This window comes from Condylostylus longicornis, unplaced genomic scaffold, assembly GCF_029603195.1.
Source record: "Condylostylus longicornis isolate FDR11 unplaced genomic scaffold, ASM2960319v2 ptg000010l, whole genome shotgun sequence".
NCBI classification, from domain to species: Eukaryota; Metazoa; Arthropoda; class Insecta; order Diptera; family Dolichopodidae; genus Condylostylus; species Condylostylus longicornis.
The window spans coordinates 17170750-17314928 of NW_026577979.1; the positions used below are offsets into that span (position 1 = coordinate 17170750).

The 144179-nt window shown below is 25.1% G+C and overlaps 2 protein-coding genes across 2 annotated transcripts; both read left to right on the forward strand.

The window, feature by feature from the left end:
• Window positions 1–457: 457 nt before the first annotated feature.
• LOC129619113 (uncharacterized) lies at window positions 458–67581 on the forward strand. The gene is made up of 5 exons (XM_055534199.1): window positions 458–737; window positions 27074–27110; window positions 57040–57287; window positions 66089–66265; window positions 66959–67581. Exons 3-5 carry the CDS (start codon window positions 57117–57119, stop codon window positions 67316–67318), a joined length of 708 nt encoding a protein of 235 aa, XP_055390174.1. The 5' UTR covers window positions 458–737; window positions 27074–27110; window positions 57040–57116; the 3' UTR covers window positions 67319–67581.
• A 48507-nt stretch (window positions 67582–116088) lies between these two features.
• On the forward strand, window positions 116089–116744 carry LOC129619149 (uncharacterized). The gene is made up of 2 exons (XM_055534247.1): window positions 116089–116222; window positions 116290–116744. The coding sequence occupies exons 1-2, from the start codon at window positions 116105–116107 to the stop codon at window positions 116568–116570; spliced, it is 399 nt and encodes a 132-aa protein (XP_055390222.1). The 5' UTR covers window positions 116089–116104; the 3' UTR covers window positions 116571–116744.
• The last annotated feature ends 27435 nt before the right edge of the window (window positions 116745–144179 follow it).

The following is a 144179-nucleotide window of genomic DNA, read 5'->3' on the forward strand; positions in this document are numbered from 1 at the left end:
CAACTAAAATTAAATAATTAAATTTTTTTTTTGTTTTTACTTTCAATTTTATTTTCTCAGAATTCAGAAAAAAAAATCAATTGCCACTTTAGTTTTATTTTGAATATAAAACGCGATAGTCTAGAAATTTTTGTTTTCAATAGATTGTCGGTATTTTTAGTGAATTTTAATTATAAAGAAATTAAGTAAACCGAATATTTATAAATTGTGAAAACCAATATTGTGAGAATATCATTTGAAATTTTTGTAAAAATAGCAAAATTTTAATATTCTAAATTTGTTTCTGGTGTATTTGAAAAAAAAAATAATTTATACCAAGTGAAGAAAATCGATTTTTTCTTTTTCATAAATCATTAAAATTTTATTTGAGTGTTTTGAAATTAAAAAGATTTAATATTTTCCTTAAATGCTAAAATTTTATTATCAGTATTTTAATTTTTGATCACATATAATTTTTATTATCAGAATTCATTTATCATATCTAGAATTTTAAACCTTTCGAAAATATTTATTTTACAAATGAAAAAGATATTGAATGTTTAAGTTTCTAATAATAAAAATATATGTATAGGTAAATAAATAGTTTGAAAAGAATAAAAAAAAATAAAAGTAAAGTTTTATAGCCGGTACGGCACAACTTTTTCAAACACGAAAACACACACAGAAATAGCAAAAATTTTGTTGAATCAAACAAAATCGAACTTTCTTTTTAACAGGAAATCAGAAAATTTTGAAGGGTAAGCTTTTCATTTTATACTATTTTTGTTTTTATTTTAATTTTATTTATGTATTCTGACGTTTGCAAATAATTTTTGTTCTGTTTATAAATTCTGTTATAAGAATATTCTCTATTTTTGTGGTGACCATTTATCATGTGATTGAAAAATGGAATAATATTTTTAAAAATGTTTACAAGCTTTTTATAAATTGCTAATTGAAAAACTGTTTACTTCTTAAAACTGAAGGGAGGCAAATTTGATTTTAATATTTTCAATAATATTGTATAGTTTTTTGACTTTCATAATTATTTTAAAATTTATATTCTTATGTTAAAGTTCTTAAATGTATGTATGCATTCAAAGGTGCTTGATGTAAGAATAAGTTTATGTAATTTATGCATGATTGAATAATGTAGGAAAATATCATTAAAAAACTATACTGATTTGTTAGCAGTATCGCAAAATTATATGCCTAATTTATACAGGTACTTAAAGCAAGGTACAGCGATAAATATGACGAATTAATGTAATTTTTTTTGTATAACGTTGAATTTTCAAACCAATGGTTTGGAAAAAAGCACTTCTCTCTTGAACATGTGAAAATAACATTACTGTTATTAAAGGGAGTATTTTCACATGTTTGCATTATTTAAATTACTTTTTTTCATGCACCAAAATATGTACATCAATTTATTGCATATATTCAGGATGAGCAAAACAAAATAATTAGAAAAAAGCGTTTATTTTAATAATTGAATTGAACGGTGTTAAGTCAGTCAGTTAAGATAAATAATTATACTTTTTGATGGCAACGCTTTTAACGTTAACGAAAACATAAAGCGCCGAAAATTCAAATTTTACGAATTTCGGGAGGCCATTACTCGGATGATGGTCGAAGTGGAAAAAACTTTTCTTCTAACGAAATAAATTATTTCTTAGTATCCAAATTGTGCTGAAGTTTCAGACTTCTACTAATAGCCGTCTAGAAGAAAAATTATATCAAAAATTTGATGAGAACTAATTTTTCTAATTGTTAATAGTACTAGCATGTCATTGCTTTTCTAAAACTAAGAAACTGTTTGTGGTTTTGTTACAACAAATAATCAAAAAATGACATTTTTAAAACTTTATAAGGAGCTACCGAAATTAGTTCTTACCTAAGATTTATTTGCGTTTAAAATTTTAGCTTTCTATCTGAGATAAAATATGTAAATCTTTGAAAAACGAAATTCTGAGTGTGAAGTCTATTTTTATAAGAATTAGCATCTTCATTTAGTTGTCAGTTTAATTTAATTTGTGTTTGATTTTACAGATATGTGCTCTCACATTGTTTTTAACAGTTTCATTGTAATTATTATAAAATAAACATAAATTGAGCGTATAATAAATTCAATCATAATGAGAACTTGCTAAATGTAAGTTTGAACTATGATTATCTAAATTTGATAAAAAATTGATAAAATTATTATCGTAAAAATTACGTGTTTACCTTTAAACTCATATATTAAAATCATTGTATGTTAATATAAAAAATGTTGAGATTGTAGAGTTTACGAATTCTACGCGCAGTTTACAGGTTGATGGTGTTCAAATCAGCTGATAACTTAATTCATGTCTGCATAATATATTTTATGAGGTCAATTTAAGAATAACAATTACGGATTAAAATAAAACGGTTCAAAAAATTTTAATTGAAGTAATATTTTTGTGGAACTATAGTTTAGGCGAGAGCTTTTAGTATTCAGGTATTTAAAAGTTTAATCTGAAGTAATGCATTGTCATGTAGGTATCATATTCTCATGAAATCCTATAAGTACATATTTCTAGATACTGAATATTTTCACAAATATTTAATATACACATGTATAGATATAACTATGCACTACTATATTTCGTGCATGTTGAATTTAGAGTTATTCTATAAACACCTACATATACTTACTACGCTTTTCACCTTTCAATAGTGTTGTCTTTAATAATTAGATAACAATGGAAAGATAATGTAAAAAAATATTATATTTTTTGTGTGCTTGTACAATTGTGTGTTCGAATGAATTATTACTCTATATTACACATACTCATAGACTGTTATATGTAATAGATTGTATTACAGTAAAATTATTATTGTATATAAAAAAAAATTATCATAAATTATCAATGTGAAAATTACAATGTAATGGAAATAAAATTAGTATTTTAATTATAAATTAGTACATCTTAAATACCGCGTAGTTCAAAGTTCTAAGGCTTTGCATGGTTATTCATTCAATTGGACACATTTTTTTTAGATTTTTTCTTTAATATGATGGCTGTTTTACTTTCATGATCACATATCAATGAAATGCACCGTATGATATTTTCTGGATCATTTACTTTTGCAAATGTAAGCGAAGCTCTGTAAAAACAAGCTGAACATTTTCATAATAGCACACAGAGACACCATTTTGAACGATTCTTGTACATTTTTCTAAGTCATTTAAAAAATAAAATTTGCAGTACACTCAATAATTCTTAAACCAGATCCGGTAGCATGGTGACTCATATACCATATTGAAGCTTAGTCAACAACATTGCCAGCTGTTCTAAAATTGGAGTAAGCCTCAATGTTCCGTCACCTAGAAAACTAAAGTTTTTAAAAATGAAAAGTTAAGATTTCAAATTTTTCAAACTTTAAAGTTATGTAACTCCGAAATCTGAGCCGACTATAGCTAACATAGATATTAATGAGAAAGCCCTTATTTTGAGAAAGCCTTTTATTTATCCAAATCATATTTAATAACACGCGTGTCTGACGCACGCACAGAATTGTGCTTTATAGTTTAAAAAGTAAAGAAATTAGTCGAGATTGACTTTAAGCATATTTAACTCCGAACCTATTGAGTTGTGAACATAATCTCCATACAATAGTTTTGTGTGCTCATGAGGGCTTACACATTGATATATTGAAGGGCACTTTAATACGAGACACCCTGTATATTATGTGTATAGGTAATCATAGTTTTATGTTAGGGATGTTTTTTCAATTATTACCCTTCTTTGATAATTCACCAAAAACTCGTATAAAAGTCCAAACTCCTCTATGCAATATTTTTCTAAGTTTCTCATAGTTTTTTCAGCAAAACATATTAAATGTATTTGATAGGCGTTCATGTCTTTCACGACAATTAATTAAGAGCTATTCTCTTTTTCTAATAGAATTTTGAATGAGAGTATTAGTAAAAAATTAAAATATATTTCCTATTTTTAATTGAAATTTCCAAAATTTATTCTAATTTTAAAATTTCTTCCAAAAAAAAAATTATCGGACTCACCTAATTATCTTACATTCGATTTGGATAAAGTAACCCATTTCAACAATAATTCTCAATTTATTGTTTTCGGCTTTAACAAGAATTGAAAGGTGCTATCGTGAACATCAACTCAACAATTCTTTTATTGTTATGAAATTGAGTATAATTAATGGATGTTGAATTACTAGTTATGATATAAAAAAAAAAAACAAAAATAAAAATCTATCTTCAGAGTTTAATTCTGTTGTGAAATCGTCGAGTTTTGTTTGAATTGATTGTAAAAAATTCGGATATATTTACATACTTCTATACCTATAGATCTGTACATAATAATATGTATTCATACTGAAACGCTTCATAATATCTCAAATAGAAATAAAAATTTCCGTAAATGGTAAATCTATATGTTATTAAGTACATATAGACATATGTAAATATGTACGTCATAATATGCATGAATGTCGTTTATTAGATTGTTCAACCAATGATTAAAGTGACGCATGATGTGTCATAAATTATGTTCATTTTAAAAATGTATATTTACAATTATAACTGTGTTTCTAATATTTATTTGAATATAGGTGTAAAATAAAAGAAAACCGTTTATTTATTTTTATAGAAATGAGATTAAATGGGCCACTTTCGATTAAGTGATTTGTTTAAATAGAAAAGTGTAATAAAAAATAACCAAATCTCTTTAGTTTTTTCTGTGGAAAAGAGAACGAGCCAATGATTTATAAAACTGACGAATCAATCATTCAACAATTAAAACTTATCTTGTTATGAAGAATGAGTTTATTGCATATTATTGGGAGTGGAACAAAAGTGGCAGAGCCGAGAAGTTGTTTAACTAATGTAAAATGTCGATATGCAGTAGCATTTTCTGATAAGAAAACATTTACCATACTTCGCTTTTAGAAAAGTTTGATTAAACCTATCAGTCCCCAAGGAATAAACTACTGAAAATTGTTACTTTGCTAAATTTGAGAATTGTTCCTCAATTCATCTCCAAAAGTTTAAAGAAAAAAACAGTTAATTTCAATAACCAGCTGTGATAATGACTTTAGTATACGATGTTTTATACTCACGGAATTTAAAATGTCTTTCTGATTTCTAATTAACAAACCCATAAGAATGTCACTTTCTGAAGTGAGAACCTAGGAGTTTTAAAGAAAAGAGGTTTAATTTTTTCACACAATTTAAATATCAACATTAAAATCAAATCCATTTTGAAGATCTTTTGAAAATTAAGTAAATAACCATTTCGTTACGTAATGAGTAATCTAATTTTGTATAGCTATAAGACGCTTTTCTAAAATAAGAGTCACCACCATGGTTTTCAAGAATGGAAATAATGATAATCAATTTCATCAATAAAAAAAAACAACTTTTCGTTTTACATTTCTACCACTTTTTTCAACACGTGCTATTGACGCAATTAATTCAATATTAACCAAAAGAAAATAAAAAAAGGTTTTTTTTTATCCGCAATTGGCATATTCTTTATAATGACTCATACCCGTGAGTAACTTGTTATATCAAAGAGTAACTTCTTTAATGGCAAATCAATATATGCGGATTCGACTACATTTGGAATTTGTTTTCAAATTCCTATAAAATGTATAAAGCACATACCTACAAAGATAAAAAGTGCATTCAAATATTATGCAATATTATTGCTAATACGAGGAACTTGAAGTTTGCTTTGTCTTCAACCCCGTAAAGTAAGAAGTTTCTGCGTTTGAAGAATTTAAAAAATGTGGGTTCTACGCCATAACTTCTTAATCAATGACAGGTTTGGGATGATGCGGGGCTATAACTTTTACAGGCGGAGAAGTAAGCAAGGACCATTTTTATAGGATTTCAACTCACTATACAAACAGGATTTCCAAAGAAGTTTCTTAACACAGACACACACACTTTTGATATACTATAAAAAGTTAAGCAGCGTACACTTATAACATGTACTTATCATTTTTCGTTTTTTTTTGGAAAACTTGATATTTTGTTGCATACTTATTTTCTTAAGTATCGCTCTTTCTAAATAATTCAAGTAGCTTTAACAAACTTTTAAATAATTTCAAATAAGAACACAAATTTTTCTTTATTGCATCCAAATACTCACTACGAGTATCAAGATAACAATAATAATATTCACATACTAGCAAGAGAAACTAGGACTATAATTTAGGAAGTAAAATTAAAAATCAGCCGCATTGACTTTTAATTTTCACAGATAATCAAATTTATTTAGGCTATTATTTTTCAGAGCCGATATTGACTATATTTATGAGTGAAATGAATAAGTAAAATTAAGACATAACTCTTAAATTAAAACTCTTACTATTGTGTTTGTAAAAGTTTTGCAGACGAATAAGTTAACACAATGAAAGTAATAAACACATTTTTCTCGAATTTAAAATTGTAATACACACTGCTCATTGAATCACAGTAAATTATGTATAATATAATTCAATGTTATATTGTGTGTATATTATGTAAAAACGTGTTATGTAGCAGCGGCGTATTACTGTAGTTTTCGTTACAAGAATTGTAGTAATTGTGAAAACTAGATATTTTCATATACTTCCAGTATACTTTGAATATTAACTTTTACTTATGCATTTGACAAACTACTTTTAATTTCTGCTTACTTTTGTTAAGGTTTTTGTAAGAACTTAAGCATTTAATTCGGACCATGTAAAGTCAGGGGTGAATGCGGTTTTAATTTTTAGAAGAGTAAATCAAAATTGAGTCGTATATTAAACGTTTTTCTGGCTGTGTTTTCAAAGTTTTCACAACCGATCGTTCTATTTAAAACAACGAAAACGTTCACTTGCATTGTTCAATCTGAGCCAAGATTGACACATTGTTTTCCGCATAACAGAAAAAATGTTATAAAATACAAAATTTTGCCTTAGTCGAAAACTAAGTTTTTAACATTTATAGTTTTTGTATTTTCAAGCTGTGCAAAAAATAGCGATAAAATAATGAGCAAACACCACATGTAGGTGTGATGTGTGACCTACATGGAATTCTTCTTTTTTAAGTTGATTTATTTAAGGTGTTTTAATAATGAATGTCCTTTATACAATTGCAAAAACAGTATTGAATAAATATAATATTAAAATCTTTGAATCTCTCTTTCATAAACTTTTATTATTGTGAGCCCTCTGCAGCCTACTATGTATTTTAAAATACTTTTACTACGTTGTTCTAAGTTCAATACTTTTTTAAAATTTCACTCAAAATAATTTTTACAATATTCAATATGTTATGAGTTCCGCAAAATGAAGCTCCAGTTACATGATAACATTTTTCTTTTTTAAATAAAAGTTAGTTTGAGAAAAACTGCTTTCAATTTATGAGTTTTAAGGCAAATGTACGTCATATACTGTAAGTATATACAAGCATATTTGTCGATGATTTTGTTTTAAGTAAAGGTATGAAAATTACTGTAATTATAACTATATTAATAAATTTCCAATCCCACACAACTTTTTCTGTTATTTTTTCTTTATTTATTGGATGACAATATGCATAGAAAAAATAAAATATTAGAAATCAATTAGAGATATATTTTATGCCCTACTAAAAATAACATACATATTAGTATTTGAATAAAAATAGCACAGCGTCTTTGTTTTTCATCTTTGAGGGGGAGATTTCAGAAAAAATTGTGTTACTTGACAGAAACTTTGCAAAGTAGCATCGAACTGAGTAATACTAATCATCCCATTGTAATGATTTTGGTTATAATTGTATCAATTTGTGAACCATGTAAGCCAAGGTTCCATTCGATTAGAGTCGAATATCAAACTGATTAAAATTACAACACAAGCTTGCATTATATTGCTCAACAATTCTGTCATCAAATTTTTTAAAGGAGAATCTGTTTTATGACTTGAAACATGTCATTGGCGCAAATCTCTGGAATTTGACATGAAGTGTAATATGTTGGAATTTAGAAACAATTAAACTACCATATTAGTAAAAACTGGAATATCTTAAAATCCATAACCTGAAACATCTTTAAACTTATAACAAATTTCATTAAAACACAATTCAAAAATTAAGCTGAACCTTTCTTTATTGTTTCATGAGAAGTGCCATATAAATCTGAACAATCTGTCTATCTGTTTGGTTAAAATTCCACCACTATAGCTTCATTATAAATCTGAAATTATTCTTAAACTACAAAGCAGCTTTCACAAGAACTCTAACAACTTTAACTATCGATTTAAGAACCAACAACTTTTGAATTATAACATAATATTCTAGAAATTTCGAGGCACTGTTTACGTTTTTAGAACATGAAAATTCCTGTTCTAAAAACGGTTAATGAAAAACTTGAATGGTTGTGTCTTACAAAGCAGTATCACTTTCGTGAAGTATATATTTCAAAATTTAGTAACATGCTTAAATAGTGCTATATGCATTTTCTACCATTTTATCCAATTATCAATTCTATTTAAATAATTTTTTTAATTGGGTTGAAATCGATAGGCAACCGGATAATTTTTTTAAATGTGGAATTAAATAGATCAAGGTGAAAATATATTCCAGTTACATAATTAGCGAATTGATTTTTGTTAACAGTTGACAATAACGTTTAAGGATTTTTCAATTTGCTTTTCACTCATTGTTATTGATATTTTTCGCAGGACAGGCGATAAAAACTATTAATAGAAACTTTTTATTCTTGTTCTGTTATTTTTTACTTTTTTTCACATCTCTGCTCTTTAAACTAATGTGTTGTTAACATAGGACCTGCTAACCTGTTCTATTACTTACCTTATTATAATTTGAACACAATTATAACAAAACTTTTTTTTTCCCTCTTGAATTATAAAAATTTCGTTTCTGAGAGTAGGTGTTTTTTTTTTTATGATTTTCGTTATATAATTTTGCTTTATTATTACGTTTGCTAAGTTTTATGAAAATGTAGGTGAGGAATACACTTATTTCTCCAATGCCTTTTTTAATAGATTTAAATATTTCCGTTTGCAATACAAAGTATTGTTACAAAGGAATCCTAAATTTTGTTAAACTTAGATTTGAATAGTTCATAAATCTAAACTCAATGAGTCAATGTCTTAATATAGCTTCCATTCAAAAAACATTCCTAAGTTCAATGAAAAACCTTAATTAACTTGTATATTGTAAGCGTCGTTTCACGCCACTCCACACTTGACCATGCAAATACATCAGCAATAGTGTCGATGATTCGAGTAGTTCCAAAAATTTTTACGCGGTGAATAACCTCACATTTCAATTTCAAAAATAAGAGTTGAATCCTTAACTTAAAAGTTTACAAGTTAGTTAGAAAAATAAGAAAAATATTGTCTTAAACGCCGCTTTGTTGAAGGACGTTATTCCAGGAATAAGTGTACTTATAATAATGTGCAAACATTTTGTACTTACATACACATACCTATATTGTAATTATAATTGTTATTTTAACATGACCTTAACATGAAATGTAATATAGAAATTAAAGAGACGCTCATAATTAAATTAAATTTTTTTTCTTTATTATTTCAAAGTAGGCGGAATAAATTCTCGATTTATTAATATTACCGAAAGCAATTATTAGAGCATAATTTTATTTTTAGTTAAATATTGTACAGTAATCTGTTCAAAAATTAATCTGGAAAAATAATGAATTATAAATAGTAAAGTTTTGCTAATATTTGGTTGTCATAGGTTTCAGCTGGGATCAGAAATTTTTTTGTGTGATTTTTAGAAAATAATAAATAATTTTTACCCTAATTACTCAAACGCAAGAAGCAATCAGAATTTTCTTTTTATTTCCAGAAAAATTCTTTATCCTTAAAATTACGTTAAAAGTTATTATTAATAAATTGTATATCAACTAAGTAAAAAGGCTGCCTTATTATTAAAAATAGCGAAATACATGTTGCAACTCTTGTTAAACGACTTGTAATCCCTAATTGAAATAGTATCTTGCATACTATTAAAAATCAAGGCGTTGCTTAAGTTACAATTCCTTAATTTAAGTTTCTGGGCAAAATATAAATAAAAATATATAAACTTAATTCTAATAACAATGGGCTGGTCTGCCGCTAGCTAATGGAAATTTTAAAGGTTTACATGATAATAATACATCGTACAAAACTTTCACAAAACTATTTATCTTGTTGCGAAAATGTAATCGTTTTCTGTAATTTTAAGATCCATCCTGAAATGGATTTATGGTTACGTATAAAATTTACTGTATTTTTAAAAAAATATTAAATTTGTTAAAATTAAAATTATGATTTAGTTGGTTTTAGCATAATAGATTTTAACGTTGATTTTTTAAATGTTATTTAATAAAGTTAGCTGAATAGTTTCATATAAATTCCAAACGGCTTATTTTAAATGAACGATCCATATATTAGGAGCGAGAGTAATATTATAACTTGTTCTTCGATCATTTTCGTTCAGGGATTAAATTACTCATTTTACTTAAGAACAAATATATTCTATAGTTAAAGTTATTCACCAATCATAATTATACACATTTATACAAATTAACTGCAGAAAGGTATGTCAAAGTTACAAGACGTTCAGTGATAATATTCCTTTCTATAATCAGGTTAATTTTTAAATATTGCTAAAATATTTGAAACTGGCTGAAAAATTAATTTAGTAATAATTTAATTTTCAACTATTGTTTTTAGTGTGAATTAAATTGTATATCATCCTAAATATATGCAATTTATTTTAAAAACTAAAACTTTTAAAGAATTTTTTTTTACATGAAAGAAGTTATGTGATCTGGTTTTGCCCAAAAATATTTTTTATTCTGCAATAATTTCTTAATCCAGAAGCTAATAATATGAAAATAAAGAGCTTTGCGTATTTCAAAGGTTTCACAGAAAAGCTTAAAATATCTTTCACTCCAGATAACTGAAAGCTTATAAAAGCTAATTTATAATTTTTTTTTATTTCTTAATTTTTACACGATCATCTTGAGCTTTTATTTAAATTAAAAGCTTAGTAAAAAAGTGAGAAATTAAAGTAAAATGTTATGATTATGACACAAAGTAAATAAAAAATTATAACATAAGTGGCACAAGGTCATTTAATTCAGAAAATGAAAATCTCCGAAAGCGATTTCAGTAATAAATAAAAAACAGCTGTACAACGTTTTTGTTGTTGTATATTAGACTGCAATAATAGAGAGTTTATTGACCTTTTACAAGTTAATTTAAGTTACGTAGGTGAAATTTTCGTGAAATAAATTCAATTGTGGTCGATTTTAACTTTAACGTTATTAATTTTTTTTTTTTTGAATAATTTAACTATCCATCTACGTAAATTAATAAAACAATATGAAGTCATACACGTGTTTTCGTAACCATTCAATAAAAATAATAATGAAGAAGTAAGAATGTAAACATTTAGAATTACGTAAAAACAAGTTAAATTTATGCAAATTCAATACGTATTTAAAGTGAACGCGTGTTCTCCAAAAATAAAGATAGTGAGCGTAATATTATTTGAATGAGAGCGTCTTTTATGAGAATGTACAAAAGCTTCGTAAAAATCTGCCTTAGTTTTTTTGCAAAAAAAGTTTTGTTTTTGACAATGTTAACATTGCAATATTTATAAAGCGTTGTATTTAATATATTGAAAAGAACTATGTACATATATCATTCACCTTTGCCGATGTAGGTGTTAAACTTGACTAATTGGTGTGGAGAATGGGATTCTCTCATATTGTTTCTTCCGCCACAACGTAATTCCGTATCTGAAATTTAGTAATACCTTCTATTTTTAAGCATTTAATTATAAAGTTTTAAATTTATTTTTAAATATCAAAAGGCAAAAAAATTGTTTTTTAATTATTAATATGCTATTAATAAAAAAAACAGTCTGATGAACCTAAATAAAAATTATTACAAATATAATAACACTGTAAAATAGATTAATTAGCTAGAATTATCAAATTTATTTTATGGTAAATTGCATACATCAGTGTATACACACACATATAAGATTTATACAAAAGCAAACAAGATGATAGAAAATTCGAGCGAAATGACCAGACGAAGCTATTCAAAAGAAGATTTTATTTCTATTCAATTTGATTCCAAAGCCAATTACCACGACTTTTTCAGTTAACTGTGAGAACTTGATAGTGTAACCTTTTTGAGGTTGCGTTGTGGTAAATTTTATATTACATTTTGTATTTGCAAAGAAGGGAGAAGAGATAACTTTATTTGACACTAATATTATAGATACTTTTTCGGATCTTATGGTTCAGACAGAGACACGCAATTTTTGGTCTTACGATTGCTGCCTGATTTTGTGATTACAATGTGTGTTGGGCGCACATCTAACAAACTAAACTTTAAGCTTTAAACTAACGCATCAATTAAAATCGAATGCGTTAAATAAAAGTTTCAATTATTTCTTAAAAAATACAAGCAGTTTAATTGTTTACCATACAGTCACATGTGTGCGCGTTTGAATACAAACCTTTGGAAAAGAAATAAGCAATCAAACAGTTGCAAAACTAAAAATTGCTTGTCTATCTCAGCCCTTACTCTTTATTGATCTTCAACTTTATGACAGTAATTACATTATGTAATATATCCTTTTGTCACAGTTGGTAGTCGTACACTAGTTAATCATATAAAAACCTATAAGTAATCTGAAATTTAATAATTATAATTAAATAAATAAATAAGATAAGATTAGAATTGTAGACCGGCAGGGATCAATCTCATATCAGGTCACTGCAGCCATTAAAACTCATTGTAAAATCCCACCGCTTATAAATCGCCAATTAAGTCTATAACCTTCAAGTAGTTATGAATTCGTCCAAGCGCCACCTCCCGCAGGTCCGGGTGCGCTACCACCTATCCCCCCAAGTGAATTAATCAAGTTCTGGCATCACAAATGAGGAAAACATCTAGCTCCTCTCCTTTTCAAAGTTTGCATAAAAGGTCCCCAGTTTGACTTAATTTGTTTTTTAATTTTCTTGCTTTCATTAAAATTATGTGTTAAATAAAATTTTAAATAACTTTTAATTTTTCATCAGACTCGTATGTTGGAAAAGAGAAATGAAAATGTAAGGACCGTACATGATGCGCATAGTAATAAATTTGTGGTTATTAACTCTGATAATGTTTATAAAAGAAGCATAAAGCACGCTATATGAAAATGACTATGTACTGATAAAAATTGGGGAAAATACATTACGTTATCTATGATATTTTAATTCACGTCATAGTTAATAAAGTTTACAACCAACACAAAATTTACCGGCATTTTTTTATAATTTTAATAATTCATTTGATAAAGCATAAGTCAATTTGACCTATATAAAGGAAAGATTGTGTTTGTGCTTGTATAAGTTGTGTAAACAATTGATAATGGTAATTTTGCATTTGCTTACAGAGTGTGTCGTTTTTTTTTGTCTTTTAAAAATATTGCTCATTAGCATTGCAATTTCGTAACTCATATTAAAATTTTTAATGGATAAGTAACCATCCCATCATGTAACGATAGTAAACCGTTAATATTATTTGTTAATCTTTCTGATATCTTAAAAACGATAACAGTTTAAAGAATCATCATTATTTAAACTATTTTATGAGAACTATAATATAGTGAAGGAACTGTAAAACTTTAATAGTTATTTGGAATATTTTTTAATTTTATTTTTGTAAAAAAAATTTTGACAAACTACTTTATATTGAATTGTTCGAAGATTTTTATATCCTATTTTGTCAACTACATTGTATACGTGTGCCTCTTCTTTTATTTTGGCAAAAGCTAAGTAATGCTAGTAAACATATGGTCACTTTTAACTTTATCTGTATACTTGTAATTGAAAAATATTCGACAACTCTAAAATTTGTTTAATATGAACTGTCTAAATTAGATTACTGTACGCTTAAAACTGCTGTGTATGAGATCTAAAATTACTTTTCAGCATACATAACAACATTATTTTGAACAAATTATACAGGATCTTAAAAACATGAATATTTTCTAAGAATTTTTTCTCAAAAAATTTTTTGACGTTAAATTTTTTTACCCCATTACGTTAATTTACTCTTTATGGAAAATAATCCCACACAAAGAACCACTCTGTAGCAAAACAAAATAAAAAATTTAATTGTGATAGAGGTTAAAACTTGTGTTTAATTGGAATAATAAAAAGCTTGTATTGAATTGCTCGATCACAAAAAGAAAAAACAAGAACGACACATTCGAACATCTGTGAATGCAAATTGAAAAAAAAAATTGCTTTCAGTTTCGATTCGCCTCGTAATCGCAATTCCAGCGAAAATTAAAAACATAACAATATAATAAATCGTTAAATTTCGCGTCATCAGTCATCACAACATAATATTTGTGACGTCAATAAGTTTTTCTATGATTTATCAATTTGTTACTGTCTATGTGCAAAGCTTCCGTTCCATCGTTTTTGGCTTCTTTTAACCGATGATTATGAGTGTGACTAAATTATTAAAACAGTTTAAGTTCCGATTTTTAATATTTAATTTCCGATTTTCTGGTTTCATTTTTTTATATGTGGTTGTTTTATATCCGTTGTAGTCACTCGCATGGCACGCTTACGACATGTGTTTTTACATATTTGGTATATTTAGATTATGTATAAATTTTATGGAAGCGTATACATTATGTATGTATGTAACTCTCTTCATCTTATTTATATTATGTATAATGAGTTCATTTCGGATCTAAAACGATGACGAAGCATATTTCAATGATTATTACACTCATAGAGAATAAAAAAACTTAAAAGTATTTTAAGTATTATGTATTAGTTCACTATTTAAACGCGTGAAGTGTTGAAAACATTATTTAAGATTAAATAATATAAATCAATTAATTAATTGGGAATTTTTGCAAAAATTCACAGGAATTTTAAATTGATTCATAAAAATTCCTGATCCACATTAATTATCATTTACCATAACAAACCACATGAGAAACCATATGAAAAATAAACACTTGAACAATTCGAGAGCTTCCTTTATAAACAAATTTTTTTTTTAAATTAAAGATCAGATATAGAACTTTGGACTAACAAAATTTCATTCTCAAGTATTGATTTTATTAGAAATTAAATTTATTGAAATTTCTTGGTTGAGTTTTGCAGGAAAAAAATAAAATTGATGTGATTCATTATAAAGCAAAAGAAAGACAAGTTTTACTTTGCTTTACAAAATATTGGAAGCTGGCGAAATATGAGAGTTTAATAGACAGAGATTGTAAGCCTTTAGAACTTCGCTGAACTAATTTTCAAATACTTTTCAAACATGTAGAGTGCACAGAAAAATTTTACCATTAACTTCTTAACATTGCAAGTATTCTACCTAACATAGTGTTCTCCTAGAAATCAGCCCACAAAACACGTACTACTTTTACACTAGAACACTTACCCAGAGCATAGTATACTTTATTTCACTAGCTTTGTAGAAATGATCTTAGATAACTCAGGGTGGATTTAATAATGTCTAAATACAACATCGTAAATTGTACGATGTTTCATGCAAACAACTCGCAACATTCTCCTATTCAGTAAAAAATTAAAATTTTGTTAAAATCTAAAGCATTCAATCGTTTGTGTGCGAAACAAAATTTATGCGTGAATATCAAAACAAAAATTCAAAACCAAAAAAAAATCTAGAATGTAAGCAGTGAGACAGCAACTGTTGTGAATTTAAATTTTATGTATTTATAACATCTCCGAAAGTAGGTTATACTGTTATAAAAACAATATTAATTATTAAAATTTTCTCACTAATATTATGATCACCTCTCGATTGCTTGCACCAATACCAATATCCCATTAAACTTATGTAGTTGTTAATTTATTCTGGCCAAGAGATCGCAGAATAATTTTGTTTGTAGATGTAAAATGAAAAAATTTGTTTGTTAGATAAAATTTATTGCTGAGTATAGAAAGATTTTTATGAATGAAATTTTCGGTTGAGATTTTTGTTTTCTTTCTGTTTGTCTCTTTAATCTTAAAAAAAATTAAAAATTTCTAAATGATTTGGAAAATATTGAAAAATTTTGATCTCTTGATACAGTCTTTTATCTTATTTTGGTAGAAAAAGAAGAAAAAAAGAAAACAATGAAAATCAAAGAGAAAAAATACATTTAGATGAATCAGTGAGCATGTGTTTTGTGACTCAAATCGCGATTCGTGGAAAATGTTTGGTATTCATAAGTTTTTTGGGTTTTCACTTTTTTTTTTGTTGTATGTGATGCCTTTTAAAATTTGACCTTCATAAATTACGAATAGAACAATATTATTGACGTCGTCGTCGTAAAATATTATACCAGACAAAATATTCAAGTTACCATAATCTATATTATAAGGAATTTGAAAGAATGTACAATAGGTCTAATACAATATGTGTTCGCATTTACAAGAATTCTTTTGAAGAAATTTGATGGTAAAGATTAGAATTTGAATTAATTTCTTTTTTTTTTCTTTTGCCGGTGTTTAAGTGGAACTTGATTTTTTATTTTTAGTTTTAAATTAAAATCTTGGAATTGGTTAATTACGTGGCCAGTTATAGAATATCCCGGAGAATTTCACAAGAAATTAAATTCCGATTTGTTTGGTAACTTGTTTCAAATAAAGTATTTCTTATATGAGCAAAATACGTATGAACATACAAAAGATGAAAATTTTAAATTTATAGTTACCGAAAATTCGAATGTTAAATTATTAAAAGTTATGCGTTCTTGTTGCTATCCGATTTTAAAGATTTGGAATTATTTTTTTCGTAATAACAACGAGAAGTGTTTATCTATATGTATGTGTGTGTATATTCATGAATCTATGTATATAACATTACACTATTGGATATGTAAAGTAAACTTTGGCCTTCCATATAACTATATATTAATATCAATTCCCACATGTACACTGGCATGCATAATAATTAAATGCTTAGTACATAATTATATAGAGCAGTTTATAAGTATATACCTTAAATGTTAGACTACATGCTATAAAACATGTATATAAGTATGTAATTTGGAATGTGAGTATTTATTACCTACCTAACTTGCGTATCGAATTTCAAACAAAAACAAAATATCTAATTTGTAGACTGCACTAAAAGTTTTGTTTTTTTGAAATTCATAATATTAAGTATTCGTGATTAATTGTTAGAAAATTTTTAGAGAAACGGATATTCAATATTAGGTGCCTATTGTACTTTATATATATATAGAAATTGTAGGTAGATAAAGAATTTCTAAAGAATTTATTTTTGTTTTTGACTTTCGGAAATTGTTTTGCAAATATTTCATCAGCTCATTGATTTTATTTTTAAAATGATTAATAATGAAATCTTGTATGTGCTTTCAAACTATTTTTTCGTCGAATGTACTTGCAAGTGTTGAAAAATCACATTCAAAATAATTGAATAGTGGAGTGGAATTTAGTTTTTTTTTACAGGTAATGTGCCAAAAATATTGCCAATCGAAATTTCAACTCCAAAATAACAAACACAATGTGCAATGAGCCGTTTTATTAGTAAGTACACTCAATCAGGAATATACTATATTTTCTATTTAAATTTAAGCTCATGATTCGCTAATAATTTGGTATAATATTTTGAAGGTTTAAAGTGGTATTGGATTTGGTTCGACGTTCTTTTATCTTAAAAGAACTGACAGAAATCTAAAATTAACATAAATTTTTTTTTATAAAATTTTAAAAGAACAATCATATTAGATCCTATTTTGAAGGAAAAAATATATAAGGGAAAAATATATGAATTTAAACAAAGTATTTTTGGAATAAGAAAAATTGCATAAATTTAGGTGCATAATTAAAAATGTTATCAATTAACATTGTATTTTAGGAAAAATTTCATTTCCTAAAATTCGATTGTCATGAATTTCGTAGAATGTCTTCACTAGAAGCAGAGATATGGAACTATCAAATCGGTTCTTCCTTCTTAATCCGAAACTTATTATAAAAGTTATATAATCACTTAAAAATATCCAAAAGGGCAAAAAACGGAAATTTACTCTGTCTTAGAGCACCATGGAATTTCATACACCCTGTACATAGATAAACTTAAGATTTGATTTGAAACAACTATAATAGTGGGTTTTGCATTTTACAACGAATCATATACAAAGTATATTTAATAAAAAAATGGAAGACAAAAGATGATTTTCCAAACAATCATGTTTTCTGTTCGTGCTTCAAGAATGTGTTTACAAAAATTCTGTGTAATTAAACTCAATTAACAATAATTGTGAATACGTCATTTATGTATAAAAATTAATACCATATATGGACAAGATTTTAAATATTAGTGTTGAATACAATGATCAAAATAAACCATTAACGGTTTTTTGTTTTTGCTCTATAACAATTCAAACTTCACATGGTGGCGGATAATCTCTTAATCATCTGAAATTTTCTTTGCATATATAAGAAACTTCACATATGTATACAACAACTTATACATGACCATTGTATTCTATACTACTGAATAATTAAATTTCTGATATACTTACATACTTTGTACTACAGCTAAAACTTTCATTATCTCGCTTCACATGTGTGTAAGAAATGAAAACCCTGGCATTGATCTTTAACAAAAGTTTCATATATGTTTAAAGCGTTTTTTATCGCGACATACACAAAGTTTTTGCTATCTCGCATAAAAAACAAATATAAACAATGTGACGTGCTCATTAAAAAGCTTTCAATATCACAAAATCAACAACAACCACAACAACAAAAACAACTGATTTTTCCCAGCCACTTAATAACAAAATTAGCTTTCTTCTATCTCATTTAGAGTTTTTATTCAAATAAATCAGCACTTTTTTTTTTATTTATTTACTTGTTTATCATTTTGTGTCTTGATTTTTTTTTGTATTTTATGTTTTGAGGCAGGTCGCGTGCCATAAGTTTTTTATTTTCTTTTCAGCTTTTGATTTGATTTTTGATTGAATAACGCTGCTGATTTGTTCGCGGTAAACAATGATTGCTTTTTTCATAAGTCATTTATGTTTTGAAACGTGAGATAATAAAAAAAAATATTTTTTTAAAATACAAAATTAATGATAGCTGAAAAGTTGACCTTTTTTTTTTTAAAAATTTGACGAAAAAAGCGACACAAACAATTTTTTTGTTCATATTTTTTTCTTTTTTGATTAATGGTCAATAAATTTTCAATGTAAAAAATAAATGCCAAAAATTAATTGAAAATTAAACATTTAGCGTAAATTATTGATTATTAAAGCTTAGTTTTGGGGTTTCGAAATTTATTTGTATTATATAATAAAAGTAATAATAAGAGCGATGCTGATAAGTAGTCGAGCTGATTGAATTTCCCAGAGCCCTACATTCATAAGCCCTTTTTTGAACGGAAGATGTGATTTATTATAGGATCGAACAGAACTAAAATAAACAAAAAAGTACGATATTTAAAATCGACCATATATTTCAAGTCTTTCGTTGGATCGTTTTCGGCGATGTAGATTTAAAGATTTTCCAAAAGATTTTCAAAAAATTTTGTAGAATTCTTTCAAGATTTTATTGGGCAATATGCCAAAGAATTATGTATAACACATTTTGTTAACCCTTCCCGTTTCTGATATTGGCCAGTATACTCTTTAAACAAAAAACAGTTCAAAAATAAACTTGCACAGCCTCCATCAGAACTTTGGAAGAAATATCTTTTTCATATGCTTAGTTCGAATGTGGTTACATATTTAACCCTTTTATTATTCTATGAATAATTTTTTTTTATAACCCCTGAGTTAACTTATATGGACTTTATATAGATATATACATACATTTTTTCACGTTTGAATTTTCCCAATGCACAAAAAATTTTTTTTTCTAATTTAAATCTCATTTATTTTTTTTTACCATATTTGGTGAAAAGCAACCCCATTTACTTTTTATTTCGCTCTCAACATAAAGAATTCTGCATCATATTGGCAATAACTTACGTCAATGGGAAAGTTTGAAGTTTGTATTACGCGAAAAAATATTTTGTTTGAATATTTTTAGTTTAAAAAATGATAACGGCGTGTGATTCATACAACAAAACCTCCATGCAATTTTATGTAACTTTTCAAAATTTTGTATTTTTAATGCAAATATTTGCAAAAGTAGTTTATATCTTCATTATATGCACAAGCTGAACTTTTTATACAATTCTATTTTTTTTTTGTCAAATTCTCTACCTCATAAATAAAAAATTAAAATTAAATAAAGTTATCTGCAAAATTTACAATTCACCACTAAAAATAATTCATTACTGAGGTGTCAAAACAAATAATTTAGTACTAAACTTACAAAATGTGAAAACGTCATTTCCTTCTGTCCGTCATTAGCCCAAATTAAAAATAACTTTTTTCTATTGACATTTTGGCTTAATAAATATTACACTCCCATCATATTTAAATGTCAATAAAGTACTATTTAAATTCACTGTTAAATTTTCACTGGGTCACATCTATTATTAGAATTTTTGCCTCAATTCAAACATTACATCGAACGTCAAATTTATGTACATAATGAAACGGTTTATGACTTTATAAAATTTAAAATTAACAAATAAATCGCTCATATTTTTATTTATTTATTTTAAAAAAAACTAGAAATTCTAACTATAAGTACATAAACAAATTGTTAAGTAACTTGTCATTTGCATAAGGTAAAAAACTTTATTTAAAGTGTTATATTATCGATTTGAAATCAAATGCAAATAGATTTAGAAATATTTGCAAACTCAATGACGGAAATAATATTTTATGTGTGAAATTTGAATAATTATGAAAGTAAAAATTTGAATATTGTTTACATTGATGTTAGGCTTTTCACATTATAATTTGTTGATTTACTGAAACTGAAAGATAACAGGGAAAATGTAAATCCAGACAAGAATCTTCATGAAAACCAATAAAATATTTAAAATTAATTAAATATTTTATTGGTTTAAAAGGTAAAGGTTAAATCAATTAATTAGTTAAATATTTTAGTTTATTGTTTTAGTGTACATGTTGCCTATAGAAACAACTTATTAGTATGGGACATTAAATATAGAAATTATTCAATATAAGGGAAAAATGTAAATTTGATTCGTAGTAGAGATTTCCTCGAAAAATTTTAGCGTTAAATTCGTTAACAAACAGAATCCAAATGGTAAATTTCAAGAAAATTCGTTAATTAGTTCATCTCATGCAGTTTTCAAAATCTTAAATATGCTAAATGTTTTCTGCTTCATATCACCTGAATCAAAATATTTATGTGCGGGTATTTCCTGTTTGCTTTCCATCGCCCGTCTATTTGCTTTCAACTAATTTTCTTATAAAATTTCGTATAGCTCGCCATATGGACTAACAGAACTTATATATGTATATAAAATTTGAACAACCTAAATTTTTCCTATATTTTTTAAAAATTATCAAAATGTAAAAGCTCTTGTATAAAAGGTCTAGTTGATAACACCTACCGCAAAACTAAATCTATTCGTAATATGGTAAGAGTAGATTGTAAAATAAATTTTCGTCAAAATTTTGTTAATTGAAGACTTGGTAAGACTAAGAAAATTTTACTCTTCTAAGTAAAGACTTTTTACTTTGTCTATTCAAATTTCTGTGAACATTTAAAGTGTAATAGTTTCGTAATTTGTATCATAATTAAATTAGTTTTTATACTTTATTTTGAGAAGTCGGACTTTCATGCCTCAGGTGAAAAATATTTACAGCTGAATAAACGGGATTGTTTTCATCTAAATCAATAATAAAAAGTAAAAAGGCTTGTTACAAATTCAACGGGGGTTTGAATATTTTTCCAATTAAAAGGTAATAATATATAAAAGTTATAGAAAATTTTAGACAGAGAATTAACTGAGCGGCCATTTAGTACTATGCCGGTCGTTTCTCTCTGTATAAAAGAAATTGTGTGATTGATTTATAAATAATATACATATATAAATACGTAAATCATGTATCATTTATATAAATTGAAAAAATTAAATTAATTTTTCAAATTGCTTTTTGCTCCTATAAGTTTTTCTAAAGGTCAGCCAATACATACTTCACGTAAATATTGTTTAAGTATAATCACTTATATGCAGGCATGTATTGAATTATACATATTGGAATTCACTTTTGACTACATGTGTGTGAGTGAATTCTTGTAAATTTTCATATATTAATTTATACCTACACAAAAAAGGAACATAAATCACTCAAATTTCTCAATCACGTTCAACAATAAAATATTGTAATTTCACTTAAATGAGCATTTCAGCAATAATAATTATGTTTTTGAGAAGGTGCCAAAAATATGAGAATAAAACAACATTTTATACTGTTATTACCGGAAATAGTTTTGAGAGTACGTGAATTATTTTTGTCACTGAGTACTTTTATTTCTTGAAACTGTTTGTAAACATTTTAAATGAAATTTTAGTTAAAAAAAAAAATATTAAATTGAGAAAAAAATTTTGGAATCCAAGCTAAAGAAAAATGAATTTTTGAATTCTGAAATTGAATTAAATAAATAAGTAAATTATGCAGAAAAATAATCTTTATCAAAAAAATAGGAAAGTGGCATACTTTAACGATTATTGATTATTTGATTAAAATTTGAATTTCGAATTTTTATAGTTTCTGTCATCAATTTTGACTATAAACAAGCACTACTCCAACCCGATTATGTTCCAACTTGAAGTAATAGTGTACATGGTGCCTATAGAACCAGTTAAATGAGTTACTTTGCAAAGCTTAAATTAGACAAATTTCAGTATTAAACTAAAAAAATTAGCATTTAAGTTGCCCAAATTAAGATATTTAAATACTAGTTTTCAGAATAGCTCTAGTTTTCTTGTCATTTAAATTTTTGATAATAAAATCTGCCTTTCACTTTTTCAATTTAAGTTTACCAAACAAAGTTACATTTTTTAAGCGATTTCGCAAAAATTTAACTTTCCTTTTTTTGTATTAATTTCGCACATTGTAACAGTGTAATACAGTTTTGATTTTTTTTTTAAAAAAATTTTTTAGATCGGAAATTCCATACAACATTTACACAGATTCGCTGACATAATGCTTGAAAAATGAAAAAAAGTATTTACAACTTCATCTAATTTCAGCAAAACTTCAAACATAAATTCTTTAAAAATCTGTGTAATATTTTAAGTTGTGAGCAAAATTCATGAATGATTGCATCCTCTTCAATAAACCAATGTGTTGGCTTATTCAAGGGGATATTTTATATTTCTTTGATATTTTGTAAAAGGAAAATAGAATAGAAGATTTTTCTAATAGAGTCGCACATAAGCTGGCTTGCAAATTTACAATACTGCCGTTTTTACATACACGTTTTTGTACTACATATGTAAGGTCTGTAAAGATGTAACGTATGTAAGTTATATTTAATTTGTCACAGCGTACGTAGCACCATGTAGGAAATATTTCTGTGATTCATATGTAACATAATATGTGATTAATCAAATATAATATATTATAGTATATTTGATTCTTGCTCAGTATTAAGTTCTAGGCCAATATAACTATATTCATAAGTCCGTCTCTTATTAAGGCACTAATCTAATTCTAGTTAATGCTCAATAAATTTTAATTCAGATCCTTATGAAAAATTTGCAAGAGCACTGGAACTGGTATCTCCCATAAAAAAAATTCAATATATTTTTTAAAAAATATGGTTACGCGGTATATTGTTTAAAAGGTCTCCGAAATCCCTGCACCGTTTGTTCAGCTACTTTTCTAAGGAAAATCCCAGCTTCTAATAAAGTTCTTTTGGAAAATTAGGCAAATATTATCAAGACGCATATCGTCGCAAAGGTCTTAAAAAACTCTACAAAAATGGTCTTTTAAAACGTTCGCCTTAAAAGGCGAATTTTAAATTTTGGCAAATACCAAACTTAATTTTTTACTTAACTATAGGCTTAAGTATTGAATTTCTGATTCCTTATAGTAAATAATTTAATTGTTGGTTTTATTACTGTAATTAAATTTTATTTTGGGAAAAAGTACACGTTTTGTCAAAATTTAATCATAAAGACTAATTTAAATTAAACTAAAAATCATTCTAATGTTTTTTCTGGCTCACGCTGCATTGCGGTTTTGTAATTCCCATAAAACAAAATAAATTTTTATTTTACTTTTTTCCTTTTTCTTGCTTTTACCAATTTTTAATTATAAGACATTTTATTTTAAAATTTTAGTAGAAAAATTTTATTTCTTCAATTCATTTTAGAATTAGTAAAAATAATTATAAAAATAATCCAAAAAATAATAAAGCAAATACAAGCAAATCACTTACAAAAACGCAAATCACGATCACCTTCAATCGTCCCATTCCAAGTGCTAAAAAATAAAAACGCTTTTTATTGATGTTTAAATAAAATATAATATTTATATTTTTTTTATATAAATTAAAGTATTCTTAATTTCGTTAAACGTTTATAATATCAAGAGAGTAAGATAAACTTTCTTTCTGAAGCATAAATTATAACATTCTCAGAAGTAGAATTCTTTTAATTGAAAGAAATTTCAGTGTGGCCAATTGAGATTGCAACGCTTTTATCATAAAATATATAAAAATATGAGGAGCGAAGATTTCTCGCAACAACCGAAACTCTTATTTTTATGAAGAAGCAGAAATACCCTATAAACGTCTTCTAATTAATTATGGATTTAAATTTTTTATATGAATATTTGTAAAATTTCCCTGAATTCAAAGCCAAAAACAATAAATTAAAATTTAGGTCACAATAGAGCAAAAAAATTGCTGCAATTTTAGATTTGAGCTAAACTGCCAGCTGCGGAACAAAAAAGTATTTAAAAATTGAAAAAAAGGGAGTTCAAGTTTCGTTTGAGATAATGTACATTGTTCGTAAATGAATGTATATATATATTATTCGAAGACCTACGAACCGCCAGATTCGAATGAATAGGAAAGGAAATTACCCTTTAACACAATAATTTATTTCCAGAACATGTCCAATTACCCTTATGCGTGAAAATGTACAGAACAGAATGAATTTCAGTATTCATTCACACATTTGTGAAGTATTCATTCACATATGTGTGAAGTATTCATTCACACAGTGCACTAGTTCTGATATCTTATGAATGCAATACTCTATACTCTACTATTAATTACTTTTTACCATACTTGTTCCACTACACAATTTGTATAAAAATAAAAGTATAAGTACACCTGTAAATGAACATAATATGACTAATCGCTATAATTTTTTTTTTTTTTTGTCAATATAGTAAATCCAACTATCCATTATTGGGTTATAAAAGTTATGTAAGAATAAAAAATGTCCAAAATCCCGATTAATACAATAAAGGCAACAACAAAATACATTATAATAATTCAATGACGGTTCCATTCCAATTTTTTGTGTTGGTTTGTTTGCTCTTTTGAATGCCTTTTTGGCTTCTTACTCTGCTCAATTAAAATTAAAAGTACTTACACTTATAACCAACTTGTATGTGTGCGTATGTACGTGAAAAAAATTCATTACGCAAAAATTATTGTATGTATGACTAGAAAATGTATTTTTTGTTTTGTTGTGTAGTACGAGTGAACGTAAACAATTTTCTCTCTATTTGTACGATATGTCCGGAAATACCGAAATTTGTAGTCAGTCACTATTTGATGTAGTGTAAATTCACTTGCTTTTTTTGCTTGCTTAAACAAAAATTTTTTTTTCTTTTATCGATAGATCATAATAGAATACCAAATTGCTTTATGTTTATTTATAGATTAGAGTGTAAAATTACAAATGAATTATAGAATTTGTCTTAGAATTAGAAAAATGTAATATAATTTTGTGGTACATAGAAATTTATTTAATAACTTATTTAAAATTGGAAATTATTATATTTAGTGTCTTAAATTAAGGTCAATATTTTTTTGACAAACTGAGGTTTTGACGTAGAGACGTCAGTTTGGGGAAATTCCATCTCTTTTTGATAGCACCTAGAATTAATTAAGCCTTTTAGGTATGAAATTGAAAACTAATTTATTTGTTCTCTGTTTATAAAATTTCTATATTCTTTAATGTTAAAATCTTTGAACACCAATGATCTTTGTCAAAGTTTGTGTTTTGCTTTTAAGCTAAACTATTTCAAGTTGAACTAATTTTTCCTTTAATGGTTCATTAGTTCCGGGTTCGGCGTTGTCTGACATATTTTTATGTATTACACTTTACTTGACACATTTTTGACAAGAGCAGTTTGTGAATGTAGTTTTATACAATGTAAAAGCAAATAATTAAATTGCCATTTTAAAAAATTACTTTCGCACTAAATTTGAATTTGATTCAACTGTTTGAAACAATAGAGTGACAAGTTAAATGAATAAAATACATAAAGATGTCAATTAAATAATTGCAGCTCTAATCGCATTAGTGGCCTTCTAGCAAAAATGACCTTTCAAGTAAATTACAATTGAAATATTTAAATATTTAATTTTTAAGAGAATTTTTAAAAGGCAAAAATAAACTTATGACAAAATAAAGTGAAAAAAGAAGTAAATTAAGTGTTTTGAAAATATAGAACAATTCTTTAGGCCATTCATTACACCTCTATTGAACATAATAACTCATTTTTGCCAAAATGTTGGATAGGCCACTAATGTGCTGCGCGCCTCAATTATGATTAACATTTTTTTAATTTAAACTTTTATTGCAATCCTATAAATATGCAATAAGACCTTTTACCTTAATTTTGAAACTGCAATTCGATTAATTTTAAAATTGCAATTAAAAAATCACACTTGTTATCAAGTGTATAGCACATATTCAGTCAATACAAAAAAAAAATTTAATTCATCAACAATCCTACATTTCAAAGTAATTTGATTGATCAGAATTCTTTTTTAGTTTTCCAAATTTTTCCCAGCTCTATTAAATGTTAAGTTAAACTGCAATATATATTATATTAATTTGATTTTATATTTTTTAAATAAAGCGCATTTAATCGAATATCTAATATTAAATTTTAACATCTTCCTTTTATTTGCAGGAGACTTCTTGGAATCGGAAGACCATTTTGAACTAAGGTAAGTTTAATGAAGTTTGTTTTTTTTTTTAAATGTACAAAATATTTGGTTATTATGAATAGAAAAAGTACATACGTTACAATTATTTAAACGCAAGTGTTTAGAACACGTTTGATTTAAGTTAGTAAGTTTTTGTCCCATTTTAATATTTTCAATTGTAATAAGAAAAATTTATTAATAGGGTATACTGAGATTAAAAATTTCATTCTTAGCGATTTGGTTAATTAAATTTATTTAAAACTGCCTTGGTTTATAATAATTGCCGAGAGACAAAAATATTATTTTAAATGTCTTCGTGTAGAATTACGGTATGAATATAAAAGTTTTAAAAATAATTCATTTCAAACTAATTTAGCCGCCTTTATTACGAGCCATACTAGTATCTATAAAGCCGTCACACAAATCCGAGAAAACCCTTTAGAAAAGAGAAAAAATAATAGGAAAATATTATTAGTAATTTTACATATATAACAATTTAATATATGTAGTATATTATGTAATATGTAATATATGTAGGTATCCAGCTTTCAAAATGGCGTTTTTAATTTTGTAAACTAAATCGTATAAATTATAAACACATCTAGACTAAGGCAAAAGCTTTAATATACCGCATCTCCAAAAGTACAATTCCTGATCCTAAAATTCACAATTATATTTTTCAAAATTAATATGCTTTCATTAAAAAAGAATAATAATTGTAAATACTATAAAAATTTAATTAATAATGCCAAGTTTGGGCTTTCATTTTTGATTAATAAAAAAAATTTTAGTAAACAATAAATTAGAATAATTGAAATTTCAAAATTTCTTTAATTTTTAAAATTCATTTTCTAGAGTTCTATTTAAAGAAAACATAGAAAACTTTCGAGATATTCAATGTATTTCTAAAATTTTGTAAAATTCTTATACAATTAAAAGTGAATTTTATTATATACAATAAAATTATAAAAAAGTAACAGTAAAAACATTTTTTTTATATACATAAATCGCTTTCATTTTTGTTTTTTGAATTGAACGGCAAAATATAGAAGAGAAGTCTGCTAAAAGTGATTAAGTCGCCTAATAAGTAACCTTATATGATTAATTTACATAATTTTTTCCTTTTAATTTGAAAACGGGAATATTAAAAAGCAATTTGCCGAATTCAGTAAAAGTAGCGGCTTTTTTAACTAAAATTCATTCATTATTATAAAATAAAATTCTCTATAATTATTGTGAATGCAAAAATTAATTAAAAAGGATTAAAGGATCATGATGTGTGATGGTTCGAATTTCTTTGAATTCAAACAAAAGAGGTAAAAAGGTTAAATTTATAACAAAATTCAAATTTTAAATTTACGCTGAATTACAATTTATTAAAAGCCACCACAGCTACATATCTACATATACATATGTATATATTCTAAACACTTAATATATGAATGTGTGGTCCTACTTTTAAAATACGCACGAGTGAAAACATGTTTTAAATTAAAAAAATATTTTAAGAATAACTTTCATATGATTCACACAGGTAAGAGCGCCACTATAATTCAAATTGTTGAATTGAAGGTAAAGCATATGTTTCTTTTGTTTCCTAAAATTACAAAAAAAATATTTTAATATTGACATTTTAAATTTTCGAAATATTTTCCTTATAAGTATGAAGCCGAATGTTTTAAAACAAATGGCAATCTATAGAAAACAATAAAAATAAAATATTTAATAAAATATTTGCTTTGTTAAAATAAAGTAACATTTTAGAAAAAAAACCCAATTGCTAAATTATGACATAATTTCTAATAATAATTTCAACAAACTAATTAATAATTTCACAAAAGGGTTAATACATGCCATAATACTCGTACTAATATTCTTTAAAAGTAATCATTTATGTGTACAAAATGTGGAGTGACATTAGCTTATATAGAATAAATTTTTACCATAAACCATACAACAAGTGGTTTATCAGTTTATATTTTTCCCAACTAAATGTTTATAAAATTGCATAACTATATTTGAAATAAGCCGGATGAAATAGATTCATTCCCGGATATTTTAGATTATAAAATTTCCATCATTAAAGATTTTATTTTCGACAAGTTGTTTTTGTATTTTGCTCATATGAAATTCTTAGACATTAAATCGCAGTCATTTAGAAAATCCAGTTTCTCGAAATTTATTCGATACCAAAAAATGAGTGACTGATTCGTAATTAACAAAGAAATTATGAGGAAATAATTTTATTCTTTTTCGTATGTTGTCATTATTTTTACTGAATTTTTACTGTATACAAATGGATGTTTATTCAAAACTTATTTCTCTAGAAGAAATTTTAAGTCGGTGAAAAAGACCCCTCTAAAAGTCATAGTTTTTCAAATATTTATTGCACTTGAAACCTCAAATACTTTTTAAAGCTTGCAAACACAGAAAAGTAATGACTGGCTTCTTTTACCATCCAAAATAAAAAAAGTGGTGTTGAAATGGAGCATTATCTAAAATCCGTCCTTTTTTTTAATTTTTAATACCATATTTTTTCCTAGACGGTAAGTCTGAAATATAAGCTCCTTTTAGACAAATTTCTGTTTCGTTAGAAAAAAATTGGACATTTGATAAATGGTATTCTTCGTCCAAAAAAAATATCCAACTCGCATCGTTCAAAAACCATTGATATTCACTTTTCTTGCCACTCATAGAACTCTTCATTTTCTACTTAGGAAGTTAAGCCATTTACCACTTGGTAATTAATTTAACTTCTGCTCTGAAAAGTAGCACTTTTCTTAAGTCAATAAAATGAAAACACAAAATATTTTAATGTGAGACAAGTTGCTGTTTAAGAAGAAAACTCGACAACTTAAAATTTGCGTACAATTTTTTATGATGAAAAAGAATAATTGCTACCTAATGGGTTTGTGAATTTTACTGGTTTAAGATTAGTAACTAGTTAAAAATTTACATTTTCACAAAGAAAGCTACATTTTCACAGCACTGAAGAACTATAACTTGAACGGGAAGAGCATACATTATATAGGATTTTATTATATAGGGAAGAAAACTTAAAATTTTCTAGAATAAATTTTTTATAGCTGTAATTAATATTGAAGAGCTTAACTATTTTAGAATATTTTCTTATGCATTATTTTATAAAAATAACTAATTACACCGTAGATATAATGAAAGTTCTTCAAATTTCGAATTAGAATAAAAGTCAAAAAGTTTCACCTACAAATTCTAACACTATCATTTAATTTTTAAAAGTCATTACTAAAAAAAAAATAGTAGATCCCCTTTTACATTTAATTTTATCAACATTAAATTTTATTGTGCACAATTTTTTTACTCATATATCGTATAAATTTTACTGTTGTATGACACATTGCAATATGCAAATAAAGGTAATTATTATTCATTTACAATCTTTTTTTACAAGTCATTATTGTATTCACCTACAGAAATTTTCATTTAATTATTCACCTTTATCATTTTTTAATACAAAATTTAATTCTTATTTAATAAACTTTTAAATTTATTTGTTTTTAATTTGCATAATATTATCAATTATACAATATGTATGTATAAACTATTAAATTGAATTAGCAAGTTTATGTTAATAATATTAATGTCTACATGAAATTTAAGTATGTATGTATATTTTAAATGAGCATAATTTACGTCATATAAAATTAGAGGTGAAATATATTTATTAGATTTATTAACATTTTGTTAATAATTAATAGTTATATAACATAAATAATTAATTAGTTTATTTTCTTAACTGTATAGTTTAATTACATAATGTATATTCTGTTACATTTTTGGAAGTTCTTAATTAAAAAAATAATCTTAATGGAATAGACTCAAAATATTAAAAATAGATCAAATATTTTATTTTAGCATTATTAATATTATTATTTATTGTAAATTCGGGAGAGCACAATTATGTAATTTCCTAAAATTAACTTAATAACTAGTCGTCTTTATAATCAAATTTATTCGATCCGTGAATGTAATTTTAATCTCATAATAATTATTTTACCATTCGAATCAATGAGAGAAAATTCTATTTCAAAAATATTAATTCAAATATCTTTCAATAAAAATTTCTTAGAAAATAAGCAATCATATAATTTAACAAGATAAAATTGTTATACGAAATTATAAAATTAACTTTGAAATTAATTCATTAAGTATAATTTCGTCATCAATTAAAACAAAAATACCTTTAGATATAAAATATTGTATTAAGTGTAAATTTACGTTATTTATTTTCAACTATAGCTATATACATACAAACATAATGAATATTTATTTTTGAATGATAGAAATTCTATTGAAATGGATTCGAAGCAAACTTCTAATAAAAACGAGACCAAATAGTACTTATTTATAGTAAAAATAAAATAAAATAATGTCGAATCTAAGGAATTTAAAGAATTTTCCATTGAGTCTTTTAAAAATTTTCTTGTTGTCAAAAATCATTTTCAAAATAATTTTGTTCAATCACATAGCGAATGTAAAATATTTGAATCAAAATTCTTTTTATTTTAATTAATAACAAAATCAAAGTTAAATGAATTAAATTTATCCTGTTATTTCATAACAGTTTTATGGTTGAATTCTACAAATGAACATCTTTTTCATAAGAACAATATATCTTTCTGGGAATTCAGAATCAATTCTATTTAACACTGCCAGAACTTAAATATAACCAAGTTTTATTATTCATCTCTACTTTGTTAGCCGCAAATTATTAAGACATCTCAGCAAAACTCTAATCCATTAAATTATACATGTGAAAATAAAATATTATTATTCCTCTCTTATTCACCCGAAAAACATTAGGTTATCCAGGTAACGATCAAATTGTATTATTCCTCTCTTATTCACCCGCAAAATATTAAGTTATCGAAGCAAAGTTCATTTATTATTAATCCTCTCTTATTTACCCGCAAAACACTAAGATATTCAAGTAAGAAAAAAAAGTTATTATTCTTCTCTTATTCACCCGCAAAATATTAAGATATCCAAAAAAACAAGCATTATTATTTCTCTCTTATTCACCCGCAAAACATTATGTTATTCAAGTTAAGTTTAAATATTATTGTTCTTCTCTCATTCACCCGCAAAATGTTAAGATATCCAACTAAAAACAAGCATTATTATTCCTCTCTCATTCACCTGCAAAAGTTTAAGTTATCCAAGTTAAAATCAAATATTATTAATCCTCTCTTATTCACCCGCAAAACTTTAAGCTATCTAAGTTAAGTTTAATGATTATTGATCCTCTCTTTTCCACCCGCAAAACCATAAGTTATCCAACTAAAGACAAGCATTATTATTCCTCTCTTATTCACCCGCAAAACTTTTAGTTATCCAAGTTAAAATCAAATATTATTAATCCTCTCTCATTCACCCGCAAAACTTATCCAAGTAAATTCAAAATCTTACTAAGCTTTTCTTATTCTCAATAAATTTTCTCTTCTTCACCCGCAAAACCATAAGTTATCCAAGTAAACTTGAAATATTTTTATTCCTCTCTTGTTCACCCGCAAAAGATTAAGATTCTATACATTGTTCATGATTACTTTAGAATTTAGAAAAAATATAACAAAATTCTTAGTAAATTTAATTAATAACTAAATTTTATATAGTATTAGTATATCAATATAACAGCGTTTTATTGTTATAGTAAATTTAATTGCCATTCGATTGTGTTCTCAATTAATTCACTTATACTAAAATTCAGAAGAGATTTACGCCATAAGAAATAAATTAGCTTGAAATTACGAAAATGAATTTCAACAGATAGTTAAGTGAAAAATGGTAAAAATAAAAACAAAAATATAAAAATCAAATTGAATCTATTCATTCATGATTTTGTTGATTGTATAACTTTGCTATAGCAAGTCCTATTCATAGTAAAAAGAATGGACTTTCCATTCTAGTAAAAAATACCTCCATTATATTAAAAACAATATAAGAATTTTAATATTAGTATTTATTATGAAATAATATTTAGATTATTTAGTTCTAATTTCTAATAATAATACAAAAGTATATTGAAAACTAAAAGAACTGAAGAAAATTTAATGGTTGTCCTTATATAAGAAAATTTATTTTCTATTACCAGGATTTTCCATGTGCGACAGTGGAGAGTAATTACATTTTTTTTAGTTAATTTAAGAGAGGAATATTGGGGATTTTAAAATATTCATTAATTTATTTTTAATAGAATTTTAGAATGTAAAATTGATCTTATGATGAAATTCTATTTATATTGCAATAATAATGAAATACAAGTAATTTTCTGACGTTATTATGTGTTTGATGGAAATTTCAATTACTAAAAATCAATCAGTTCTGCTGTGAATTGTAAAATTATGAAACTTTTCCAAATTTTTCTAGAACTAAGAAATAAACAATGACGACTTTTTCTTCATTTAATTTCTAAAATAGATGTAGAATATTAGATGAGTAGTTAATTAAATTTTTATAATAGTCTATCTTTTTTAATATTAAAAGTAGGTACTCTATATCTTATATTATTTTAAAGTTAGAAATTGAATTTAATTTCATTGTAATATTGTCAATTTTTTTCAAAATCTAATCAGCATATTTGACTGCAATGGTACAATAGCTACGCCACAAAACCTTCCACCGACTATCAATTCTGTGAAAATTTTCCAAAACCCGATAAGTCGATTTTTGGCAAAATCGAGATATTAATGAAATATGGTAAATATGGGCTCTTTGCTGTGACGAAGACTCATAATTTAATGCAACAGGTAAAGCGTTCGTTGATGCATAAAACCATAACCCGGTAAAGTTTAATAAAACCATTTATCAACATCATACCGTTCATTAGAATAAACCATAAAATCATTAAACAGTTTTAACCAGGAAACAGAATGTTGTATGTAGAACGAAACAGTGGCTAGACGGGGATCCCATGAAATTGCTTCGTGCTTGTTTAAAAAAGTAATCTCACCCGAAACAATCAAGTATAATGTATTCTGATACATGTAGTGGTCAGAATAGAAATTTAAACATGACGGCCATGTTAATAACGATAATACAAAAAACGAATGTCGAATACATCGATCAAAAATTCCTTGTAGCTGGCGACACGCATTTAGAATGCGATTCAGATCTCGCTCGCATTGAAAGAATCAAAAAACCTGTGACGTGAGTATAATGTTACCAAGAGATTGGTACAATTTTGTTCGTACCGTCAAAGTAAAATTCAATTGAATGTGTCTCAAATGACACAAAACGATTTTTGTAAAACAATTCTTATAAAAAGGAAAAAGGATACCGACGATAGCCCTGTTAATTGGCTTAAAATTAGGTGGATAAGAATCACCAAAAACTTGGGTTATGTTTATTTTAAATACCACTTGAAGGACGAAACGAACCTTAAAATAATAGATTTCTCAAGGACAATAATCTCATAAATTAAAAAAAAGACAGATTTATTGTCAATTTTACATTTAGTTGACATTCAATTTCTTGCCATGAATTTTGTAAAAATTTTAAAACCAATAATGATGCTAGTTACAGCTACTTGTCTGAAAAGGATTTTTATTTGCATGCATAATACAAAAATATATTATAAAAAAAGACTAATAATTGATAGTTTACTATTATTTTGGTAAAGATATAAGTAATTTCATATTAACTTTTATAATGACTATTTTCGTATTTCCTATAATACTAATATGATAGCTGGTTATTACCTAATCTGATTAAGATAATGAAAAAATGTTATGATAAATCATTATATTAAAATTTTTGAACTTCATACAAATGTTTGTTTGTTATTTTATGTTTTAAAAAAATATTATGGAAAGAATAAATTTATGTTTTTTAATAAAAAATTTTTCTTGAACAATATCTTTTACAATGCCGAAAAATATAAGAAAGAAATAGTTCTGAAGTTGTACAAGTTGTCTAAAAACAATTTTTTCGTCTTTTTGCGTTCATTTTTAAAAATATGATGTATAAAAACACAAACATAATATGGTAAAGGCTATTATTTCTTGGGAAAACCGTTTTTTGGCAGAGTATACTATTAAAATGGCCCACGTTACTTATAATTTGCCAAAACCCGATTGAGTTTTCCACCCCCCCCAATTTTATATTCCCAAAAGGTTAAAGCAACCTGAACACTATTTTAACATATTACTCTAATACTATATTACTCAAATAAAAAACCCCAGCTAACTAGCTCACAATTTTGTTTGAAAAATAAACATGAACGAAAAACGGTTTTTTCTTAAAACTTTAAAATTGCAATACTGTAAAATTGCAAAAAAATACTTATCTGGTTTTGGAAAATTTCCACAGAATTTACATAAAAACTAAAGTTTTCTCTAAGTTTAGGGCATCTGGCATCTCTGTAAATTTTTTGTAAAACTTTTATTTGATATATCAGTAACTCTCGTACCTGTCATCGGTTTTTATACCAATTCGTATTCAATAACTCACTTAGGAGCTCTTGAAATTTAAAGTTTTTAATCCTCCAGTTTTTTCAGGCTAAAATTGTGTATCCCTGGTATAGGATATACAAAATTTAATTTATGGAGTTACGCTCATCTTTACGAATCCTCTTTGCAAATAACAATTACAATGTTTTAGTAAACACAGAAAGATTAGAAGAAAAAAAAATGTAACCTTGACTTATTTTTCAATTCTTGACCTTTGCTAACATATTTTGAATTATTTGTTTTTCAAATCGCTTGAAAATCGGTCTGTGAGCTTTCAAATCGAATATTTTAATTGCTAATTAAAAATTAATTTTTTCCATTTATTTATTTTTTCAATTTATTCTTTCTCTTATTTAACAAAATACATACAACAAACTTATAATATGGTAGTGGTGCGTTCTTTATCACAAATACAAGTGCAATTTTTCCATTTACAGCCATAACGGGTATGACTTATATGATCTTACATGAAAAATTGTGTATGGTAGCGATTGAATTCAAATTACAGTATCTATATGAATGCAAAAACAATTAACAGGTGAGTTTAATTTTTGAGGTGTTCATATAGAGGGAATTCCCAAGCGCGTTAAAAATCGTGATCAAAATAAAAAAATGGAAAAAAAAAACTGAAAGCTTATTTATTTCTTCATTTATTTATTTTTCATTTTATTTAAAATTCTTGTTGTGTTCTTTTTTTATTTTACACAATTTTAATGAGCTTTTTAAATGTTTATTTCATTATTACTGTATAAGAAATAGGCTAATTTTACCGGTGTGAACTTTGAACTTTTAAATATACGATCACTAATAATGTTATTCGTTTACAATTTGATTTCATTTGCATAAATATTTAGAATATTTTATGACATTGTTAAATTTATTTTGTATCGCTGTTGCGTCAGTTTTTATTACTCAATTATTTCATATGAAAATTCAACGTTAGAGTTTGATTAATTGAAAAAAAAATTCAATGGAATTTTTTTTCTCTCTGTTACTATTGTAATAGAAAACTTAAAATTTTTAGGAAAATTTATTTCCAAGTATGTTCATTATTCTCATTGTACAGATATACTCGTAATGTGGTTGTATGGTACAAAGTTGAAACATTAACTTGAATTGTAATTTTTTCACAAAAGAACGTACGTGTTCCAATAGGAATAAGAGTTGAAAATTAGGCGAATAAAAATTTCGAACTAGAAAATACTACAATATGTTTTGCGATAAATGCAAACTAAATTTTTACATTAGAGAATCAATGGCAGAAACTGTAATTCTCAATTTTTGACAAGTTCTAAACAGGCCAAGTTCACATTTATATGAAAATAAATAATTTCATGATTTAGCTGTCAAATGACTGCAACTTTCACAGTGTCTATAACTTTATATGTATTTTATTATATTAAGTTCTTTACAGTTTTTTCTGTTAAGTAAAATAATTTCAGTAAAGCTTCATTATTGTCAATTGCATTTACGTTGACATCCTTGAGTTAAAAAAGATGTTTTGCATTAATTTGTTTTGCATAATAAAAGTTAAAAAAATTCAATATTCTAAATGCGATAGAACATAAAAAAATTTTGTTTGGGAACACTTTTTTTGTTTCATTTCTAACATTTCCATTTATTTTTGTAAATTAGTTATTAAAGGACTCATGTATAAAATATGCAAACATTCTTTGTTTCACCGAAAAATTCTTACAAAACGGAATAGGTTTGAAAAATTTTTTTTGTTACTTTCTTAAAAATAAAATTTTAGATTTAAATTGCAGATTGTGGATCACTTAACCATTCATGCACACAAATTTTGCTATTGTTTGAAATGTTCAATTTGCAACAAAAATTGCATATTTCTGGGAATTATTACTAAAAATATATCATTAACGAAATGAAAAATTAACAATCAATACATATACTTTAAAAGATTTTATACTTTAAGATTTCAATATTCATTCATGCCTTTCTTACTTTTCTGTTTAATTTAAAATTACGTTCATATATACGAGTACCTATTATTTGGGTACATTCCCGTGTTACATTTATTTTCTTTAGTTTACAAATAATTTATACTGCCAAAATTTAATTAGATGATTATGTCATTACTACAAATGCTAATTCCTGATAAATTTTAAAAACAAAATTCCCAATATTGTTCAAGAACTATTACGGTTTTTATAATCTAATATAATTTGGTAATATGTAGTCTAAGTATACAAAATGTAAACAATAATAACAACAACCCACAATAAAGCAAATATAATCATTATATTTGTGACGTTAACTGTTTATATTTACAACATTCGGGACGTGATGCCTAATTTGGATGATAAGAGGTAAGCGCGTCGCGAAATTTCATTGATTAAATAATTAAAAAATGTAATGATGTCAACATAATTAATCAAAAGTCTCAGAAAAAAAATTAAAATCAAAACAAAAACAGGAACACAACATAAAATTTCTATCATTACAAAGCTTTCAATTGCCTGTAATCATATTAAAAATAAAACAGCAAAACAATAATTAAAAAATAACAATTAAAGTTTTCACTACTACCACAAAACCGGCATTTAATAGAAAATTGATGACGTCAATTATTGTTAGGTTGAATTTTATGTAATATTTCATTCATTCATTCATTAAAATTTTATGTTCCAATAAAATTAAAAGGTCAGAAATTTCTTACAACTACATCACCAAAACATTACACTAATTTCTTAATTGTGCCTCGTTCAAAAATTTTTACAAACTTTTTAATATTTTTGTTTACTTACGTCATATTTTGCAAAGCTTGTATTCCAATACTGTTTTCTGAATCTTTTGTGAAAAAATACACAAACACAAATTTAATTTACAAATTTTATTTTTTTAATGTAGTAGTTTTCTAAATACTCACAACTACATAAAAGATCATTGATCTCTTATGTAGTATTTTTACTCTCAATTTTCAAGAAAAACTTTTGCCACAAACACATCAACTTTTGGTATTTATATGTGTTAGAGATCGGAGCATTCATTCCTCAGAAATGTTTTCATAATAGTGCGCAGGCAACAGGTGTCAGCATTTATTGTCATGATAGTTTTTGTGTTACGATAGTATAATAAAATATTTGGATTTTTTATTTGTGTATTGAATTTTCGCCTTTTTTTAACTATCTAAAGAAAAATCATATCATACGAAAAATACAATAAATACTAGAATTTATTTATAATGATCTACAAAATTACAATACACAAGTATGTATGTATGTCGTTCCGAAATGTTGGCTTTGAAATGTGCTAGTAATGCTTTTTTTCTTAAAATATAAACTACAAAAAATATTCAAATGAAAATATTACTGTTTCGGAAGAATCTTTAAAACCAAGGCACTTAGGATTAGCAATACTAAGCTCTAACTGAAAAATCCTGAACTCAAACAAAAACAGATATAATTTCATCGAAAACGCTATATTAAATACCTCAAGGAAGCTGAAGAGAACAAAAAAATTTTTTAAAAGTCTTGAGACAGTAGCCAAGTAAAGACATAGTCCGTTCTTGAATATTTTTAAAAAATGTATAGGATTTTCAAATTTAACAAGCTGCATTAGCTAAAAGTTACTAATTTATTCATGAACAAATATTTAGGAGCACAAATGTGCAAAATAAATGGACATAAACATTAAGATGTAAGAACGTTTAAAGCTGTAGAAGCAAATAAGTAAATCGAAAAAAATCAAGAAAACTGAGAAAATATAGCAAAAGAAGGAGCTTACGAGATCCTATAAAATCTAAGCTGTTGGAACGTTGGAATTTCCATTTTGGAATACCAAAAATTGTGCATGGCAGTTGTAATTCTTTTAAAAAATACCAACTGTCAAGACTTGAAAAGAGTTTTGAATGTTTGGAATAAGGTAAACTTTTTAGATTCGGAAGAAAAATTACCTACCTTGCTTCAGATGAATATAAAACTGTTAAATGTGCTTTATATTGATACAGAGAATTCAAAACCTGATTAATTTCGTATGTAAGTTGTCATTCCGAGGGGGAATTATACATAGATAAAAGAGTATATATAGAACGAAAAATTAAAATTCATTTTATAAGAAATTATAATCAATGCTCGCTGACCAATATTAATCACTTTGCATATCGACATATTTTCACTACATGTTTTCAAATAAGAGTTTTCGGGATACCAAACTTCATACTAGACACAATAATAAATTAATTTTATTGAAAAGTTAAGAGAAAACTATTAATTCCAGTTATTCTTTGGCTCCAATTAATTATCTTTAACACTCAAATTTACCTTATATGTTTAACATGAGGAATTAATAATTACTTAAATACTTATATTTCACTAAATATATTTTATAATTATTTTGTTTTACTATTTGAACAACTATAAATCAATTTTCGCACAAGCAGCAAATTTTTTTTTTCGAGATATTTCCGGTGACACAGTTTAAAAAATTTTTATAATATGATTTCCTTCAAAATACTCGTATATAATATGCAATACAGATTTAATAAAATGTTAAATACTATTATAATTTAAAAGCAAATAACATGCAAATAATTTAAGTAACTAAACTTATATAATTGCAATTAGCATATCATGCACTCATACTTATTTAACATATCGCAGTAGTATTTAAAATAAAAAAGCAAAAAATTCCTTGATTTCGAGTAATTTTTGAAGAGAACTGAAATGGTGTTTTAATATTTTAATTCTCAAAATGTACAATACTATTTAAACGTATATCTTATTCTCATCACCTGTCTTGTCCACTTAATAATATTCTCTTTATGATATTTATAATTTTTCTGTTCTTTTCTTATATGATTTTTGCTTATAACCTTATCACGGTCTACCATTTATTTTTATAGCTGTCCGTATACAAATACTTTTGTTTAAATTTTACCGTCACCAGCTGGTATAATTGAGTAAAATTTAATTATTGTTAATTTTGTATTTCTTTTGTTTTTTTTCAAATATTTTCTCTTTATTACTCAAATTGAATTTTGTTAAGAAAATTGAGTTTAATATATTAAAATTTCTCACATAATCTAGGATCATAAAAATTTGTTAGCAATTCACTTATCACAAAAATGAATAAAAAATAATGAAATAAGTATACCTTTGCGAATTAAAATAATTTCTCAATTAGAATTGTCATTGCTTAATAGTATGTTTTGCTTCTGGTGTCGCTAATAATTTAAATAATTTGTAATGCAAAATTTTGAATAAGAAAACGAAAAAAGGTGCTCATTTATTGGGGTTTTTTTTCTTTCGCTTTTTTTCTTTTGTAAAAGAGTAAAATGTAAATGAAATAAGTGAGTTAAAATTCGTAAGTAATATAATAAAAATAATAAACTACAAATATTTAAATGTTTTTTAAATAAAAAAACAAAATTCGCGAACCGCGAGAATAACAATAAATGAAAAATACACACTTAAATATTTTATTTTGTCAGTCTTTTACTTAAACGGTTATTGTTCAGTCAGTCAATTCAAGCGCGGTAAATCAATTCAAAGTGATTCTATTCTCATATTCAGTGTCTAAAATTGTTATAAAAAATAGTTAACAAAAAAAATTAAAAGTTTTAATTTTATTTTTAAATTATAAAAAGTAAAAGTTTTATTATGAATTTACAAAAGTTTGTGTGTATCTATTTCATAACTGATTATGTTAAAGAAATCACAGCATTTCTTAAAGATTAAACATTTACGTATATAAATACATATATGTGTGTACACAAAAGATTTGTATTTGATGTAGAACAGCCGATCGAGAGGGGGTCACTGAAAATATAGAAAAGTGGAAGTTTTGTTTTAAAGTGTGAGCTTTTAATCAACATAAAGGACGGTTATAAGTTTTTTTTTCTTGTTGCGCGTGTGTGTGCTATTTTTTTTTATTTTTTCTCTATTTTGGTAGTGAAAAAATAAGAGCGACAAAATTTATACCCAAAAATAAACCAAAGAAAAAAATAAAAAACCCCAAAAGGTCGATGTCAGTTGAATTGAATTTCATAATTTGTTAAAATAAATCAGTAAGAAAAGTGATATTAAGGTTTAGAAAATAAGATAGTAGATATTTAAACTGGTTGTAAAAAGAACAAAGTTCAGTTTCTATACGAGTTACAGCCTTAGTAAAAAATATAACCTGAAATTTTGTGGGTATAATACTTGAATACTAGGATGCTTTTGTAAAAAATACTTAAATAAAAGGATTTACATTTACGTAGCTATAACGATGATGAAAAAAAACGATATTTGGATATTCTTCGATCATCATAATGTGGTTTAATGCAACAACAGGTTAAAGCCACAAAATTTCCAGAATGACCATATTTTATTTTTAATTTTTCTGTTCGTCTTCTTAAATATCCAATAAAATTTTGAAATTTATATGAGTATTAGTGGTGGTAATTTTTGGATGCGTTCGTATATAACGCCACCGCTATTATGGTTGAAGCTGTTTTTTTTTCGTATCTAAATAAAGAAAAATTTTAAAAAAAGGAAAAAATGGTGTCTATTTTTTCTTTTCTTTTTTTTTTTTGAATCTTCAACTTATTATCAAAAATGGATGAAGTGTGCATTGTGTGGTATAGAATATTTGATTACAGAAGTGGCTAAAGAGTAACACTATAAAACACAAAAAAAAACATATAAAAAAATAAGGGGATCAGAAGAAGTGGTTAAAATTAAAGTTGAATTTGTGCAAAAATAAAATAAGATACAAAAAAAAAATGAAGAAAAAAAATATCGAATTTCATAAGTGAATGAAGTCAAAATATAAAATTCAAAAATATATTTGAAAAAAAAAGAAACAAAAATTAACAAAACTTAAAATTTTAAATAAGCGCCTACAATAATTTTCATTCAATTTTTGCTTATTAATTTTCAATAATTATTTATGAATTTTTAATAAATTTTCGAAAATTTAAAAAAAAAAAATTCTTTAAGAATATAAAATAAATATTGTTGTAGAATATTGTTGAATTCAAAATAGAGCACTACCTACTTTTACTTTTGTAGCTAAAGTAATTGAATCATATAAGTGGACTGAGTCTAAGGCAGACAAAGCCCACTTATATGTATTTGTGTAGTTATATAATATTATAAAATGCTAGTAATATATTTTACTTCATGATTTTAATTGAGTAAGCATTTTATATAAGATTAAGAACAAAATTCGTTAAGAAATTGATTGAGACATTTTGAATTATTTTTGTATTTTCAAAAAAACTGTTCCTTCTAGTTACCGGAAAATACGATTAAGTACCCAAAAATGAGTGCCAAATTAAGAGTCAAAATCATTTCAAAATTATATTCTTAATTTATTATCGAGCCCATTAATATAGAATTAGGTTTCAAAGGTACAAAATTTACTGATAACGACTAATCTTTAAATTGTAAACTATTTACGACACTATTTTTCTTGTCGTAAGTGGTTTACACGAAAAATGGTTTATAAAGCAATCTACTGAAGGGTAAATGGCAAAATGGCCCAACCACTAATTTTTCAATCTCGTTTTTATATCGAAAATCATATTTCAATAAGTTATACTGTAGAATCAGAATAAATTCTAGGATGTATCCTAGAATTTAGCGGATTTCTATAGCGGATAATTAGAATATTAAATATTCCTTCATTAAATTCCATTCCTATAGCGGATAATTAGAATACTAAATGTTTAAATTGGCTGAAATTTAACTAAGAATTAGAACCTTGAAGTCGTCGACCTAAAACTGAATTGAACTCAAAATTTATATGATATTGTATTTAAAAAGTAAATAACAATTTTAATTCTTTAAATTTAAAAAATCAAATGCTTAAAAAATCACACGTTATAAAACTATATTTATGTACATATGTATATATTTCATGTTAATTGTTATATAAACTACAAAATTACATCACTTCTTAAAAAACTATTCTATAAGTATTTAAAATTTATTAAAAATTTTCGTATACACACACGTTCCATACTTATGTTGTTTTCTTGCTTAGGCTACGCAAATATTTGCATACCTAAAGATATAGGAATATACAAGATAAACTAAATAATAAAATACATTATTAAAAATTATTTATTTGATTAATCTCAAAATATATCCGGTGAAAATTGATTTAGATCATCTTAATGAAAAGAAAAACCTATTAAAACAAGTCTAAAAATAACATTATAAAGCAAAAGTTAACTAGTTTTAAAATTTATTATATAAAATATAAAATTTATGAACATTATTAATTGGTTTCACTATTCACCACCATAATAAATTCTTTATGGTTTATTATATCGATTATATAAGCGTTGATTATTAGAAATATGCAGTATCAATCATTTAATTTCATCTTTTACATATATTTTTCTCTTCCTCTTTATCTTCTTGGGTAACTTGTGTCGTCTTTTTCACACAATGATAAATTTTAAATGCACCACATTGAGACTCATTTTAAGAGTTTTGAATTATAAATTCTATAAATTTTGTTCTGATATTTAATAATACATAATTAAGATAATCTTTGCAATTTTCGAATTAAAACAATTATAAATATTTGGTTTGACTTTTGCCCTATTTATAAAATTCATAAAGGAAGTCAAGATTATCAAATATATAATAGAATTTTTAAAGTTTAATTTGTGACCAAGCATGTTATCTAATCTTACAAATTCAATGAATTATTCATTATATACGATTTCAAAGTTCAATTTGCTGATTTCTATGTTTGAAAATCGTTTTGTAATAGTAAAAGAACAGCACTTCTGAAAACTACAAAAAATTTTCAAAAAATATACGAGTACTTAACTTTGTGGTATTTTGAAATTTCGTAATAATAGTTTGATCATCGTCAAATAACATGCGGAACTTTTAAAAACGAATTACTCAACGAAATCACATTCATTCATAAAACAAAAATATTTATATTATGAATCATTTAGTACAGGTACCAATCATATTATCGTAAAAATATTTAAATTATATATGGATGCCTATAACACTTTCTTTGCCATGTACCGTGGTTTTTAGTTACTTTTAATAATTATGTACAACTGAGTCATATGTATATACTACATGTATATAGCATGCTAAATGGATCCTGTTAAAATATTTTTTATTCTATCACAATTTAATTCAAATTAATTTTAGTTCTTGGTATTCAAAAAGGCAATATTTTTGATCCATTCCTGTATTGATTTTAGTAATCAGTAAATTTTGTTACCGTCTTCTATCTATGAATTATAATAGATTTTGTTACGTGAAGAGTGAACAATTTCACAATTTTTAAACCAGTCAATTGTTATTCAATTTCACATTTTATACCAAATAATTTAATAACCACAATAGTGGTAGAAAAGTGAATTGACTAAATTGTAAATTTTCCATATTTTACGCTGTACTACCGGAGCTTACAGACCAAACATTCCTTATATATAGAGTAAACTCAAATCTGTCCCATTATTGTTCAATAACCACCAAACATTCCAATTTCCATAAATTTCCTTATATTTTTGTGTTGAAGGAAAAAGTTTTTATTGGTTTTTCCGTTTTTATAAAAAAAAAACGTAATTAAATTATTTTTCAATATTTGTAATTGCAAAGTGTGTTTAGTTCAATATTAAATATTTCACAACATACCATTTGAGGATTTAAGAATGAGTAAAACTTATGTAAAAATTTAATTCGAATCAGAGAATCGAAATTTTTTGAATTATAGGGAAAGTATTGATTATTTATTTCGATTTATCATCGAATTTAGTGGCTGTTTTAGGAGAAATTTTAATTTTGTTTCGTATACACTACAATTAATATATTAGACTACATTTTTATTAATTGGGTATGCTGTGCCAATTTGTAGCTGTCATTATATTATTATAGCCAATTACACTTTCATAAAGAATCCTTTTAAAATTTCCTTAAAAATTCATATTATTTTTTACATTTTTATTTGTAAAAGCTTAGCTATAACAATACTAAACCCGAACTTTACTTTAAAACAAATAATGCTTACCTTTTTGTTATTCCGTGTTAAAACAAAAAAAAAATTATTGAAATTACACAGTTTTTTCTTGTAAAATTTTCGTATACGTATAAGAGTTTGATTATCTATCAGATCCTTAATATATACCATACAAAATTTTCCTTATCCCATGGTAAAATATAGTTCAATATATAATAATATCTGTAATATACCTGTAATAATATTCAACAATAAAGAAAACAAACTTATACACAAACACTTGCAAAAATAAATTTTCCGTTATACATATTCATACATATACACTTAAGTGTTATACAAAAATCTTAAATCTTAAAGATACATCAAATCTTCTACATATCTTAAATACTGTTATTATAAGTTAAACATTCTGTTATCCCCTTATTCTTATTATTATAATACTCCTATTGTAATACTGTTATGAAAGGAGATCGCATATAACAACAATAATAATATTATCTTACTTATACAAATAAACATCTGTATTATTATTATTATATTATAAGTAAAACTAAATAATAATTTAATATAATAATATTACTAATATCTGTATTATAATAGTATGTATTTGTAATCATGTATGTATAATAATTAATGAAAATTAAAAAAAAAAATAAAATAAAAAAAACAGAACATTTCAAATCAATAATCGTTTATTATTTTAGTAAAATATTATATTATGTTATATTTTTGTATAACACTAATGTTACATACATACATAACATGTTATACGTATATATCTATACAAACACTTCTATAATAAATATATGTATGTACGTATACATTTATCGTAATCATATCATAGAATGAGATTCGCACATCGTGTATAAAGTTTAATGTTAATGCAAAAAAAAAAGCAATCAGAAAAATAAAAATAAGAAAAAGAAGAAAAATAAATTTATTTTGTTTTTATATTTTCAATGTATATAAGATTGTAACAATATCGTGTATGAATGATACTTTCTTCGCTCACTATAAATACTACTGTCATTTTAAGATTAATAATTATTGCCACTTCAGTTTTGAACAAGTTAACTTAAAAATTACAAAAAGAGAAAAAAAAAACAATAATTAAGTATTTAAAATTTTAAATAAATTTTTTTTATATACCTATATTAATTATTTATTTATAAAATAAAATAATAATTTAAGTTTAAGAATCATTGAGATTAAAAAAATTAATTATTGAAAATTAATAAGTGGAAATTAATACAAAAATAAAATTAAATATTTATAATTAAAATTTTTATTGAAAGGAAAACTTTATAATTGAAAAAATATAAGTGACTAAAATTAAATATTGTACTTTATTTATTGAAAAACAAAATATTTTAATGAACAAATCTTTACAAATAAAAATTCTAAATTTTTGTTTGGAAAACTATTAAAATAATTAATTAATTTCAAAAACAAATTCAAAGAGTGATTGAGAATTAAAAATACTTAAAAAATAAATTTTTATACTTAAAGCATTTTAATTTTTAATTTATCACTGTGATATAAACATTTAATTTTTAATTATTTATTTTAAATATTATGAAATTTACAAATTTTCTTTACAATTAATTTAAAATTAATTTAATAAAAATACCTATATAAGGTCTTAAAACTGTAATTCAAATTGAAAAAAAAAACAAAAGGATTTTCTTTAAATCACCAACTTATTCAACTTCATTTTACTCACATTTTGTATAAAATATCTGGATTTTTATTTTGGAAGAAATCAAACAAAATAAAATGGATAATAAAATATCAGATACAAATTTAATAATTCAACAATATAATAACCATCATCAGCATCATCATCATCATCATCCAAATGGAATGTTAGATCGTGATCAAAGAACAACATTAACAGTATCACAATCGATCACAAATAATTATAATATCCGGCAACATTATAATAATTTATTATTACAAAATAATACAAATTATAATTCATCAGATAAATTAAAATTAATTAATACAAAAAAATTAAATAATTTATATTTGAATTGTACAAATTATAACAATAATAATAATAATAATAATATTATATATAATTATTATGAAAATAAATTGGAAAATATTAAAATAAATTTTCAACAATTACAATATCATCAAAAACAGCAACAGCAAAAATCAATAAAAAATTATGATGAATTAAAAAAATTATTAAATTTAATTAAAATAACAGTATTAAAAATGCCATTAAAAGAATTATATTTGGAAAATATTTATAATTCATCTGCCATCTCAGTATTTAACCGAAGAATTTCACAAACAGATATAATATTATATTATAATCAATATTATTATCAAAATTTATTATATTATACAATGAAGAATGATGAACAAATAAATCAATATAATCAACATATTAATTATTATAATCAGCAACAGAAAAATGTTAAAATATATAAAGAAAATTTACAGCAACAAAATATGAATGAACAACGAATATCAGATAAAAATGTTAATAAGAAATGTGCCAGCAACATAAGTGATAAAAATTTGCATTTATCTACAATAAAATCATCAATAATTTCATCATCATCACTATCATCATTAACATTATATTATGTTGATAAAAATTATGAATTGAATGAATGTTGCACAAATTTTCATATTGAATACAATAATAAGGATCATCATACTGGAGAAAATTTAAATGATGTTAGCAACACTTCATCTAGATCTAATAATATTATTGATTTCAAAGACAACAACAGTATTTTATTAAATACGAAATTAAAAAAACGTAATAATAAATCTGCCAAAAATTTATTTAATCTTAATAAAATGAGTAAGTCCAAAAAAAAAAGTACATTATTAAATTTTATAATTTATTTATAATTTATTTTAATACAAAATTTTTGATAATTTTTCCTAATTACATTATGTAATTAATCCTTATAAAAAAATATTACTGTAAAAATTTAAAGTACACAATATAAAATTGAATTTAATATAGAAATGAGAAATGATACCGTAATAGTACATTTTACAACATTCTGCTGCAAAATGTACTATATACCTACACTCATACACAAAATGCAAAAGGTAATCAGTGACATGATTCATGAAGTTGAATCAATATAATATGTTGCAAATTTTAACCACAAATTCACCCCTAACACTCACTATGCATACCGTAATAAAGAAATATGCAACCCCTATACTTTTGCAATATTCGAAATGTGTACATATTAAATATGAATATATGTATATGAATATGTGTACATATTGAATCTTTTAAGCATATGTATAACACTTACAGATTACATATAAAAATTATTATCATTAGCAATACAAAAATTCCAATAAAATTTCACAACGTTAAAAAATAATTACAATTCAATATTAAAAATAAATTGTATTACACACACACTATATACATTCAATCAAAAACTCAATGTATAGGCTCACCAATGTGAATATGATAACTTCAAATAATTCACATATTTGTGTGGGTATATAGTTGTATTTTAAATAATTTGTAAGCTTTTATATTTATAAATTATAATAGTTTGCATTGGTAATACCTAAGTTAGTATGCATGTTGTTTGATTGAGCTTATCATTATATTGGCAATTATATATTTTTTAAAAGCGGAGATTCAATTGGTTTTTAAAATCTAATTTTAAAGAGGCGTTTTCTAAATATTTGAAATTTATGTTTTAATTCAGAAAACTTCGGCAGTACATTTTAAATAATTCAAATTTTTTAATTATTGATTTAGTTCCAATTTTACATCTCGCTTCAAGGATGCTTGATTGCTTTAAATTTGAATTATTGCCTGAAGATATGCTGCATAAAATTAAGAATATATTATTTATTTAGTTATTATTTTTAATTTAATATTTTTAGAAAAATTTAATTACAAATTATTAAAAATTATAAAAATTATTGAATCTCCTACCACTTTGCACAAAAATATAAAACACACTTTGCTCTAAAATTATCTTACATATTATTGTGAATAATTCCAATCGGAATTCAAACCGGCATAACAATATATATAGGTACAAAGAATATTTTGGCAACTTGTTGTTTCATAAATATTTTTATGAATGAAAAACAAAATTTCCCAATCATCCATATTGAAACACGCGTGTATATGTATATATAATCTAAATAATAAAATATAAACTTTCTTTATATCGGAATTTCTTCTCAGGAAAAGCAAACATATAAAATAATAAATTTCTTTTAAGAAATTCCGTATCTGCGTTTCCCTTAAATTTTCAAAATGAAAACAATTTTTTTTATATAAAACGCTTATCTACAAGCAAACTAATTTATTCTTTTTCAAAAATTTTTGACCCCCCTCGGAAAATTTGTTTTTTGTGTGCCAAGAAAACAAATTTTTTCGTTTTTCTTTTTTTTTTTCATTTATTTATTTCTCCCACTTGTCTCATATGATTCAATGAGTCATATGAGATCTAATTCACTTTTTTTACACATGATTGAGGCAAAAATAAAAATATAAAAAATTTTTATTTAATTTTATTTGTTTGCTTCAACCAAAGTTTTTTTTTTTTTTGAACTTGATAAAATTTTAATATTATAGCAAAATACAACAAATTTGTTTTTATTTTATCTCTATTGTAAAGTAATATTATTAATTATTATTCTAATCGCATAATTATAAATTTAATTTAAATAATAATGACGTAAATTTAATTTAATAATTTTACCAGTTTTACTCTGATTCACGTCAAATAGAAATAACATAATTAGAGAAGCGTACCGCGCTCACTACACAAGCTACAATATCGAAAATAAAAGCTCATTATTTCACATTTCATATTAAAATCATTAAAAAATTTTGTTACCTACTTTGTACTAATAAAAAGTTCATGCACTTATTAAAAACTAAATGTGTGCCGACCGGGTCACAACAAAATTAAATAATAGATAACATATAAGTTCGTAAAATACTAAAGGGAAATAGAAAAGAAAAAAAAAACAAGAGTACTTGAACTTTGGATTGCTATCATAATTATATGAAGTAGATTGTCTGCATAATTGAGGTGGAAAATCATAATTATGATAATTATTATGATATGGTAATCATTAAAGATTATAATACGAAAAAACCAAAATTGAAATTCGGTTTCTAGCGAATAAAGCTTATACCATAAACGTGATTAATTCATCATTATCGATAAAATTTAAATAATTATGGTTATAGATTTTAATCAATTACAGTCAATGAACTATAAGAATTCTTCTTAAGTTTTTAGTATCCTAGTATAGGTCTATAATTTTTAGATGAATAGTGAAATAGGACGTATAATAAATGCATTATTATTTCCCTAAAAGTACTCCAGAATCTATCTTGTATACTCATAAAAAGTTCATTATTAACAAATTAACTGTTAAATACTAAACATGAACAGAATTATTTTAATCAACATCTTATATTTTTTGAATTGACTCTGGAAAAAAATTTTATAATCAAATCAATTATAAAATAATAAAGATTATCAAATTGTTATACATTACGTGTATGTGTATAAAGTTCAAATAGAGATCAAATGTCCGAATTTGTATATCATTTCGTAAAAATATTTAAAAATTCATAATAATTAATAATAAAATATATTATTATTTAAAACAGTTATCATTTTTGAAATATTAATTCGGAATTTTAGGTATTAAATTTTGATTAAATCTTTTTAAAAAATAATAATTTAAGTAAATAAGCAAATGGTTTGTTTTTAAAATGAATAATGTCAAAGATCTTCGGTTAAGTTTGTTTTCGGTATAAAATGTTTGTTTTCGAAAAATTTTTTCCAAACATTCGTAAACACAGTGATCTTAAAGCGAAATTTTCAATTGGGTAGACGTCACAACTTTTTTTAATCAAAATATTAAAAAGTTTTTATATAAAAAACAAATTTTAAATAATTAAGAAGAGCTGGAAATTTGAAAAAATTGTACTGAGTTCGAATAAAGATAATTTAGGAACTCTTTCTTAATTTTCATGCAAAATTTTCGTCTATTGTTAAAATTATGGTAATTATTATAAAATTTGGTTATATTTTTAATTTTTCTTTAAAAAGGGCAAATTTAATGAAGTATAATAAAAGGTTATATTTTAAAATTGAATTTTATTAATATTTATAGTTAGACGCATTGTAGTTTTAAGCGACAAATAGGGTCATAACTCCCTAATTAGAGTTATGGTACGCAACAAAGGAGTAGCTGATAAAAATTTAGATAAAGAGTTGGTAATAAGTGTATACTAGATTATTTTTGCTTCTTAAGCAAAGGCCAATTGATTTTAAATCATATAGATTTTGCTCCATACACCATTAACGAATTTTCAGAATATGACAATTTATTTGATAAAAATAATAATCATGTGTAAAAAAAAAGGAAAATTCTCTGATTTTCTTTAAATAAATTCCGGCTGGTAGCCATTTTGAATTTCAAAATTAATTTCCGACTTTTTTTTTTCTTCTCTCTAATAACTTGAAAAACAACATTTAAAAATGCTTTTTCTTTATAGATTTTTCTCTAATATTATTTTAATTAAGATTTAAAATAAAAATAATTAAAAAAGAAAATTGTGATCATTGTCGTCGCCATTATAAAAAATTTTAAATATTTTTGTTTTTCTTTTTGTTTTTTCTAAATTAAATAAAATAACATCTAAATATATCAGTGATCCTGACATTAAAAAATGTTATTTTACCACACACATTCCAAATAACTTTGTGTTTATTGCATTCTACGTGCTTATATACGCGCACTATACGAGATTTTCTACTTGAATAAAATTTTATATTATGATGCTTGTGCTCATCTTCAAATTGGTGCAACAAACCGATTAAAGTTTTCATTTATAATTGAAAATAGGTTTTTCTCTACTATTAAAGAGACTGTAAATATACTCGCGGTTTTTCATTTTTGTTGTTTTTTTTTTGTATTTTAATGCTATAAGAAACTAAAGCATTTATCAAGTGTGGACATAATGTAAATAAATAATTTAAGTGGCTATATATACATACACACATTGTCAGTATTGTGTTTCTTTTTGTTTGATTTTTGTTGCTTAAACTTTTTTCTTCTTTCAACATCTAGATCGTAAAATTTCAAAAAGTTTTTCAACAAGATTTAAAAATTTCAAAAATGTAGACAGAAAACCGCACACTTTGAGTTTTCTAATACACAACAAAACAATGATAAGTTGAACTGTAAGAAAACTCAATAATTCTTCCTCTAAACAGATTTATATATACATATGTACTTTAGTACATAATATGCAGCTTGTACTTGAAATATTAATTATCTTTACAATACAAAACCGTATGAAAATGATGAACTATTTTCCAATTATATACGTACATACGTAATTTCACCATGTTTTCCAAATAATTAAATAAGTAATAGTTATGTTACTTTTAAAATATTTGTGATAATTTTTAATGAAGTGACTGACTTCTTTAAATTTTTCTTTACTTAGCTTTACAAGTCTCATAACATTAAAATAAATGGCGTCGATATAAATCTATATGTTATATTACAAGATTTATAAATGAAAGACATGCGTACTTAATATTATATTAACCATATACAAATATTTCATAAAGAAAACCTGTACATATGTCTATACATACTTATATATGTATAACAATATTCTTTAACTTTTGCGGTTAATGAATTATTTTAATAAAAAAGAAAAAAGTAAAAGAAAACAAAAACAAATAATAAAATAAATAACGATGAACCAATGAACATTATAGCTTTAATTCAATATATTATCCTTTTAACATATATATATATCTTTACTTATGAATTATATGTATGTACGCATTTATGTATATGATGTGAACATACTGTACACACAGAATAATTACAAGTATTTACATAGATGTTAATAATTTTCCGCTATAAATTTATCAAATATGAAAGTATTTTATAGGAAAAAAATTAAAAAGAAAATGTTGCATTTTTGAATGAAAATCTTTAAAAATTTTCCATTTCTTTAATGAAAAGTGTTTAAAGAAAATTTTCTTTTAATTTACGTACCCATTTATGGAAGTATATAATTTTTTATTTTGTCGCATATTACAGTGCTACAAGAATATTATAAAAATTTACTCTATTTAATTTTGGAATTCAATTTCACCATGTTTTCCAAATAATTAAATAAGTAATATAAAAAAAAATTTTTTCTAATATAATATAGAAAATTTCTGTGATGCGCATAATTTTAAATTAATTATTCGATATAAAAATTTATTACTATTTGCACCACATAATGCTACCCCATTGAATTTAGTTCCTAAAATTGGTACGCTTTTCTAAATTTTCAGTATATTGAGTGTAAACATATCACAATTTTATATATACGTCATTCCATTCAGAGTTTATTATTAGACTCTAAACCAAAAGTACTATATATAAAATTGAATGACAATGCTCAGATTGTCAAGTTGGATAATGTAGTTTCATTTATAATGGAACATTTTAATTAAAAAAGTTAATCCAATAAAAAAATTTACTAAGAATATATTTTTTTTCAATAATGTTCTGTAATTGTTATACTATCTGTATCCATAATCTTATACTATATATAGATACAGATCACACATGCCTTATGTTCCTCAAAACTCTCTATAGGCACTCCAGTAATTCTCCTTCACCTATTCTAAATATCATTAAACAACAAAGATATTGTAGTTGAAAACTCAATATAAATTAGCAACAAATAAAGCTATAAATAAATAAAATAAAAAAATGTTGGAATATAGTTTATCAACATTATTGCAATGTTTACCGCAATATTGTCACTATTGTCAAGTCAATAAATTGAATTTACTCATTTAATTAATATTGTTGTTGTTATTCTCGCATATTGCTATTATTATTATTTTATTATTATTCTTGTTGAACTCTAAACAATAATTATAAAATGACAAAACTATTTATTCCGGCAATTATCACAAGTTATTGTTAAGTAAAACAATAAGAAGAAAACAGAAAAATAAAGAGAAAATAAAAATAAGCTAACAATATTTCTGGTTTTGAGTAATTTTTTTTTCTTTTTGTCTACTTTTGTTCCTTTTCTTTTGTACCTTCTATTTGTAATGTAATTCGTAATGTAATACAAACCAAAAGAAATCACAACAGTGCATACCACGTTTCAGTTTATGATAAATTTCTTAAAAAAAGTATAAAAACTTAACGTTTTCATTTTTGTTATCCTTGACCATCAGGTTTATTTTATTTCTTCAATTCATGTGTGAGTTTAATTAAAAGTTTTGACTCCAGTTCGTTTCATTAAGATTTTAAATTTCAATAAGATCTTCCAAAAATTCTTAATATAAAATTTAATATTTTTAGAACTTTGAAAGCTCATATTCAAAAAACTTTTGATTTATGGATCAATTTGATTATGGATCAATTAATTAATGACTGAAGATCTGAACAAATTTACTCTAATTTTTAATATTGTGTAGTAGAATAATTAAAAATTTGAATTGGGTCTGATCTTTCCTGTAAGAATATTTAAAATTATTCCTTATTTTAACAATTTCTTTTCTCTATTTTAAAGTTCTTATTAATTCTTTTATTTTTAAATCCAAGTTGCATTTTTTAGTAAATGAAAAACCTTGTTTTTCATTTACTAAAAATGAAAAACAAGGTTTCAGAACTTTCGACGTTCTGATTTTAAAAATGAATTTTAAAATCAGAACGTCGAAAATTTCCTATGAAAACTGTTCTTTTCATGTAAATTGTTATACTGTTTTAATAACCCATTAATAATTGCAAAAATTATAACAAAAAATTATTCAAAAATTTCGATTACTCGTAGTTGATCAAAAAATCTAAATAAAAACAAAAATTACATTTAAGAAACACAATTATTCAAAAATAACTTTTTATTTGTTTTTTAATTTTATTTGTCTATTTTACCTTTCCATTATAATTAATTTCACTATATAGGTAATTTTCCACAGAAGAATACATAAAAAAATAAAATACCTTTTCACTCATTATGTGTGCGTAAATGTAAGTAGGTTTGGAATTTATCCTTTCTATAATATTAATTATGATTTCACACATAAATACATAAGTACATACAGCATTATAAAAAAAGAAAATATCTTTCATATTTTCACAAATATGTATGTACAAACTTATATAAATATGTATATATATCTGCAACATAGATAATTATTTTAATATATACGAAAATCTGTAATTAATTAAAAATATAAAAATACTAATTAGTGCCGCATGTTTTAATATTAATATATGTTTGACTGAATATGTGAATTTATTTTTATTTTTTAGTGTGCAGGCTTATTGTTTTTATACAATATTGTACATTATATATTTGAATTATTTTGTATATACATATGTACATTACATGTTTATTTATGAAATAATAGAAAAACTTATTAATGAAAAATGGAAAAATTTATGTCTTGATGAAAAGAAAATAATTAATAATTAAAAATAGACGTAATTATTTTTAAGCTATATTGAATCGTTATCATTAAGAACATAAAATATACGATTCAGGATAATTCATTTATAATAGTCATGTACAGACATACATACATGTATTTATAATATTCTGTTTATATTCAGAACAAAATTAAAATGCGTAGGTATTAAAATGGATTTTTAGATGAAATGAAGAAAAAAAAATAAATTTTTATAAAACTTGTGTAGGTTGATGAAAAAATCCTTGTTAATTTTTTAATTTCATATACAGATTTTGTTATACAATAATAATTATAAAACAATAATAATATAATCATCTAGTTTTATGGTTATTAAATAAAATGTTAGAAATTTATTTATTCTTTTTGCAAAATTTTTCATTTGAATCCTTTTACTAATTATATATTTTTCGTGAGTAGTTAATATTATAAATATACTGTTATATGTAGCGTATGATAATGGAAAATAGAAATAATAAACAACGCATTCTGAGTACATACATATGAAATATTCCCATTGTCTTTGTTAAACAATATTTGAAATTATTAAATTAAATGTCAAATATATTATTCTGAGACTGAGATCAATTTAAAATTTAATTGAACACTTCAATAATAATGAAAAATTTTGATAGAACTCACATATTTAAGAAATATTTCTGAATTTACACAAAGCTTTCTAAATTTCCTTTCTGATGTTTAATTGAGTTGTACACTCAATACTGTATAATTGTATTACTAGACATGCATCGTATATGGAAACATTTTTTTTTCATAATTTAAATAACAAAAACTACATTTACAAATTTCATGTAATTGAAATAAATTATTGAAATTAACCTTATGAATCCTCATTATTTTTAAATTATTTTTAAAATCTCATTAATTTTTAGATAAGTATTAAAATTGAAAAAGAAAACCAAATATTTTGTACAAAAACATTAATAATATTTAAAATATTAAGCCTAACCAAATAATTATTCTAAATAACTATAATAAATGATAAAATTATTATTATTTTCTTTCTATTTTTAGAGCTCAACAATTTATTATTTTATATATTAATTTGCTTGTCAGTATTAGTTCAAGGAACATATTCTAAGCCAGTAACAATGAATGGTAATAGTAAAGAAATTTATGAGGAGGATACTATGCAAGAGAATAATAATAATGGTGAAAATTATGAAGATAAATGTGGTCGAATATTAGATTCATTTGATAAAATAAGGCAACAAGCTATTGTTGCATATAATGAAATAAATGGTGATCGACTGAATAATTATGTAAGTATATTGTAATTACAATTTTTTATATATAAGATGCATTTTGTAGAATCAAGAACGTATTGTAATCGCATTAAATTTTACAAAACAGAATTTCAACACAAAATTAATTTATCCGTGTTAAGAAACGTCATTAAAAATATTTTAATATTTCAAACGCGCGCAATCCTTTATCTTAATTTCAATTTGTCTTTTGTTATGAGTGCGTTTCATGAAATTTTTTATATATCACATTTGATTGTTATTTTATATTGAGTTTAGAATTTTCTTGAGAATAATAGGTCTTAGCGTAACTTTAATTTAGTATAACTTCAATTAAAATTGAAATCCGATTCAAATCCGATTCAATTCATAAGCGTTACATTATTAGAAAAGTATTCCAATAATTCCTTTTCAAACAAAATTGTGTCTCAGGTCAAATTTTTTCTAAATGTTGTAAAACTAAATGAGTAATTACAAATACTTATCAAATGTTTTTGAACATTACTTGGAATAGTTGCATTCATCATTTATAATTATTCTATTATTCTATTATTCAAAACGTCAGCGTCCACATATTTTGCTAATTCAATAATTTCTAACAACAATCCGTATAATTATTAATACTGTCAAATTTAAATATTCATTTAGCTGTCCTTTACTACATATTTTTCAAATTAGTATTAAACTGAGATTAAAACGTTCCAAATATAAGGCTAAAAAAAATCAAGTCAATAAGTTAAGAATATTTAAATTTTGTTTTTTATCTTTTATTTCCCCCCTTAACTTTATTGATTCGCTATAAAATTACGTTATAAAATTTATGATACTCGTAAATTATAAATATTTGAGAGAATGTTGTAATTTCAGAATTCGAGTGCTAACTCTCCCGCATTATCAGCATATTGAAACTGTAGATTATTTAACTCAAGCTCTCATTTATTGTCACACAAAATTTATTAATCTCTCGAATACTCACAAATTGTAATAAAGAGATTTTATAAAATAATTTTTTACTCCAACAATTTCTTCAAACAAAAAATATATTCCGCATCTTTTATATTGCTCATACAAATTCATTTTTTACCTTAAATACCTTGAATAACGCTGCTTCATTACAGGAGAAATAACTAATATAGTCATCAATTTAAAACAATCCTAGACAAATGAGCGTCTAGTTAATTTATTATTTAAATTTTTTCATATTGTTCATTTTGCTCTTATAAAAATTGTAATTAATTGCATTAAGGGAAACAGAATAAATATATTATTACGTTTGTATGAACGTATATCTCTTAATATAAATTTGCATAATTCAGAATGCACACACATTTAAAGATACATAATAAATATATTTGTGTAGAATATATTTCAATAAATTATTCTGTTAAATTTTATTGAATTGAACAACTCAAATTCATGTAAAATTAATATTATCGATAAGATACATAGGTAGTTATGCACGAATTTATGTATATACTCAGTTTGTATTTGATACTTAAATATATAAACAATAAATATTTTTATTTCTTCTACACATAAAGACCAATTTCCTAACTAAATACTTTACAATCTGCAAATTAAAAAGATAAAAATTTATAAGTGCCTATATGCAAATGCATATTGTATATTCAAAAGTTCCGTCGTCACTGCAATTTTTATAGTGTTGTTGTAAACCGTAAAATCGTGAATAGAATTATTAAGATATAGAATTTATTGAATAAAAAGTAAAATACAACAACAAAAATCCGATTGAAAATTAATTCTATTTATGAATGAAAATTATTGGAATTATTGTTGTTGTATTTCGTAAGTTACAAATACTTTTAAAACTTTTATTAATTTATATTGAAAATTAAAGTATGTGTTTTTAATTCTATAGCCGGTTAAAAATTAATAATACCTTTTGTTGCTTACAATTTTCATACATTTAACATTTTATATACTTAAATATCGTATTATTATTTTGATTCATCGATTCAGGTGAATGGCATTTTCTATTAAAATTGTATAAAATTCTCTACAAGAAAAAAAAAATTGGAGAGAAAATCAAAAGTGGTTTAAATCTTACCCTATAGGCTATATTTCATGAAGGTCGGTTGTTAAAATTGTCATGAGTGTGCATATAAATACGCATATTGTGTGCATTTTATGAATCACAAAAAAATAATTACACAGAAAAAAATGAAGTAGATTTTTCAACTAATCGTAATTAGCTGGTTTCAAATTAGGTGTTTTATATAAACAATTAGAAGTATTGACAACTTCTTTAGCTGTTTTAAAATTCACTATTAGCTGGCTCAACTATTTGGAATTAGTTGAATGCAATATTAAAAAGATTAGGTGATTTGTCTACTCATTTAGGTTTATTATCTAAAATAAATAGTTGGAAAAAGTTCAACTAATTTAATTAGATATTTCATCTAAACATTTACATAGTTATTTTAGAAAAGAAAACAAAAAAAAAAGTTTACAGTTTTTATGTAAATTTCTAATCAATGACTATATTTTTAAATATTTTGACTACAACTTTAGTTGATTCAGCTATTTCATTTTATATCAAAAGATTGACTAAAACATTAGCTGAACTACCGAAAACATTAGTTGAGTTATGAAAAGATCAAAATGTTTTATTTAGAAAAAAAAACAAAGTACCGCTACTTTTGTTCCTCAATAACTACTTTTCTAGATATTTTAGCTACAACTTTAGTTAATTCGGCCACATTATTTTACTTAAAAAGGAATTAACTAAAGCATTAGTTGAAACATCGAAAACATTAGCTGAATTTAGAAAAAAACACTTGTTTTATCAAGAAAAAAAATTCAAAATACCGCTACTTTTTTTGTATTCTAATTTTTAAAGTATTTGAAAAGAAGCTAGTATATGGTGAATATTGGTATAGTAAACAAGCATAGTTTACATTTTCAAGATTTTAAACAGTCAAGAAATAAAAACAGTGCAAATCGTATTAAAAGTAATACCAACAACTTTTTATGCAGAAAACACAGTAGGATATTCGAATAAAATTTTTAATTAATGGCTTATTCTATAAAACAAAATTTTGGAGCTTCTTTGGTAAGTTTTTATATAATCAAGTTATTTTGTTTAACTAACCAAAAATATTCAAATGTATTTTAGATTGAATTTGACTTCGAGAAAACATTTTCAGTGAAAAATTTGTTACCCTTTCGAAATGGGAATCTTTTAAACTTAAAATTATAAATTTTTATAAAAAGGAAGGATCAGAAAAACATTAAACTTTTATCAATTTTATAACAAGATATTCAAAGGTAATTTGAAAAATAAATTTTGACTAATTTTTAAAAGTTCTATAACAATTATTATTTTTGATTTATAGATTGTAAAAATTATACAACCACTATTCTATTAAATGCTATTTTGAAACCACAAATGGTAAAATTTTACATACGTGGCCGAAACAAAAAAGCAATGGAAAACTTCAATTTATTGTAGATGGACAGAAATCTTTTGTTTTTACATTAAAAATAATGTGAAATAACTAAAAAAATATTAAACAAAATAAAATTACTCGTAAATGAAGCAAAACTTAATTTTTAATTTATAGCATTCTTTTATTTTCAGGATTAAACCTAAATAAATTTAGAAAAGAGCCTAATTTGTTTAGATACTTTTTCTAATATAATAGGTAAAAGCCCTATTATAATTAACTAAAAAATAGTTATATTTTCTATTTTCTAACTAAATAATTAGGTATATTGTCTATTGTTGAGAATATTTTTTAACTATTTATTTAGGTGAAATTCCTATTTCTTTAGTTAAATTTCAAAAAGGTTTTAAAATAAATTAACTAAATGATTAGGTGAACCGACTATTTGCTTAGTTCTAATCCACCTAAATTTTTAGGTATTTTAGCTAGTATTGTAGATAAATCAGCAAATTTATTTGGTTAATTTTCCTAATTATTAAAAAGTAAATTCAGCTAATTTAAATTAGGCAATGTAGCTAAATAGTTTAGGAGGCTGAAAATCAAGCATTTCATTAGGTGATTTATACTATTGTTTTAGCTAAATGTTCTACTCTTTTTTTTCTGTGTATATCTATAAAGCACACAATCTTATATACGCATATAAACGACAATTTTAAAATGGATCAAAGGTAGAACCAAGAACTAAGTGAACAGATGTGAATTTAATGCAAAAAATTTTGAAATTCTAATTAGATTTGAATTTACTAGTAATATAGTCGGGAAATTTTCCAAAGGAGCTTTTAATTTTTAACAAAGTAATTCTAATAATTATTAATGATTAATAAAATAATGGAAAATTACTAATTAAACAGATTTAATTGTAGGAATTTAGAACACCATATTCGAACCATTTCAGATGTGAACTTTAATAGCTTACTAGTATAGCGAAAATTATGGACAATAATATGAGAATATCAAAATGTAACAAGTAGAATATGTTGAATATTTAGCTTTTCAAGCTGATCTTGTAGCATCAGAATAAATTGCACTTGGAAATGTTTTCGAAATTAATAATAGCAGTATTGCAAACAATTCCAAGTTTAACGCATAACCATAAAAACAATATGTTAGAAATTTGAATTAAATTCAAAAAAATATTATACTTATTCCAATACAAGAGCTTTTGATAGAATATTTTTTTGCTTTAATCAACACAAAATCATCATCTACTAATTATACAAACCAACCTTCACTAGTAAACATTGAAAGAATTAAATTTCTAATTATCAATGAAATTTTTATGATCACGTTCCACTGTATAAAAAATTTATTACAATTTCATTATTTTATTAAAAAAAAGGAAAAAAAAATTGTGACCGTAAAATTTTAATAAACCGCTACCACTTCAATAACCTTTATTTTGCAATGGCTTCTTTTTTTTTTCTTTAAAATTTCATGCAATGTATTATTAGAATGTCGGCATACAATTTATCTTTATCTTCAAACGTTATAGAATATTCATAAATCGTTTTTATTTTTAACCAATATTTTTGTGCTTTATTTTTAAATTTTTTTTTTGATAATTTCAAATAAAATTTACTGAAAATTGCATTTAACACTCATGTTAACATTCATATTCTGTCAAAATAAAAATCGTATTTCAATCAAGAATTTGGCATTATTAAATTTCTCTTATTTATTACTTCTCTTCTGTATATAAAATAATTCGATGGTGAGATGTAATAACCTTTTAACATTTTATTTACAGAAAATGATTTGTTCAATATTTTAAAATTATTAAATTTCCATTTAAGTTGCCGCATAAATGAGGGCTTGTTTAAGCCACAGAATTTCAATTAAGAATAAAAATACTCTTATAAAATTAAAAATTTTAAGCTCTTTTCTTTTGCATTTAAATTTTAAGCGACACAATTTTTTTTCAATAAATTTTTTTAATAAAATTAAAAAAGATGGGTCAATATAAAAATGCAAAATCATAAGAAAAGAAAAAAAAAATTCTATTTTTTTCGTGTTTTTTCTTTTATTTTTAATTTTAATAAAATTTATTTATTTTTTCTTTTTTGTTTTTCTTGTACATTTGTATAAAAATTACCATATACACATTAATTTAACATATTTTCGCGCATATTCACAACTTCCTTTCGGAAACTGACCAGACACTTGTTGAATTCTTTTTAAGTCGCGCGCGTACACAATTTCACATATTTCTTATCATTAATATTATTATTGTATTGCATTTTTTTTATAATATGTGGTGTACGCGAATATTATTCACTTGTACTTATATACATAAGAATGGAAAAGATTATTTGATATTGTGCTTAAAAAAAATACAAAATAAATAACAACAAAAAATATGATATATGTGAATTGAATATAATCAGTTTCCTTGGACGGGAGGATCAAAAATTGATTTAACCTTCGTAAGGTTGAAAAGACCATTTTTGGTCATACATATTTTTTATATATGGTAATCGTATATAATAATCTATTTATTTAATGGTATTTCTTGAAAGAATTTTATGACCTAATATAAAGTCTAATTAACAGAATGTTTTAATTAATCAAATTTGCAAGGATAATGAGAAACACATTAAGGAAATTTAGTGATATTAAATAAAATTTTGTGCAATAGTATAGAACCAAATTATTTGTAAATTAAGGGTTAATTAATTTCGATTGTCGAATTTAGTATGCTATGTATATTGAAATTTGCACTTAATTTTGTTATACAATAGCAATTATTATATTTATAAATCGGAAAACAATTAAAAAATCAAAACATTTATGAACTCATAACTGACTTAAAGACATAAATCATTTAAAAAAACTTCCAGTAATTTCTATATAAAAGTTCCTTGTTATTTATATCCACAAAGAATCTGATAATGCACATACACATAATATTATAATAAAAATATTACAAGTATTTTAAAATACACTGCACTTTACTTTTACTAATTCAATTTTAAACGATTTGCATTACATAAATTTTATTTTATTTTTAGAAATTTACAAGTTGAATACGAACTTAGAATACAAAATATATACTCACATATATATAAATAGTTATAGGTACGGGTATATAAAACAAATACATAAACAAAATGCATAATATTTATATTTATTTTTTTTTATTAAATAAAAATGTCGATTTCATTCACACTTTATGGGTCTAATTATGTCTATTCAATGCAGCGTTTAGACGCGATTTGTTCTCTTAGTTCAGAATATTTTATAATAGTATATTCCTATGTATATATAATGTTTGTATATATATATATATATATATATATATGTATGTATAAAGAAGCTAGTAGTTAAAAGCAAAAATAATAGAAATTTAGAATGTGTACAAATCAAAAATCACTCTAAGAATACAAAATAGCTAAGAATTTTGTAAATTGTAAACTTACCACGAGCCATTATACAAGCCATGTTAATATCATAAAAAGACAAAGATTTTTTTAAGTGTATGAATGTTTGTATTATGCAGAAATAATTTGTATATCTAAAAAATATTTTCAATATGCTATAAAGGCAATTAGATTAGTATCATTATAGTAAACCATAAATGCATATGAAATGGAATAAAATAAAATATGAGAAGAAAATTTTTACATATTGTGCAATTCACTAGTAAAGAAATGAATGTGCAAAATTATTGCTAATTGAACTTCCTTCCTTCCGATTTCCGCTTAATTCTCTAATTTTTATTCAGAGTTTATTAATTTAGTTTTTAAGAAAAATCAACAGATTTCATTTTAAAGTGTAGTGTGCCTTTGTTGGAATGAATATTTGTGAAATTCAATTTGATTTTATTCAAGTAAGTTTAGTTATTTAAAAAAAATTTAAGAAAAAAGGATAAATGCTAAAATGATTTTTTTTTAAATTACTCAGTTTTCTTCTCCTCAATCCAGACAATTTAAAAATCTCTGAATAAAATTTTTTAAGGTTTAAATTTGGAAAAATTAAAAAAATTATAATAGATGATTTTATATAAAAATTTTAGGAAATTGCTTAATTATTGCATAATGAAATTTCTGAAGCTCTTAATATTAAATACATTGACCAAAAATGTTACATTTAAAATCCAAAATAGCAAATATAATTCAAATTTTATGTAATATTAAAAATCAAGTTTCTAACTTAAGTCTTTTGTTTTTTTTTTCACATGATTTTATTAATTTCCAGTAACACACACAAAAATCGCAGTTGCTTTTAATTTAATTACAATCATTTGTAATTATTTCAATCACTTTCATAAAAATAACATATTCCATAATGTTTGTTTACATGCATTTTATGTTGATTCAATTAAATAGCAATCGCTATTACAATATTTTCAGTAAATGCAATATGCTATATCTAAGCTTTAAACTGGATTTCAGTTCAATCAAGATTTTTTGTGCTTGTTAACAATTTTTAAACAAATAGCAAAAATAATAATTTGAAACAATTCTCATTATTGTTATTTCTACGTTTTCTATACGCTTTATACATTTCTTTGCTCCAATCGACACGAGCCTTCTTTTGTGCAATCGTCAAATTTTTTGGGATCCATCGACAACACAGCTTTTTCACGGCAAGATGTTCATGCAATATCTTATGTACGCTGGTGGAACTAATGCCCAAGGATGCCTCAATCTCACAGTATGTCACATGCCGGTCCATCATTATCATTTCGCGCACAGCATCGATGGTTTCCAGCAAAACGACCGAAATTGGCCGACCTTCACGAAATTCATCCTGGAGCGAACGGCGTCCGAAACCAAACTCTTGGTACCAGCGATTTACAGTGGTTTTTGATGGTGCTTCATCACCAAAAGTCGAAACAAGTTGATCGAGACACTCTTGTCTCGATAATCCGCGCCGAAAATCGTAAAAAATCATCGCACGAAAATTTTCACGGGACAATTCCATTTTTTGACCGAGATGAATTTTTCAAGTCACTGTAAACAAAACAATTCGCGCTCGAATGACAAAACGTTCTGAGTGAAGTTGTCCTAAAAAATGTCAAACTTTCCAATGAAAGTGTCAGATTGTACCTGGCAGCACTAGTATTGCCATGACCCGAAATATAAATAGTGACCCTCGTATAGTTTAGTTTTATAAATGAGCTCTGAAATAATTATTAAATTTATTTCATCCCCAACTTTTATTAACACATTTATATATTTTGATTTTAAGACAAAAAGTGAATCAGATGGAATATTTAATATGGGACTATTAACCTTCAAAATAAGAACAATATTTGTATTAACAATTACATTATGCATCGAAGCAAATAAAACATATTATATAACTAATTATATATAATATTAATTTAATAACTTTAAATTTATTTTACAGGTTTCTAAAATATTCAATTTAACACATGATCAACAACATAATGAATGGAAACAGACACACTTTTTATGGTTATATCCAAAAGGTTATCCAAATAATGGTATTTTACCATATGATGATTATACACAACCAATACCGGTTGAACAATTACATCATTTACGTAAAGTTGATAGACAAATGGTGAGTTTTGTTTTATAACCGCTTGTAAGCAATATAATTCTATTTGTAAAAGTCACTTATTGTTGTTATTATTTAAATGCCGTATAATTTCTGGCATACCAAATTAAAAATCACTAATATTTTCGTACATTCGGTGCATGTTCATAACAGATTCAGGCACCTTTCTATTAAATCTTTCTATTCATATTTTACTCGCAAGAAAAAAACAAAATGAATGTTAAGAAAATCTGAATTATTATTATGTACAATCTATCAAATTACTTGATCTCAGTTAGAATTGTAACCCCAAAAAGCACAATCTTCATTATTAAATTTACAAATCTATCAAATTACCGGAAATAATTTACATTTTGTTTTCATTTAACCGGGAAATAAATAGTTTTGTTATTCTTAATTTTATATAATTGATTTTTTAATTGTGGCATAATTTACAAGAATCTATAATGTAGTTGAAAAAATATTACCAGTATTGTTAATAGGAAGCATTGCCTAATTGGAATAATTTACTTAATTTTTTTTTTATTAATAAACATTAGATGTTTTAGTACAACTGATTGATTTCGTATTACAGTATGGCAAGCATATACATAACATATAACGCTTATATAATAATTCAATTATTAAATTTGTTTCATTATTAAAAATATAAAGAAACTATTTTAATATTATTTTTTTTTATATTTTAATTTTCAGTTGGAAAATGAATTGACAGAATTATTCAAACGGATGAATTTAATTGCAATTGTTGCAAAAAAAATTGAAAATATTATACAAGCAGAAAAAAATGCCCACCGTAAATATGGACGTAATCATCGTTCTGTACAAAATTATTTTAAAACTCAAGCTGATATGGCAGATGATGTTATTAAAGAAGTTGAATATGCATTTAGACAAATTGGCTTAAAGAAACCAGAATTAAATGAACCAATTAATGTTACTGATCAAGATTTAAAAAGTGAAGTAATACATTGGGTTGTAACACGTGAACATTTAAAATTATTAAATTATGTACGTAGTGCATTTGAAGAAATTCGTAAAAATGAATGTTTGTAAAAGGTATATATATATATGTATATAGTGTTTGTAACACAAAATTATTATTAATTTTTTAAAACAAAAATAAATATTTGCTTAATATAAAATATTCGAAATAATGATGTGTAACCATTTTAATTGTATTATTATAAATTATTTAATTGAATATTTAAAAAAAAATGCATGTTATTGTGTTTTAAAGAAAAAACAAAATTAACAAGAATTTTTAAGCATAGAAGAAAGAAAAATATATGCAAAATATGTAAGAAAAATATTAAATGACGAAGCTACAGTACTTAATTACAAATTTAAAAATATAGATTAAATTTAATATAGATTAAATGTATATTGTGTAGAATGTAGAGAAAAAACAAAAAAAAAATACTTAATTTTATTTGATCTTAACCTAAAAAATATGATAAAAACAAAAAGCTTAAATTATTTTAATTGAATCTCAAATTAAAAATAAAATATTATAGAGTTTATCCTTACAGAAACAAAAACTCAATTAATGTACTATAAATTTTAAATTACAAAAAAAAAAAACAAAACAAAAGTTGTTGATAATCTACAAAATTTAGTGTGTAATTGTCCCCAAGAATTGTCCTCAAATGAAGTTGTTGTTTCATGTGTATTTTAAAATAAAAAAATGTTATACTTATTGTATTTGTGAAATCATTATACTATAATATTTGGTACCGTGTAGAATATATTCTCCTAAGAATCCTGTCAAAATTCAATGTAATTATTGAAAAAGATTTTAGTTTAAAATTCACGTGACATGATTTCAAATTTAAGAAAATCAAAATTTAGCACAATTTAGCACAAATGTACTCAAAAATTCAATTCAATAACAAATTATTATTGTATTGGAAAATTAATAAAAAGCAGTTTTAAAAATTTATGGAAAAAGTAAAGAATTTTAATGATAAAATTAATTTACACAATCTTACAAACTAAAAAAAAAATTATCAAAATTTATTGTACAAGAATTTTTTGTTAAATAAATATTTATTTTTTTTAGTTTATTTAATTACGAGAATGAAACAGGCAAAATTTTAATGTTATAGTTTTTAAGAATATCCAAAATATTTAATATTTTTTAAGAAATTTAAATTATTAAAATCTTTTATTATTTTTTATTAAAATGTCGAAATTTCATTATTATTTTTTTCATTTATAAATTATAATTTTTTTGTTTTAACAAATTTTCATTCATAAGAACTTGTAATGCATATAAGTAATGTGAAATTATTGTTTTGAGAATGAGAATGACTTCATCAAACTATAATTATGATATAATGGTCTGTATGTCGTCAAAATCGAACTTGTATTCAATTTATAATTGAACTTGTATTTTATATTTTGTTTATTAAAAAAATGTTATACATTGTTTGAATATATTCGGAAAAATTTTATTGTTTCTCGCGTATTCTTAGAAATTATTACACTTTTCAATTTTATATTGCGAAAATAGTTCAATTTATAAAATGAACTCAAATTTAAAGATTAAATTTAAAATTATCAAATTTGACTTACACAATTTTTGCGTTTAAACACTAATTTATTAAGAAAATTTTAAAAAATTAACAAAATATTTCTTGATTTTAACAAAATATAATTAAATACTTGAATAACACAATGTTATTTGAATATTTTAATAGCATAATTTTTTAAGGTAAGGAACTATATTTTCCTACTTTATAATTTACAAGTTTTACTTTAAAATACTTAAATTTTTATTATATTAATTTTAATTACAAATGAATTAATAGATTTCATATAACATTTAGCTAACAATTTCAAATTTGACCAACTTTTATTTAAATAAATAATTAATTTTCAATTGTTTGTTCAAAAAATTTTTTTGTTAATCAGAACTGAAATATTTTGTTTCTGAATTAGACGTGTCAACTGTTTGAACAACATAATTTTCGAACCAGGATATTTTTTACTTGAAATATCACAACTTTTAGAATTTTGTTAATAATCTTTTCCCGGAATATTTTTCTAATATTTAAGTATATAAAAATCAGGGCAAATATTCGTAATATTTATCGAATTCTATATTATTAAATTTCAATATTATTATAAATAATTTACAAGTTCAAAATTATATTAAAATTTTTACAAATTTATGAATATTGAAATGAATTTCTTAAATCATTAATTCACAATTACATATTATACTTAAATTCTCATATTTCAATTGCATAATTTTAAATCATTTTAAATTAGAATATTTATTATTTTCCCCTTTTATTTAAATTATTTATTTAATTAAATTTAAAATTTTTATTCATCATAATTATTATTCATAAATTATTTCATTATTGCATCATAATAAAAAATACAATACATTGTTGAGAGTAAATTTACAACAACAAACAAACTATTATAAAAATATTTTTAGTATAATTTATTTATTAAAATATTTTATTTATTTTTACAATTAAATAATTTTAAAATATTAAAACAAAATTTATAAATATAATGCATATTATATACAATAATAATAAAAACAAATAACAATAATTTTTAATAATATTACAAATTTCTTCATTATAACTATACTATAAAAATAATAATAGTTATAAATATAACTGTCATATATAAAAATATGAAAGTTGAATTAAAATACAATTTTAATTAATGAAAACAAAACACACAAACACATAAAAATTTCATATTATATGTGTATGTATGTATGTATGATGTATGTATGTATGTATATAAAGTCTAGGTCAATATTATAAAATCTGTAATTTGTAATTTAATTTGAAATGTATTATTATTATTACACTTATATATACATATAAATATGTATATGTGTATGCATGCTATGTAGTTCAAAAATAATGTTTTAAAAAAGGTATTAAGTATATAATTGAAAAATTATTTATAAATTAAAAATATATTATTATATAACTATAAAAATCAGATAAAAAAAAAAACAAAACAATACATAAGAATTTAAAAATTAGTTAATAAATTTGAAATCAGTATATACTTACATAAATATTTAAAAAAAAAAAAAAACAAAAATATTACAGTTAAAATTACATGTGTAAAGAAAAAACAAAACAAAAATATATAAAAAAAAGCGAAAATAAAATTAAAATTGAAAATAAATAAAATAAACAATGCATATATTATGTAATATTTTTATTTTTATATAGTAATTCAAAATGGCTGTACTGTAAATATCGATTGTGATATGTTCTGAGTTGTACTATGTTCCTGTACTGGGGTCCCGCATATTGGGTGTTGGTGTACCTATTTGATTATTGTTCACTTAATTCAGAGTGAAAGAAAGAATAATTTTAATCTATTTATTCCTATACTTATTTAATTTTAGATTAAAATTTCATTTTTTCAAGATTAATACCAACTTAGTATCTTTCATATTTTTAAAATTTTTGAATTTAGAACATGTATATTCCTTTAAAGTCACTATATATATTTTAGAAAATGCATACAAAGCTTTTAATACAGTTTGGAAAACAATTTTTACAATATTAATATATACTTTGACTTTTGTTCGAAAATTTCAATTTAAAGTTCTGTGCAAATGTTAATTTCCAACAAAACTTAATAACTAGCATTTTATTGCCGAAAATAAATTCTAGTTTATTTAATTGGTTATTTCTGGCAACATTTATGTGACATGTATAAGAAAGGCGTGCTCGATTTTTTCGATATCCGATTTACTTCTATTTTATGTATCCACTACGTATAGAATGCATTTTGGAAAAGTGTACAATGTCAAGAGCTTTTACTAAACTTTTTGGAACGTGATACTTTATAAAATTTGCGTCGTAAGCGCATTATTGAAGTCACGGTACTTACATAAAAAAATCATTTTATGTATTTAGTTCCGTAAGCACTTCTTATATATAAAAAAACCTTAAATAGCAAAAGTTCTCATTTGAGTAAGAAAAGCGAATTAAAATTTTGAAATCCTTATAGTATGAAAAAATTATTGCAATTTCCATCTTGCTCAATGATATAAGTATAATAATTTTATAAGATATTATAATTAGTACAAAATCTTTAGAGAACCATATGCTTACTTCAAACTTATCACAAAACAGATTTATATCATATAAAATTATAGTATAGTATGTATATGCAATATATTACAGTATAGGTAATAGTATCACTATATAATTGCTATATAAGCCAGTATTAATGAATATTTTTGATGACAAAGAAAATACTTCTGAAATCTGATATATTCAGCACACAACCGATCGCAATGTGTATTGTCTAGTTTAGCGAAAGTGTTACATTAAATTATTAAAACGACATTTAAACATCTTTCTTCAAATTTTAAGGAATTTAGTAAGCTTTTAGGCAGCATACCTGATGGCTTCATGCCATCCAAATTTCTTGAAAAGCTTACCAGTTACTTTTGGTAACAACAGAACTTGAATATCAAATTACAAGAATTCCCACCAATCCGTTCCGTAGATATGGTAAAAAATGTAAAATTGACCCCTAGTTAGATTTCCAACCCTTATCGTTTCAAAAAATTCATATGTTCATTGTTTTAACACTCTAAATAAAAGTATTAAATTTTAAGGAAATTATCTGATTATTTCCCTTTATATTAAAAATATAAGCTCGGCCTGCAAAAAGGCCCGCTTCCTGAGGCCTGATGTATTCCAATAATTCTTTATAACGTGAAATAGTCGAAATAAATTTATATATAAAATTTCATAAAAAATATAAAAATCGGTTCAACTAAGCTTGAGATACACGCCTGCACACAGATCGACACACCAGCAGGCCAACATATCTCTAAAATTGCTTATTTATCTTTCCGAAGCATGGAGAAAACCGTTATTAATGAGAACTCAGCATCAAAAATTTGTGCCATCACAACAAATTCGGTAAAATGGGAATGAGAAACTTTGCTTTGCAAAAAGTTTTAATTTAATTCTACATTTTCTTCCGGCTAAACGCCTTTACCTCATTGTTTTCACTGTTCATTAAAAAGTCTGCTATTTATAATCTATTTTCTGTGTCTACTTTTTCTCATTGATTTTCATTGAAATACAATCATGATAACTAATATATTCAATTAAAAAATTCTAATGAATCAAAATACACAAAAAAATTCACTTAAAACCTTTCTAACCTTAATAATAACATCTATTATAAATTTAAAAATAACGGACTTAATTACAAATCATTTTCAATAACGGTTTTGATTTTTGAATACAGAAAACTTTTAACAAAAATCGATAGATGGCACGGATTACTATTTTCTCTTTCATTTTATAATTTTTATTTCCGTTTTTTTGCTTTCTCTTTTTTTTTTCTTTTCTTTCTTCTCGTATACACACACTGCAAGACGATTTTCTGCCATTTGATTTAATTCCTTTTGTTGTCAATACTACCAGAAAAGATTGTACTCTCACTGGAATAAAGGTTAAGTATTAAGTAACATAAGAATGAGGCATGTAAAGAATGTAGATGTAAAGAAGATAAGTTTGAAAAGAGAATGAGAAACCATAAAAATTTTGTAATGAAATGTTAATATAAAATTTTTATTAAATTGTACCCAAAAAAGTCATGGTTATGCAACAGTTAATGCCATGCGGCGAATGAGAATTCAGGTATTCAGGGAGCTTCTAAAATAAAATTATTCGCTTACATTTTCCTTTAAATGAAGTATTTAATATAATAATTAATTTTAAAGTAGCCGATTATAAAAGTGATTCTAAATTATTAATAAATCAGAAGTTTCCGAAAATTTATGTGTAAACGATTATAAAAAAATTTGATAAGTCTATTGAAATTTACCAGTCGAATGACAAGTTCTGATGTTGAATAATTCAATGATTTGTGGGACCTTAACAAATAAATTTTTAATAAAACCACACACAGTATTTTGCATAAAATTTTCCAACACTCATAAACAAAACATAATATTTATTGCCTAATATACTGATAAAATTAATTTTTCCTCACGTTTTAAACTATGATTTAATTTTGACGAATAACATTTCATTACCAATGTACACATAAATGTAATATGAACTTTAATCTTACAACCTTCTTTATGAAATCCAAATAATGTAATAGAAATAAATCAAATTAGCTATATCCACCTACATGACAAAACTTCGTTGATTTTGTAATACGAGTACATATTTTGTGTAATTAAAATAATGTCACAGTATTGTAAATGTCATGTACCCGTAGTATTTGTTTCTAATTTTTTAACACACTAGTTAACAAATGAAATTATTACGTAAAATAAAAAATACAAAAACCTTTTCTAAAGATATTAAATTACGCTGCATATGGTAATTGTTCGCTAATGAAAATTAAAATAGAATTAATAGAAAAAAAATTAATATAAAATTCAAATATAACTATAATAGAAATCTAACTTAGGTCAGCATAATTGCATTTTACAATATTATTTTTTTGGAAGAAGTATTGCAATCCAGTACAAAACCTGGTACGAAATTGAAAAATTACTGAAAATAATATTTGATTATTTTTTAAAATGAAGGCCTGCGTTAATTTTTTAATTTCTTGAAATCGTCTACCTTAGAGGATTACTGAATTTGTTTTGAAGCGGTTTGTATAATGATACCTAACGTATAACTTAATTGGTTGCGGAAAATACTGTCTAAAAATAACATAATTCTAATAACCTTTCAGAATGGTTGTGTTGTGAGGAAAGGAAGCGGATTTAAACTACTTCGTCTTACTCATAAATCAATATTTTCCTTGATGCATATTTCATTGTCCATTCATGATATAGTGGTTGACAATATAAGTAATTGCAAAAAAAAAGAGACAAGATCCGAAAAATAAAATACGAGTAGTATACTGGCAGATTAAAACTTAAGACAGTGAACGTTTCGAGATTCAGTTTATTTTTTGAGTCGAAAGTGCTTAAAAGAGGACAAATTTTCAGCACATTAGTTCTTTTCAAATTAAATTTATTGAGTGCGAATACATGTAAGCGTTACTTGAATTCGGTGTAAGGAGGTTATCCCGCCATTTGTCGCTTGACATTAAAACAAGCGATGAATAAATTCTCACACGAAGGCATAAAGACGAGGCCGTTGGGTATTAGCAGAAAAGCGGATAGAGTGACGGTTGCCCACCTAAGAAACAGTCTAGTCTTAACTCCAAATCATTTTAATTTTTTCCTGTAATGCTTCAATTAGTTTATTCTTATTTTGTATAAATTAATAAGTTTTATTAAGAGAATAACAAAATTTTTCTTTTCTTCTTCATTTTTGTACATAATGTCCGTGAGAAATGAACGTAAATGATCGTTTTATTTGATATACGAGTAGGTATAATGTTTGTTCCACAAAATTCCATTTATGCTACATAATCGTAGAGGGATACATGTACTTGTTGTGTATATATTGTGTATTTGTAACATAACAATATTTTGTGTCCATTGTACTCATTGTAATCAAGTATGTCTTATAGCAAGTTCTGTAAAGCATGTTTTAATTTTTGTTTATTTTTAAAATTATTACCTTTATGTTTTTTTATATTATTACAACTGTTTATATAGAGGTCAAAGTCAAAGAAATTTATATAATTATGTAAAAATATACATTGACCGAAACTTAAGCGCATTAAATAATATAAACATAGTTGTACGGATGTAGGTACATATATGAATACCCGAAAATATTATAACTTTTAACACAGAAGACACTGAATGTGTGTGGCTTTAGATTATTATCACACTTTATACGAGTACTAACAAAAAAACTTTATAAATATAGAGAGCGAAAATTTTAACGACCGAAAAATATTTACAATATTTTATATACTGGTATGTATTGCTACATGCTGTACAACCTCGTATACCTGAGAAATGCTGTATAGAATAATTTTTAACACAAAACTTTGAACAATCTTTAGATTATATTCAAATCATCTTTATATAATTATTCTGCGATTCCATTTTATGTACGATGGTTTTAGCTACTTGACTTGCGTATATGCAATCTCCACAAGTTATTGATACTAAACACCGTGTTTATGTGCTTTTGTATATTTTTTCTTTACTAAGCCGTACTAATTTTCGTGATCTTTTATACCAAACCTACTCAAACATCCGCTTATTATACACATGTTTTCTATAATATTTAAATTTAATAAATAAAATTTGGAATATCAAACTGCATAACTTTTAAAATACTTCATATTATTCGTGAAATAGAAATGCAAATTCTATTGACCTTACATTAAAAAATATTACAAATATAATTTGGTATTGAAATCACGGCCAGGTACCCCTTCTTAGTCTGTTAAGGGTTATTACCTCTTCACTTTATTAATGGCTTTATTCAATCTCACATTATTTATATAACATTGTGAAAGAAAAGAAAACACTTAAGGTTGATTATTTTATTCGAAATGTTACGGCAGCGTTTTTATGTAAAATATTGATTTAATTTGGAAATGTTAGACAACTTTGGGTTATAAGGAATTTAAAAATAGCAATAAAAATTTTTTGAATGCTAATTTTGTAAAAACTTTTTCAGTTGCTCAAATCTCAGCCTTTTCTTGCATGCTGTTTTGTAAATCTTATTTCTTACGTATTACTTATTTATTTATCATTTGAATAAACCGTACAGATAACTTTAATAATATAGTATTTTTTGTATATTACATGTGTCACAGCCGGTTTTTGTTTGACGTAAGTTAAGTGTTTCAAAAAATTTATGTCGGGGAACGACACTTCCTCCAAGGGCGAATTTTACATTTTTTAATATCTAAAGGAGTATTTTGTCGCCATTTGTTAATAAAACATTTCCTAATAATTGACAAATTCAAAAAATTGGGCTTACAAGAATAAATTCCATTGTGCGTTTAAAAGATATTTTCAAAAACTTCTGCACTACTTCCCTTACGCTATAATAAAAATAGATTAATTGAAATTTACATAATGCTGACCACAAGCAGATTTTTTATAATACATGTAAATTTGATAATATTCTTACCCTTATTACTAAGTTATATTGTGCGTACCTTATTCCGAAAATTTCTTTTTTACTATTACCGAAAATCTCTTAATTAACAATATGTACCTAAAAATTTGTAATAAAAATTTTTACTTTGAGAGAAAACTTTCACCATTTTGTGTTAATTAACATAGGATAAGTACACAAGTCACTCTCATAATAACAACATTGTTTCTCTATATGTACACTTATTGCGAAAACACAATATAATTTTGGATAATAAATTTTTTAATTTATTCTTATTGTTTGTAAAATTGGAAAATTTTTTTGACAAAACAAAACGGTCGGACATTTAATTTTACATAAATTAAGGGCATCGTTATATTGTTAAGGACTTTTTTAAAAATTTACTAAAGGTAAACATGTATATGAAAAGAAAAAAGGTGAACCATGTACAAATGTATGTGTACCATGTACCTATGTCGAAATATTTTGTATATTATATTTTATATTGTTGTAGGGTATTGGATTCATGCGTATATTTTATTGAAAATTTAAGAATCAGAACTTTAATAATTAAATAACTGAATATCTGCATACAATTTGAGAGTAGATTGATTTCGGAAACCTCTAACAAAACAATAAATTGTTGTGTCCCTTCTTTAAAAAAAGGAGGAAAAATCTTACTGACAATTTCCTAATTTATGGTCAAGAATTTTCACTGTTCTGCATGTTCTGTTAATTTTTTTGTTTCCTTTTTTTGTTAGTTTTTATTTATTTGTAGGGATATTTTTGAATCCTCCGTGTAATTTATTCCTGTTGATTGTTGTCCTCTCTATGCTTTTATTTTGTCTTCTTTTTTTGGTTTTATTGAAATAACAAAGGCAAGCGCGAAAATTTTTATATTGTTTTATTCTTTTGCATATTTACTTTTTTATTTTATTTTTATTTTTGTATTATTATTTTCTTTTTTGGTAAATTTATTGAGGGTTTGATGTCTCCTTTCAAAAAGTAAAACGGCAAAATTTTTTTTTTTTAACTGGATTCTTTTCTGACAACCGAATAACAAATATTTTATTTTTTTTTTTTGTTTTTTTTTTAATATGATTTGAATGTAATCTGCATTTTTATTTATTTAAAAAAAATGTGTTAAGTGTTTTAATCGGGTCTACCGACTAATCAATATTGTTTTACCAACACTGAAGTACCTGTCAATTTTTACGGTAACTTACTCTTACAGTAGCTAAATCTCTAAAATTTTTTGCTGGTAGAACCATGAAATATCGATCTTAAGAAAGTTCCACAAACAAATACATTTTGCGAAAATAACGATATTTAAATTGAGAAACATAGCTTTATTAGATCTCGTTAATATTTCTGTGTTCTGATTCTGATTTCTGTATATTTCGAACATATTTTGTGGCAGAATGGTTGTTACGTTGTTATTATATCTGTTAAATAGCTGTTGTTATTTTACATAAGAAGAGTTGTAAGCAACCACTTAGTTATTAAAAAATATTTAGTAAGCAGAAAATATTTATAGACCTAAGTTATACTCTTACGCTTCGGTAACTAGAAAGTTAATTTCAAGGATTTAAACAGGATTTACGAAGAGCGTATTATTTTTCCAATGTTAGTATTTCAAGTTAATTACTTCGATGTATAAGTTAGCAAAACCATAATGCATTTACAATAACTAAAGTTTGTTTGAAAGCATGCACTTCATTGGAACATTATAGCAAAGTTGTGAAGCCCCATCGGCTGGTCCTAAAACAAATACTAAAAATCAAAATATAATTTTTTTAGCCAAAGTGAAATATGACGGTAAGTTCGATACGTATGGTATAATTTACGTATACGTATGATAAATTTCTTCAAATTATTCATAGTATTCCTTGAAATAAAGAAAAACCTTTTCTTAACTTATATTTTGCAAATATTAGTAAAATTTCGATTTATGCAACACCAACCTTTTCTGATTTCTGTATGACACTTTTTATTGAGCAGAGCACTACCGAAACATATTTACCATCTGCCTAATTTCAATTCATCATGTAAATTCTAGTATTGCAATATGTTTAAGTGTGTATACATGAATACAAAGAATATAGGGTAACAACACTTTTATGAACGGTTACCTGTTTTATGGATGTTCAATAATAATTTAACAGTTGTTTTATTTTACATTTTTTTCTCATTTTTTGTTATTTTTATTGTTCACCATTTTTTTGTTTTTTGTTTTTAAGAGCTTATTATAATGCAAGTCTAATAACAACTATTTATTCGTAAATAACAACCGTATGTGTATTAAAGGCATGCTTCAATTATTGTGATAAAATATAATTTATTATTAATAAGAGTATATTTGTATGTACATAACAATTTAAGGTTATAAAAATGTTGACCCTCATAAAAATTATAATTTTATGAGGAGTTAAAAATGCTTGCGCATTTTAGTTTTGCGAGTATATACAAAATTTTTGTTCAACAAAAAAAAATTTATGATTAAAAGTATTTCATAAAGTTATTAAAGAAATTCAATGTCAAAAAAGAATATAAAATGATTTGTTACATATAAATATGTATATGTGTAAATAAGTGCTGAATATAAATACATACACACGTCCAAACATTTGTACATCACATCGATTTATACACACTGTGAATCTTTGAAAAAATCTCTCAAATAAGTTGGATATTATTTTAAACTTTAGTTTTCTATTACAAAGTCACGTCATACGATCAAAACGTAGTGACGCAAACTAATAATAAATTTATTATGAGAATCATATAAGACTGAAATGAGGTTAAAGAATAACACTTAAATAATATTTTAATTTACTTTAATTATTATAATTATATCGGGACGAACTATATAAATAAACGTTTTGAAATATAGAAATCAAAAAATATGCCATTTTATTCGTATAGATAAATAGAAACGCACTTAGTTGGAATGGAAAAATTCAACACATTTCTGGGGAGCAATCACCATTTACGGTCTAGTTATTAAAATAAAATGCGAATTACAGCAGCCATTAAAGAAAACTTTCTAAGGCATTTATACCGTCGGCGGTTTATTGTGAAAAGTTAACACAGTTAACTCCAAAAAGTGACTGAGCATAATTATGATGTTCTCTTATCTATATATTGACTTGTTTTCTGAGTATAGATAATACGTAAGAGTGAGTATTCTGGCAATTTTCTGAGTCAATTTACTAGACCACGCTGTTCCGAAAAAAAAATTTACCTTATTACCTTAATTTATTGAGTCATTTTTTGAATTACTTAACACAGTACCTCACTCTAAGATTATTTTATTATTACATTTATTTTATTATTAAATTTTACACTTAATGATTTTTGTTATAATTTCGAATGCATATTTTTCTCAAAGTATGATAAAACACATTTAAGTATCGAATAACTTTCGAACACAAACATCTTGGTTTTTAATACTCAACCCTCATCGAGAAGTTTTGATGACATTTATACTGAGTGAGAAAACTAGATACAGAATCGAATTAGGCTCTCATAATAAAATGAGTATGATGATCGAAAAATTAATTTAATAATTAATTTTTGAAAAATTTTCCTACACGCAAATATGTGAAAATAAAACTACTTATTTCAAAGTTAAAATAAAATCTTCATCCCTGAAATTTAAATAAATCTTCATCGCTAAGAAGTACATTAACTATGGGTACATACTTATTATTTAAGTAACCTACAACTTAACTAGCACTTAAAATACATGTACATACACAATACACTCACCTATTAACCATGATTTTTACAAAATATAACACCGGATGCAATATAAATAAATGCTATAAATGAGAAAAAGAAAAATTTTTAAATTCTTTGGAAATTTTCATTTATTTTTTCTTTTCGTTCTTTTCTACTTTATTGTATTTACGAGCTTCTAAATATCATATTAATCACAACCTGTTCATAATACAACGAGGAATAAATTGCTACAACAAAAATGTGAACAATAAAACGAATTGAATGCTTCACAATGCACTTTACCCAAAAAATAATTGCAAAGTATAACAAATCCATCAACTAGCTGTTATGAATACATACATGGCTCTTGTACAGCTACAAAATTATTTAAAAAAAAAATACCTCAAAACTTGCAGCTATAGTACTGGAAAAAAAAGAATAATCGTTATCAATACATAGTTTTGACACCTTAACCAAAATCAAAAATTTTGTATTTAAGAAAAAAAACAATAAAAACAAGGATGATACAAATGACATGACGGCCTTTGGGAATTAAAATTTTCAAAAATATATACAGAAATATTTTTTTCCAAAATGAATGCATTTTACACTTGCGTTCATAAATCATACACTCACATACACTCCTATAAAATATTGAACCTATTGAATTCGGTCTTTAACTTTGTAAGGATTAAAAATGGTTTTTAAAAAAAACTAATATCTCAATTTAAAGATTTTAAAATGGTGATAAAATTAAGAATGTTATACACGAAGAAATGTGAATTTTTAAGCATTCTCTCTTGAAGAAAAAAAACTGCATGATCTCATTTTGATATACCTACTTTTTTGATTTTCAACAATATTTTATCACATAATGGACGTTAAGAAATATGAATTAACCTTAAGTCTGTTCAACATTATAAAATATTTCTATAAAAAAATATAATGGGAGTAAATTAATGCTTAATTAAGTATGTATTTACTTGATGTCCAATATTAGCATTCTAAGCGACGTCGTCTAAGCGACGATATATTTTATGTAAAGAACAATAATGTACGCAAATTTGCCAGAAGAGTAAACGAGTGCGTAATTCAATGCCATTACACTCATTGCTGATATATTTTAGGAGTTAAAAAACATACAGATATGTTTACATGTTATTTAAAGCAACTACAGCAATTAAGTCATTATTATTTTATATTGTGCTGCTTAAAATGCATTTTACGCCAACATAATTATCGAAACTACTGTTAAAAGTCTTATAAACATTATATAGAGTCTCATTATTTGACCTAGTAGTCACTTAATTAATTACTTAAGTATAAAGGCATAAATGGGAACTCGCAATCTGAGAAAATTCAGCCAGATCAGCAAAACTCTTCATAAATGTTGCCGGTCTGCTTAATTATTACTTAACACAATAGTCTACCTTCGGCCTTAATTTGCGTTAGGGGAATTATTCTCTGCACTTACCTTAAGAAGCTATAATAATGAAGTTATCGAAGAATTCTCAATAGTTTTTGAGTTTACTCTCAAAAAAAGTACCTAGTATTTTATAAGGTTATTGACTAGGGTTAAGTAAATTCAAAAATTTTATCTTAGAAATAGTTTTGCTTGGTTTTACGTAGTTCTCGTAATCAGAATTTTAATCAAAAATTAAAATTTTTAAATATTTTAATTTTTTTTTCATATTTCTTTATTGAATTTTAATTATAAAATTAATTAATTATTATCAAACATTAAACCGTCTCAAAATTTATTCATCAACGTAAAATTGTTACATGGAGACTAATAATTTTTTTTCGACTTAAACAATTTTTTCTTCCATTTTATTAATACACAAACTAACCCTAAATGTAGCCTTTTTTTTTCTTCTTTTATCAAAAAATTCTTATTATTCGTTTATTAAAGGTTAATCAGCCATAATCAAATTAATTTTGACATTTTAACATATCTATATCCTTTGTAATTTAATATCAAACAATCTTGTAGATATTGGTCATCATTATTTATCCTTTAATAACCAACTTATTATAAAAAAATTCCAATGCCCATACATACAAAGAAATTAACACATTGTCATGTCTTAGATTTAATATGGAATATGAGATTAAAAGCGAGTGTGTCGTCAATCAAATATTTTTCAATAATTATGAAAATGAAAGCAAAAACAGAAACAAAAAAAAATAAATTTGGTTTTTTTTTTTGCATTAACCTTATTAAAGAGTCTCTCACCTTTAACGGTGTAAAAACCGACACGATATTGTGGTTGTTTTACCACCAAAAGTGATAAAAAAAAAATCATTTCTGTTTTGCTTTACAATTCTGTCATTTTTTTTTTTTTATGATATGACCGGTTAAAAAGGGTCTTCTTATATAGTTCCCTCAATTAGCCAAAATAAAATTTTGAAATATCAAATTTTTTTGGATGACTAAAATATAAAAAAAAAAATTTAAAAAAAAAAACCTGTAAAAGTTCAAAATTTTGCGAATCCTGTGGGATTTTATCGAAGCCAAATTAATAAAAAAAAAATAAAATAAAGCACAGAAACCAGCGCCATTCTAACTTTTCCTTTTTCCAATTTTTATTTTATTATACTCGTATAATTTTTTGCTTAAGAAATAATGAAGCCAATCAATGAGTTGCCATATTTGAAATTTGATATTTTGATTATAGAAAATATGATGGTGCATTTTATATTTTGGAAAGAACCACGATTTAAGATAAATTTCGTGAGGGTAAAAATGTCAAAAGTTTCTTTTGTTTTTCTTATTATTAATTTTTTAATATACTCGTAGAACCAATGGTAGAATCAAAAAAAAAAAATAATTTTTTGCGGTGACAATAAGGACATGGTGACTGACACAACCAGATGACACTTTTAAATTTTTTTTTGTCTTTTTTGAAATTCATTTTGTTGATGGCTTGTATTATGATTTATTGTACGCTTATTTCGAGGTTTTTCGATAAGTTTTACAATATCTGAACACTTGCATAACTTTATTTTTGTATGTAATGAGTTTTGACAGTTTGATTTTAAATAACTTATGTTAAAAGTTATTTTTAGTTCTTTAAAAAACAAAAGAAGAAGCCAAACTAATAAAGTTATTAAACTCAAAATGGTGAGAAACTTTTTGTACAAAAATTTTAGAAAAAGAAAATTTGAAGGACTAAAAATTAAAAGTTTAAGGAATTTTATTTCGGTTGAATGATCCCTTGTTGTTGAATGATAACTTGTTGTTAGGGTCATACTTTTAAAATTAATATTCTGTTCTTTGGGATAGAAAAATGTCTCGACTTTCTAGCTAGTAGTTTACAGTGTATAACATATTGATAGGTATATAATTTTTGAAGATTTTAGATTTGATTGATATTTTGTACTACGAAATTTTCATCATAGTTAAGATTTTAGAGTTCAAAATTAGAGAAGGAAGAACGGTTACTAAGACAGTTAAAAGATGAAGATGAATTCAACACAGTTATTTAAGTTCTATTTTGAAGTTGAATTTAGTGACGTTGATTTGACTTTCAGTTCTGGCATAAAAGAATCTCAACACAAGTAAAATCGGTTGAATTTTGGAACAGTATCATGAAAACTTCAAATCGATTAACACCATGATGGTTTAATGAACAGGTCAACAATATAATTCGATTCATTTGTTACAAATAGAATAATCAATAGAATTATGTTCCCTGTGGATACTTACCCAAGAATAACCATTAAATTCACAAATAAAAAGAAAAAAGTGTCGTTGGTTCGACCATACTCTGTGAAAAAGACCACCTGGAACGATTACTCGACAGGCGCTCGAATGGAATCCATAAGTAAAGCATAAGGTGAGAAGATCTCGAGCATTATGGCGAAGAATACTAGAAAAAGAAATTACAGTTAGTGGCAAAATAAAAGAATCGGTGAATTACAAGGTGCTGTTATGTGGATCAATAAAGGAAACCTAAAGCACAATATTGTAAAACGAATAAGAAAATCAAATTAATTAGAAAAGAATACTCAAATTTTATAAAATAAATTATAAATAACGTTGAGAGATTCCCTACATCCAACCATAGTAAATAAAATTTATTTAATATCAATATTTCAGCGCGCAAGTTAAAAATCTGCCTATAGCGCAAAACTGTTTCAAATTAGGTCCTACATAAATTTTTGTACAATATTATAAAAGAGAATTACGAATGCAGAGAAATACGACTTTCGCACGCACAAAAATAATTATACAGAGAAACCTGTTATGTCCCTTGAATCCCCTTGTAAGTAGACCACTCACGTAAGTTGACTGGAACTTGGTTGAACGAAAATATTTCCTAAACATACGAATGACCTATCTATGCTGTCTATGCTAGTAACCACCTATCGATGTTAATCAACTGTCATTTTTAACCATTTTTTGTTTAACTTTCTTGTATTTTACTTATTTTTTGGAATAAATTAAGTTAAATTTGGCATTAAAATATTTTTTACTCCAAAAAACTCTTACATTTTTTACTTCAAAAAACTCTTACATCTCAAAAAATCGCTCAAAAATTTCAAACTGACCTATGTTGACCACTTTTACTTGGAACTATCAATGATTAACTTAGACAGGTTTCATTGTATTTGCAAATTTAAAACGCGGAATAGAAACAGAATTATAATTAAAATACAACGCATTCAGAAAAATCAAAACAATTAAAGTATTACGATTCGAGAATTTTAAACATAATTGTATTCAATTTTCCAAGAATTTTATGAACAAAACCCCCATGAAATCATTAAAATTATTTATCATTTAAAAATTCGCAAATTTTCCTTTTCCCCAAAAATTTATTTAAACAAAATTTTTATTTATTACTCAAGTACAATATTTAGTCTACAAATTTTTGTTAAATAAATTAATTGCAAACTGAAATTTACTTTCACTATAAGGAAAAGATCATAAAAATGAAATTATTGTCTAAATATTGCCAAAAAAACGGATTTCCTTAGAATTTCTATTCAAATAAAATAAAAACCTTTTGTATACACAGATGACATTTAATTGCAAAAAAATTCCCTCACTTGAACTTCTAAAATAAAATGACAAAATATTAAAAAAAAATAATTTTTTTTTTCATTTTTTTATTTAAAGTAAACATTTTTTTTTATTTCTATAAATATTTATATATTCATATGTATGTAACTATCTATGTACTTACGTAATAAATTTCAAGTTCAAAAAAATTTATTTAAAGTTCATAAAATGACAAAAAAAAAATTCAAGAAAAGAACCTAATTTCAATTACTATTAAAGTAAATAGATGAGATGGTTTAGAGATTACGACATTTTCAATTTGATTATAACAATTACCGACAACAGTAAAAAACATGTGTGTTTGTTGTTGTTGTCGCGGCAATTAAAAATTCAACAAAAAAAATAAAACCCTATTTTAGATACCATTATAATTTCAAAATCTTTATATGCTTTTGTACGATACTCGTACCTAAATATGCTTTTTTTATATTTTATAAATTTGAAAAATCTGGGTAAGTGCCCGTCATTTTAAGTCTCATCGAAAATACGATACTTAATATGTATTTACTATCGTAATGTAAAAGATACTGTTGTATGCTTATGTGTTTGTGGATTTTCATTTTTAAATAAAAAATTTTTAAAAATTTCGGGTATAAAATTAACCAGAAACCAAAATTGGAGAATTGTGATCTTTAAAATATCTTAAAAGAGATATATCAGTACAATAATATAAAATTTTTAAAATTTTTCAGCTATACAAGCGCGTTCTTATTATTTTAGAACTTGAAAAATAAAATATTAATGTGTACACATGTACCAGTAATTATGTGTATTACCATCGAAATCATAATGTTATAAAAATAAATAATAACAGAGTAAAATAAATTTCAATTCCCGCTTAGAATTATTCTACATATTTCATGTAAATAAAATTAAAATTTTTAATATTTGACTTCAGAGGATAACACTTTCCATATTGCATTTCAGCAAATTTTCCATATTGCAATTTTAATATTATTAATTTCTCCAATCGGTGAATAACGAACATATATAGATGTATGAATTTCGTCTATATTTCGAAATTCCTTAAATATTACATATTTGATAAAATTGTTTAATAAAATTTAGATTTTCTGCGAATTGTTGGAATGCTGTTGGAATTGTTAGAAAACTTAGAGAATAAGAAAAATTAAATGAATTGTTTTCTCCAATTACTCTGTAATTAACAGAAACAAATACGGAAACCCTTTTTTCTGTTGCAAATTGGAAAATTTATGAACAAGTAAACGGACACCACTTGTGTTGTTCAAATCTCATCCGTCACATATAATGGACACTTCTCATTTTGTAGGATTAAAAATATTCAGTAAGAACAAAAAACGGTCAGTTCAGAATTAAAATGCGATTTTGATGTATGTCCATATGTGTATGAATAAGAAAAACTAGTCCAATCAAGTTAAAAAGCTGAAATTAAATCAGTACACGAAACGTTATTACATTGTTCAATTTGTATTGAGTTTTTACCTAAACATAGCTAATTAGAAATTATTGTAATACTTTCTATATTGAATAAATATAGAAAAATATTACACTAATTAAACTTTAACACTCGACTTGTGAATGAACAAAACTAAATAATGACCTACTTTAATTAACAAAGCAAATTTTTAAAAAAACTTCCTATTCTTTAATTTTCGATTTAATCCATTTCAATATCCTTTTGTTGTTCGGTACAAATGCAAATACCTATACACTTTTTACGGGTCGTTCTTTTATTAATTTTTCTTTAATTTTTCTGTATTTATTTTTGTGAACACGTGAATTTTGGGTAGTAAAACTGTTATATTGTTTTAAACTTTTTTTGACATTATGGGAAAAATAAACATAAACGCTCATAACTGGATTTGGTCATAAAAATAATGGAAAGATACAAACAAAACAGAAAGAAACAAGGTAACAAACGTAACAAAATAATTTTAGAATTAAAGAGTTTTTTTTAAGATATGACAAAATATTTTTTATTTAAATACCCGATGAAAAAAGAAAAAATTAAAATGATGGAATGACAGAACTTCGTTTTGGGTTCAATAGTCGTTTAGAGAATTTTTTTGTTGTTAGTTCTCATTACTTTTTGTATTTTAGCTTGGATGTTTGTTTTGTTGTTACTGTTTTTTGATGATCTATTTCGTAAAATCTGAGTTATTATGTAAGTTTAGATTATTTAATGATTCAATTACAATTGAATGTAACGAACGCTTTTGGAAGAACAAGAAATTCAAAAATGATCACCACTATTTGAGTTTCAAATAAAATGTTTTTAAATTTAATTGACTAAATTTTGTGTGTTGGATAATCGCCTTTGATTTTGACATTTTGTGAGAACAATGTTAACTTTTTTAAGTACATCAATGGAATTTCGATCTTAATATTTTCGTTTCCAAACCAAAATTATTCTAATGATCGTACAGATTGGGAAAATCAAAATATTAGTTCAGATTTTAGGAAAATATTATTCTCTGAAATATTAATTATAATTTGTGGTAGAAAAGGCTTGCATTAGACCCTACCATACTGGGAATTAGGTCCTATATAGAATTATGAAGAATGTTATGTAGAATTTTGAAATTTTTCTTCAACTTTACATGTAATTTCTCTAACCCTTAGTTTGCTGAAGCTATGGTAATTTTTGGCTTCACCGGAGTCAATGTGAAAAAAATTTAAAGTCTTTGACAAAGAAATTTTTAATAATTTTTGCAATTATTGGACATCTTCTTTTTACTTTATAAATATTTGTAAATGAACTCTAATTGTTTTTTGGTATTTACAAAAATTCAGAATTTTTAACTTTTCACAGATGAAAATGAAACGTGCTGTATACTTGCTATTTTAATTTCCATGTAGACATGAACGGATATTACAAAACATGTTTGTAGTCCCGAAAAACTAACAAGAATTTTGTTGTTCCATCAACAATCAATTGCTATCAAATTTTTACTTAAATCCCTAATACTAATCACATATATTTATCAATGGATTACAAGTCCTTAACAAATAAATAGACGCCTTCATAAATTTTCTCAAATATTTTTAATTTTCGCTCTTCTTTTCTTTTCTGATTCTTCTAAAATATTTTGTCTCGTTTACACCACTTTATATAGTTCTATTTAACTGTAAATTCATCCCGTGTCTCATTTGAAATAAAATATTTACAGAATAGTTTTGGAATTATCACCATAAATATTTTGTCATCCAACCTCTTATCATAATACTTTAGTATTTTTGTATAGATTATTTCTAGTTCATGGCACATTTTTCTTATCTGCCCACTTTAATCAAAGATTATTAAAAGTTACAAGATGATAAAATATTTTTTTAAGGACTAAATATTATTCTTTTGGTCGTAAAATCGAAAAATGAAAATAATATTAAAAAATATTAAATAAAATTCTCATTTTCAAAAACTCACCTTTCCCACATACCTTTTCACTATTTAGATCCTTTTTCTCATATTTTTTTTTGCTGGTATTTATGTTAAATAAAAGACCCAATCAAGTATTCATCTTAAAGTAAACTTTTTTTTTAATTTTAATTTCTTGACCTTTCAAATTTTTATTGAAATTTTCTATTAAAACTGTAGAAAACGTCCTTTGTTAAAAAAAAAAGTGGAACTATTTGGTGGTCATATTATAAAAATGTAAGTAAACCTTTCTCTAGAGAATTACTTTTGTTATTCATTAAAAATATTTCTATGGACTATTGTTGAAATAAAATATTTAAGGAAGAAAAAACAGAAACAGCAATGAAATTCAGAGTTTCTTTTATCATAAATTTACAGTGGAAATTAAGGAAGTTTCGAATTAAGATTTCATGTCACATAGTACTGGGGTAATAAAATATTTCAAAAATATTTTTTTAAAAAATTCGGTAGATTAATATCCTTAAAGGATAATGTTTTAGCCTTATTAAAAAACAACAGTATAAATATAAAGACTAATAATTTTCTAGAATCGAGAAATCATTAAAAAATTAAAAGTAAATTTGAGAATGAAGATTGAAAGCATAGAAATGTGAAAGTGTTGGAAATAGCGATGCTTGTTTTAATCAATCAACCCTTTTGCTAGATTCATCTTTTTAGCACTTTTCCAAAAAAAAATAATAATTTATTAACAGAAATTTTTTTGCACCTCCACCCTTTTACAAATTATTGCCTCTCGAAATTCGTAAAATTTAAATTTTCGGTGACTTGTATTCGATTAAAATATACGATAAATGCAATTTATCACTTCTTCTATTAATTTAAAATCAGTATTACGTTATTAAGCTTGTACTGAACTGCCAGCTCATTTGTGATTGAAATACTGTAGATATTATAACAAAACAGTGATTTTTGTATACAAAACAGAGAAAAATAAACTTAAATCGATTTAATAAGAAAATAACGTTGTTTGAGTTGTGGCCATAAAATTTTTGTTACAAAATCTAGGTAATTTGCCTTGATTTGTGCTATTATTAAAAATGAAATAGAATGAAAATATTTGTCTAATTTTAATAAATAAAAAAAGATTTGCCTAATTTTAATGAAAGAAATAAATTGGAAAAATAAATTGGTGAAAACTATTTAGAAAACTTTGCAGTTGCAGCAAAATTTTAAATAAAGAGAACAAAATTTTCTGAAAATTCAAAGGAACCAAGAAAACACTTTCAAATTTCCAATTTATCCCCAATTTAACTATGAAATCAAATTCAATTGGTTTTTATTCATAATTTTTCAATTCCTGCCGCAGTCAAAATTGATATACTAGCCATATACTTACAAATATTGCAACTATATTGTATTAAAAAAAAATCACTTGTTTAATTTTTAATACAACTTATTTATGAATATTGCACAACAATATAGAGCAGGCGCTACACCATTTTCTTACAAATCAAATTTTAAAATACAAAATCGTAACATTTTGATCTTCTCCATTGTTTAAACTGACGTTCACGTTCTATACCTATTCATTTTTATTTTTTTTTGAAGTACTTACTTATACGAGTATTATAAATTTTAAACAAATAGAAGATCAACATAAAAACCAAACAAATACGACAAAGGAAAAAAAAAAAAACTGTTTACATAGAACTTGTTAGAAAGAGAGCATAAACCGGAGAGGAGAAGAATGCGTTCTTTACCATTTTTTCTGTTAAAAGGTAAAAAGATTTCTGCTTTTGTTCTTTAACAATTACTATTTGTACCTTTATTATAAAAAAAAATCAGAAAACAAGAAGTTATAGAAGACGAGAAAATATTTTTTTTTTTATTTTTTTTTTTTTTACTAAAAATGGAAACTTTCATATGTATGTGAATTTTAAGATTTTTTTCTAAAGAAAAATATTATGGGTGGCATTGACATTCAGAGTTTTAAATGAAGAATAAAAAAAAATCATTGAATGCAAGTACAATTATGCATCCCTCTTATGACGCGTTTATTAAATGTCAAGGAGTAAAAATAAATACCTATATAATACCTGCACCAATAAGTAAGTGTCTACAGTTGAAGCTTACCTATAAGTATCTACAAATCATGTATACGTCTATAGATTTTGTTGACAACTTTAGAAATTTAATGATATTTTAACAATTTATTGAATGGAAGTAAGTACACCGAATGCATTACTATTAACAATTTTTTTATTTTGTGTAGCGTGCACAAGAGAAGACAAATGAAACGACATTCGACAACTTTACTTCAACAAAACTAAAAGAGTGTATTAAGAATAAATATTGAGAATTTTTCTGTTATTGTTATTTTGTTTTTTCTCTCCTTTTTTTCACTTCAGTATTATTTTACTGCAAATTGGTCCATTGGATTGCAATTAAGACGACTAATTATCTCTGTTCATTTCATTTCATTAAAGTATTCAATACGAATTTTTTTTCTTCTCTTTGTTTTTATTTTCAACAAGTGATGATTATCATCAACATCATAGACATGATCATTTTTATCATACACAAACGAACTATCATAACAGTACAGGCAGTATAAAGTGTACTTATATTGTATATATATGTATATGTATATAGGTAAACTATTTAGTTACAATATTGCGGATCCCTTTTTAATATTATTTAACGTTGTTAATTAAATGTTTTGATAATTAACTGACGAATTGTTAATGATAGGTGAAGGCACGTTAAGCATATTTATTATTCTGTATAAATATGTATGTATGTATGAGTTTATGTGCATTTATAAATATTTATAAAAGGACTCCTCTAATGGCATTTTAAATATGTGCTAAGACAATTCGTTATATATTGATAGTTTTTTTTTTGTCTTGGGATGATGTTATTCTTGTTTTTTGTAATGGATATCGTGAATTGGATTTTGCTTGCTTTGTAAGTTTCCGGTTTTTATTTCGATTTTTCTTTTATTAATTTTTTTTGTGTGTATATTTGTAAAATATTTTAAGGCAGCATACGATCTTCTGGGATTAATTTGAGTTAAAATTTCCAAAAAAAAATTTTTGAACAATTTTATTTAAAGTTAAACGGTACATTTTAAGGTTGAGTTGCAATCGTTATACAGTCAAACTGAATGAACTGAAAACAAATGCGCCAAGGAAATTGATTTTTAAATTTTGATTTTGAAATTTTGACTTTTTGGGTAATAAATTTATTTGAGAATAGTTTAAGAATAAAATGATATGTTAATTAGATACTCGTATTATAGTCATAATTATGATCCAGTATTAAAAAAATTTCCCACAAAATAGGGAATTCAAAAATTTTCAAGAATTTATCTGAGAATATGTTGAGTTTTATGTCATATGAACTACAATTGAGCTGCTAATTTAAATACAAGCCAAATTCAAGATTACCTTATTATTCTGTATAACTATAATGGTATGGTCATGAACCAAAAACAATTCCTTGAAATGAAAACTTATTCTTATTTTAATAGTATATGAAATGAAAAATTACAATACAAATTTATATTAAAATCACTATCAAATCAAGTGGACTCAAAGTCATTTAATTTAATTTTTGTAACTATTTGGCTCAAATTAACTTTGTTTTACAAATAAAATAAAATAATTTAAAAAAAAAAATTAAATTTTTGTATATTTTGCAAAAAGAGCAGAAGTTGATTTACTTGTTGTAAATCCAGCTCCTAAATATATGCAAAAAAATGTAATTTATTTTTGTGATTCGCTAATGTCAAAAAGTGTATACCTGATAAAATTTTGATATGCGAAATTTGATGCTATCTGAGCCTCTTGTGAATGAAATTTGTTTTGTGAAAATGTTGATTTATTTTGATAAGAAATTATATATATATGGCATTTTCATAAACGCAGTATAACGCAATACTTAGCGAAAACTGAGCTACATTACACAAACAGACGATGCAAATCCAGTTTGTTTATAAAGATTGCTAGATTATTAACAATATAGAAAAAATAATGAGCATATATAGGCCAACTAAGTGATACGAACTTACTGTTTTGCTTTTGTTAAAAATATATTGGACATCACTTTATATTTTTGCATTATTGCGTTTATGAAAAACTCTATAATTCAGTAATGCGATATTTTAGCTAAATTTACAAGCTCATTAGGATTATCAAACAGAAATGTGAAACTGTAAATATAGAACGCAAGGCAAACTTATAATCTTTTAATTATAAAGATGCTCTTAAGAAAAAAAAAATTTAGAATCTTGTTTTCATTATTTTTTGATTCACGTTTCAAATGTTTCACAATTTAAAGCAAATTAATTACTGCTTGTATATTGCTTTATATATGATTTTTCTGGTAGGTTATAATTCGCACACCACATATGCATTTTTCTTGTAGTGTTTTATTAGAAAGTTTTTGCATAGCTTTCATTTCAAAATGTCGTCTTACACACTTTATAATAATAAAATATCCGATGATGTGATGACCATTTTTTAATTAGCAAAGAGGAAAAAATATTTATTATAAAAAATAGTTAAAAAATATTTTCATACGTTTTTTTTTTGTAAATTATTATCAAGACTAAATTTAGGTCAAAATTATTTATGAATTTTCAATTATACTTTGTCAAATCGAAAGTCAACAAATAATACAAACATAACACAGAGAGACACAAACACATTTATTTATTTATTTATTTATATTCATTATAAATTATTTTATCAAAAGAGAATATAAAACAAAAAAATTTCCTTAAAGCAATTCCTTAAATAAAAAAAATAATTTTTCTTATTTTGTCATTCATACCACATATTTTGAATAGTATTGCTGCTAAATGTGGTGGCTGTGGGAAGTTGTGTATAAATACCCATATATATATACATAGATATACTCTATGTGATTTAACCAGCATCTATTTATTATGAGTTATGATACAGTGATAATTTTCCACTGTTTCTTTTCTTTTAAAAGATGATAATTACAATTATTTATGTAAACAATTTAACATTAATGATCTATCAATCATAATATTTTATATCCTTGACCATTTTGACCGATAATTGCAGTAGAGAAGATCCATTGCAGATAATTCGAAAAAACTACACTCTTTTTTTTTTTTTGTATCAATTTCTTGTTTCTAAAATGTATAGTTAATTGTAAAGAAAATCTTGATGTGATCTTTAAAAGCATTGAAGTAAAAATTTCGTATAGAGTTGGTCAAACGAGCACATTCATATATACAATTGACTTATTCGTAATGGAACTATACATATAGATGTTTTATATACATAAGTAGATGAGTTGAACTTCTTAAATTAGGCTTTTGTTGATAAAAAAAAAACTAAAATAACTAAAAATATTATAAAGTTTGTGTAGAAATTTTTTAAATTTTTTTCTTTACATTTTATTTTTGCTTTTGATATTTTTTAATTTTTTACTTTTTATAAGTTGGTTTTTTTTATATTTGGCCTTTTTTGAGAACCGGTCTAATTTTTGCTACTGCTTGAATTTGTGATAATTGTTTAGATGTACCTACATATTATATATGTTATTGTTATACTATATATACAGGAGTCTGTGTTGCCGGTATGATAAATTTTTAATTTGCTAGCGGCATTTTTATCCCCTGTGTAAAATATTTTCATATAAAGACAATGCTGTACGCGTAAATGTTTGTTTTTAATTTCTGTATATACTTGCCTTAATGTCAGATATCATGATTGAATTATCATCATTGTGCACAATATATACGTACAAAATATCTCATCAAAATTATCAAAATCATTGTTATATACAAGATGTGTATTATATAAACTGTGTACATGTGTATATAGTACATGAATTTTATAGGGATATTTTAAAATTAAAGAATTTCAAATAACAACCGCATTGAAAGAGATAATTTAAATGATTGTGTCTAGTAAAACAAGCATAATTATATTTTATCTCATATAATACATTTATATTAGTACAAATTATACAACGTACACATGTGCATGTTTATATGTGGGTTTGTAACACATGAATTTATTATTATTATTAACGTTAACAAGTTCTATTTCTTTGTGAGTCCATAAATTTTAGGATTTTTTAAAAAATTCTTTTTTATTTTCATACTAAAATTTTTTATTTTATTTTTTATTAAGAAAATTATTTTTTGTTTTTGTTAATTAATAGGAAGTTTTATATTAAAATTTTTTATTTCATTATTGTAATGAAATGAAGTTTATAATATTATTTTTAATATAGGTTTATTAAAATTATTAAATTAAACTCCAACATAAGCTAGAACTGGATGAACATACTCATATACTTATAATTGAGAATAAAATTATTAATTTTTTCATCGCTTTAAAAAATAGAGCTTTGCCAAAAAAAAATGTATCTTTGGGCATATAGGAGAGATGAATGCAATAATTATCAAATTTCAATTCAAGTAAAGGAATTCCAACTTATTGCTATGAAAGTTTCTTCCTTATGAATGTAAAATAAAAAATAAAGTATTAATTTTATCGATTAACTTTTTTTGTTATTTAACTTATTTAAATGCGATGTTTTGACAGCAACTTAAATTAACAGTTACATACATATACTATACCTGTTCAAAGTACCTTGTTTCTTTATTAATTTAAATCAGTTGATTTGTTGAGAAGCTTCCTTCAAAGAAATAAACACACCTTTCTTAAGAAAATAATACGTTCTATTTTCCATTATTTTCGTAAACATACTTTATTGTTGCATACTTCAAGGAGAGCAATACAATAAATCAAAAGGAAAGTTAACATAATAATGGTGTTACTATTTTCTGATAAGAAGACATCTTACTTTACTTCTTTGCTTTTATAGAAACATAACAAAAAAAATCTGATGTGGTCAGCACATAACCGACCGCATTGTGTATTGTCTAGTTAAATGAAAGTGTTACAGAATATTATAAAAATGTCTGTTAAATACTTCTTTCCAATTTTTAGGACATTAGTAAGCTTATAGTTAACATACTTAGAAAAATGTAAATTTGGCTCTTAGTAGAGTTTCGCTATGTGCTACCCGAATTCCCTGAAATGCTCGCCAGTTAGTTTGGATAACAACCAGAACTCAAATATCAAATTTCAAGAAATTCCATCAATTTGTTCTGTGGATATGGTGAAAAATGTAAAATCGGCCCGCAAATCAGTTCTCGAGCCCTGATCTTTCCAAAAAAGTTATATGTTCATTGCTTTAATATGAGGAATTCATATATTAAATTTCAATGAAATCGGTTGATTATTTCTCTTTATATACACAAAAGTGTATGTTTGGCCCGTAATAAACGTCTAGTTGCCGATGCCTGATCTTTCCAAAAAATTTACATGTTCATTGTTTTAATACGGGGAATTTATATATTAAATTTCAATGAAATCGGTTGATTATTTCTCTTTATATACACAAAAATGTATATTTGGCCCGTAGTAAACGTCTAGTTGCCGATGCCTGATTTCTTCCAAAACATACGAATTTTTGCGGACGGTCGAGCTGAGCTTATATATAAAATTTCAAGTAAATCGGTTGAATACTTTCTTCAAAATGTTCAAAAATGTAAAACAGGCCCGCTAAAAAGTGCAGTTCCCGAGGCCTGATATATACCAAAAGTTGATCGATCCGTGCCATGGTGGAAACAAACTTACATATAAAATTTCATCAAAATCGGTTCAGCCGAACTTGAGATACACGCGTGCACACACAGACCGACAGACCGACAGACGGACAGACCGACAGACCGACAGACCGACAGACCGACAGACCGACAGACCGACAGACCGACAGACCGAGAGACCGACAGGTTGCTAAAAATAGTTTATTTACACTTCCCTACTATGGAGAAGTACGTTCCCACCGAAAACTCGATATGCAAAATTTGTTGCCATCACATAACCTACCTATTGTTTACACAATACGGTCGGTAAGAAAACTAATTGAAATTAATCGAATATTAATCTTCTAAATGAACTCAAACTGAATTTGAAAATATTGCAAACTCTCTACGTTTGCAATATTTTAAAAATGTGTTAAATTTGTAAGTGTTAAATTTTGAATCTAAAAGCAAATTACATTTTAAAAAATTTTGCGGATCCACAATGTTTAGAGAAGCACTCAAAAAAGTCTCAATAAAATATAAAAAAGTCTCTAGCTTTCTTTCTTAAGTGATTTTAACAGATGTACGGACGTTGAAATCGCTATTTATAAGCTCATGCTTTTTTTTCTCTTTTGAAATTTGTTAGGAGTTAAGCACATTACCAAACATACATCAAAAATGCTATTTTTTTAAAGCAAGGACGATGGACTCATATGTATTGGTAAGGTTTCGAATAAGAGTCAATTTAGTAAAAATATATACTTAATATAAAAAGGTTACTTGATGGCAAATTATATGAAATAAATTACAATAAAATTTTCTCTGCTTGCTAAGCCATAAGTTGTTGAAGAAGTAAGCATTAATTTAAATTTTTTAATATACCCACAATATTTAAGGAAATGTTTTTCTTACATAGCCTTAATTTAAAAACTAATTTGTTTTATTTTACTTTAATTTTTAGGTTAAATTAAAAAAACCAATATTTTCTTCCTGTGACATTTCGATGAATGATGTTTTTCGATTCGTTTTGTTTGTTTTTCGTTACAGTGATTCTTAAATGTCAATAATGTTTAACCCTTTTTTAATGATTATTTTTCTTTTCTTTTCAAATTTATTTTTATTTCTTATTAGATTTAAAGATCTATTTCATAATTAACTCAAAACAAAACCAAATAACCTTAAAATATACGTCAGACTGAATGGAATCCTCCTAAGTTATAATAATGTTCATATTTCAAATTATACACACAGACATACACAACAAACATAAAAGCATTTCTGAAGAGTATAAGCGATACATAGAGGTAAAAAGATGCTGTAGAAATTCATTATTTTTCAATAGGAATTTTTGTAATTGTATAACTATTTTTTTTTCTTCTTCTTTTTTTATGTATTTTATTTCAATATTTGCATAATAAATTGTTCAGCTTGTTGACGTCTGTGTTCAAGAAATTCTGTCTTTGTTTATTGTGATGAACATGCTGTAAATATAACGATGATTATACGGTTAAAATGAATTTATTAAAGGAAATTAACAGTTTTCTTTCACATTTTGTTTAATCTAATACCGATCTGAAAAAATGAATACATTAAAAAACTTTTAGTAACTAATTGTCTAACAAGTTGAGTGTTTAAGTGCTTAAAGTAATATTCAAAAGAAGAATAATAATAAGAATAACTAGTATAATGTAAAGTAAAGTGTAAATTTAAGTGTTATATTTGATTGGTGAAGGTTTACAGTTCGATTTTAAATGACATAATTCAGATAATTGCCGAAAATGACAAATTTTTCAGATGAATGCAGATACAACAGATAAATCTGTATTGAAGTCCATAGAACTCTATGCTATTGCAGAGTTGAATAGTTTATTAAAATCTGTTCGCGGAGGATCCCCATAGTAAAATTTTGTTAGAAAATGTTATAATCTTTAGGAGAATTCATACTTAAAAATTGGTAAACTACTAAAATTTTCTTGCTAATATTAATCAAGTAATATAATTTCGATTTAATTATGGAAAGTAATAAAAATTAATTGCAATGGTCTAAATAATTATTGAAATTAAGTAAATATAAACTCGTTTTCTTGAAGCTGTTTAATTGTGTCTTAAGTTTGTTACTTTTTAATGTCGTCTCCATCGAGATATTGTTCGTTGTATGCAACTGATATCAAATTTTCAAAAAGTAGCTATGGGTTCCATAATGAGTACTTGACTGGATTGCCGAAAAACTTAACACTTACAGAAAATTTTATTCAATGTGATATATGAAAAATAAAATTGCTGCTATTTGAATAAAATTTCATATTTCATTGAGGAAAATATTTCGTATTCGGCAAGTTTTTTAAGCGAAAAGCAGGTTTCTCTTATAAAACATAAAAATTTGTCATTCATCAAAAAACCAAAACTTCAACCAAGAAAAGTGAAATGCAAATATTATGAAAAACAAAATATTAAAAAAGAAACTGTTTATTCCGTAAATTGCATAAATATTCCGTTTATAAGTGAATTAGAACACCACACTGATAAAAAATCAAACAAATAAAAAAAATCAAAATAGTACAAGAAAATAAAACTATGGTAGTGTGGTAGATCCACTAAAAAAGAGCCGAACCCGAACATAAACGATACATGAAAATTAAAAAAAAAAACAAACAAAAAGAGGAAAAATCTTAACCTTTAAAATGCATACTTAAGTGGATAATTATTAAATGGACAGATTCAATGGATGACGATGAATAGGTCGACTGATGGTTAAATGGTGTTGAATGGTCGAATGTACATAGATAACTTCTAACCTTTTTTTTTTTAGGTTTTTGTTCTTCTTCTGAATTATAACAATCAATATAATGATGTTGTTCTGTTGGTTAAGTGCGCGTTTTTAACGCATGCTTTTTTCTTTTAATAACATTTCCATAATACCCAACAATAGAGGTACTCAAAAAAATAATGTGGATGAATACTTTTAAGTGAATAATTTTTTAACATGATCTAGCAATTCTGATATAATAAATTGTGTAAATAATTTGTAATTCTATATTATTTTTCAATATTCGGAATTCAAAATGTTTGTAAGTCTGGTATGTGTTTTTCTTTCATGTACACTTTAAATAATGAAAATTCAGTAATGATTTCTTTTCTTCTTGTGAACCTTTTGTTAAGTTTCTTTTTGTTAAGAATTGTGTTTGTGTTTTCTTTTGCACTGAATTCATTTGTTCACATTATACGCATATTAATTCAATACACGGTATGCATCAGCGCCACCAAAGAGGATATTTTTTCTTGTTTTTCTTTGTTGTTGTCTGTTTATTTTTATTTACGATATTAATTAGAGGGTCCTTTTTTTTGTAAGTTTTTATAAAAAAAAAATTTATTTGTTTGTTATGTAGTGTTTAGTTAGATTATACTTTGTTCTTTTTTGTTGTGAATATTGTGTGTGGATAAATGTTGACACACAAATGAATAAAATATTGATAAATACACAAAAGATGCACTTAAACTAAAGTGGTAATTATTATTTTAACATTTAAGAAAAGGAATAAGAAAAAAGTAGTTGAATTCTTGAGGAATTAGATACGCTCCAAGTTAAAGGTGTAAGGATTTCTTCTTTTTTAACAATAACAAAATTGTAACAAATATTTAGTAAGTTTGAAAATTATTTCATGTTCAAAATGTGCTAATCAAAGCCAAATTTAGTAAGACAGAAGGGTATGCTAAATATTACAGAGTTACAGGTATGTTTTGGCTCATTTTGTTAAAATGAGTTGGATAGTTATAATAGTTTGGTTTTATTTGGTCTCAAAATATGAACAAAATTAAGCATAATAACTAAAACATAATTGAAATGAGCTGTCAATAGCAGTCAGTATTATCAATATAAAATCACTTCAAACTACGATACGGCGGCGCGTGTATCTTTTAAAGATAAAAGAAAGTATACCATTGAGACCTTCTTATATGCTCTTAACCCTGCTGTTAACTACTCTGAAAATTGAAGAATATTATAATATTGTAGGAAAACTAAATCAGTTTTACTTTTTGGAAATCAAACATCATAGACCTATGCCTTAAAACTTTTGAAGAAATATGACTTAGAACTATTCTTATTTCCTTTAGCTTTCCTTAAAAAAAAATGTATCAAACTTCAAGGGGTGTGTAAATTTTTTTAGATTTTAAATAATTTTGTTTCCCCGCAAGCGAGCATTATTAATTGTGTTACTCAAACATGATTTTTTAATTTCAATTAATGAACTAGCAAACTATACGGATCTATTATAAGCCCAAATTTTTAAAGTCAATCATAACTAACTGCAATTTGTACCTACAATTATTTCTGATTTTATTTAATAAAAATATTGTATATGGTTGACAACTTTTAATAATATTAATATGCAAATTAATTAAATTTGCACAAAAATAAATAAATTGCATTTACTTATGCAGCACCACGTATTTGTATGAAAAACTTTAAATATTAAATTATAAATTGTATTTGTTTAACCCATTCTTTAAAAGCTATAAAATTACAATAATAAAACTATTCGCCAGTCAAAATAAAAGAAATTTTAGCCCCACATCAAAACATCGAGAATCTTCTTTTCTTATTCACCATGTCTATACAAAGAATACATAAAGAAAATACAAATTATGTCTGCGGGCTGTCATAATCTTTTCGTTGCAATAAACATGAAAAAAAAACACAAAATCAGAATATTTTATGCGGCATAAATCTTAAACCATAAAGGAACTATGAAAAGATATCCTTTACATATGCATTTATTGAATAAAAAAGAACATATCAGAAGAAAGCATAACATTTCTTGTTATAATGGAAATGCAATGTTTTCCATACTTTTATAGGATATTCTTCAACGAATTGCCTGTTATATCTATAACATTATAGTCTAAGTTCTAAGGTAGTAGAATACGAGTATGTGTCTAATTCTATTATAGATTATTTTAAATTTTTTACTCATCTCCACCTAGTTAAGTACTACAACTATTGACATAGTGAATAGTAAAAAAATATGGGTTAAATTTTTAATTAAATTCATGGTTAAAAAAGTTTTTTGGATCAATATTTTCCTGATGTGTTATTTAATTGAAAATTGTACTAAAAGTCTATTTAAAAACAGTTTAATGGAGATGAAAGAATTTCGTTAGAAAAGCTATACAGGCCCATTTTATTATAGTTTAACTTGTTTGTACCACACGTACTTAGCAGAGAATAAACCAATCTGTTGCACACTATTTATTTGCTATGATCATGTGTGCGGACCAATTATATTCGAAGAAGCATGATCCACAATTTGAGATTTTTTTTTATTCCATGAAGAAACTGTATATCATTACTATGTGGAGAGCTGCTTACTAGTTTGAAAATACTTAATCTTTTAACAGCAACGCGAATGCGAAACATGAACTTTTTCTTCGATTTTCTAATTAATTTTCAATATCAGTTTAAACTAATTCTGCTTTAACTCACTGACAAAAATAAAAGCATTTTTTAAATAAATGTACATACATTTATGTATAGTGGTTATCTATGAGGTCAGTTAAAATACACGCAGTAATTTAAGTATGTAGTGAAAAATAAAACGCTTAAAATAACTCATCATCATCGTGTATGCGTATACAATATTAGCGAGAGATACCTTAAAGCATCAAACGAGAAAACAAGTTGAAAAAGAAAATAATAAGAAAAATGATCAATAATAATAAAAAAACACTGACAAGATCTTGGAATTAACTTAAAAATTCATAGAATTTTGGTTGATATTCGCGCAATTTTGTTAAAAATTCTTGGAAATGATTCAAAGAAAACACGCAGTATTTCCTAAACCGGGGTATTCTCTACTTTTTGTTTGTTCACTTTAGTTTTTTTTTCCTTTTTTTTTCAGTTTTCTTTTTCGTTATTTTGCTTTTTAATTTGAGTTCATAGTCATATTGAAAAATTTTTTATTCGATTTTATACACACATACATTTGTATACGAGTAAATACTTGCAATATTACAGGCACATTATTGTACACACAACATAATTATTATGTGATTTCTTTTGCTCATATAAGTAAGTAAAAATTTCATATAAATTTGTTTGATTTTGTTCTCTCTTTTATAAAGAATCAAAGATAACTGGCCTGAGTTGCTTTCCTAGTTATATATTGTATATAGACAAAGCACAAATAGAATTCTCCAAACTCTACAGTGATTCTAAAGTTATGTGCGTTTTCCTTTTGTATATGTATATAGTTTTGGTTAGACTACATAACCCGCACGCATTTTAAATACATTCCACAATTGTTTTTTCATTAATTTATGTTATATTTTTATTTATCTTAAAATTCCTAAGTTATTTAGTTCTAAATTTCTTTTTATTTTCATTTCTTCAACAGTGATGCACCTAGGAATCTCTCTATTGAAAATTAATTTATCTAGATTGAATTTATGTTAAATGTATTGTGGACTCATTTCTTCCTATTATAGTATTAAAATTAAAATTGCCAAAACATGATTAATGTCAATTTTTTGATAATTTGATTATAAGATATAATTTTGTTGTTCTTGGTCTTATCTTTATCTCGACAAACTTTAGTACAGCATATTTTATACATTTTTGCGAATTATGAAAATGTTCAAATGGCTTTAATGGAAATAACGATTTTCGGCTTACCGTATTGCAGCCTTTCTCCACATCATTGATATTTCAAAAAAAAAATTAGCTCCCAAATTAATTCAAAATACTTCATATTCTTACATGAATTTAGTACATTTACATAACACTACCATTTTGAATTGGCAAAAATATTATAAATTAAATGTTAGCTAATTTAGTATTGATTTCATTTATATTTTGTTCTTGACGATTTTAAAATTAATTTTATAAAAGGAAAAATTGCAGACGGTTGGGCGCTCACATGTAAAAGAGAGTTGCGAATAAGGGAAGCATAAAAATGTTGGTTGATGGGGGAATATAGTATTCTACTCAGAGACAGTCAAATCGTCACTTTTTATTTTATTAGAGTTAATGTGCAATTTTTTTTGCGACTTTAGCCTCGATGGAGTGACTCAAACCAATGGTTTAACATGGAGGAGAGGGTGGGTATACAATATATTTTATCAAATCCAAAATATACAAGAAGTTTTACGCTGAACTGTTTGGCGACACAAAATTTTCTAATTTTAATTTCTGAAAACCAAATAACAATATGCATAATGCTCAACTAGATATTGCTTTGTGCTATTTGAAGAAACAGACGAACAAACAGATTGAAATTAATAAATACATTTTTTCTTAGCTATTTTTAAAATTGACGAAATGGGTGACTTAACTGTTTAATATAAAATAATATTAGCATTAATGATCGAAATAATTTAAGATAAATACAGCCATCTATATTTGCACAGCTCTTTTTAGAATACTTTTGATCGGTTTTAAATTAAATCTCATCTTTGAGAAATTATTTTTGCTACATCATTTTTAATAATAATTATACATTATTAGATTTTAACTTTTATCAACTATGCCATACATAATTTCGATACTCAATAGATATCTTAAAATCAACTCAATGTGGAATATCTTATTCTAACATTTTTGGAGATGAGCCCCATAATCGGACATTCAAAGAATGAAATTCTTTATAAATTTTTACAGGAAATTGATTTAATTATTTTTAATGAAATTCTATAGAAATTTTTATAAATTTATAAAGGCTTTATCTCTTAAACTGATAAAAAATTGAAAATTGATTCATCGTATGAGTTATACACAGCTTCGTATAATTGATTTGAACGACCCAGACGTTATTTATATTATAAATCATTATAACTTTTCATTTCAAAATTTTGAGTGATCCTTGTAAAGCGTTTTTTTCTCGAGTAGGAATGTTACTAAAACTTTTGCTTTTATTTATCTTTATAGTTCATCTTTTATATTTCTCATATTTTTAATGTGGTACAGCACACTATATTTCTTGGTTTTTTCTTCTAGTTTGGTTAACATAAATACAATTTTTATTTACCTAAAATAACTTACGTATTTTTAACTATTTTCCTGTTTATATTAATGTAAATCCTTGTTTTTTATGTGTAAAGAAACAATATTGTTATAGTGTCAAATGAACCTATTCGAAATAAAATAAACTTTATTTAATTTAAATACTTTATTCAGTTTGATACTACAACATTCTTTATTTCTGTCCTCATTAATATTTTCTCGAATATTTTCTCTACTTTAGTTGTAATTAAAATAATAATTTGGCCGTATGTTATTCTTTAAAATTCTTATTCCATTAAAGGTAACAATTTATAATATAATGAGTAAAAGGGACATTGAAAAGTTTGTTCCAGTTTATGATGCAATTCAAAATTAATTTATAAGCATATAGAAAATGTCCAAAATATTTTTAATAAACATTTATTAAAGTTATAAAAATAGGGTTTTTTATAATGAATAGGAAATGTAATAATAATGGTATTTCACTTGTGATATTTTACAATTTCAGTATATGTAACTACTTTTTGAAAATTCGTTATTTTCCTAGCGATAACATCCTTCTTTTTAAGTGTTTAGTAGATTAATGTATACAAAAATAATTGATAGAATATAAATAGAATATTCATTATAGAAACATTTCACCCTTACTGCAATGGCTCTAGTATTAAATAAATAATTTTGTGTTGATGTAAATTTCATTATTAAGTTTTAAAAGCTCTTAAGCCTCACTTATAAAAACTATTTTTTATGGTAACTTTATATTAAAAATTTAATTAAAACTCATAAAATATAAAAAAAACGACAAGAGTGAACCGTACGATGGTTTTTCAAGAATTATAAGACATCTAACAGAAGAGTCCAAATAATCTTGTTAAATATAAGGGCAGCTATTCTAAAAGCTTTTACAAACAAAACTAAATTTTATTAAAATAGTGGCTTCATTAGCAAAATTATTTTTGTATTTTGATTACGCTATGAGTTATAGTCAAGCATATATATAAATATATTTTTGGATTTATATAACGAGATTGAATATTGATCGTGCTGCAGTATTTTCTAGGTATTTTGCGACAATTTGGTTACCCGAGCTCAATTTAATTTTGATTTATCGCTAGAAGAGACAGACAGATATGTCTAGCTAAAGTGACTCAGAAATTGAGGTTGGTCAAAAGTATATAACATATGTACTTATGTATGTATTTATATATCACACGTATATTTCTTAGATTTACAAAAAGTGGGGCAAATTTAAAACATCTTCTAAGCATTCTTGCGTCCGAATATATCGGCCTCGTTCAACACTACTTGATTTGTACTCTTTACCTATTATAATTCTGTTTTTTTTTTTTTCATTTTCTTTTCATTATTTGCATTCCTCGTGCAATTTTACCCCAAGTTGTAACTATTAACTGTGTCTTTATTTTTTGTTAGTCTAGAAATGAATCGCGATATGAAGCGCATTACTATTATAGAATTATACAGGTCAGGTTAAAAGACAGCTGAGATTGTAAGGACGACTGGTTACAAAAGAAATGTCATCAAACGTTACCGGGAGTTGGGGAGCGTCCTCGTATTGGCCGTCCTGTCACTATATGATCAAACTATATGATGAAATTACATCAAACAGTGCGCGACCATTGTCAACAATTTTCCAAAGGGCTTCCGTGCATGTATTACTGCAAATGGAGCTAATTTTGAGCATATTTTGTAAATTTTTTATTGAATATTCTCATTACTACTCTAAGAAACTAAAAGTTTTGGACCAGTTGACAATGTTGATTTCTTAACTTATGTAGCAGTTCTAAGCTGTAAAAATATTTAAAAAAAGTACGGAAGCTTTTCAGACACCCTGAAATTATTTTTATTACGAACAAAAATTTGGAATTTTTTTTTTATAATTTTGGATAAAAAGTTTTGACTTTGTTGACTTTGTTAAATCAACTTTTTGGGAAATCTTTATATTGGGTGCAGAGCATTTAAGTTTAAAGTAAAATATTCTGATTTCAAGTATTCGATTAATTAATTATTATTTAAAAACAGAGTTTCAATTGTTTCCCAACCTTAACAGCAATTTTTTACATTTTCTATTTAATTCTTTAATAAATCGATTTCTTTTCAGAAACGTTTTATAATTTAATTTGTTGAACAATATTTATTTGTGAAAATAATTAATAAAGAACCAAGATCAAATTTTAAATCTATAATGAAAATTCTTGTTAATTTGTCCCGCTTAATTTCGATTAGCTATTCATAAAACAAAATTTATTTATACAACAAAATATTTTGAATTATTTAATAAGCGTTAATAAACAGTTTCTATCTTTACATATTATGCATATTTAACAAAAATAATATTTATTTATTATTCCATAACATTAAAGATATTCGAACACTTACCAACCATGACTTCTGATTTTACATTTTTACATTTTAAATTTTCTGTTGTCAATTTTCTATTCTCAGCATGACTATTTTACTTCTTCATTTTAACAGGATAATTTTATGTATTTTTAGGATAATGGAGTTGTTATGCTTTATGACTGTACCTTTTATTAAAAATATGTATGTATACCATTCAAACAAGTAAAAATAATTAAAATGTTACCGGCTTAAGAAAATTTAAAAAAAAAAATAATAATTTGTATAACAACAACAATAACAACAACAATTACAAAACTTATTTCAAGGACATTTTGTTTTTTTTTTTTATTTAGTCCTTTCATGCTCAATAAGATTAATATCCTAATTTAGAAAGGTATGAAGAGGTACAGTTGAATTTTTGTTTTTTTTTTTTCATTTTTACAATCATAATTTGTGTTAATATTTTTATAACTTTTTAACCATTTTTATTACTTAAACGCAGGTATTTTGTCATTTACATGCGAACAATAAAATTATTTATTCAGATTAAAATCTATTTTTCTTCTTCTTTAACACACAAGTTTACATATACTTAAGTATATTGTAGAAAGGACCTCAAATAATAGGATGAAATTGGCGAGAATAAAAAGTTGTGAAAACATGGTATTGTAGTAACAATATTGGTTTTGATGGGTTGCAATAAAACAAAAAAAAAAATCTTTTCCTAATTTTGTACTTCTCTACTTTCTCACCTTGAAAACTCTCACCTTATATATCTTTTCCTATAAACCTTATAAAATTTTAAAAGGATAAAGATTTTAAAATGCGAAAGAAATGATTTTCACTTTTTTTCATTTTAAGATATAAAAAATAACAAGGATTTAAATTTATTGTTAAAATATTATAAAAATGGTATAATATAATTTTACAATATTGTTTACATGGAAAACATAAGTAATAAAATGTCGGCAAAAGTAGCGCAATCATTCAAGAAAAATTCAAATGTGAGATCAAACTAACACGTACAAAATTGTAATAGAAATGAAATTTAAAGTATTTTGCTAGGTGTGGGAATTTAAAATGAACGAAAAAATAATTTATAATGAGGTTGAAAGGAACACACAAAACAAAACAGATAAAAAAAATGCGAAATAATAAAAATTTAAATTTATTAAGTATGTATGTACATGTTATATAAAACTAAAGTAAGGAAATCAAGACATGTTGAGTCTTTATGGAATCACCTATAAGGTGGTACTTAGATAAGGTATAAATGATTCAAAGTGGTCATAGAAACCCATAAATATTAAGGTAATTTTTAAGCAAGATTACCGCTAAGAAACTGGTTCTCACTATTCATACTGTTCATGTTCTTTGTTCGATTTTGCTCATTTTCTAAAAATTGTCGTGTTTCAAATTAGTTGCATTTGTTAAACTAAGAAACTATTTTAAATCCTCGCTTATATACTAAATTAGCGTTTACCCATCATACAATTTTTATGATTTTGTTCAATGTTCAATCAAACCAAATCCAACTTTTATCAAATTTCAATGAGGCCAGTGAACGATGAAAATGAGACAAAAACTCAATAAACGTTATCTAAGACATTTGATATATATGATGAGCGAATTGCAGAAACAAAATTTTGAAGATCTAGTTTCAATCAATTATCTACCTATTTGACTCTAAGTTTGTTCTAACCTGGTTTTAATGTAGAATTTTTAAATTTCTACTTATTTATCGTGATACCGTTCGTGGTTTTATAAATTTTCTCACACAAAATGATAAAATTTTTGCTTATAAACTGGTAGTCAACCTTTACAACTAGATGATAATTCCTCAACTTTTTTCTTTATTTAAATGCTTAATCCAAGACGGTGAGTTTGCAACTAATATATAATTTTTATCTTTAAGTTTTTTAAATTACCCTTAAAGCTTCTCATTACTCTTTTCATAACTTCTTCCGGTACGAAATTTCATCGAACGCATGCTGCTTTGAGCATAAAAATTTTCGGGTGTATAGAACAAGGAAGCATGCAACCCAAGATTTTCAACATTCTTTTAACACATTCCTTTATTTTATTAATTATTACTTTTAGCACACATCCTATTATAAACGGAAAACCTCCTTAATAATGCAAACGATTAAAAACAAAAGCTGCTTCGGCATTGAAAATTAAATAAAGTTTATGGCATTGTAAAGGAAATTTTTTTTTCGAATACCTTTACATAGCAGATTCTTGTTCTCTTTTTTTTTTCAGTTCAATATTTTTTTTTATTATTATCCTGAAATTATTTTAAAAAGAATAAAAAACAAAAATATTTATAGGAATGTCTTTTTAAAAAAATTTTTCAAAATATTTTTTTTTCATTTATTTTTTTTTTTATTTTGTAAATTTTTACAATGAAAAATTCGGTTAGTGTGGTAAAGGCGAGGAATAAATAAAAATGTATTTCTACTTTTATTTTGTTTTTTTTTTTTTTCAAAATTAATAAGTGGCGGTAGTATAGGTAGTAGTGGTGGTGGCGTAGACCCCCTATTGCGTAAGGTTTCATACAATGTGATTAACAATAAATGTCATTCGGTGTTTGTTATTTTCCCGATTTTTATTCAGTTTTTTTTTTTTGCATTATTTTTCTTATTCATACAAAAATTGAACAGATTTGTTTTGTTAATTTTTAATAAAATAAATAAGAAGAATAAAAAAAGAAAACAAAGTATTTTTTTTTTTACTTTAATTCAAAAAAATATTTTAAAAAAGAATTTATTAATGATATCAAATCAATAATCAATAAAAGGATTCTTTAAAAATAAAGGAAAAAAATTAAATATAAAAATATTTTAATTTATCACTTTATATTTTTAATAAATTACATTAAAGACATTAAATGACTTGCTTACATATGGCTCCAGTAAAAATGGGCTAAAAGAATATACTTGACAAGAATATGGAGAGCAAATTTGAGACTTGAGGCCCTCAAATTGAGAATTAAGGAACTCAATTTGAGTAGATCATTAAGTCATTTGTTGTAGAACTAGATATGGACTGCATAAGGGGTCTGCGCTTCCATTACAACTGCGTACTACCGTGATGTATAATTTTGGAAAACGTAAAATGTATACGGTAAGAGTTCGAATGAAACATATTGAGAGGACAAATTCTTAAAACTAATTTTAAATGGAACTAAATGAATTCGGTAAAATCAGAAATTATCGAGACCTTTCTTGTTCATATTCTTATCAATTGGCACAGTTTTAAGTAATTGTAAGCAATTCATAAAAACAACCAGAGTACTAAGATACGAGTATCCTATTAAATGTCGACACTGTACTTTTTTATTAAATTTTATATTAATAATTACGCTTCACATTAAATACATAGACTACCATACATAGGTAAGTTTTTTTTATAAAAGAAGAATTTAATTTAAAATGTTGGGTTCTATAATGCCGCTTCGATTTTAAACGATAATAAAATTTAGAAAGAAAATATTTTGAATAATTATTTATTGCAATGATATCAGATTGATTAATAAAGGATTTTAAGAATAAATTAAAATTAAATTGAATTTAAACCGATGAAGATGAATTTAATAGAATAAATTTTGTCTTCTATGTTATTCCGAAGATTATAGAATTTGTAAAAAATATCTTACAATTAATATATGAAAATAAAAATTAAAATGCCCAACAATGGAAAGAAACGCATGCACAGTTCTTATACCCTGCACCTTCATCTGTAACCACCTGATGGAGTCGTGTTCGGTATGGACATGCGTAAATATGCAAAGCGTTAAATTCTGCGTTAATTGGGACATGTCCGTTCGTCCATCCGGTCGAACGAAAACTCAGACACGAATAAAGCGGACTGAACCAAGCTTTCACAAATTGTTTCTTCTCTGCCAAGGAAGATTGCTATTGTAATTGAACAAAATTGGACAACGGGTTCGAGTAGCTGCCATATAGAAACTAATTTTAGAGATTTCAAAAACAAGTTTTTATACTAGAATTATTAAGGGTATAATTCGGTGTAGGCCGACTAAAACGTTTTTGATTGTTCTGTTTGTTTTACAGTATTTTAAAGATATTTGAAAGTGGAAATTTCAGAGATATACGTTAAAAAAATTTAGCAAAGAGAGAAACATGGGAATTAAAAGTAATTTGTACATTTTTGCGTTTTATGTCACCTGTAAGCGGCAAAGGCTGATTGGCTGTTAGATGCATTTTAGATTAGCTGTTAGGTTAGTTGTTAATTTCGAATTTATAAAGTTTTAAAATTCTCATTTCGATTCACTATACTTAAATCTGATCTTAACAAATCCGTAATTCAAAATCTATAAATAAAATTAAGCTCAATTGTCATAAAGTCAACCATCAATTTGTTTCAACAATAAAAATATACACAAGGTTCTTTGAAACTCATAACAATCTGAATAAAATATGCAATAATTAAAATGTAAGTACTTATGTTTTTTCAAATTATATTACCTATAATAAATTCCTATGACAACGATCAAAATAAAACATCTTAATTATCTTAAAATATCTGAAACGAAATACAAAAAAAACAAAAGAAAAATTTAAGACAAGCCAAGAAGAATTGCAATAACCCAGGTTTCATTTCATTCAATAAAAAAAATTTAATTTTATCTTTTATAAAAGCGTTTTCAATGTTAATAAAACCACCATTATTTTATTATACAATGCTCGCCCGACCAGGAGGATCAGATTTTTAATTTGTTCGGTTGTAATTTGCTCTTTCCTTTGGTATTTTTTCTTAATTTTTTTTTTATCAATGAAATTTTAAACCGTAAATAGTTTTCGTTTTTTATTATTTTCATTTTTTCTTACTTAAAAAAAAAACGAAAAATATTTTTGGAAAAATTTGGAATTTTTGCCAGTATTTAAGGTTTTTGTCTTTATTTTTGAATTTTATTAAATAATAAAATAATAATGAGAAAAAAAAAACGAATGAAACAAATGATTTGTAATCAAAATTTTTTAATTTTTTTTTTAATTTTTATTGTACAATCATCATTCAGTCACTTATTCACAACAGGTTGCATATTATATTTAATAAGTTGGGGAATATATAGAGACCTCCCGCACTTAAACTAAAAATGAAGCATTTGAATTGAAGATTTTCCTGTGCGGGCTTTCACTGTGAATCTTTTCGAAAATTCAAAACATTAAAAGATTTAATGGCATTACTCATCACTTTTAATAAAATATTTTTGTCTTGTCCTTTTTAATATTATGATGTGTCCTTAACATATTTTTATATGTATATTTTTGAAATAAAAGAAAAGCTTGAAAGAATTTACAAGATCATGGGAATTAACGTGAGAATTTTAATTTTTTAAATTTTTATATTATTTTTATTATGCACTTTATAAATTCACATATAAAATTTGTTCGCTTAAATTCTTATAAAAATTTAAAGTTTATAATAAAAAATCAGATTAAAAATAATATAAAAATTAATTAATGATTTGTTTCAAAAGGCTCATTAGTAAATTAAAAGAATAATTTATTGAATAGCAATAAATTTGTTTAATAAACACTTTACGTTAAGACGCACAAGGTTATTGAGATCAAGTTTCATACGCTTCATCAAAAGGTTTTAAAAAATATTCCTACTCATGATAATTGCAATATAAATTTTCAATTTTAATTTGAGAAAATTTAAATGAGTTTTCAAATTTAATTTATTGGAGATGTGTGAGAATCAGAGCATAATTTACCCAATAGACTAGGAAATTTAATTAAAATTTTCTAATTTAATTTGTACATATTTAAGTTTTCCATAATAAATCTCTATTAAATTCAGGAATTCAATATTAGTCTCCTTAGTTATATTAGCGCATTTGTTATATTAGTCCCCTTAGCTTGCCCGTTTTTGAAACTTAGTCGTACAGTATTTTAAAGATGTTTTCAGTATTACACATTATGTTGTGGTGAATCACAAATCAGTCGAATAACAAAACAATGCTTAACTCCTCAATTCAAAAATGATTTTCAAATTCACTAATCCAAATAAAGAAATAAGACAGGAAAGTTTTCGTCTATAATTTAAAGTGACTCCAATGCAAATACTTATATGCAAAAACGAATACAAATTTGACATTAAGTGGTAAACCCCAAAAGAATGAACAATTTACTTTGATTAAAAACTAAAATGTCCTTGATTCGTCGAGACGTGTTATATCTCCATGTTTCAGTAGAACTATCGAGTATAGCTCACTCTGTATAATACTTTGCTTCACAGTTATAATTCTATTATATTATGTAGAACTAAAATGTATATAAAAATAAATTACTCCATTTTCCTTTATGACATTTCCCTTTCTCAGCAGAAATTACAACTAAAGCGACCAGAATTCTAGGGTTCTTCTGTTAACTTTATGGAAATTTCTTCATACAACTGCAGATCAGATGGATGCTGTAATCAACGGAACGAGTTAAAGGCAAAACTCTAAACCATTTCTTTCAATTTGCCATGTTAATCAATTTTCTTTCTATAGTCTTACAAGGCCATCAAAAAATATTTTTCGATTCTTCATTTTCGAATACCAGTTTAAATGTTAATATTGCTATTAATCTTTTCTACATTGCAAATTTTTCAATTTTCCAAAATGATTTACACATTTTGCCTTCCACTCAGGCCCAGTTCTGATTTGTTTAGCGCCATATGCGCTTTCCGAAAATTACGCTCCTGCCGCTTTCAAAGGAATGAATAATGTCCATTACCATTGCAAATTTCGCACAATAATCGCGCCCCGGTTTTCGGACACTCATTCCATATACTTACCTTTTATATATGGTATAACCGCCCACTATGCATGTATGCCTATTAAGATATAAATTATCGAAATATAATGCAACTCCAAAAAATCTTTCTCTAAATTTTCTTTGAGGATGAGATTCTCGATTATCTAAATAGTTTTAATATGTACCACAATATAAGCATATTAGAACAAGAATTTAATAATCATCACAAAAAAAAATTAAAAATGATTTGTCATATAACATTCTCTTGAAACCACAAAAATTCATGTTTCATCCGGCTTAAAACAACATTGTGATAAAAAAAAACTCATTTAAATAGTGACGGTCAAATGAGTATTCTTAAATAAATTTTTAACAAAACTGATAAAAAACAAAACCAATAACAAAACTATTACTCTTTACCGTTTTATATTTGAGTTAATGTCCACCAAAAATTGTATATAGAAAAATCTCCAACACCGCTTTTCCAATTATTTTTTATAACATCCGTTTAATTAGCATGAAATTCTTAAGCTCTTATACAATTCATTCACAAAATATTTGACGTGAAATTAAGACAAAAAAAAAATTCAATTTCACGATTTTGTGAACCGCACAAGCAGTTTTTGTCATTTGTTTTTTCACCTCAAATTGATAATTTTAAGTGATCATAATCATCGTAATCAACATCACTGCCAATGTGTGATAATGAATTTATTAATTATTAATCATTGTTTTATAAATGCTTACCTGAATAGCACATATACAGTTTATAAAAATTCTATAATAATCGCAACGGAAATGTTTCATAATCATCTGTACCGTAAAAAGATATACAAAAGTGAGGAAGAATTTTTTTTTTTTAAAGAGGTCAATTTTAGCAAAATTAATTAATTGTATCCAATCATCATAAAGTAACTTAATCTTTCCTAAATGGAAGCGTCGATATAACTATAGAATTTGAAGACATGAACTATAAGTAAGAATATCGAACAGTTATTACAAAATTCACTTTCTGTTTATAAATCTAAAATTAGTGTTGATGATAATTTTTAAAATCTGCTATAGAAACGATAACTAAAGTTCTTCTCTTAAATTCAGAAAACCAGTCGTCTTTGAAAAATTATCAGCTCTACCTTTAATTTTACCTTTAAACAGCACAGAGTTTTCAAAATTAGGATTTGGTCAATTTTTAATACCGATATACCTAGCCGACAAAATTTCCAATCAATAAGGGCTTGGGTTCTATTTGCTCAACAGAAGTTATTTGGGTTCAGTTTTTTACAGTACAGGGGGCATTCTTAATATGAAAAATTTAATTTAATTTAATAATTTATAAAACATGTCTAATAGATTTTTTATCAGTTCCAATCACGTATTACAACTTACAATTTGTACAATAGGACTGTGACTTCGGACATTTTTAAAGAAACATCGCATCAAACACTAAAAGAAATTTAAAATTCTGAGAGTTTTAATAATTAAATCTTGTATTTAGCTTTATATCTTAGAGTAGGCAAAATTATTTAAATTTATTCTAATTTTGTATTCAAATGTATATTGACAAAAAAGGACTAATTACTAACCAAAGTTAACTATAGTCGTATGTTTATCTACATAGAACATAAACCATAAGAAAACTAACATTTTTAGTTAGATTTCTTGAATGTAAATATGTATGTGCTCGTATGTTTTACGTATATATGTACACATATATTTGTATGACAACGTACACACAACACAGGCAATTTATCTATGCATAACAGTTTTTTCTGTTTTAAAAATTATTTAATTTACTCTTGTAGACAGACCCAAAATAACGACATTCCAAAATCGCAAAAAACAGATGGTTTTAATTATATTTTAAAATAATAAAAAAAATAATATTTTTTTGCTGCAATATAAATGAGAAAAAAGCTTCGCAAACTGATAATTTACATAATAGAGTAAAACGTGTGCCTCTACAACATTCATTTAAGAATGCGTATAACAGGCGTTCAAACATTTTTAAATGACTGGTAGTAGAAATAATTCTAATGTGCATAATTAGTAGAAATACTCTATGTGCGTAATTTTTACAACTACACCAACCAACATAATATGAAGACCGAAAAGAGGAGTTATATATCGTTAAACGGTTACACGTTTTTACATATATGGAAAATTATCATCAAATCGCTAATATTTTTTATTTGAACGTTAGTTCTACTACAATCTACTCACAAAAATTTTTTCTGTATTACATAATGATTTATCGAACTAAAATATTTTATTTATGGCCTTGCTTTGAAAATATATCAATAATCAGCCCTTTAATTTCAATATCACTCACTATTGTACTCTAAAATTTCGTCGCTAAATTTATTTTCGATCAAAATTTTCGGAATACTTTCAGAGCTCGAAGACGATCTCGTAACTCATAAAAATATTCTGATATTATTGAATTATAAATTGTATACAATTTATATATTATAATTGTATAAAATTGAATTATAAATTGGAGGCTACATTTCCTGCAATTATCGTTCTTACAATTTTTTGCTAACAACTAAAATGATACTTTACGAATAATATTACATTGACTTTCAAACTGTAGAAAAATTATTATTTCCTCAACTTTTCGATAGTCAATTTATCGCAGAATAATGGTGTGCCATAATTCATTTTTTTACGATCTCATTATTATGATTTTCCGGAACTGTAATTCAAAAGCTGTTAAATATATTATTATGCAGTTGCAATATTTCAAATATTTATAACTTTGCTATAATATTATTAATAGCATTGCTAATATTTCATTCTTATCACTTATTTTATCTTCAGCGAATGAAATTTAAAATATTTTAATATTTTTGTATAAATATCTGGCGAAATTAGTTAAAAGTATTCAGTTTTTGTAAAACATTCACAAAATTTAACAATGTTGAAAAAAGTAATTTTTCTTTTATATATTTCATTTTTATTAACTTCTACAGCACTACCCTCTTATGAAATTAGACCAGGAAAATGGATTTTTACATTTGGAAATTGGACTTACGGTAAAATGAAATTTTGGATTTGAGATCGTATATACTAAATAAATTGGCTTCCTATATTTCAATTTAGATCATAGTGTCATCGGATTTCAAAGTAAAAATCATTTAGAAATGGAACCAAATATTACAAACTTTTCAGTACGGTATCCAACGGTTGGTAGTGGTAATGTAGTAAAATATGCTCTAATTGAAATTGATACAAATGAAGGTGCGGATATTGATTGCATTATAACTGAAGGTGGTATTGGCAAGACATTTATACAAATAAAGACTTTAGTTAAGCATTACACAAAAATTCATCATCAAACCACTATAATGGGTATTCAACCGAGATCACTGACAGTTGATTAAAATGGTAAATATGCAATCGAAATGGTGAATATGTATTCCTATATAAGCTCATAGGAAAAGCTGTATTCCATTCAACCAAATAAGTTTAACCAAAAAAGTTGAATAAGTTAAGTAAAATTATCAAAATAGTTTTGTAAAACTTTTAAATTTAAATACAAATATTAAAGCAGAAAAATAAAGGACCATTAACTTTCACTCCACGTTACTTTTTGCAAATCGTCCCACAAAATATTCATACTTAAGGTAGATACATGTTGGAAGTATTTTAGTTCACAAAGAAAAAAGTTTTATAAGACTTTCTAGCCTTCTTCTCTAGAATTTTTCACGATTAGTGTCACTGAAACATAATCCCAAATACGTTATTGTTTCTAAAATACGAGTACCTTTCTTTCAGTTATTTATTTATTTAATTTGTTATGGCCTTGAGTTAAATCATTATAAAATCATTAAAGTTACTTGAGATGTCAAAGTAAAGTAATGTGTCACAGTTATAAATCACTAAGTCAATAACTTATGCAAAAGAATGAAAAAAAAGCACTCGGCCCATTAGTGCTATAGTTTCACCCTTTTGCCCTGAAGTATTAATTTAGTGTAGCAAAAATTTTTAAGACAAACGAAAAAAATTTCGATCAAAATGACTATTTTTTAAAATCAATAAAAATAATTGACAACTTAAAACAACCTAGTTTGGACTAAAGTGCGAACTCTAATTCCGACCAATCCTAATTATGATTTACAACTTCCTAATCAAACGTAGCCTCTAAAACGGAACTTCTAGAGTCGTCTGCCTCACAATTTTACGAAATCGAGAAGAAGGGGAGTAACTATCATACATTTTCGTAATGTAATTTTCGAGTGAGAAGAATTGTTCCGTATTATGTATCCCGTTTTTTTAAAAAATCTACATAAAATTTATTCACTTTTTTTTTTTAAAGTGAGACATTCAGTCGATAATTTGAGAAAAAATGCAAAAGTCCAATTGATAAAATAAGTAATCTTATTAGAAAACTGAAATATCCATTAGAAAAACGGAGAATTTTGATTTGAAAGTGAAAACAAAGTGAAATGGAAAAGCGAGATACACGATTAGGATACTCGTATAAGTTTCAAAAATAATCATAAAAAACTGAGATGGATTTTAAACTCTCACTTAGCAGTATCTAGCAATATCCGTTAGCCTTTTAGAGGAATAATATATCGGTTTTGCATTTTTCAGATGCCCAGTAAAAATATGACATCGTATTTTATTTCATATTGAATAATAAGTTAAAATTACTGGATAATAAGACTGGAATAATATTGCGACATTGTTTGTGTATATATAAGCACCCATCGCTCTCATAAATAAAGACAAAAATCCAAAAGTTTTCAATTCTGATTGCAGGTAGGTTATTAATTTTATTCCTTCTTAAAATAACCTTTATTTCTATCATCGTAACAACATTTTTGCTTCTTTTTCACTTGTTAAATAAGTGCCGATCATCATCTATTATACATTTCAAAAGAGCCTTAAATGAAATCTTTAAGTGAAAAAAAGGCAAAACTTTTTAACACAATACAAAAATAAAAACAAAACATCATTAAAAGCCTTAAAGAAAAAAGATTTTCTATGTGAAAAATACAATACAAGAGCATCAGAACATAAAATGAGATGAAAAATTCAGAAAGAAAGAAAGAGAAATACAAAAAAAGTGAATTATAAAAGCGATCAATTGATCACCTTGACGGTTTTTAGATGGTCGATCAGACGACGACCAATTGGCGCCGCTATTCAATTCCTTTTCTTCTTACTTTTTCTTTTATATGCAACACGTAAATTTTTTTATTTATTTTTTCCTTTCTGAATGGAAAAAACTCAATGGACCACTACAATTTCTTATTTTTGTATTTTTATTTTTCTACACATAGGATTTTTGGAAATGGCTGTACTATAAGCACTTCTTTTCATTTTAGATGATGATTTTTCAAACCCATTATTCACACACTGATTTTTTTTATTTTTTTATTTTTTTCACAAAAATAAAAGGTAAAAATTTACGAATTGGTAGAAATAAAAAAAAAATTATTAGGATCAGTTATTGTCCTTCTTAATGAAAAGGAGAAAAAAATCCAAAAGTAGTTTTATAGAGCTTGATTTTGGCAAACCAAATTTTAAATGTGGTGCAAAATATGAATCACTTTGAATTCGTCGTAAGCTTTTTATCGTTACGGGAAATGATCGAACGCTTATTTAACAAAATGTTGGGAAAAACAAGTTATTTATCTTTACAACTTTTTCCGCAGATAAGATCATTTAACATTTTATTAAATTAATAAAATTAGGTTTCGTTAACATCGAGTTTACAGTTCTGCTCTTTATACCTAACTTTGGGTGTAAAATTTTTTTACGAAAATTTCGAACTAGCAAATTTTGATCTGAGAACGACAAAGTTCCGGATTCAAGTTTCTCAAAATGATTAGTTTTCATAAGCAATAGTAAAATCAGAAATTTGGAATGATAACCGAGAATTGCGAATAATGTTCGGAAATCGGAATGAAATTCGATCAAAATAACTCTTCTTTCAAAGAAGGAAGGAGTATATTTTATCAAATATAAGCAGATTCATTACCAGAATGGGCAGGGACCAATAGACAATCGGATAAATTGAAACCATTTAGCATATTTGCTCTTCAATTCTGAAATACTTTGGTACTGCTGAAATATGCACGAGTGTATCAGGCAAGTTATGCGTTTTAATTACAAACTTTTTTATTTTCTCAAATTTTAAAAAATTTTTAAATGTTTTTTTCTTAAATAAAGCTCTAATTTTTGTTCTGTTACTTTTTGCGTTTTTAATTCGAATATTTTAACAAGCAGAAATGTTTTAACTGACTGCATTCCTTTTGAAAAACAACAAAACTGAGAAGGAATTACAAAAAAAAGAAATTAAGAAAAGATTGAAATCGAACAAAAATTTTATGGAACATCACTTTTGCTATTTACTGCAGTGTCGAAGTCTATTTTTAGGCACTAATATTTTTTGTTTAAGTAAGTAAATAAGGTGAGAATCATGATTCGAATACTTTTTGGAGGCGATTTCCAGTATCCTGATAGCTTTACACTTACACTGATGAAGCAAAGTAAACCTATTTAATATCAGAAAACAATTTTTGATTGAATATTGCAACAATGCAACAAACTAAATAATATTTCTAAAATTTAAGTTTTAATTATTCATGTCTTAAGTAATAAAGAATCATAAGTGACATTCTTTAAAAAATGTTTTATATTTTAGTTAAATAAAAAACAATGGTTTGTAATGTAGCACTTTTTCCTTTAACAGATGAAAACACCATTTTTAAAAACAATCTAACGTTGTACTATTACTAAAATTATATTAAAGTTACTTTCATTCATATACGAATATATTTCAAAGATTGCATACCTTTAGGATGATATATGCATTTAATCTTTGAAATAAAGCAAAAAAAATTAAGAGAAGCGTTAACACAATTCTTGATTTAAGGGCCAATTTCATGAGGTAAGAAAAATAATAGTATTTTTAAATGGCATGTTATTCACCGTTAGCTTTTCGCGATTATAGAAATTTGAAAAAGCTTGCAATGTCAGAAATATAAGGCGTCAATAATTCAAATTTTACAAATTTCAAGAGGCGATAACTTAAGAGGGAGTGGAGAAGGATAAACATTTTCTTCTAGCGAAATGAACTATTTATATTACTGTTTAAAGGCTGCTAAAATTCAGCCTTCTACAACTTGAGGTCTAGAAGAAAGCCGGTATCAAAAATTTCGAAAAAAAAGGATTTTAGATAATGGTAGATTTTAGCGGTATTTACAAGTACGGTAGGCTGCGGTAGAAGAAGCAACCGACTGCTTTTCCATGTTCACGAAATTTGAAAAATGCTTGTAGTTTCAATAGCAATATATAGTTAAAAAATGGAATTTTTAGGGTTTTGGGGGGATATAACTTTTAGAGGTAAAAATTTTCTTTTACGTTTTAATTTTCTGTTACGTACATACAAAATTTCAGTTTTCTATCTTCAAGGATGTAGAAGTTTTGTAAACAAACACACGGACAGACGGACGGACGGACAGACGGACGGACGGACAGAGAGAAACTAATAAGCACTTTTTTCAAAAAGTTTTTGGGAAACTCCCATTACATACATGTGAAAATTTTGAAATTCTTACGCATGTAATGAGGTGGCAACACAGGAAATCTGGTCAGAATTAGGTCTTTAATGCATTAAATTCAGCTGAATTGCTAAATTAAAAAATGTTTACTTTTTGAAAATACACATTGTATGATTTCGTAAATTTTATACTTTAAACTACAAAACTTTTAGCCTTGAATTTCTCAAAACCAATCATCTAATGTCGGCAACTTTATGCTTATTATGAGATGAATTAAAATTCGAAGATGGACAAAGCTTTGATCTTCTACTAAAAACAAATAAAGTCCTAAAACAAATCTAAAATATTTGAAAACTTTAATTTTACTCTAACCTTAATTGAATAACTTACGAAATAATTTTTTAACAATTTTCCTCTTATAATTATCTGGCCGATAAGTATGTTTGGGTACCAGTTTAATGCTCCAATCCACAGAACAAATCAAGTTCAAAAATGATTATAAACTTCTCCTTTTTTTTTTTTTAAAGTTCAATTGTCGTGTGAATTCTATAGCGACAATATGCAAATTTAAAGAAAAAATTCAGAAAATAAAAGTTTATCAATGTAAGGTGGCGGCTTTTGATTCACAAAATGAAAACAAGACGAATATAATGAAACTTCAGTATAACAAAAATTATAAAAATTACCCAATCCAAAAATGATCATCACTTTAATGCATAATTCTAAATCTTTAACTTTAACGAGTGCAACTATCACATTACAATACAAAAGGATAAGCCTTTGATGACAACAATGGGAAGATTTTTTGACAAAACAAAAGCGCAAAAATAAAATAAGAAAAATAAAAATACCAAACTCTTTTGCATGTCCAGCACATATTCTCTTCGCCCTTTACTTTATTGTTGCTTTTTCAAATTTGAATGATTGATTTTTATTTTGTTGTAAAACAGGTTCGTCCTTTTTTTCGCTTATTATCTTGTATTATCAGATGTAAACTTGCGTGTATACTACTGATCTTAAATTTATAATGGTACATTAAAATACAATGAGCTTATATATATGCTGTAGATATGTAGGTGTTTTATTTTTAGTTTAATTCAGGCACTTATCAACCAAATCAACCAAAACAATCAACCAACTTACCCGAATCAATTTGTGCTCTTATTATTAGATCATATTACCTTTATTCACTTTTAAAAGTCCTTTTTTTTAATTTTTATTTTCTTTTAAGTTCTAAGTATAAGGTGTTTCAATAAAATTTTTCAAAACATTTATATGCAACATAACAATTTTTTCCCAGTATTTGCAGCTCTTTAGAAACTTTGCACAAATTATGTCCCAAAATGTTTCGATTATGTTTCCAACAGATCGAAAGCCCAAATTTTTAATAATTCAGATTACATTAGGGCTTAAAATAGTCATACTGTTGGATTTTGTATTACCTTCTGAATAGCAAGCATTCGTACTTTAGGGAAAATCAAATTTTCCACTTGTTTTATTTTTCAGCTTTTCCCAGCTACTAAGCTTTAATTTAAGTACATGAACACTAAAAAAATTTTTATGGTACAGAAGATATAACACCATTTCAACAAAACCACTTCTATTTAAAGGCCCAATTTTTTTTATTTTTATTGATTTTAAGCGCTGTATTTATCAATTATCATTAATAAAGGATGACAAGAGTAACTCGAAGAAACTGTTAACATTCTTAAGAGCCGTTATTATAATAAAAAATCTGAATTTTAATGTTTTTATTGAAATGTAACAAGCAATAATAAAATTGAAACAAAATTAATTTGAAAAACAAAAATTGATTTTGAAAAATTTGAAATTTTTGAAAAGAAAAACTAGAATTTTATGTTAGGAAAAACAAAATCAAGTAATCAAAAATTTTTTTCGAAACTTTTCTTGGTAAAAAAATTGATAGGTTTTTTATTTTTCCCAATTGTTATAAGAAATGGTACCTGTGTGGTTTGAAATTTTTAAATGCATTTTTCTCAGATTGGGTGCAATTTAAAAATTTGAAAAAAATATTTTCGAAATCTAAAAACTATTTGGCATCTGAAGTTACTAAAATTAACCAGCTGGAGCGAATTTTTAAAGGTATGCCATATAAATTTTGACATTTATTTTAAGAGAAAAAAAAATTTTTAATAGGAAAATTGTAATTTTTTTGAACAAAATGGAGTTTGTAAATGATATTGTATTAACATTATGAAGTTACTAAATAATTAATAAATAATTCAATGGGATTAATAAATTTCAAACAAATCTTTACGAAAACTAAATTGGCATACGGTTGATGCAACTAAAGAGGTGTTCCATGTAAGCAAATAATTTCAAATATGTGATTGAATAGAAATGGATAGAAGAAAAACATAAATGTTTGCCGAATTATGTGAATTTAATAGGAGAATTTTCCAAATTTTTTGATAAAGAAATATTAAATTGAATTTACTTTCAGTTTTATCAACATCTGGCTTGATTTTAATTGAACTTGTGGCTCACAATAATTGTGGTTTTGTACTTATATTCTGTACCATAAAATTTTTTTTAATGTTTGAGGACATAAATTAAAGATTAAGCAGCTGGGCAACATTCGAAAACCCTTGAGGTTTGACACCCAATCTGGAATAAAAGTTATACCCATTTTTGATCCTCTAATCAATTATATATGTTGTTGTATACCTTTCTGAATCACCCTGTATATTGTTACTACACACTAAGTTTGTACCCTGGAAAAGAATAAACTGCTAAGATTCCCTCCATGAAATTATTACAAAAACAGTTCAAAGGTATAAAGCGAAATATGTATATATGTAAAAACAAAAACAAATAAAAAAATATATCACTCTGGATTGGCGTGAATGGAAGGCGGCGGCTTACTTTTTAGCATTTTAACATTCTTCTTGTATACTATTGTCCTATATGTTGAAGTATGAAGTGTATAACAATGTATAATATAATATGGGCATTATATAACACACACTCGTATAAGCAAACTCTATTCATATATTAATTCTTACAGTATGTACTTAGTATAAAGCATTACTTTATATGGCACTTTTTTCATAGCTCTTTAAGGGTCTATTAAGAATAATATCGCAATTATAGTTATTATACACATGTAAGTATGGAATTTGGCTCTTGAAATTGCAAAAATATTTTTTGGAAGTTTCATGAATAGTTCAGGTGATGGTATTTCCGGCATTGGAATTATCTTGTTTTTTACTTGTTTTTTTCTTCTTCTTCTACTAAATACTTGATCTGCAACCGTACATGAACATATATACATAAATACATACTCTAAGTTTATTGTATTATTTTGAGAGGGCATTCTAGTAGTTATGTAGATTATTTTGTTTTTATTCAATGAAACTTTAAAGAATCTCTTTATTGTGTATATTTTTTTTCTTGAAAAGATTTATGGAATTTATTTTGAAAATATAAAAGAATTTCTTTAGTGTTAAATTTCTAAGAAGAATATTAAAATACAAACATACAAATTTTTAAATAATTATAGTTATCGTTCATATACAATGTTTGTGTGTTTCTTTAATGAATAACTACATTACGTATAGTGTAACGACATGTCAAATCATTTTTTTATGAATGAAGAATATTTTCAAGTTCAAGAGCATATTATATTATAGAGAATGTAAAAATTATGAGGGTCTCTTTGTTGATCACATCACAGCATCACTAATAAAGTTAATATTGTGCCTTTAATACTTGAACGAACATATGGTCCATTCAATCCAGACTACATACAACTTACGAATTCCATAATGAAATGAAAGGACATTTTTTTTTTAGTGAATGAAAATATTTTTGAGTGAAAAAAGTACCTGCGAATCTTAAAAAATGTGAGATTTTCTTAAGGTAACAATCAATTGAGTAATAAATTTTTCTTACGAATTTTTAAATAAAACAAAATTAATAAACAAAATTAAAAGCCTAATAATTTTTGAATTTTTCGATGTAGATACTTCTATTTTTTTAATTTAGAAAACTTGACTTCAAATACCTTCTTTCATAGGTTCAAGGTTATTTAAAAAATAATTTCAGTGTCTTTTGACGCTTCGAAATTTTCCGAAAGTCATGTGGGGCCTAATATTTGTGATAAACATAATATTTTAATTGGTCTATTCATTTAGATTTCTCTATATTGAGCACTTGAAATTCTGCAAACGATCAATTGTATAATTACTAATTCATTTTCATTTTGCAAAAGCTACATGCTTTATTGAGATTCATGTACAAATCTAATCAAAATGAATTAAATGTAATTATATAGTGTGTGGAATATTGAAAAATCCAACTAGTTGAATGAAATACACCAATAAAACAATATGCTTTCTCACATTTAAAATATAATATGGATCACTTATGAACCCATGGATGAACCCTATGTATGGGACAGACAAATTTGCAGAACTTATGATTTTTTATACAAATGACGTGTATTTTTGTATTTATACTGCAAAAAGTAGCGTGGTTTTGATGTGATTAGAACTGTAAAAGAATTTCAGTAGTATGTACAGCGTATAATTTGTGCTGCACTTATTAAGACGAAAACAATTTTAAATTTAAAATATAAGTTGGCTTATAAATTTTAATTTGTTAAGAAAGAAAAATTTGTAGAATTTGTAAATTTTATTAATAATTTGTGATATCATATCTGAAACTAGTGAGGATATGTAAGTATATTAGATTTCTTAATAAACCTATCAAAAACACATTCTTGTAGCGGAAAGTTTCTGTTTTCAGAACTCATTTTTTCAGTTTTTAGCAGAATTGCGCTGAAAATATAAAAAAATACTTTTTTGTATCTGCAAACTTGAAATCAACCATACATTCTTATTGCTTAAAATTTGAATTAATAAACTTAAATATTTAAAATAAAAGTCAAAAACTACGCCAGGCTCATCACGTTTCTAGTTAAAAACACTATAACGCAATGAAACTGAGGCACGACTTTCTATGATAACATGCTCTAATCCTATGCCTCTCCTAGTAGTGAACAAAGGAAACAAAAATTAATTCCATAATTGAGCATTCTTAATGTTATCATTTTATGAATTAAAACAATTCTTAATACAAATTTATAATATCAAGAATTTCATTTGTTTGCATATCTGTTAAAAATTCAAAGAAAATTGCGTTATTAGGCGTACGTCTTTAATTGAACTTAGAACATGAAAAGCAGAGTGTTAATCAATTGAAGTGAGTAGTGACTTTTCTCTTTTTTGATTTCATCAAATTATTTACCAATCTGTTTTATAGCGTTTACCACTTCACTAAAACGTTAATTTCACATAAACCATAAGATTAATTATTTACAGTCTTCCATATATCTCATAACTATCCATAGTATATTCCATGTATCCATAGAATAAAAACATTTGCTAAATATTTTTTATTGAAAAAGAAAAAAATTAACAAAAATCAATTTAAACAACATGCTAAACAAATATATTTTACATAACTTTTAAATGTTTAACTAAAAGAAAAATGTTTAAATGTTAACAATGAAAAGAATAAAATAAAAATTAAACAAAAGGAATCTTTTATTAAAATTAAAAAGGAACAAAAGTTTTACAACACCAAAAAAAAAAAAAAAACAACCAACTAAAAATAATCATAAAGGACAAACGAAAAGCAAAAAAAAAAAAAACAATATTAGTTTATATCGGTGTAGACATCTCAACCTTAACTGATTGAATTGAATCGTGATGCTGTTAACAAGATGCTGATCTCCTCTGTATTTACGAACATTGAATTCAAATAACCAGAAACAGAAACACCCAGCCAGGATTTTTTTTTTTAACTATAAAACAATGTCCATTCATATATTAGGGGTTTTTTTTTGGTTTTTCGTTGTTAGTTAAACTTCTCTTTATTCTTGTTTTTAAATTTGCAAATCACCAACGAGTGTACTGCGAAAAGCCAGTGTGAAAGAGTTTCAATCCAATTTTTATTTTTAAAGTAAAAAATATTTCACAAAATTTTTTTGTTGTGATGCCCTTTAGTACTGATGTTATTTTATTGATAAAAGGGACGACTCGCCTTAATGTGTGATTTTCAATGTGTTGAAAATTTGTCTTGTAGGTACACACAGCAGTTTGTTTTGCGTTTTGTTTATATTTTTTTTAAATATAGTTTTATTTTGATTTAAAAATATTTGAAACAACATGGGGACCAAAAAAAAAATAATTTTTGATTTTAAATTTTTTTTTTTGTAATTTTTTTTTAGGACTTGCAATGCAATTTTCCATTTATTTAAATTTTTATTTAAAATTGAGCATTTAAAGTGTATAATTTATCTTTGATTAAGCTTAAGAATGCGAATTATCTCAAGGGATCACATTGAAATTTTTACATCGAAAAAAAATATGCTTTAATTATAATTGAAATGACTTGTAAGTTTTTAAATATTTCAATTTTCAATTTTGAATTTGTAGTATTGAAAAAATTCTATTTCTAGAAAAATATAGAATAAAAAATTTTATTGAAATAAGTTTTTTTTACCTTAAATAACTTGCAATCGGATCAGATTCAGGCATTTTAAAAATGTAAAAACAAACTGCAAAAACTAGTAAAAAAGGTGAAAAAATGTAATACCGTGCGAATTTATTATGCTATGTCTGAATAAATATGCCATAGTTGACTATGAGACAGACTATAATTCTAAGTTTTCGTACTACCATATAATTTTAACAAAATATTCAGTACTGTGTTTTTAATGTTTTCTAAGATATGGTCAAACTACTATTCAAGTTGTATGGCAACTACCCGAAGCACTATCTCGATCATATCCAATTTAAATAGAGTTCTGGCATTTACTATAATAAATCATTTGTGATTTGGTGAACTTAGTTCAATTAGTTTTTGAGTTATTGGTGGGATGGACGGACGGAAGGATAAAGTTAAATCAACTCAGAATTCGACGCTGATCAAAAATATACACTTGAGTCTATATCTTAGACCATTATTTCTTTGGGTTATAAACGGTAAGGGAAATTTAGTATACCCTTCGAACATACGTTCGTACGGGTATAAAAAGTACAGCTGATTAAACTGCGCTAGCCATATTAATGTAAATATTTTTGTGATAATTTAGCAATGTTTATGAAAATACTTGATTAGCAACCTTTGTTTATGAATATACATATAGCACAATTTTCACTATATGTCACAATATACTGCGCTTATGAAAAGGCCTAAAATAGAAGCCAAGAAATAGCTATAACCATTCCTATCATGAATTCCACTTGTAAAACTCGTAGCTGCGTTAAAGGAACAATAAAACAGAGAATTTTAAACTTTAGAGAAAAATTTAAAATGTCCTTTCACTTTAAATTCCTTGTTACGTGAAATTATTTCTTTCTTAGACTTTTGACATGACGTATTTTTACTGCAAACTTATGATTACTCCATTACAAATATTCGGAACAGAATTTTAGTAATTTGGAATTGATTATATGATATTTATAATTTTTTGAATTTAAGGGCTACGAACGACTGAAAATCTTACAAATCTCAATAAAACTACAAAGGTAAAATGTATATAAAATGCATAAAATGTTTAATATATTACTTCAATTAATTCATAAAAAACAGGTTGTTAAGCAGTAAAACTTAGATTTGAACAAAAAAACATTTATGTATTACACAATTTGCTTCTTAAATGACAATTAAAATTTTTCAGTTGTTTAATTATGCTATTCTCATTATGTTTTGGATAGGAATGTATAAGGCAGTCCCTAAATTCTTAACTTAAATTATTCAAACTAAACTACTTTTAGAAATATTGATACTAGCATTTAAAATTGTAGTGTAAATGATTTTCAATCTTTTGATCGCTTTTTAAGCCAAAAATTTATTTATTGCACAATAGAATGATTAATATTTTTTATTAAAATTTGATATTTTTAATACCACATTTTATTATTTAAATTGACACATAAACTATTCAAACAATAAGAAAATTATTTAAATTTGTGAATGCCATAGGTGAAAAGTATTGATAGAAAATGTAGTACAGATAACATTGAAGCTAATTTCGAAATAATTTTTTTGTTTTATTTAATATAAGGCATCTAAAACTGTAACATACAGAGAGTTCATCGTCCGCGATTACATATAAACTGTTGGATATGTCATTAGAATAATTTTGGGGAACAAATTTGCGACAACATCAAAATATAATCTCTATTCTTTTAATTTTTTGTCGTATTAAATCAAATAGACTTATTCGAAAACAATGCTTATAATTCGTAACGATTAACTTTGTAGATAATAATGTTGGCGTTTTAATGGTGATGCTATTGATGATCTACATGATCTTGAACATAAAGCCGACGAAAATGTCACGGTTAACTTAAAGCAACATTTATAAATATGATAAATGACTTAGTATTGGTGTAGGTTTTTTTTTTTAAATCTGGTTCTGCCAAAATGGCGAATATGGTTCAACAGTATAATCAATTCACTGAACCGCACATTCGATAATAAATTATATTAGAATTAAGAAACGAATCTGTCGAATAATTGTCCTCAATTGTGATATTTGACATTTTAGCCTATTTTTTTGTGAAAGTAGCCAGATTCTCTGCAAAATAACAAAAAAATTATTTTAAATTTTCCTTAATGAAATTTTCTCAATGAACTAAGATTAACTCATTTTATAATTACAAATAAAATCTTCCAGTTAAATTAAAATTTATTTCTATTAAATCTCATAATAAGCTTTAACTTAAAATTTAAATATAATTTTCATTTGAAAAAAATTCATTTTTCCTAATAATTCCCTTCTTCCAAATTGAATTCTAAATTATATCTATAGAGCGCACATGTAATGAGAAGTCAAGAAAATTAAAGAACTGATAATAACCATATAAATATTTCACAAACTTATCTTTTTGCGGTTAGCCTATACTCTGTTATGTTGTTATCTTGTTAACATGCTGTGATACTAAACCGAGATTATATCGCCATAATATCGGCGTAACAAAAAACAAGAACAACTAAACACAAAATCTTATTTTTGTTCTCTTTTTTTCTTTTTACCTTTTTATCTTAAGACCTGCCTATATTAGCCGCTTAAATATTTTCTTTTTTTTTGTTTTTTGTTCTCATTTTCTTTAATTTGCTTAATATTATTATTTACATAGCTATTCCATCTACATATTTTTGTTAAGCTTTTTATAATCTTGTTACTCAGCGATTTAGTATAACCACTACTTATCTGATTTAAATAGTAGCATTAAGAGATCCTGTGGGATCATTTTTATATTTATATCTGAAATTATTCCTTTTTTGTTATTTTGTTTTTTAAATTTGTTTTAATTTTAGTTGCGTTTTTTATTTTTTTTTTTGCATCATAAAATGTGATCTCGTTATAACATCCCTAATCTCATGTTAAAAATCTTTTCCTTCTCTTTTAAAACAGAAAATTTTAACCAAATTGGGGATTGTAAAAATTTTTTATTGTAATTTTTTTCTTCCTTTCTTAATTTTCAATTCTGGGCTATGGAATGACTATGATGACTATTGAAAATTTTGCATTTTTTTTTTCGTTTTTATTTCTTTTGACTGTGTGTGCGTCGTCCCAAAATAAATAAAAAATAAAAATATTAAAATTAAAAGAAATAGCATTGATTAAATAAATCTTTACTTAAGATTACCTGCGTTATGTTGTTCACTTTGTTCCTATATATATTTTGCCTGTCTTGGGATGGGATATGACCACCAATGAGTTTTTTTTTTATTATTTTTTCTTCTTTCAAAAAGGTGAATCGACATTTTGAATGTCGATGCAATCAAAAAATCAAAGGAAACCGTAATATTGCAAAAATATTGTTAAACAGCTCAAAAAAAATAAAAAAGTTGCTCCATGATGGTGCAAGAAATTCGCGAATTCAAATTTAATGAAACAAAGCGAAAAAAAAAAAAAACAAAATTCATTCACGGATATTTTTTATTTTTGTTTTTTTTTTCTTCTTTTTTATGAGAATTCTAACCTAATCAGTTAAATGTGAATGTTATTACACGTTTTTTTTATAGATAAAAAATTCTAAAGTGTTTCAAGAGTAGATTTTGTCACTTATGATTTATTAATGACGAAATTATGTCTCGAATCAAGAATCGTCGCTGTGATTAAAATTTTTCAAAATATTTTGTTGTGACTTTAAGTAATTATTAATGTGTTTAAGGTGGTTAACAAAATGGATGTACATAATTATGTAAAATATTTAAAATTGAATATGCACCACAATTTATTGCCCTGACTGCCCTAAATCAAAATTTACCTTAATTTCCCAAATTTGATTATGCACTGCAGTACTGTATTATTAAGAATAAATTTTGTTTTTGAAATTGAATCGTAGGAAACGTATTATTCATGAAAACAGGTACAAACTACATAATATTTGAATGTTGAATTTTAGGGAGAACCATATACATACATATTTTCATCCTAATCGCAGAATATAGGGCAGGAAATTTAACATTTCACAAGCAGAATTCCTTTTATTTAGAATATAAAATCGGAATCACCAGATATTTATAAAAAATTTCAATATTAAACTACACATTAAGTTGCCACTAACTGTATTGTAAAATCTCGAACTTATTTTCCATTCCCACCAGGGAAAGGAAAACCTTAATTTTCTTTGATATGATACAGAAACTAAATTCAATTCTTAATTGGAGTGTTATAGAGTACACATAACAAACAACTTAACTTAAATACCTCTATTAAAGGTGAAATAGTTTATTTTTTATGATTATTTTTTAAAACCATGCAAATTTTTATAATAGTTTGTATAATAAAAAAAAAAACCAGAAAAATAAACAAAAAATTAAATTATTAAAAAAATTTGGTGCTCCTTTGTGGTATACCGTACAAAGTGATAAATCTTTATAAAGACCGCGCGGTCTAATTCTTAGATTGCTTCTAAGCAAATTCTTCTCTATATTGTATATGAAAAAAAAAATCAAAAATACTTTTAATAAATTCATTTTTGTCAGATTAAAAGTTATAAAACAAAAAAAAAAAAAACAAAAGTATTTCTGCTCTTAAAAAAAAACACAAGCACCGATCATTAAATGATCGTTCATTAAATGATCGCCAAAATATCAAACCACCACCATCATCCAATAATATCTTTTCCATGACAGCATATTTTACCTATAATCACATACCACAAACACAAGCATAATAATAATTATTGTATAGACAAAAGGTTCATTTCGAAAAATATTTTCATACAAAATAAAGAGTTCAAATGTGAATGAATCATGGAATTTTTAAATCAAGAAATGGTAAGACAAAATCACAAAAAGGAAAAAAGGTATACAATAATAATTATAATCGAAAATGGCATAATATGAAAACCTGAGACAATTTCCAAATTTCTCAGACAATATTTTGACTAGAACTTTTTTTTTCTTTTGCAAATTCGGGTTATCAAGTCAATAAAAATATAATTGAGTAAATTAAATGACAAGGAGTTAAAAAAAATTAAGAGATTATTCTATTTTAAATAGGAATTGAATAGAGCACAGAAAAGATTGACGCTTTTTTACTGGTGATACAATTGACACAATTTAGAGGATGCAGAAATAGTCTATGCCACAATAATAATTTGATAGATTAATAATAAAATGTAAAAATGTAGAAGAAATTTGTACATTGGCATCTCAAAATTTAATTGAATTTTTAATATAGCAAGGAGTTTAAATATTATAATATAATTGAATTTCCTTCACTCCTCCAATTTAATTTCCTTTGTCATTTTTAATCGAATCAGAAATTTAATCAAATTTTCTCGATTCTAGCTAATAGTTGAGCAAAATGATTTCTTTTAGAGGTATCATATAAACTTATTAGCAAATAACTGAAAAATTATTCCATAAATAAATAACCATAATTAGCCACCGCGTTGCACATAGCGAGAAAGGTATTGTGATGCCAAATGTCTGTTTTTTAAGTAAAACTTAACCAACAGTAAAAGTAACTTAAAAACTTTTCCGCCTTCTTATAAAACTTATTCCATAAAACCACAAAGTAGGTACATGTACCTGACCATAACTGCTCATGTAATAATGCACGTATCTCATTTCATTAGAGTAATTATAAATAAATTCAGAACTTTTTCTTGAAGCAGAGTTATTTATGTGCGCAGAATTCTTTGGATTAATTAATTGTTTTAAAAATTCTAGCATCAAAATAAGAACTGCATTACTAAAACAGAAAACTTCAAAAATCAAGGAAATTATTATAATATGTATGTACATATACTAAAATGGAGGAATAATAAAATGTACCTTTCTCTTACTGCTCTATCTATGGCTCCTCCATATTTCCATACTCACGTTCCATAATTTCTCGGACAAACTTTTTCTGAATTTTAATTCTAGACATGCTTCCAATTTTTAATTTTTTGTTAAAAATACAAATATTTTCTAAAGATCAATTATTATTTTTCTTAAACATTTCGAAAATTAGTGAAAACTATTTCAAAGACTGCTATTTTAAAATCTACTCGTATTTATATTCACATACGAAATTACATTTATTATTTTTGAAATTTAGAACACTTTTTAAAAATAATTTAAAAATAATATTAAAATTTGTACACAAAATCGTTTTAATTTCTTTTCAGCTACGAAAGACTACTCTCTTAATTATTTTCAAACGAAAATTTCAAATTATTTGTCATATCCAAGTCTACAATATTGAGATCTGTTCTTGTATAGCTTATATACACAATTTTCTTTGAATAATTTTGAACCACACTGTACGTCCATACTTTGGTGTTATTATGATTAGCTTGTGTATTAATGAATTAGACTGAAGGTTTACCAGTTTTTTTCAAACAACTTTTATGCAAAGGAAATCTATAATAATTTTTTCTTATGAAGCATTCACCAATTATTGCATACCTTTACAAACACACACATACAAAGTCATTCTGAAATACTAAACTTTTTGAATGAATAAATTTTTTCATTTTGTTTTTCGTATTTTTTATTTTATTAATTAACTAATTGGGGTATTAAAATTAATTTGATATTTAAAAGAAACGGTTCCTTAAAAAATTAACATTATTTTTTTTATTTGATTTTTTTTATTAAATAAAAATATTTTTATTAAAGATGCAGAAATTTGCAAAATCCAAAAAAAAAATGAAAAATTAAAGGAGTAGATTTGATTTTTTTTTGTTCAAGTCCAAAAACTGACCAATAAAATAAGATCGAATTTCTTATATCTGCAATTTATTTTATAAAATTTAAAAAAAAAGCAAAATTTTGGATTTAATTTGAAAAAAAAAAAACATTGTCTTCTCTAATAACAATGTTCGTGACAAATTACTAATGAAGTCTATAAATATTTATGTGTGTATGTGAATGTATGTACATAATTTCTATATTTAACTAAGACAGATTTTAATCTTAGATAAATAGATTGATTTTGTTGATGGTCAAGGTTTTTTTCGGGTAATGTCAGTGACACCATATTTTATTTAATAATGATAATTTTTATTTGAAAATAAAATATGCGATTTTTTCAGTAGTTATTGACAATTATTATTATTTGATTTATGAATACAAAATTATAAAAGATGTCTTTGTTCCATTTAAGCTCATAGTCATAATGTCATAATGACTAAGAATCTAGTTTACTTCATAGCACAATTATTTAACTTCTAAGTCGAATATTTCACCAACGTACCCAACATTCAACTGTTGTACAACAAAATTCATTTATTTCAATTTGTCCAGGCAGTATTAGCTGATGCCCACACCACATAAACGCGTTAATTAATAGATTTACAAAAATTTAATTCAGTTCAGCTCTCAAAAAACCGCATTGATTTTCATTTTCTGAATGAAATTTTAGTTTTAACAAATTTATTGTAATTACTTTAAATCTTTGTTTTAAATTGCCAGCATACATATACCAAATTTTTAAAAAATTATTGAAGAAAAAAAAAATTTATTGTGAAAATAATAATAGAAAAATCTTTGTACAATTGCAGAACAAGTAAGTGGATGGTATAATCAAAGGACAAGTCAAGGCAGAAATATTTATTAAAAAATTTTTTCTCCTTGAACTGGACTCAAATCAGTAACTTACTGTTTTCTAGGCGGACACTCTACTAACTCCGTTACATAAGTACATGAAGAAATTACCAGCAAATGACTCTTCACATTGCTTCCCATTTGTTCTGCAGTTGTATGGAGAAATTTCCATTCGTTATTCTTATAAGAATTAAGATCTTTATGTTAATGTTATCTTTTATTGGCTTTTAAATAGGCAAACAAATGTATCGCATCCACAAAATAAACTCAGACACTAAATATTTGAAAGTCGACGTGCACTGCGAATATTTTTCTAAAAATAATTTTGTTTCAATTTTCTAATCCAGGGAATCCTACTTCTTTTAAAAAATTTATATGTGAAATCTGGCGTGAGCACAAAATTTCCCTTAGTTATGCAATGCGTTCGATAATATTCAATACTTTTTTATAGATACCAAGTACTTAAAACAGGAATACTAAAAACTTTTATATCTAAGTAATACGAGAGAGCATTAAATTCCCTTTAAAATTTAATTTCGGGTTTTAACTGATTTTCACAGCAAAATCTTCAGTGTAGTACAATTATAAAGCGAAAATGAAAATTCGAATTTCCGAGCGCTTTTCATACAAATTTTTTTCAAGGCAATACAAAACGTTTACTGTTTAAAAAACTGATTGCAAAATAGTAGAAGCTTATATTACCGCACTTACTTAAAAATCTTGTCCGCTAAAACATAAATTTTATGAAAATTCTGACAATAATTTTAATAAAAAATCTATAACATTTTAATTTTTCTAAGGTATTTTGGCAAATTTAAAGAATATTTTTCGCTTCCTTCTATCATTTTTCTTATTAATTAAATGAAATTACTTGATCCTGGGTTGTTTTGTTTTTTCAGCTTAGTATACGTAATTGCAATCAGAATTCATTAATTTTCTCCCTTTTTAATTCTCTTCATGATTTCAAAAGTTTAATTTAACACCTTTATCTGCCAACATATTGTTAGTAAATCATTTATAACCCCTTATTGTCTTTTATTAACTTACTATAAAGATCTTAAGTCTTTTGTTTTGTTTCTTCACTTCTTGTTCCTTCTCCTGATGATTTTATAACTTCTCGTGATATTTTATGCCCCCAAAAATATCATACAGCAAAAAAAAAACAGAAAAAATCCAAAAATTAATCGATTTAATGGCGACGCCTAGTTATGCCTTAAAACATATCATCCCATCCCATAATGTTTGTTGTTTGTACGGTACGATATCAATAATACGTACCTGTTACTTGTAGCAAAAAAAAAAATCAAAAGAAAAACAAAATATTGCCAATATAACGATGAAAAATTAAGCATAACGCGAACGCTCATTACAAATTTTTCTTTCCAATTTTCATATATGATTTGTTGCTTTTTTATTGTTCAATGATGAGATCCTTATTGTGATCAACGCGCAATAAGAGTAAAATTTCTTATTGTACAAAATTTCCACACACTTAACATATTTTTTGTTTTTCTTCTTATACATTGTACAATAATTTTTCGGTCCATAAAACAAAAAGAAAAATTATTTTCCTGGTCGGTCCGGTACTTTAGAATACTCCAAATAGCTATGTTTGTACAAAAATAAAAATAAATGCAAAAATAAAGGGTGAAATAAGAGTAAAGCAAAAACTTCAAATAAGAAAAATCACAAAAAATACTTATAGGATTCAATTTTTGTTATTTTTTCCTGCTTATTTTCGCGATTTTATGTTTTGTTGTTTTTTGGTATCAACGCGTTAACATGATTACTTTGGTGATTATGGTTTTGTTGTAAAAGAATCATCTCACCATCATATTATCATCATCAGGATCTTATGATGATCATCATTATATTATGTAGTCACAGTTCTTTTTGCGGCAACAAACATAAGAGACGCGACATAAAGAAACACTTTAAAATTTAATGTGCGTTTGTGTGTTTAAAAATGTTACATGTAAAATAAGAAGGTTACACTAGTTACTATACAATATAAAATTGGAGTTAAAGAAGAAAAAATAAATTATCAAAAAATTAGTGATTGTTAGGCATGTTCAGTAATCACTTCCCTAAAATGGGTGAACTTTAAAATACAAAGTGAAAATTAAATACGAAATGCAGGCAAAGAAAATATATTTTGTAGGTTTGCCTGTCATCTTTAAGAGAGTTACAATGGTATTCCAATGTATAAGATTCGAGTTTGCAAAATATTTCACAATCGCTCTTCGATTGGCCTACTTTCTGAATTCGGAAAACAAAGGAAAAACAATACCAGGATATTCGTAAGAAATCAATTACTGCTGAAATTATTTCTAAAATCAAATTCTAAAAATCTAAGTTTGATTAACCCTTAGCGTTCATGATGTCCCTAAAAGTATGCAATATTATACCTAATTTAATATAATTGTTTAAATTTTTTACACTAATTTTTAAAAACATTTCAGAAACCATTCTTGTGTTCGCATTTTTGACTTCCGTTTTTAAATTGATAAGGAAGTTAATGTTTAGCTATGCAATTTAATTTTCGTGTATTTTTATTACCACTTGCATTGCATACAACAAGGGAGCCATCGAATATCACCAAATTTCACATGTCGAGCTTTTAGAGAAACGAAATTTATATTTACAAAAATATCCATCTCTCCGTCCATCATGTCACGAGTCAATAAATTTCAGGAGACTCAAAAAAGGTTCGCATTATGGTGGCTACGAGAATGCGCGGAAGGAATAATAGCTTCTTTGCTTGGCAATAGAAGGAGTTGAAATCTTGAAGTTTTGAGTCAACCAGTGGGGTCTCACACCATTAGGTGGGAAACTGATAGGTCAAAGAGCTATCAGTGTCCCACCTATGAGGGTTCGTTATCAGTATCCTCTGCGGTATTTTGAAGTTGTCTTGAGACACTCAATACATGGGGCAGACACCAACAGGTTTGTTTATAAATGGGTGACAGGTCATGTGGGTGTGGAACATAAAGAGGGAACTGAGGCGCTGACGAGGAGGGGGCTAACAGATCTCTCCTAGGGCCATAATCCTTCTGCGGTATACAGACCTACATACTATGTGAATCTCGAGCTAATGCTGTAGGACTACTTTTACCCCACTTCAGGCCGATTTTCTTTAATTTCCTTGTGATCATAAAATTTGTTGCGTATAGAAACTTACTTTAGGCTTGCAAAAAGTAAAAACGCTTAAGAAAACCCCATTCCTTTCATATAACATGACTTTTTTAGCATTACAAACGAACAAGTTCTGTTTCAATTTTAGCATTACTCGTATTATTTAATAGCACAGTAAAAGTCGTAATTTAAGGGAAATGATGAGAAGAAATGAATAAACGTGAGCATATCAATGAATGAATGTACAAGTATGTATGCATGCATATATATGAAAACATGTTAAGAAGCCCCCAATAGCAGCAATATCGCGTACTAACGAAATAAGTATTAAAGTTTTTTTTTCTTGAGTTTTCTTGTTTTTTTTGTTTTTTGTAAAACTTTTTGTTCCGCCATATTATTAACTTATTTATAAAAGTAAAACAAGCACGCCGCTTATTATTATTATAGATCGTTTCTCACAGTTTACTTATATAATAAGGACCCAGTCAGTTGATAAAATATCCTACATATTCATAGAAATACACATATAAATTTACATGTATATATGTGCATTAAGGCTTATTTAGGTAAAGTGTAAGAGTAAGAGATTGTGCATCACTTTGTATGAATTTGATATACATACGTTTCGTATATAGTTTAAATTGGTTTTAAAAACTTATTCGTCGCGTTGTTTCTTTCAACAATTTTCCTTCTATATTTTAAAATGATAGGCTTTTCTTGTTGTTTGCTTTTTATTTATTACTTTATTTTTTTCTTCTTCTTTTTTAATTCCTGTATACGCTGCTGTTCATTATAGCTCGATTATGATGCGCTTCTTTTAAGTTCATGATTTTTATTCTTTTTTCTTAAACTCCTTTACATAATTATACATACATATGTTTGTACATATAAGTATACTCATGTTTGTATGCACTGTAGGTAGATTCTGTGAGCACTTTTATTATTGTTTATTCCTTTTTTCAATATTTTATTAAATAATTGGTTTAAAACAAATGATTCTTTTAATTTTAAAAGAAATGGTTATTATGATATTGACTTTCGGTCGAGATTTCTTGTTTTGAATGCTCTTTGTAATAATTTCTCTTCTATATAACATTTTTATGAAATCTCGAGGATATACGCATCAAACTGATTTCTTTGTAATTGTTCAATGTGTTGCAATAAAAACTCTTCGACTACGCAAGTTGTAAAATTTTTGGCACTTTTTTGTTCCTGCTTGCGCGTCAGATTTGCCAATTTGTTAAAGCATTTATCACACTTTTCGTATTGTTTTTTTTTTTTTTTTTTTATTTTTTTTGTTTTCTTGCATCATATTGCTTGTTTGTATTTAAGAAGTGAGGGCATTCATATCATAATCGTTTTGAAATTTTCGCAAAGACTATAAAAATTTTAATTTTTTATTTGAACATTTCGCTTTTAAAAAAAATATCCAATTATTGAATCGTTTAAAGTAGATCATTGCGTTGATATTGCGATGTTTGGTCATTCGTCATTTTCATTTTTTATTTTCTCTTTTCTTTTTTATTATAAAAGGACACCGCTAACAATATTAAGAAAGCAAATATATATGATTGTTAAAGGTTTTTTTATGGCTGCGATTTTACCTTGTTCAAAATTAATTTAATTGCTTTCGCCTTATTAAAATTGCAATTATAAGTTCCTCAATTTGAATTTTCAATTTGATTATTTTTTATTTTATATAGGTTAAGAGGGAAAATATTTGTGACAAAATTTAATATTAAATTTGCATATTCAAATTTGTTTTTAATTCGAGGGTATTATAAAAATTAAATTCTTTACACCCTGTTAACAGTTTTCAGGTCATTTTGATTTTTGCAAATTAAGTATAATAATTATTGGACATAGTTACGCTCACATATTGGAGTAATAAAATTAAAAAACTGAAAAAATAAACCATTTTGGTTGAACAGTTTTAGAATCATTTTTACTGATTGCTGTGTTTATTGTTAGAAACAATCTAGGCGCAAGAAAATCAATGTATGCAAAATTAATTACATTATTTTAAGAAAGTTTTCATCACAAGCACTATAAACCTATAGTTAAAACATAAAAGTCCTTGCTAAATATGTAGTTTATACAGCATATTTTGCACCGTTGTTAAAATTATTTCATAAATCAAGGAATTGTGTAAAATACTCTATCACAAATGGAAAATACTTAATTTTACTGATTTAAAATGAACTGAACGAGATGCTTGAGCGAAATTGAGATTCGAGAAATAAAATTTTGGTCTGCCAATTTCATTGTTAAGCAGAGATGTGACTTAAAATTTAAAAGCGTTCTATCTAGAAATTAATTTCTCCAGAAATTTATGTGGTTCATGTGCTTTAAAGAAATTAAGTTCAATTTACCCAAAATCAATTTCATATAAATAAATTCAATTAGTAAGACACAAATTTGGTTAATTGAACCACACATTGAACTGAATAATTTTGAAAACTTTACTTAATTTATATTGCAATTAAATAAAATCTTAAGATAAGATTAAACCCTTAAATGATATTTACTTAAACATTATGAAAATTTGAAGCAGCGCAAAGTAGTATTTTTCATTGAATCCTTATTATAAATGACAAAAATGTAAACATTGAATAAAATATTGAAAATATTTAGAAATTTAGTTTTTTCTTAATTGCTCATTTTCCAACTTAGCGTAAGTAAAATTATTTGTAACAATTTTAGGTCTTACTTTACTAGAATTGTTTTACATTTGGGATACTCAAAATGAAAATAAGAAAATTTTTAAAATTTTAAAATCTTGTACTCAATAATCAAAATCAAATGTATTTATGTATAACATGTAACATTTACATATGTATAACAGAAAATATCCTTTTATAAATTCCTTAAATATTTTCTGTAATTGATTCAATTTTAATTTTTGCTTTTCTTCCTTCATATTTTCTCAATCTCAAGATTTTTTTCATGATTTCAATTTACTGATTTCATTTTTATAATTCCATTATTCATTATAATTTTTTTCATTTTTTGTTATTTTTCATGAAATTTACAATATAAAGAATTCTTATAGCCCTCCTTTATTAATTTTTTTTTTGCCTCAAAAAAATCCTCAAAGAATTTGAGAATAAAAAGTACAAAATATAAAAAAAAAACTTAAAAACCTCCAGCTTAGTGTTATGTTACAAGAGAAAAACTTTGTTTTATTAAGAATGAAGAATTCTTAAGGACAAAAAAAAATGTTTATGTTTTTTATTTTGTTGTTTTTTTTTTAAATAAAATATTTAATATCAAACGATTTCAATCTCACGCTCGCAAATAATTCCAATTTAAATATTCACTTTCGGTTTTCAAAATATTTCGCACTCATTATACCTGTATAAATAATACACATGTTGTAAATACACTGAAATACATATCTACAGATATGTACATAAATATATTATGTATATTGTAATAATCACACATTTATATTTTCGCGTTCAAATTTTTATTTCCACCAAAGGCGAAATGATCATCACCATCACCATTAATATTCTTATTGTATATGTATACAGTATAAAGGAGTATTACCATCATATTAACATAATAAGCAGCTCATCATCACCATCAACAGTATACATAACGAGTATCAAATAATCAACTATATACGATCATAAATATCATCAATATCATCATCTTTGTCTTCATCACCAGCATAATACTTTTGTTGTGTTTTTTATTCTGTTGATTGTTTTTCTCTTTTATTTCACCTTTTTATCCAATTTTACCTGTTTATTAATTTCAATTCTGTAACTCTCTTTTTGCTCTCTGTCTTTCCCTCCCTTTCTGTATACATTCAATATTCTATGTTATATTTTTTTTTCCTTTTTTTTTTAATTTTGGGGCACTTATTCGGGTATATTTTAATACCTAACAAGACGAAAAATAATAATCATGCAAAAAGTTTCTATCAACTCTCAATTCTCAATAATATTATAATGTGCTATACGGTTCTGTAAAATTTAATTTGAGAATTACAGTGGAGAAACAAATGGGAGGGTATAAAATTTCTAAAAGTTAAAAAATCTTTAAAAGGTATACAAAAATTTAAACATTAAAGTGAGATTGCATGATAGCTTAATGACAAGAGAGTCTTACAATTGAAATGACATTAAAAAGAAAACCATTAAAAAGACATAATTTTGGAAAAGCTTTACCTTGTTTAGAACTCCATCACACAAAATTCAATTAATGTCGATGGTGGTATATGTAGCAAAGATCTTATTTTGATTAATTAAATCCTAAGCAACTGCTCAAATTTCTATAAATTTGGAAGTTTCAAAAAATTTCGTATCAAAGTATCTGTTAGAGTTCGAATGCTGTTTGTTTGCAGCTCCTACCTTTTTTGCAACGGAAGTTATAAGCAAAAAAGCTCGTTATGTTAAAATTTCGTAAAATTTTCTTAAAATCCCTGTGGCTCCGAAACGGTTCCGAATTGAGACTATGTTCCGAACAAAATTTTTATTTATTTTTGATTACCTACCCGATGATATGTGGTTTCCAACTTGTTGTTGAATCACCTTGTCTAAGAAGTTTGAATTGAAAATTTCAAATTAATTTAAAATTAAAATTTATCGGATATTGCTCACAATTATTTTATAATCCCCTGTCATTAAATATACAAGAATAAATTGCAATCATAGCATTGTCCCTAATATCAAATTGCAATAACAGCAGTCTACTATTTAATCTGTCTTAACCAAAAAATTTTATTTAAAGAATAGCGAAAACATCTGCAATTTCCCATATACATATACTAGCATTTTATAGTATAAAAGAACAACTTCAGTCATATATTTCAAATTAGTAAAATTGCTTTACAAAATGTTAAATGTACTGTATATTTTCTTAAGCTTAATCATAACAGAAAAATCAAAATATTTTTATGTATGAAAACCACCGAAATCCTTACCCTTCACAAAAAATCAAGCGAAAATAATAATAAAATAAAACAAAGAAGTTCAAATTTACGAATGAAAAAAAAATTTAACACTATAATGAAAAAAAAAAAACAAAAATATAAAAAATTATAAAAAAAAAACTTAAAAAATAAGAAAAAATCACCGGAAACGGTACAAATTCCATTGCAATGTGCGAGAAGCCTGCGGCTTTCATGGCGGTATAAAATTTAGATCAAATAAGATAGCGCCAGGGTCCAGCGCCTCTGTTAAATGGGTTTTTATAGATCGTGATAGTTTGTTAGGTTGTTGATTGCTGGTTAGCTAGTTGCTAAATATATTTATAATTTTATTTTTATATACACAAACCTGTATACCTTTATTTATGTAAGTAAATATGTAAGAAACACAAAAGTACACGTTCAGACTTAATTTTAATATAATGGAAAATGAATAAGAAAAAAAAAATTTATATAATGTGCTTTTTTCGCTTCTTTTTATTTTAATTTTTTTGTTTTTTTATTTTTTTTAGTTGGTTGAATTCATTTAATGATAATGATGATCACGATCATTTTTGATGATGGGGTTAAAAATTGGGTACATATAAACTTGTTTTATTAAAGAAAGGTATTAATCGAATCACTTATTTTCTCTCATAAAAAAAAATGTTTAAAAAAGTAATTTCTGATTTATCAAAACATATTCATAGATATTTTTAATAACATTTATTTCTCTCTTACAGGTCATACTGTTATCCTTCCCAAGCATCTAATGCACATATTAAAATAATTTTGTCCTGTACAGCTTACATTACTGCTCTAGTTAAATTGGATAAAATCAATACTAATTTGTCAGTATAACAGAACATAAGCAATTATTGTAAATTTGTAAATTTATATATGCAAATATAAAACTTCAAAATATCTATCTATTGATCAGTTTCCCAAAAATTAACTGATATAGCTATTTGATAAATTAAGGTATAAAAATTAAGCAGATTATTGCAATTTAGAAGTTCTTAATGTTACCAATGAACATTTCTCCTTAGCAATGCTTTTGTAATTTAAAAGTGAAATTCTGAAATTTTAGTAAAATCCCTATAAATATGCAATTTTCAATAATATAAACTGCTATTTCGATGTTTTTTTAATTTATGGCAAATTATTAGGGCTCAGGCAGACATGCAATGTTTAGTTTTTTAACTGTGATATATTTCTTACATTTAACAGAGCAGCATGCAATTAGCAATCAAACAGTTTTCAATTTTCTGTAATGAAAAAATAACTAATTTTACAATGTAACGATGACAAGTTTATTACACTTAACAGAA

Bases quoted from the DNA above. Each gene is read 5' to 3' on its own strand.
- LOC129619149 (XM_055534247.1), top strand. From the start codon at position 116,105: ATGTTGAAAAAAGTAATTTTTCTTTTATATATTTCATTTTTATTAACT. The intron at 116,223-116,289 runs GTAAAATGAAAT...ATTTCAATTTAG, and splicing joins ATTTGGAAATTGGACTTACG to ATCATAGTGTCATCGGATTT.
- LOC129619113 (XM_055534199.1), top strand. From the start codon at position 57,117: ATGAATGGTAATAGTAAAGAAATTTATGAGGAGGATACTATGCAAGAG. The intron at 57,288-66,088 runs GTAAGTATATTG...TTTATTTTACAG, and splicing joins GTGATCGACTGAATAATTAT to GTTTCTAAAATATTCAATTT. The intron at 66,266-66,958 runs GTGAGTTTTGTT...TTTAATTTTCAG, and splicing joins GTAAAGTTGATAGACAAATG to TTGGAAAATGAATTGACAGA.